Source organism: Cyprinus carpio, chromosome B19 (genome assembly GCF_018340385.1).
Source record: "Cyprinus carpio isolate SPL01 chromosome B19, ASM1834038v1, whole genome shotgun sequence".
Taxonomy (NCBI): domain Eukaryota; kingdom Metazoa; phylum Chordata; class Actinopteri; order Cypriniformes; family Cyprinidae; genus Cyprinus; species Cyprinus carpio.
The window spans coordinates 4,095,339-4,239,517 of NC_056615.1; the positions used below are offsets into that span (position 1 = coordinate 4,095,339).

The 144,179-nt window shown below is 37.4% G+C and overlaps 2 protein-coding genes across 3 annotated transcripts; both read left to right on the forward strand.

Annotated features, from left to right (window-relative positions):
* The first annotated feature begins 27,591 nt into the window (after positions 1–27,591).
* ccn2b (cellular communication network factor 2b) lies at positions 27,592–34,252 on the forward strand. Of its 2 annotated transcripts, none has more exons than XM_042745219.1 (5): positions 27,592–27,752; positions 28,677–28,893; positions 29,038–29,289; positions 29,842–30,053; positions 32,634–34,252. In XM_042745219.1, the coding sequence occupies exons 1-5, from the start codon at positions 27,696–27,698 to the stop codon at positions 32,937–32,939; spliced, it is 1,044 nt and encodes a 347-aa protein (XP_042601153.1). In that variant the 5' UTR covers positions 27,592–27,695; the 3' UTR covers positions 32,940–34,252. The 2 variants fall into 2 exon arrangements, with proteins under 2 accessions (XP_042601153.1, XP_018932569.1); XM_019077024.2 differs by having other exon boundaries at positions 27,594–27,752; positions 29,038–29,301.
* A 14,432-nt stretch (positions 34,253–48,684) lies between these two features.
* On the forward strand, positions 48,685–117,355 carry LOC109092045 (protein 4.1-like). The gene is given in 21 exon segments (XM_042745689.1): positions 48,685–48,841; positions 64,300–64,700; positions 70,262–70,762; positions 73,681–73,785; positions 74,236–74,278; positions 74,936–75,011; positions 82,105–82,323; positions 82,521–82,608; positions 83,344–83,496; positions 84,084–84,181; positions 84,290–84,465; positions 87,994–88,238; positions 88,700–88,774; positions 89,988–90,026; positions 99,990–100,024; positions 100,026–100,158; positions 110,068–110,196; positions 111,318–111,416; positions 111,773–111,853; positions 112,590–112,706; positions 115,139–117,355. Coding segments are annotated over 19 exon segments (2,787 nt in total). The 5' UTR covers positions 48,685–48,841; positions 64,300–64,307; the 3' UTR covers positions 112,689–112,706; positions 115,139–117,355.
* Positions 117,356–144,179: the final 26,824 nt, after the last annotated feature.

The window sequence follows — 144,179 nt, forward strand, 5'->3', positions numbered from 1 at the left end:
AATTTGTGTTTGAAGATGAATGAAGGTTTTACAGGTTTGGAACAACATGAGGGTGAGTAGTTAATGACAGAATTTTCACTTTTGGGTGAACTAACCCTTTAAAGCATGAATAAATTATTTTTTCATGGGAAACATTTAAATATGTAATTTTGATTATCAAAGATTATAGGTGACTTTTAAGGTATATAATAGCTCTACCTTTATAGAAATCATATGAGTATTCTGAAAATATATATTCCAAAGTGCCCACAGAGTAATGGTTTTATCTGTTTAATGAATTTACAAAATTACTCTTTTACTGACCTTTCTTTAATGGGTTTCTGGATTTTCCATGTTTATATATTTTTTAACTTTCTCCTTCATTTAAAATCCCATAATGTTAGCCAAACAATACTGATAACCCAACACACATTATTTTCTCTCTTTTTTTGGAATGTTAATTGGTTTGTTTATCAAGTTACACAACAAAGTCTAGTCAAACTGCATTGGTTGATGGTGGTTTCTCACACCCTGTCAATACACCACAATTGTTTCAGCATTTGGAATCATTGGGATTTGCACAAGCTGGTATTTGGAGTTTATTTGGATTTCTGGGATAAATCTGCCAGTGCCAGTGAGATTGGTAGGTCTTTAAAGCCTAGACCCTCACCGGAGACAGCTGGGCCACAGACCTGTGGTGTGACTTGAGTGTGTACACAAAACACGTGTTCACTGTTGTGGAGAGTTTCAATATTTTACAATCAATGTACCTTGAACTGGAACACCAACAAATCCTGAAAAGACTGTGTCATTTCAGCTGTTGCAGTAACTGGCACTTCCCAGGAAAACAGGAGAGAGTGAATCGGGTACTGCCTGCCGAATAACGGAATGATTCAAAACATGGATAATTGCAATACATTAAAACAAGAACAGCCAACAGCAAAACGAAGAAAAACAGAACAAAATGGAGTTTGCTGCTCACGCAAAAGAGAAAAGAAATGGGAGTTCCCATTGGGTTGTGTTTACATTCCAGCTGGTTGTGTCGTATTTTCCATGAGGTTCACCCGAGGATAATTGGGGGCGCAATGGGTTGCAGATGTTGGTTACACCTTTATGCTATGGGCCCCTGGGTGCCCACTCTGGTTTTGTCACTCGGCTCCACCAAGCTTTACGCTTCAGAGGATCTAACCGATGACCTCTGACGTGTCATTCAACTCCTCCCATCTCCATACACCATACCCCAGTGTGATGACATATAACATGGATTAATATAACACCAATATGTTTCTCCCAACTCAACCACCCAAACACAGAACACTGCTCGTTACCTCGAAATACCATATGGAATCATTTCTCCAGTGTTTTTTCAATAAGCCTATTCACACCCAACATGTATTTTTGATGAAAGGAAGCCTGTGGATTTGATCGTCATTTAGGCTGAAGGAGTATGTCTTGAATAAACCTTTTCAGTCTTTATATGTCTCAACAAATCTCACGCTTCATTATAATGGTTATGTAGATGTAAACTTCCTACTAGTAAAAAGGTCATATATTTCAAATATGTTTATTTCATTCTAAGTATAGTTCAAATCTATTACTGATATACTGCTTATGATCTAGGCCAAGCCCTGTCAATGAAACCAGTCCATAGTATGCCAATTTAGTATACCAAAAGTACAATTGCAGTGTATTTTTATTAAGAACATAAATAAATGTATTTGTATTATACTTAGCATAAAATAAATGTATTTCAAATACATTTTCAGATATAAATTTTTCACTAGGGCTATCATTAATAAAGTTTAAGAAAGCAATGAAGCTGGTCTCCTATTTAGGACAGTTGTAGTTCAAATATTGCAGACTATTTAATAAATACTAGAACCACACAATGATAAAGAGCTTTCATCAATATTTTCAGAACAAAGTCTAAAGTTGGTTGTCAGATGAACATCAGCCACTTGTGTGTGTCTGTCGTGAACAAATGCCAAAAAGCGGCTTGATTAATTGCTGGGTGGTAAGAAGCTTGTGAGTTAATTCACTTAAGTCTCTGAATCTATTGCCTCATCAGCTGTCACGATGTTAAGTGCTTTGTGTGAGGTTTTCAGTTTTATGTTGAGTTTAGCCCACTGCTGCAGAAACTGAATTACTCTTAGAAAAAAGTTTTGTGTCAGCATTACCATTGTGCAGTGATGCTATCATACGGTAACCTCATGGTACATGATACTGTACTAAAGCATTGCTATATTCTTTTACCATGGTATATGGTATTCCAAGATACTTCAAAGAAATATTTCCAAAAAGTCGTGCCATGAAGGGCATAGCACAGCATGTGCTGGCAATTAAATTACATTGATAAAGTGTTTTTCCGAAGCACATAATAATAGCGAGCTACTGGAATGCGCTAGGGCATGCTGCCCTTAGGAAAAATGCCATATGTCTCTGATCCTTCTATTAAAAATAAATCAAGGTGCAGACACAATGAGGCCTTTGGCGCTGTTATTAGAGTGCCCTTTGCTATACTCGAGAGTCAGTGAGGTTAGAAATCACCATCACTGTTTCCAGTCTGTAGTGAGCTGTACTGAAGGCTGATCTTCCCAGGGCGATGTACTTTTTATATTTGGTATTTTTTGCTATGACTCCATTCTATCTATCCATCTAGCGCCTTTCCATCTCCCATTCCATGGCACTTCAACGTGGATTCCCCTGTGGAAGCTGATCTTTGAGCTGTCATGGAATATTTTTAATCTTGTGGCAGGGGCAGATGGAAACCCAGCTCTTGGATGAATACACGGGCAGCTGAATCATCTATCTCTTTATTTTATTTTTTACTCCTGTGCGTCATATAGGGAAATGGGATGTATGGCAACATGTGTCTAATGTTTCCATCGGAAGGTGACAGCTAGTCTTGCACGTGCATTGGTTTGTTTGTTATGTCTAATCAAGTTTGAGTGCACATTGTGTGAAAACTCCTGTGGTTTTATCTAAACTTTTACTGTATGTGCTTTCACATTTTTTACACCTAGTTTGACACTGAACCTTCATACAATTACAATGACTAATGTTTTCCAGAAGTCATCAGTTCAGGAACCATTTGCTGGTTAGATATGTTTTGAAGCATGGCAGCTGGTTTGAACTGGTTTAAGCTGGCTCTGAGCTGGTTATGAGCTGGTATATGCTGTTTTTTTTGTTTTTTTGTTTGTTTGTTTTCAACAGTGGCTTCTGCTCTGCATTAGCCTTCAGTCTATTATAGACAAATCTGAATGCAATAGACCACAGCATGATATAAGTTTGGGTACAACACATTGTGAATAATTGTGAAGGCATATTCAAGGAAGAAAACTGAGAGAATCTAAATCCTTTCTGCAACACTTATTGGACCTTTTAAGCCTTGTGTAAACCATTACATATATCAGTGATCATGAATCTTCATGCAGTGTAGTCTTTTGAGTCAGCCATTTATGTAAAATGATGGTGTTGTGTTACACTTTACGTAGTCAAAAGGGCATTAAATTTAACCTGCCAGCACAAATCATCCTTTGCCATGATCACGTGAAATGTTTTGCACTTAATGTTCAAGAATGTTTTTTTTATTTATTTTTTTTTTTTTTTGAAAGATAATTAATCATGAGAACAGCTCAAAAGAAAATCTTCAAAAGGCCCTTATTTACATCTTGGTATGTTGCACAGTACTGATTCGATCACATGTGGTTGTGTTTAACATTCCCTCTTCTCATCTCCAATTCCCTTGATTCTATTTGTCTCTCCAAGGTTTCCCTACAGCAAATAAGCTCTTTAGCTAAATGTCCTTGATGCATCTTGAAAGTGCAGCCAGGGGCCGCCTTCCCTTTGCAGAAAATCCTCTAAAAGCAGCCAAGAACTTCAGAAACGAAACTCTTCAGCTTTCGAAAATAGACAAAGGGGTCAAAGGGCACAGGAAAACTTTAAAATGATGACAGAGGGGCCTTTAAAGGTGAAATGTGATGGAGCCCCTTGTCTTCTAAAAGGCTCCCTTCGTTCATATTACTGTGAAGGATGGTGCACAACAGAGCAGTATATACAGGTCAGAGCTAATGCATAAACACTGGTAGCCAGTGCCTCATAGTCATCTGGAAATCAAATTATTGTGGATTTGAGATAAGGCTGTAGAAGGCTGCTTTTGGAGAGCTACCTTCCTGCAGACTTCAGTTTCTTCCCTGCTTTTTAACACACTTGCTTTTCAAGACCTTGATCAACAGTTTAAGGTGTGTTTGCCTGGGGCCAGAGGATGCTACTGATAGAAGAGCTATCACATAAACTCTTACTTTGTATCACACTTGCTCAGTTCTAAAACATAGTGTGCTGCTTTGCTGACTACTGCTTACAAATGTAGTAAACAGCTGTTTTCATCTGCCTTTCTGTCTTGTGCATGGTCAAGCACTGTAGCATTTCTGAGTATCTGCACATCACGACTGCTTTGTGATACTTTACCTGACATACAGAGATGTGTCATCTTTCTTGAGTGCAAATGTTGGTCCTTTCTGACTTCCTTGCATGTCCAGTTTAGTTGTTTGCACATTCCCCCTTTTTGTTTTGTAGAATTGCATTCTTGTCACCTTCTTTAATATGTCATTGTTAAATGCAACTGTGACTGTCGCCACCTAGTGGACCAACCAATTAGTTCAAGTAATTCCAGACATTATTCTTCCTGATGATGTTATTTGCATCACGCACACTGTGTGAGATGCAACGCAAGGCATCTGTGCTGAAACAACCTGGTGGTTTGCTGGTCTTAGCTGGCCACCAAACTTGTTCCCATTGGTCATACTTGTTTGGTTTGATGTACTTCTCATGTTGGGAGACAAGCTGACCACCAGCTTGACTAGGCTTGGAGACGACAGTTTAAATCTGCTAAGACCAAATCTGCTGGCCAAGGTATCTCAGAATTGAATATGGTGTGCCTTCGTGACCTCGTTTCTTTTGTTTCCAGGCGCCGACACCCAGCCCTCAACGTTTTTCAAATAACATCAGTGTTAACTTTCAGTACAAGGTCTGTGTCAATATTCTGGCAGTTGTACAGCACCGCCCCGGCTCCTCACTGCTTATGTTAACTCCTCTGTAGACCTCACCCAGAAAATACCGCAGCTGCTCAGTTCCCTTGGAAGGCTCTCAGAGAGCTGGGCCACTAACATGGAGAAGAAACCCATTAATCTTCAAGATGTTTCTGAAAAGCATTAAATGTGATCTGGCAGTCATTTTGATTGATCGAGGGCCAGCTGGAATGGATGTCTGATATTTTGGCCCTTGATGCAAAAGATGTCTTGGAAGAAACTTTTTAGGGTACAGAAGGTTAAGAGGTCTTCTAGCATTCACTTGATCATTAGGCTACAACCTGAGTCTCAGGCTAACACCCTGTAAATGTAGAGGAATATGTAATAGCATAGTAACTAGCAGGCCATATTACACAGACCATCTGAAATCAGTGAGTATCAAGATTTGGCTTTCTACAATGCAAGGTATCCTTTGACAAAACTTCCAATGGATTAGGACATCTAAGGACCTAATCTAATGTAAACTCAAGATGCCTTGGGATCCTTGAGTCAAAACACAGGACAAAACTTAAATTATTCTTTACTCAGAACCTTCTCATCCAGTGAGTCTAGATCACTGAGTCAGTAAACTGAACTGAACAATATATTGAGACTTATTTTATTAGTCATGTAAGGTCCACCCAAAATAAAGGTTTCCAATGGTGGCTGAAGGTTTCCTGTGCAATCAGTCTTTTCAGTGTGCAAAGTAATTTAATTTCAGTTGCATTCTAATCTGCCAATTACTGTTGCTCATTCATAGGATAATTTATCTAGACACCTGATTATTCTACCCAATCTCATGAAAGTGCGTATCAATACCACAAGTATCTGTTTCTATTTGGTGTGCTATTCATACACAGAAATTGACTTTTGCGTGCATGATACACAATGGGTTAGGATTAGGGGTGTGGGGTAGGTGAGTATTATATGTACACGCCTAACACGTGCGTATCATATGCATGCCAAGTCAATTTCTGCATATATATAATCTTATTTTACTCATTCATTCGGAATCCTAAAACACTTTGATTCTCTTACTGGCACCAAATACGGATCTCATACTCACAAACTTGTCAGTCTTGGTCATTAGAATGAGGGGGCTGACTAATATTATAGATGGCTGTACTCTTGGGACACTCTGGGGAAGTTGTGGCCTAATGGTTAGAGAGTCGGACCCGTAACCCAAAGGTCGCGGGTTCGAGTCTCCTACTGGCAGGGATTGTTGGTGGGGGGAGTGAATGTACAGTGCTATCTCCACCTTCAATATCATGACTGAGGTGCCCTTGAGCAAGGCACCGAACCCCCAACTGCTCTCTGGGCGCCGTAGCAAAAAAATGGCTGTCCACTACTCCGGGTGTGTGTTCATGGTGTGTGTGTGTTCACTGCTGTGTGTGTGCACTAGGGATGGGATAAATACAAAACACTAATTCTGAGTATGGGTCACTTCACTACGCTCTCCAGTGAGCAAAGTATCTCTAAACCCCGAATCTTTATTACCTTTTAGTCTACTTGTAGAATTGAGACCACTGTTCCAGTCGCACTGAGACTTTTCAAATGATACTAAACATGACTATAAATATTACTTGCTGAGCTGAGTGAAGGAAAGGATGGGTCGAAGGAAGGAAATAAGGGGAAAAGGAACAAATGTATGGGTGAGATAGAAGCTTTCCTGAGTCTTCTCTCAGTGAGATGTGGAAACAGATGCCTGTATGTTAATAAACTGCATTTGTATTGTCCAATTCTGAGGTTCTTCCAACCTTACAAGCAGTTCATGGAATGGACCTCATGAATTGGACATTGTTAAGACATCGAAAACTAGGACTAACTGTCCCTGTAATACTGGAAGTGAGCTTGGATGAAGGCGTCTAAATGACTACCATGGTTGACATCAGATCTGGTATGGATATATGTCCATAGAAAGAGATGTGGAGACATGTGCTCCTTAGAAACAAGGGATTGGTGATGAAGGTGGGAAAAGGGAGAGGTGGTCATGACAGAAGAACCTAATTCTGATGGGGTGTGTCTCCCTGACTCTGGGAAAATTGGTCCAACCATCTTGTCCACCTCCCCCACCCCTTAATTCCTTCCAGACAGGCCCAATGTTGAAGCTGGAAGGCCTTCAAGGGCCTCTCCTGTCTGGAATGTGTGAACGCACTTAGGGGGGAAACAGTGAGACGTGTTACTGGGTGCTGGAGAGAGCCAGGGCAATGTGATATGCCACCTCAGCCACTGCTGAGCACCTGTGGGATTTAGTTTGGAAGGAAAAAATTCCCCTGCTTTCATCCTTGAGGGTTCTCAGCTCTGTGAACACTCGGTGTCCACCGCCTGTACCCTTTCTACCCCAGCCGATATACCCCGGCCTCCCTCCCACTTCCAGCCTCCAGCCCTGGTGCAACATTTCATCCGTTCAGCTCAATGGAGACCCACCCCAGAGTCAGCCTGGGCTGTGCCAGAGGTATTTCCGTGCAAGAGTCTTTCCAAGTCAAACCTCTGGGGACGGAATAGTCCCTGCCAGCATGGAGCAGTCAAAACAACCCTCTATTCTGACCAACTACCTTGTGGGTCTGCACTACCAGTGCCTAACTCAACCAACAACTCTTGCTGTTTACCATTAGAGCAAAGGCTGGTTTGTCTCTTCTGGGTGTTTTATAACTTTCCTCATATATGGTTGCCAAATGGGACAGTGAATATATCAGTTGAGAATATGTCTGTAATGAAGCATAGTGATTGATGTAGAACATTTGCTCTGGGTATTGGGTTGTGTAATATGATGTATGGTAAAGGTAACTGGTTTGCTCTTTCAGTTATTATTGCCATCAAAGGTACAGGAGGGGTCAAAGCTCTATATGTTTGGTCAACAAATTAACATTCATGTTGTGTCCCTCACAGCTTCATATGTTTACTAGTCTCCATTTCTTAATAAAACTAATTAGGCATAAAACACAAAGAAGACACCTTGTGATTTTGTTTCTAATGTAATATTACACATGATTTTTAAAAGGGGGAAAAAGATGGTAAATTTTCCATTGTGGTGAAAATCTTTAGAAGACATATGAGTTGAAGTAGATGTTTTCTTGATGCCTTATTTGCATTTCTTTGAATCGTGGGTCACACGTTATTTTTAAGGTTTAATTTTCACTATTAACAAACAATCAGCTTTGCCTCGATAAACTCAATAAAATTTTCTGCTAATTGATAGTTAGTAAGGTAGTTGTTAAGTTTAGCTATTGGGTAGGATTAGGGATGTAGAATATGGCCGTGCAGAATATGTGCTTTATAAGAATTAATAAACAGCCAATATGTTAATAATAGGCATGCTAAGCAACCAGTTACTATAATAGTGAGAATTGGTCCCTATACTAAAGTGTTACCAAATCGTGCACCTACTTCAGAAAGGTAAGACTATTTTACAGTTTGGCTTAAAATTTCCAATAAAGTTGCCAATGGAAAGACAATTTTTCCTTCAACAGTATTTGGCACTTGAATGGTAGTGGCATCCAACCTGTAAAATATGGTATACCATTGTTCATTTTGCATTAAATTCACTGTCTCAAATTATGTAGTATGTCCTGTGTATTCAGCCTTCCAGTGTACTGTATAAATCTTTCAAAGTGCAGTATCATATTTAAAAGAACACTAATGTCGTTTTACCGCATGGAAATATTCACTTTTTTTAGCTAAGGGAAGTGACATTTCAAACCCGTGCAATGTGTTGCTGCTAGCATTACCACGTTTAGCCCCTCCCTTTCAGCTATGTAGGAAAAGCCACAACTGTTGTGTGCATGAAGTGTTCAGCTTTCCATACTTACTTATTTCAGTTAAACAGGTACATCTTCCATTGCACTTTTAGCTTATAGAACAGATCTCAAATATATGATGCACAGGTAACACTTTAGTTTAGGGACCAATTCTCACTAGTTTCCTATTAGTATGCTTATTATTAACATATAGGATGTTTATTAGTGTATATAATGCACATATTCTGCATGACCATATTCTACATCTCTAATCCTACCCAATACCTAAACTTAAAGGGATACTCCACCCCAAAATGAAAATTTTGTCATTAATCACTTACCCCCATGTCGTTCCAAACCCGTAAAACTTTGCTCATCTTCGGAACACAATTTAAGATATTTTGGATTAAAACAGGGAGGCTTGTTACTGTCCCATAAACTGCCAAGTAAAATACACTGTCAAGGTCCAGAAAAGTATGAAAAGCATCGTCAGAATAGTCCATCTGCCATCAGTGATTCAACCGTAACGTTATGAATCGACGAGAATACTTTTTGTACATGAAGAAAACGAAAATAATGACTTTATTCAACAATTTGTCTCCTCTGTGTCTCTCCACATCAGCGTAGTGCCATTTTGGAGAACATTCACTGTATGCAAACTGCGTACACTTTTCTGTGTCAGCCGCGACACAAAGATATGTTTTCTACGTGTATTTACGCTTTGATTTGAAAGAAAACAGCACAGCTGCCTACATTCAGCTCATATTCTCCAAAATGGCGCTACATTGATGTGGAGAGACACAGAGGAGACAAATTGTTGAATAAAGTCATTATTTTTGTTTTATTTGCATACAAAATATTCTCATCGCTTCATAACGTTACGGTTGAATCACTGATGGCAGATGGAGTATTCTGACGATGCTTTCATTCTTTTCTGGACCTTGACAGTGTAATTTACTTGGCAGTCTATGGGACAGTCAAAGGGCTCCCGGTTTTCATCCAAAATATCTTAAATTGTGTTCCGAAGATGAACAAAGCTTTTATGGGTTTGGAACGACATGTGGGTGAGTGATTAATGACAAAATTTTCATTTTGGGGTGGAGTATCCCTTTAACAACTACCTTACTAACTATTAATAAGCAGCAAACTAGGGGTTTATTGGGGCAAAAGTCATAGTTAATAGTTTGTTAATTGCGAGAATTGTCCCTTAAAATAAAGTGTGACCGATGCACCTATAGTCTTTGGTTATGAAACCTTAATTTTTAACTTGCTAATTTCTTTCTAATGTGAAAAAATAAATGACTCGTAGCTGTTAAGCATTTGAAGACTGATTTGAGACTGATTTGTCCAGCACAACCTTCCCGTCACCTCTGGTGCTGTACATACAGTGTAATCACCACAACAGTTCCTAATTTTTTCCCTCTCTCTCTCTCTCTCTCTCTCTCTCTCACACACACACACACACACACACACACACAGACAGGCTTGTGGAAAACCATGTCTGCTGCAGTGCTTTGCATTCCTGTGGTTTGACTGGCTTTTCCTGCCGTGAACGCAAAGCATGGCTGCACTGAAGAACATTCCTCAGGTCTTGTTGCTTTTTTCTCCTTTTATTTTTTTATTAGCTGTCTTTGTCAAAATGCACAAAGTCCATGCAAACCCAGAGGCAGTGATTGTGTATCCATGCAGGATGTTTTAGCTTTGCTCTGGCCTTGACACATCTTTGAGCCACCATTCACTGCTGATGCTAGACTGATAAAGATGATAACAAGAGTTGCGAGTTGACTCAGACGTCCGAATGTTCTCATATCTGTCTCATATCCAGCAGTGAGAGGGAGGTCTTTTAAAACTGTACAAACAGAGGAAGCTCTTTTAAAACTGCAGCCAAGGATACAAACTCAGGACCACATGTTTTTCTGGTTGCCACATAGTGCAATGAGTGAAACTGACAGGACAGTTCATTATGTTATTGAGACCTACGGTGGAGCTTCAGGACATCATAATATATTTGCATTCCACCCTAAAGATCTTCCCTAAGCCTAGCGTGCCAGGAAACCATAAGTTTATTGAAAAAGCAGCATGAGATACATATGATCTCACTGTAAAAGCACAATCCTGGGGATAACCGAACACAACCCTTGGGCTTTTTGCTTTGTGAACAACTGTCTTAGAAGAATTTAGAGACATTACAATTATGATCAACATGAAATTAAGTGGCCATATTTACTTTTTAATGCATGTTTATTAGTGCACATTATTCCAAAGGGGGGCGGGGGGATGTTTTTCCTTGTAATGTTACTTTTAAATGTAAATCCTTGCTTTGCTTTGCCTTAGAAAAAAAATTAATAAAATAATAATACTTTTTGCTCCATTTTGGTATATGTAATAACGATCTAGACAGTTTCTGAAGAATATAAACAAGTCCCACCCTACTTTTCTTTCATATAATATCCTGATTTACTCAAAAATATGTAAGATTGCAGAAGGAAAACAGGTTGGCATTTAGTCATGTTGACCAAATTGTGGCTCAGTTAATGAGTACCAAAGCAAACATTACTGGGATGTTACTGGTCATTTTCATGACATTCTGTCTCACAGTTATTTGAAGTAAAGTCAGAATGTTTTTAATGTCCACAAATTGAACTTCTTACATAATATTTATAAATCTGCCTTCGCCTGTGCATTGAATAAATGTTGCTTTCATTTGCCTTACCGTGATTTTCCCCATGCAAACATTCTCGCTATGATCCATTCATACAGCTCTGAGCACTTAAATTGGCCTTCCAGCTGTGCATTTTTCTGGATCCCATTTCCATTGAGCTTTAGCCAATCACAATGGCTGAATTTAGCACAGTGTTCTACTGTATAGTCAATGAACAATGCAAATCCCAGTTGAACAGTCAGAGCTGATTTTGTTGTTTTCCTCTGCTGCTCAGAAAAGAAGAACTCATTCTCATTTTATGTTACAGATCTCTGGTGCGACCCAACACACCTCTATAGCAGCAAATACTGTGTGATGTTGAGATACATTTCATTCTAAAAACATTAGAATTTCTGCAACAGTTTGTTAGACTGACCTCCCAGAACAAGTAACGGTTTAGGGACTAGTTCTCTCTAATAACTAGTTGCTTATTAGCATGCATATTACTAGCATATTGGCTGTTTATTAGTACTTATAAAGCACATATTAATACCTTGACCATATTTAAGATCCCTTAATCCTACCCCAAACCTTCCTTACCAACTATTAATAAGCAGCAAATTAAGAGTTTATTGAGACAAAAGTCAGGTAGTTAAACAACTGAATAATAAATAATATCATTAATAAAATACTTCAGAAATAACCCCAAAAGGCTAAATGCAGCAGAGGGAAAGAATCATTTCCAGGAAACCGAGCTCAAGCGCCTGTAAATGTTCTCCCTGCCTGTGTGTGTTATTGTAGCCTCATTACCAGGTCATTTCCAAGGAGCACAGGGTCAGCTAACAGCAGCCGAAGCTGGGGCTTAACACTGATTTTTATATTGAATATGCACTCATAACTTGTCAGATTGGGTTTGATGGTTGACCAGTCACAGGGGAAATGAAGAGGATGCATGAGGATGAGGAGTCATGAGACAGTGATGTGGATGTGCATCATCATTTAGTCAGCACCTGCAGACACTCATCCACGAGTAGTGTTGTGGAAAGTTACTTTTAAAAGTAATGCATTACAACATTGAATTACTCATTTAAAAAGTAACTACTTAGTTACTTTTTATGGAAAGTAATGTGTTACGTTACTTTTGCGCTACTTTTTAAATCTGAGCAGGGCTTGCTTGTTAGTTTTTAACATGAAGTTTTTCTTTTGCAAATGTAAAAGGCCTTTCACAAAAGTTAAACAAATACACCTCAGGCTAAAGAAAATGTAAATTCACATCTGTACAGTAGAGGGCACAGCTCAAAGAAATTGCATGAAGAATATGACGCAAGAGAAGAAAGATCTATTCAGCACTATTCAGCTATAACAATTTTTTTTGCATAGTATGGTTGAATTGGATAATCGAAGGTCAGTATCAAAAACATTTGTTAATAAAATGGGATTAAAACATAAACAATATTTGTCTTAACATATTTAATAATTGCAGGTTTGTATAATATTCTGAGTTTGCGTTTGACAGTTTTTATGCATTTTGAGGAATAGTGAATCTGTTTTTGTGCAGGTGAGATGAGTAAATACATGTTCACATTATGTCTAAATCAGTATCATATATATATTATCTGTTTGTCTGAACAATGGAAGTAAAGTTTATGGGTAACCGCTAGTGAACACTCTCATCTTTTTGAAAAAAAAAAAAAAAAAACCATAAAAATTGAAACTATGAAACTCAAAATATTGCACAGATCACCTTGACTTCCAAAGACGGTTTGCTTGTTGTGAAGACATTACTCCTTCCTTTTAAAATTGATCACATTTACTGTTGATTATGTAGATGCATATACAGTCTAAGCGGAGTGACCTGACAGCCCTGTTTATCAGTCTGTATTTGAAAATGCTTTTCCACAGCCAGATTTCGGTAAATGCATCCTCCTGAGATCTCCCAGCAGTGCTGTTATGTAATCAGTTGTTCAGGTGAAAAGTTTCCACAACATAACTCACTTAACTGTTGTGCATTTGTTCTAGAATGGAATGAAAAGTCCTGTTTGACTCATCGCAGCTCCACGTCAGCAATGCTAAGACATATTAGTCTATTATTTCATTCGGAGTCTCCAAAACCACCTTGAAAATGTGTACGTAACCCTTCCACCACTAATAAAAACGAGTCTTCCTCAATCTCTTGGGACAACACAGCAAAGGCAGAGCTCTGTTCAGAAAATAGCTCACAAACAGAGTCCAGTACGATGATGACAGGGAAAATGAACAGGCAAACCACAGACAGGCTGATACTGACGTTGAATATAGTTTCTTGCCTCTGAAAATACGCAAGTTTTGGGATGAGACATTAGACCACCCCGGAGCTTTGGTGGAGTTCCATTCTGGGACAGAAGCGCAAATCTTTAACTCAATATTTCATGGAGTATATAATTTTGGAAAAGCGTATCTCTCCCTTACCTCCCACGTAAAGCGTAGCAGTGTCTGGGAGAGCTGAACACATGGCGAATGAACATTAAAAAAATCAGCTTAGTTTGACATTAATCACCTCCATGTTTGTAATTAACACATGGTAATGGTTTTCAGGATACTGAAAAAGTAAATGTTTTTAATTAAACAGTATTCTAAACATACTGTTGAATTTCTGAACACTTCATTTTCATTACAATGACCTTTCACCCTTCTTATATAAACCATCCATGACACTTTATATACATTATGCAATTTTAATATGGACAATGTACTCTACTGTCTACTGTTTGAATGTTATAAGGCTATTTTGTCATCCAGCATGAGTCTGATAGCCCGTCTCTATACGCTACGCTCTCAGAAAAAATGTCAGTGGGACATCAATGGTACTACCATTTATCTTACATGTATACTTTAGGTGCTTATATGTAACTTTAAGTTACTTATATGCACCCTTTAGTGGCAAATAAGGTGGAAAGTGTAGGCCTATGGTGTATTTCCCTGTCAAATGTCGAGAGCGCATTATTGTAGCGCGAAAGTACATTAATATAATGCGAGAGCGCGAATCTCTCTGCTCGCGTGCGGGATATAATGTGCCCGAGTGCGAATCTCTCTCCTCGAGCACGGGATATAATGTGCGGAGCGCGAATCTCTCTGCTCGCGCGCGGGAACTGGGGGCGCGCTCTCAGATACACGTTGCTCTTGTAAGAATTTTCTCTGGAAAATCTCAATTTCAATGGGCATGGCACGTAGTGTGAACAATGTGGTTGACAGTCTAGGTAATTTCTATATGTAAAATAATCCAATCCCCCTCTTCCCAGACATTTCTAAGATACATTTGACATATTTAACATCAAAACAAATAAAACTGGTTACCTGAGATCGTCGATTTGGCGGATCCATCTCGGCTCGTCTTCTTGATTGAACTTCAGTGAACTTATTCCATGTGTTCCATGTGTGGTTCAATATCAACCAATAAGATTCCATGTATGATGTCGCGTTTTCATTGGTCAGTCGTTGAAGCCTATTTCTGATTGGTTGTTGCCGTTTTGACAGCTTTTATGCCAAGAGCAAACAGAAAGAAATCGAAGAGAAGAGTACTTGGCCATGCGCGAACACACGGGACACAGTCTAAGCACATACACGCTTACTTTAAGCGAAGAGGAGAGATTCGCGATTGCACTGAACACGTTTTAAGTGCAGGCATACTCTCTGAGCCAGCCTAGAGAAAATTCTTACAAGAGCAATGTGTATCTGAGAGTGCGCGCCCAGTTCCCGCGTGCGAGCAGAGAGATTCGCGCTCCGCACATTATATTCCGCGCTCGAGGAGAGAGATTTGCGCTCGGGCACATTATATTCCGTGCGTGAGCAGAGAGATTCGCGCTCGCGCATTATATTAATGTACTTTCGCGATACAATAATGCGCTCTCGACATTTGACAGGGAAATAACGCCATATAGGCCTACTATTCCAGTCACAGCTTTTGTACCTTTTTCGTGACAGTTCAAAATCTGTGACAGTCAAGAGCATAAAGTGTCCAACATCCCACACTTAATTTTTTCATTTTATTAAGTGCAGCATACAAGTATTTGAAGTTCTTGATTCTGGAATTTCCAATGTGAACACACTATTTATACTAAAAAATGGTGTTTGCACTTTATTTTGATAGTCCACTTTAGACATTTTACTAACCATAACTAAATTTGCAACTACATGTCAACTAACTCTCACTCTTACTAGCCTACTTCATGTAAATTCTAATTTACTACTACATTAGTAGACTGTTAGGTTAAGGCTAGGGTTAGTATAATATGTTGACATATTATTAATAGTCAGTTGAATGTCTGCTGGTGGACCATCAAAATAAAGTGTACTCTAATGACTGCTAGTTGACATGTAGTTGCAAAGCTTCTTCTAGTTAGTAAAATGTCTAAAGTGGACTAAAATAGTATAGCACCTATAGACACAAAAATGCTAAAGCTAACTATTGTGACTATTCTATCACCAGATATGCCAACAGACAGACCCAACCTTAAATCCAAGCAACCCTTTTCTATTACTCTAGTTATATTAGCACATTGGTCAAAATCAGCTAGTCCAGCAAATTTAATGTCATATGAATAAAATCAGCTCTTATCAGGTTGCTTGCCTTTCACAAATATTTATTTATTTTAATGCCAAGTTCTGTCATGAAAATGTAGATGGCGCATGCTGATGGGTCGTTAACAGAAATTGATCATATTCACATTGTTAAACTACTTGGCGCAAGCTGAAACCCTCCACCTTCCCCAGCTCCACCTGTATAGTTCTGCTACGGGTTATTATATATGCTACTTGTGCAGCAGCAGTATGTCTTAAATACTCACATCGATGTATGTTGTATGTGAACTGTATCGATGTATGTTTTGGCAGTAGCAAGTTCCTGTACTTGCTTTGAAGCAGCAGCAATAATCTACAACAACAACAATAACCAACAGCAGCAGCAGCAGCATAGCAGATCTATTTCGTCAAGACCAAATACATTAACAATGTCGTATTCATCACCATGCTAAAATCTTCAGAGTGTTGTCATTATAGAAATATATATCATGCTGGTTAACATGGTCTCCCAGCCTGGCTTATCTGGTTTCAGCAGGTCTAGTTATTCCCCCAGAATGGTTAAGCTTGTGTTCAGCTGGTTTGACTGGTATAGCCTGTTCAGCTCAAAAGTACCCAAACTCCTCTAAAACTATCCAAATGACCTTCCTGACCACTCTGAACGAGCAGATAAGGTTAGTTTAGCTAGTTTAGTTTGTTTAAGATATTTAGAAGTGTAGTCTTTGAAGATAATGGTTCTCTGAAGATAATGTCTACTTGAAATGAAATAAACAATTGTGGAATTAATGTGCATGCTAATTATTAGGAATATAAATGCAACCACAATAATATAAAAAAGCCTTTTTTTAAGCTGTAATAACACTTTTCTTATGACATTAATGTTACAAAGGTTAATAGAAAATTATGAATTTGAGCAAGTGAGGTTAGTCGATGTTCCACATTTACAATGCATTGCAAACCTTTTCCTCGTTGAATATTAGTGTTCCATGTTGACTTTAATCTCATTCCAGAACACATATCAGGTGCTGCTGAACTCTTGCTGCTATTTATAGGAACAGGGATCTCCTTTGGGGTTTAAGACCTCTACAATCATTCAATGGTTGAATGTGGTTCACTGACCTCAGCTCAGGGTCAGCAGTTAGTAGATGTTTAGACCACCTGTTGGCTGGAATGGTTCACAGGTGTCTGTGCATCCTCTTTGGATTCACACACATTCAATGTGTGTATGAACTGTAGATAATTAGGTTTATCAGTCATGGGACAGCTTTAAATGGTCAAATGGCTATGTGAGATATGTGCTTCAGAGGGGCACATCTGGACTGCAGACTGGAGATCTTTCACTGGTTATATTGACATTGGTGGAATCTGGAAGCACAGGATGTTCCGGAATTCATGGAACATTGAACATTTAAACATTCTATCCTTTTCTTGTTAGGGGTCATCAGAAAAAATCTCAACCTTTGTGAAAACTAGGACTTTCACGAGTTTGGATTGCACTGATTTCATGTCAGTTGCAAATCACACCCCAGTTTTCACAAACTCTGACATCGAGTCACCCTTGTGAAGAACTGTCCTTAATTTTATTAAATGAGCACTTATATCTTTTAAAAAACTGTAGATATAATATAATATTGATGAATTAAATGGCCACTTAAGTGTACTTAAAGCGACTTCTTGATTATATTTCTAAACGCACTTAAGCAGGCTTATTAAAATTGCACTTTGTAATAATACAAATTAATCTTTAAAGCACATTTTAAATAATTGTTTTAACAATGTTTTGCTGTGCATTTATTTTAATGGGTTTATTGACACAGAAACACATGTACTTTATTATAATTTTAACTGTAGTGTGTTATTCGATACTACACTTAAGGTTAATTTAAAGTTAATAATGAAACCCTTGTAATCATACATTAATAAGACACATACTTTTGAATTTCATATGCATTTCATTAGTTCCTCAAGCAAACCACAAGCAATGACAACTACATTGAGCTCTGTTATACATGTTTTAACAAAGGCCCATTTCCTTTAGCAAAGCCCAGTGGAGAATTACAGCAGTCAGCAGTCTTTTAATACATCTGATTCTCTTCATCCTCTGTGTATTTATTGCATCATGCATCCAATATAAGATCCCAGACATGTGCCAGAGGGGAAAAAAACACAGTATGATTCCAGAAAAGGAGAAGAAAATAGAAAACATTTTAACGTGAAAAAGAATCAGCTGTCTAAACTTAACTCATTACTAGACGATACAGCAGGACACCACAAAACCACAGGTATGGGACACAAAGTGCTTCTCAAAAACCATCCACAGTGAGACAGGAGGGAATGGGAGAGTGGAAAGAAAAAACAAAAAAGGGATGACGATGCGGACGGGCCAAGTGTGTGAGGAATGTACCAGAAGCTTCAACAACATCCTGAGGGAAAAGAGAAAAACTATTTTTAGCTGAGTACGATTCACCTCATTAGAGACAAGGTGCTTTTGTCATCACAGTGAGTTACAAGAAACCTTTATTACATAAAATATAGAGTCCAACAGTGTGGGCTGTTAAAGAAATTATTCCCCCCAAAATGGAAGTTCTGTCAGCATTTGCTCAGCTTTGTGTGTTTTCGAAGCCATATGACTATTTCTGTTGAGCATAAAAGGTGTTATGCTCCATAACGCCTTTTGAAATATTTGAAGAATATCCTGGCTATGTTTTCAGTATAATGAAAGTTAAAGAGGACTGTGTTGAACAGACTAAAATTTTGTTATTCTGTAGCAAACTTGCCAACAAAGTGGCCATAAAGTTAGGAAACTGAAAATGAATGACATATCCCCAATTTATTCCTTAAAATGGTACATTTCCTCAGTAAATAAACACACAAAGTTACACATACTCTTACTCTTCAACTCCAATTTGTTTGTTTGTTTGCTTGCTTGGTAAAATAACATGTATACTAAATGGATCCTAATATGGCAATCTTATAATTCAGTTAAAATCTTAACTGAGTAATAAAAAGAGTATACTGTAGTAATGTCCGATTCATCATACATCTTTTCAGTCTTAGAAATATTATCAATGAATAATGGCTGTTTCTCACAGAAAATTATCTGTTTGCATATAGCACACAAGTTGGATAGACCACTTTAATAATACCACCAAAATACTTTAGGGCGCTTTTGCATCCTTTTTGAAACTTCAGTCCACATCCATTGTGATTGCATGAAAAAAAAAAAAAAAAAAACCAGTACATTGCTTAAAATCTCTTCTTTTGTGTTCCACAGAAGAAAGAAAGCCAGATGAGTTGGGAGTGAAATAAGGCATTCTCAAAAAAAAAAAAAAAAAAAATCATCCTTTGCTTACTTTTTAAATGGAGCCTATAAGTGTTTTACTTTCTTCTTTAAGAGAACGAACTAACAGCAGTTTTTAGTCCTCACTCATGCTAGTCACAGAATAAATGGGCTCTTTATGTATGTTGGGAAATTACACTTGTGTTGTTTTAGATGTTAAATATACTCTGCTATTAAATTAGCTTTGATTGAATTGTGCCTGACCATTTCAGGCAGATGTTGATGCAATTTATTGCGGCCTACTGAAACTATTCGAAAACCAGCGTCATTAGGGGAATATTGGATTTGTACATGGCTCTCATTGACAATGTCTTACATAAAAGTTTTGGAGCTGCATAAAAGAAGATTTAAAAAGTTGGATGGCCTCCTATTTAAAAGAATGTGAGCAATAAAAGAGCAAATTGTTGGATTTCTTTCATTGGGTTTTGTAAAAACAACCTGATTTACAATGTCACAAATCTGTGTTTCTTTGTCTTCAAAAGTATGCTAAAGTTCACAGCAACTAATGGATCTGTTGTAGTTCTTTAATGTGCCTTTGGCTCAAGGCCTTGACATGCCAAACCAACATCGAAGAACTAACAACAATGTCTGTACAGTACACAATGCAAAAACTAGGCTGGCATATGCTAAATGATGGCCCAATGTAGGGTCAGTGTAGTGTAGAAGTCATCACTGCCTAGGCTCAGGCTCATAATAAAGTGAAAACAGAACAAACCTGGGACTTCTTTTACCTTATCATTATATAACCATATATCATTATCATATAATCTACCATCATGTCTCTCAGAAGAACACCTTCTGCACAGAAGAACACCTTCTGCACTAAACTGATTGCCTAGACTGTTCTCTCTGTCTCTGTGCATAACTTGCACTACTTTTTTGGGGGATAGTTTTGTACTTTACTCCCATTTATGTGTTAGTGGTTCATTCACCACAGCTCTAAAGCTCTAAATGTTATCCTGAATCAAATAGTTGCATTGTCTTGCTTTTCTGTCAGGACAAATTTTGATTTAAATTTACTGAAAAATGTAGGTGTCTCCATCAAACCTCTTATCTTGCTTAACCAACAAAAACTGCTGTCAGAAATCCCCTACCTACAGCAAGACAGAAATCAGATGGAGAGTAAGCAAAGGCTGGTGTGAAGTACGAAATACTCATGAGAACAGGTGCTTACGTCTGCATCCAGGCAGAAGGGGAGATTAACCAAAACAAGAGCCGCCTAATGAAAGTACATTTGACATAAGCATGAAAATACACCCAAAGCTTTGCCCATTCTTGGCTTCTTTGAGGTGGGAGCTATGAACTGAATACAGGGTAAGTGCACTGATGCTGAATCAGAGATCTTTACAGACATGATGTTTACCCTCCTGTCCCATTGCACATAACCACCGGAAAATAAACTAATGGCTCTGATCTTAGATTGTAGTACAAATTGATTCATCTGGTGAAAGTAAAAAAATAAAATAAAATAAAATACAGTGTGCTTCATGTTCATTGTGAAGGACTGTTGCCCCACAACAAAAGGGTGTGTGGAGTTTGCATTTTGCCCTGCACTAGCATGCAATTTCTTCCTGATGTGCTAGGGGAAGTGTGATTTATTTATTTATTTTTTGGCCAACTGTGCAGGTCAGCATTTCTCAAAAGCACTGTACTCCCCATTAATACAATATTGAAGTGTGGAGCATGGATTCAAACTCAGAGTGAGAAGTTTCGCCCCACCATTTTGAAAATGTAAATGGTCCTAAAGGTGAGACTTGGGGAACCTCAGTGTAAAACCTCTTTATCTTTAAACTGTTAGACAAATGTTCTGCCATTCTGTCTGCTAGTGTTTAAAGAGATTAATACAAATGCAAATTTTACAAATGCAAAGCCTCAAACTATTAAGGGCCAGATTCACTAAAAAGCTTGTGCCAGCGCAAACCGCCTTTTGGCATTAAAATAGTTCTGTCAGGATTTACTAAAGAAGTGCAGAGAAGAATTAGCACTGAAAAGGTGTGGACACAGTTATTTTTGCACCTGACCCTATTGAATATGCATTTGTAGGAGTTTCCCTTTCAGATACAAAATTAAAGGGAGGAGAATATTAAAATGAATCACACAACGCAGTTTACTAACATTTGTGCTCATCAAATTACTGGTATTTGTGCCATTATTTAATTCCCCCAAAAAGCATGTCTTCAAATATTTTACACCTGTGTCATTAGTAGACCACCCGTACCTGATGAGCATCAGCTCTGCTTATTTGCAACTACATTTATTTGCACTGCACTTGGTATATTGCGTTGGTCAATATGTAAGTGAGATGTTGCGTCTGTGTTCTTTAATTTTTGCATTGTCAGTAAATCACCTGCAGAAATTTCCACACACTTCGGAGCTGTTTTGGAAATGCGCTCTCACACTAATTTGCCCTGTTTAGTAAATCAGGCCCTTACTGTCATCCACAGGTTAATAAATCTTTACAGATGCATTATTTGACAGTTTACAGAAACACCTTCCATAAGCTTGGTGGTGAGTATGCAATGTGCACTTATGGTGCTTTATAAACTGTAGTCAACGAAATCAAGCTTGCATTCATAAACTTCCATAAATCATGTTTAGGGCTCTAAAAACACACATAATTTCCTGTAACTGTAAACTATCCCATTCATACATAGAATTAGAAATCCTCTCTGTCTTTGTAAAATAATAGCAGTGCTGTGAAGGTTACCTGCTGAGGATACAGGAAGGAACTAAGACTTCAACTTGAATAAGAGCAAACACCTCATGTAATGGAGAGCCGCACAGAGAGGTCAGGACCCATCCTGAAATCCTTCTCTCTCCACACCGAAGGGAGCCAAGATGCTTCCGATAGACTGCTGGACAGATGCATGTGATTTGGGATGACGAAGTTAACATGTCTTTGGTGAAGGATGTTACATCCTCCTGACAGGAAATGTAGTGGATTTTTTCTTTTCAAGCTGTTTAGTGTGATTCCTGGATGATTCACCTCATAGTTAATCCAATCAGAGAGGTTTCGGAGTTCACCTCTACAGCAGCTTAATCACTGAAACACTGAAACATTCATTAGAGTCAATGTTGTACCAATGATTTCCCCCCATGAAGGACTCAGTGAAACCTGAAATGGATTAATATGACTGCTGCCTTTGATGTCACAGTAGTTCTCAGTGAAGGGCATTGGGACTGTCTGTTGTCCTGTGTGGTGACATAAGCTAATTAGTGTTGTCATTTCCTGTGGTTCTATGGTCATTTGTTACACAATATTTATGGTTCAGGTAGTTATATACCCAGTCTTTTTTGTTCAACTTCATGTTTAAAGGTGGGTAAATGTCACTACAATAACAGCTATAACAGACTATCAGTACTTTCATGTTAACCTGCATGCAAATACCAAAGACATTCCCTTACTTCACCTGAACTACAATTCTAGATGTGAGAGGAACCACAACTAATAAAATGAAATCACTCAGGAATCCAAAGGGTAGGCCAAGCTTGGAAAATAGTACTTTTCCCATATGAGGAGATGTGAACACATCTCTATTAAACCAGGCTCTTGGAAAACCTGTATTCGTCAGCCAGTCAGATTTAGACATTAGCTTTATATTTAAAAAAAAAAAATGTTTGTGCCAGCTTTGGACTTAAAGTGCTCAATATTTTTCTTCACATAAAGTCCAAAGACAAAGCATAGTTTTGTAGCTAATATTCACCTTAAAACATAAATAAGTCACAACACAGCACTGAAAGGCACTGATCTGATTTAATGCACAATAGTAAGCAGACATAAATAATGTCATTTTTGAGTTGCATAACTAAACTTGAAAATATGTTCCTTTAGTCACTCACATAAAGCAGAAATTGATAACAGGCTGCTTAAAACTTCTAAGAAAATCCAAGTGTCTGTGAGGTGAAATGCAACATGCGATAGCACTTGTGTCACAGATGCAGTGCTGCAGAAACCAACAGGAGTCATTTTATGTCCCCATTAAATGGTGTCATTAATTTGGGATTTGGAGTACCAAAGGCTGGCAGTAAACTCGCTCATATTGTGAAAACACGCCACTCTGTCTTCCAGAACCATTGAGACAAGCAGATGGCAAAAGGTATTTAACTTGCATACAACATGTTTGACCACTACACGCTTGGTGTTTTGCATGCAAACCAAAAAAGTCAGAAAAATATCTACACGCAACAAGGGTAAGATCAGACACTGATGTTAGGCGGTTTTCATCAGGAGAGAATCTCTGGAATCAATGGCAGAACTCCACACATCTTCCAGATAAACACACTAATCTAATAAAGCCTAGCCAGTTAAGATAACTAGCTACATTTACATGGACACCTATTGTTTCTGTCACAATGAAATCATCACGATTGATGAATTCGAACGTAGTGTTTACATGAACGCTAAAGAAAGTCATCGGGTTGATGTGTGCATTTATGGGTCACAAGTTTCCAATCAGATTTATTTTTTTTATTTTATGCTGCTGGTTTAAGACATGCAAGCTAGGAACATCCTGCTTTTCTTTGTTTTATAAAGCAGACTTAATTCATCTATTCAAGGGTTCTAGTCTGGAGATGACGAGCACATGAAGCTTTGTGACTTGCTTCTTATATTTATCAAACAGTAAAATGTCTGCTTTCCGCACCCAAAAAGGCATCTGTGGATGAGAGTTTGAAGCAAGGACTGGTGGGATGACATTTATGCTGCACCATTTCACAGATTATTAGTGGAAGGAGAGTATTAGAATGACATGACAGTTATGACAATTATGATTCAACCAGAACATCTCATTCCATGTGTCCAACTGTACGTCATTACACCAATTCTACATCCTTGCACATGTGAATTGCACCACTGACCAGTTTCAGTTGTCAATTTGATAAAGTGTTTACATTTCCTCTTGAACAGATTAGAAAATGTTTAAGCCACCCCTACAAAGTTATATAAATGTTAGGACAGCTGTCTAAAAGTAATGTTTATGGAATATTTTTTATAACCTCATTAGTATTTGATGCACATTTTTATAATGTTGAGAAAACGTTCTGAGATCAGCAATGTGGGAAAGTCCGTATGATCACAATGAGAATCTAGACATTTTAACATACAATATTACAATTATCACAATGAGAAACCAAAATTCCCTTGATCTTTTGACATATCTAATATGGTCATTGTACTATAAAAAAAAACATCCTGTAAGTTTCAAAAATAAAAACTTCCTTGTTAGTCTAAAAACAGCTAACATTGATGCCAATCTGCCAAAATGACAGCTTGTGGAATGTTCTACTCTATGATGTAATAGTGGGGCTAAACACCCCTCAGCAGAAGATCAACACCTGCTTCTACATCAGTGCCTGTTTAGCTCCGCCCACTGATTTGCACCTGTAGTGTAATGTAGTGTACACAGAAACCAAAAAATAAAGACGTTCCGAAGACAACAAGACGCTGTACAGTGCCAAGTTGTGGAAAAACAGTCTTTGCATTGCCTTCCTTCTGATCCCAGTGTTAGGAAATAGTGAATGAACTGTATTTTTAATTAAGATCCAGACCGCGTCAGTAAGAACTAGGTCCTTTGTTTACATCATTTTACCACAGATTTGTTTACAAACCAGGCACAATTCGATGCAGGATTTTCTGAAAGATTAAAACTAAAAGATGATGCTGTGCCGACTATTCTGAATCTGACAGTAGCACACAAGTGTGAGTAACTTTTTTGATTATGTGGTCACTATTGCTTTGTCTGTTATTACAGTGAGTATTTTAAAAACATTCTAATCACAACTAGAAAACTGGAAATTTCAACATTTTTGAAACATTTCAAAACAGTATTCCGACAACGTTTTTGATTTCTTTATTCAGACTGGGTTACTAGTCCAATTACAAATGGATTATAAGAGTCCATCTAAACACAGCTGCTGTCACCACGAAGAACAGAATAAGATTGTAAGATTTGACATATGACACAGGCTTGTCTTAATTTTATATAATGTGTGTGTGTGTGCATGTGTGTGTATATATAGCTCTTAAAGTTTGCTGATCTAATATAAAATATCACTCATCAGTCTATGGAAGGGTTTCATAATCACTGAGCTCATAGCAACAGATCCTCACTCAACATTTTGGTGACACTTAAAGTGAGTCCCGTCCCGCTATAGCCTGAAGCTGGCAGAAGACTTAACACACCAGATGCAGACGCGACAGACTGAGACAGCGAGTCCAGTTAGGAGCGTGTCCCGCAGCAACAGAGTCATGGCAACCCCACAGTCTCACAGCTAGAGGATATTTACGGACCTCCTTAGTTACGGCTCTGTTTTGAACTTATGTACATGTTTCATGGCCATACCAGAGTATCCCGTTGCCAAAGCACAATCCCCAACCCACCACTGTGGAGGAGAGGAGAGAGACCACGGCGCACTGCCCGCTGTTACATTCCTGCACCTCAAGTTCCCCAACCCTGAGAAATAAAATTCCCATGAAAACAAGAAAGCTCGTAGCACGCCACAGCATGATAAAGCTCTGTTTGCAGCAGATATCCAGTGGGCTGCACGTGCAAAACGTATCGGAGCCTGCAAAGCAAACATTGTTGAAAAGCTTTAACACACTGTCAAACAGAGAGACATGTTCTGAGGTTGTTTTGTGGTAAATTTGTTTAACTAGCAATATTTGAACAATTCTAAGTATTAGAGGTGCATTCAGTAGTTTGGTGCTCAATTAAAAAGTCATAGACCGTAAGAATAAATAGTGTTTTTTGAAGATTCACATAAGACTTCACTCATAATAGTTATGATAAATAATAAAAAAAACAATTGTCGCTTACTCCGTGTACTTCGCCATTGTGGAAATGATGCGATCCGACGTCGGTGAGAAACCTTGCACTCATTACTATTTTTGGCCAACTACTCGTTTACACAAAAACAGCGATTTGGGAGCCTGAAAACAAATGTTTGAGAAGGGGTTTCAAGGTGCACGTTTTTAAAATCCTTGTGAATGTTTATCCTTGTAAACTACAAAATGCAAATTTGACATGTCATGAGCATGCATAGTGTTTCTTCACAAAGTGACATCGCCAACTACTGGCCAGGCCTGAATAATACAGCATTTTAGTTGTTTTCATGAATCAGTGAGAAATGGAATCATTTGTATTCAACATTGTATGCAAAACTTTTTAAAAAACACAAAAGGAAAACGATCCATTTTAATACATCGTTACTGTGTAAACATGCCATAAAACTTTACTATCAATGTAATTTACATAAAAAAGGATAATGGTGATCCACCATTGTGTGATATCGGTACTTAAAGCACACAAAGAATGGCAATGCTAATGCTAGCTAAATAACTTCTGAATATGCCAATAAACTTTAATACATCTAGGATAAGTGCATCCAAAAATTAAAAATCTCTCATCATTTACTTCATTATTTAAAGAATGTTCAAACTGTTTTTGAAAAATGCCCCATTGTTTTTTGTCCATATAATGACAGTCAATTGTGTCATACTTTCATTGTATAGACAATAGATAGATAGATTGTAGCAGCTAAATAGCAATGCCTTGACAACCACCTACAGTAATGTGGCAGCACCACTCGTGTTTTCTTCAGAAATGTAAAAGTCAAGCTTGAACTGCTTACTGTTATTGAGTACATTTTGTCTCACATACGAAACCTTCAGGAAATAGCAGCAAGGAGGGAAAAAAATAAACATTGCCATTCTACCACATTGCTTTCTCTTGACCTGACACAGACTGATTTCATGAGCTTGTTTTGGATTTCCACTAAACACAACTTCACACTGTCCTCTTTGTAATTTGGTCTCAGCAAACATTAAATTGTGGAACGTGTCATATCTTCTGCCCTGCAGGCCTGTCTAGCATGACATCATGTGGAGGGAAATAATTTTGTAACAAAACAGCCTGTGTGTATCAGTTTTGTTTTGCTGTTAAATGCAATGCCAGTCCAAACATGAAGTGTGCATGCAAAGTTTCACACATCACTTGTATGACGTCTAAACATTGTTGCATTCCAAATGTATCTACATTAATATTCAGATAAACAGCAGTCAAACCATGTGCAGAAACCAGACTTTTTCCCCATGTGCACACTCTGGAATTTGTGGTATGATTAATTGAAAGGCTGGTCGACAGCATCTCTTGCGTTTTCAAACATTATGGAAAACCATCTGGAATTGAAATATGTTCACCCCTCTGGGTCGCGTGGCATGGCTTGACTCCGGTGGGCTACACCCCATTCTGGTAGTATTTAAAGAGGGGCTCTCTGCTCTCCACTCCACTACAATCCTGCAGTCTGACAGCGATCACACACACCAGAGAACCAAAACAAACCAGTGGAGTGTGCGCTTCTGTAAAGAACTCTTGGAGGAAATGGCTGGAACAGTATTCACCAGATCATGCATCGTTCTCTGCTTGCTTATACATACGGTGAGTCAACACAGCAATGATACTGTATATATTTAAAATAAATGAAGCTCTCTTGGGCAGAAAATAACATAAATTAGCTGATTTAATTATGCAAATAAAATATTTTACTACCATTTAAAATGACAACATACATAATTAAACTGTGCTACTGTTTGCAGAGTGATTTGGTTAGTCAAAAGTGTAAGTTTAGGTAATTAGTCAAAGTTAGCTTTAATTAAGTGCATTCTAATAAAGTTTTGCCATAATAACGTTTAATGTGAATATTATGTAAGTCACTGCACAGGTTTGTGTTTGCATGTGATTTTGTGATGCTGAGAACAGTAATCTCAATCCTATCTGCTTTGACTGCTAAGACTCTAGTCTACCATTTGAATTAATATATTCTACATATTTTTACTATATAAACCTAATATTTATATATAATGTAAAAGTAACATTATTTCACTGTAAAAAAAAAAAAAAATTCGAAGACAGAAATAAAGCAAAGATCACTGGAGTATGTTTTACTACTATTTAAGTTTTTCAACATCACATTGTCATGTAGCCTAATTCACTGATACTAATTATCTGTGAAATTTACTAACAATTTCTGCGAGAAAACTGATTCTACACCAATTGTTTTCAATGCAGAAGGCGAACTTTTTTGAATCTTTCATATTTTTCTATCATTATTTTAAACATGCTTTATGTGTTAAGCTAGTGTAATTCCAAAACATCACTTTCCACGTTACAAATCTACATCTGTAATGCATATCCCCCTTGTGGCCATAAAGAGTATTGCACACGGACTGTCCGATCATAGCAATTATTTTGTCCCAGACATTTCAGAATAATCCTTGGAGTTGACAAAATTATCATTACCACATATTTATGAGAGAAAGCTTCTGTTGCAACCCTTACATTGTGCCATATGTTCTTATGCAGGCACTGTGTCAGGACTGCTCTCAGCCATGTGACTGCCCAGCTGAGAGCCCTTTGTGTCCTGTAGGCACCAGTCTAGTGCTGGACGGCTGCAGCTGCTGTAAAGTGTGTGCCCGACAAACAGGGGAGCCCTGCTCTTTCCTCGAGCCATGTGACCACCATAAGGACCTGTATTGTGACTATGGTGTGCTGAGTGACACTGAGACAGGCATCTGTATGGGTGAGTGTAATGTTGCATTTTGGAAAGTAATTGAGTGTTATGTAAAGAGGACAGGATTTAAATGTTTTGCACTACACTTTTTGTCCACAAGTAGGAGCCTTTTAGTATTAGGAAGTTGTTTAATGGCTGTTGCATGTGTTGCAGCTCAAGAGGGTCAGACGTGTGACCTGGGCGGTGTGATATACCGCAGTGGTGAGACGTTTCAGCCCAGCTGCAAACATCACTGTGTCTGCATGAATGGGGAGATTGGCTGCGTGCCGACCTGTGCCAGCAACATACGGCTGCCCTCTCCTGACTGTCCTTACCCACGACGCGTCCAGATCCCTGGCAAATGCTGCGAGGAGTGGGTGTGCGACCAGATCCCACAGGAAGACACCTTCCAGTCAGCAATGGCTGGTAGGTCAATCGGCAAGTCAACTTTTCTATCATTTTGCTCCATTAAGCTAAAACAGCTGGCCTTTTTCAAATCTCCCAATCTCTTAAAAGTGCTCTCTTTGTGGAAGAAGGGGACCACCTATAAATGAAATGTGTCCCTGGACCACAAAACCAGTCATGAGGGTAAATTTTTTTAAAACTGAGATTCATGCATCATCTGAAAGCTGAATAAATAAGCTTTCCATTGATGTATAGGTTGTTAGGATAATACTGGACAATATTTGGCTGAGATACAACTATTTGAAAATATGGAATCTAAGGGTTCCAAATATAAAAATATTGAGAAAATCGCATTTAAAGATGTCCAAATGAAGTTCTTAGCAAATATACCCATGCTGCTTATGACTGCTTTTGTGGTCTGGGGTCACATATGCTGTAATATGGTCCCGTACACTATGAATTTCCAAATTTTACTAAACTCATTCTACTAGCCGCACTGCATGGCAATAATATGCTTTCCGAGTTGTTGTGATCATCAGAGCAAGAATTTAACATGCACTTCCTCTTCTTCAGCATATAGAGAACTATCCGGTCAGGATGTCCAGCCTGAGAGCGCGAGGGACAACTGCATCGTTCAGACCACTGACTGGAGCGAATGCTCTGCAGCATGTGGCATGGGGGTCTCCTCTCGTGTAACCAATGACAATGAGCAATGCCAGCTGGAGCGGCAGACTCGCATGTGCATGATCCGCCCCTGCAATGCAGAGCTGGAAAAGGACATCAAGGTAAGAGAGCATTAAGTTAAACCAAAAATACACTGGCCTTGTTCTGCTCTGGCTTGCGGACAGACTGTGTGACGTGAATTTCATCTTGAGCACTGATAATTCAAGCACTCAAAAACAAAAGGTCCTCTGTGTAATGTGCATACACACGATGCGTCAGTCCACATTCACAATCAATAGAGTATGCTTGTATAAAGGTTAGCATACTTAAGCGTGTGTTAGATGGAGCATGGAAAATTAAGTATATCCTGGCCTTAAGGCCAGAAACTACAGAGCACTGAAGATGGCATAAAAAAAAAATAGAGATTGTGGCCACAGATTAAGAATTTATTTCCATTATGTATTTATTTGTTCCCTTGTTTTAGGTAAATCATGGTCACGTTGCACTACTTTGTTTACTTTTTTTAACTAAGTTGAATTGTGTCACATGGGAACAAATTAGTAAATAATGGGAATGAATTAGTACAACATGGCAATAGTTTACCTAAAACAAGAGAACTAATTAATACATCTTCTTCTTGAATGTGACTGCGTGCCAAAGTTGCATTCCATATGCATGGTGCATTATAGCAGCCATTACAGTAAAATCTGTTGTGCTACCAGTTCAGGTCTTGGTTCCTGAAGAAAATCTGAGCAATTTAGTCAAGCAAACTAAAGGTATGAATCAACCTTGTCGAGTCAAGTCCTAGTTTTTAACCAGTGGAGTTTGAGTGGGAGATGTTTATTGACGTCTTTTTATTTTATGTTACTTATTTTTTATTTGACATGGATTCGTCTGTACTCTGAAAACTTTCTGTGTCCAAAAAGTCCAAGTCCCCCAACTCTAAACTAATTAACTAATTAGTTAATCAAGTTATTTAAACTATCACCACGTTTATAGCTATGTAATGGCACAGAATTTTGAAAGTAAAGCCAAAAGTTTACCTCCGATGTCCATGTTTCATACTGCGTGATTTAAATTTCCGTCATAAGCACAGTCAACTGATATCCTATCAACCCTAATCAAACACACCTGAACCAGCTAATCAAGGTCTTCAGACTCACTAGAAACTCCAGGCAAGTGTGTTAGAGTTGGTTGAAGCTAAACTCTTTGGGGTGTTGGCCCTCCAGGAGCAGAAAATGATGTATAACTGGGCCTTCATCCTATCACTTCCTTGAATACTGAAGTCTGTTACCACCAGAATAAAAACCAAAGACTATGGCATACCCAAGATGTGTCACTCGTATAGTTTTGAATGGGGAAAAATGCAATGCTCAATATGGCCGCACTATCAAATGAAACCCCGCCTTCTGAATAAAATAGAGCTAATCCCTAATTGGTAAAGTCATCGCGTCACTGCAGCTGCCGTTAAAAGTCCCGGTTGCTATAGAAACAGTCAGCGTTCTGAGATGTGCGCTTAGGAATGTAGCTTTGAAAATAAGCTTTTTTAACGCCATTTGAGCAAAATAAACAGCATTTATACAGTTAATACAGTTGTTGTCAGATTTCATTGGTGATTTCAAATATGAAATTTAATTATAAGCTTGGCGAACAGCTTTGGAGAATTTGTTTCCCATTTTAAAGAGATAGGAGCTACACTTGCATGCCCTAGAGGCAAGATGGCTGCCGAGTGACATGACTTGCCTTAAAGGAACACTCCACAATTTTGAAAATAGGCTCATTTACCATGGGTGCAGCAGGCACAATGATATTACACAGCGTCTAAAATTTGCCGGCTGCAACTCTGCAACTACACAAACTAGCTGTGACTATTTTCAGGCGCTGCATAATATCATTGCACCTGCAGCACCCATGGTATGGCAGCAAAGTTCCTTGATTATAACGTCGGAATGAGAGTATAGTACCTAACCATATTGGCCTAGAAAATCGCAACTTTTCATTTTCCATCGGTTTTAGTAAACAGTGTAACTACAGAAGAGTCAAGTTTTAAATAGGAAAAATATCAAACCTCTTTGTTCATTTTTGAGCGAGATGCTAATGGTCTAATCAGATTCAATGATCTATGCTAAGTGCTACCGCCAGACCCGGAGATCGGCTGAATGGATCCGAAAACTCAACTGTTCAACTCTAGGGGAGTTGGAAAATGAGCTTATTTTCAAAAATAGTAGAGTGTTCCTTTCAAGTTGACTTTGATAAAAACACATGTATAATGGGACCATATGTATACTAAGTATGTTTACACAACAATGATTATACTTAAAACTGAAAAGCTTTCCTTTGGTTTTTTTTAGAAAATTTTCACGTACAAATGACAACATTGTCAAAATTATCTTGGTTCACACAGAAAAAATGCTGAATTATGCATGCCAGGCTAGTAGACGGCGATGTCACCATTTTCACAAATTCACGTTTTTGTACTTTACATTGAGACAGTAATGGTATCATTTTCAAAAACTTTCACTTTGAAACCAGTTTTCAAATCAGGTTTGCATTTTTTGACCACCGAAACAGCATTGTGACCTGAATTAACATCCAAAACACTAGTTGAAAGTGGTGATGAGTTTGCTTTTGGCATTTTTTTCAGTAAACCCATCACAAACCATCTCAAATATTAATAGCCCACCTCCTCCTCTTTATTACAGAGAGGGAAGAAGTGTGTGCGGACCCCAAAGAGCCAGCGTGGGATGCGTTTCGAACTGTCCGGATGCCAGAGCGTCAGGCTGTATAAGCCGAAGTTCTGCGGGGTGTGTACAGATGGCCGCTGCTGCACGCCACACGCCACCGTCACGGCTGAGGTGGAGTTCCGCTGTCCCGAGGGAGACTCCTTCAGGAAGAAGATGATGTTCATTAAGACCTGCTCCTGTCATCACGATTGCCCCCGTGAGAACGATATCTTCCTCGCCTCAAACTCACGGAGAATGATCGGGGACTATGATAACGACATGTGAGGAGCTGTCCAGTGTAACACACACACACTGACGATCAAGCACATGTCCACATGAGGCAGCTCCATGTTTTACTGGACCCTGAAATTCTCACAAATCGTGAGCAGAAAAAAACGAGAATGTTTGACATGAAACGGGCATCGATAATGGCCCCGCAAACTTTTCTTCTCTTGTTTTGTATTTTGTGAAGCTCTGAAGTCATCTGGCTGTTTTTGACTGGTCCTGCTACAGCAGACCTAAAGCACTGAGAACTTTGTGTTAGAAAGATAGTTCACTCAAAGATGACATTTCGGTCATCATTTACTCAACCTCATGTTGTTTCAAACTGTTTCAGAATACAAAAAGAGTTTTTGAAGAATCTTGATGCAGCTCTTTTCCATACGATGAAAATTCATTGTCACCATATCTGTAAAGCTCACCACAAAACCAAAACCGAAATATAGTCCATACATGTGTTTCACTATTTTCCAAATTCTGAAGCCATGATGTAATTTGGCGTAAGGAACAGACTGATATTTAAATCGATAACAATTTGGTCACTATACAATGCCATTGTCTAGAAAAAGCTGCATGAAGTTTCTTAAAAAAATTCTCCTTTTGTTCTGGAACAAAATGTCATGGGTTTGGAATAGTGTGAGGTTAAACAATTACATATTTTGTTGATTTTTTAAATGTATTGTTTTAGTTATTTTTGGGTAAACTATTCATTTAAGACATTGTGGATATGAAGTTATTAATTTAATCATTCATATAATGAGTTAATTTCAAGAACGTTTTCCTCGATACAGGAATAGACTGAAATAGACTGAATAATGTAATCATACACTTGATATGTATTTTTTTTTTTCATTTATTTTGTCAGTTGGGTTATCATTATTTAGGATTATTATTTTTTCCTTAAAACAAGGAATAATATTTAACAACTGACCTTAATAACTTTTAATATTTGTATCTGACTGAACCCAATCTGTCAAGTATGAAAATCACTAATGAGTCCCAAAGTATTTTGGGAAGAAAACACTCCAACAAATGAGGCTTAGATAATGAGATACTGCCTATGTTGTTTACTGTTTATTTAATAGGAAATGAATCCTTGTAAAGGAGCCGAACAACGACGAATACACCTTGTGTAAATACTGTAAGAAGACCGTGTACAGATTGTACTAATTTATGTAACTGTCGTTTAACTCTTAAATGTAGTGTTGTATGTGTACTGTATTACTCTGTGTTCATTGTAATCACCTGGCAATGATACCAGCAAGTTCTTTTCTGATGCACTTTTATTTTCCAATAAAGAAATTATATTTTTATATATATATTCTGTGGATTATTGATTTTTAAAGCCACTTAATATGGGAACAATATAAGGCAACTGTACATTTAATATGATTAATACACAAGTATTAATAGAGTTACAGGTCTACAGAGAAAAAAAGTGTGGCTTGTTAAGATAATCTGCAGAGTGACTGTTTCTGTCTTCAGCTGAGACAGTGGCTAACATAACACAACATTCATTTACACTCGTCCATCTTTTTAAAATTATTGGCTACAGTGAGACACATTAGAAGTGAATGAGGCCAGTTTGGCCAAAAGACCACTCATTGTTTTAAAAGTATAGCCACACAAAACACACTAAAATATTTTGGTTAATAAACATAATGCTACAAAGAGCTCAACTTGTGCTGAATGCAGAATATCCCTTATAGTTTACCCTAAAATTTTAATACTGTCATCATTTACTCACCGTCATGTTAATACTGTATAAACCCATAAAACTTGAGGTGTGTGGATGTGCATTGCAATGTGTACAGTATATACAAGTAAAAGATTAAGTTGAATCCTTTGATCATATATGTAAAGTGTGTCTCTTCAGAATTGGATTAAACTGTTTGATTCATATCAGTACTATCTGAAGCTTTAAATTTTTGGCCCTTCCTAGATGCAGATCCGTTTCTGAACAGTGAATGGGTGCCATCAGACTGGGAGCTCAAACAGCTGATAAAAATCCAGTTATCCACAAGAGTCTAATCCATAGTTAACGTGTTGTTAAAGTGAAAATCTGTGTGTTCATTAGAAACAAATTCATTATGTTTAACCTAATGGCAAAAAAAAAAAAAAAAAAAAAAAAAAACTGTTTTGGGTTGTTTTGGCTTGTGCTTGACAGTGCTTGATCTCTGCATAATTCTCTCCTGATTCAGACAAGATGACTTTTTCACTGGAGAAAGCAATATTTTAGATAGAGGACTCCTATTTTAGCTGAAAGTAACAGTTAGAATTAAAAAAAAAAGCAGCTTGTGAATTACTTTTGAAATACTTTTGGATTACTGTGATGTTTTGACTTTTTTTTTCTGACGGCACCCATTCACTGCAAGTGATATAGCAAACACGAATGTCTTCTGAATGAATATGTCTTCATTTTCATTATGTAACATACAGTATTTCCTTTTCTCTTTCAATATATGTGGTCAAGGTTTTGTGAGAGTAGCCCTATCCAGATCCTTCTGAAAATGTCTTGATCAGGGCTCACTGGCATTAACCCTGCTGGGTATAAAAACCTACGACCAGTTTCCAGATATTTTACAACCACATCACCCACAACAGAAAGGGTAATCGTGATTTGAACATTAGGGCGCATCATCTGTGACGCTCGCCTACGAAAGAGCTCAGCTTCGACAAAAAAAAAAAAAAAGTATTATTGTACTGGAAAACCACGGGGATAAAGGACAGCGCCTTTTCTTCGCCTCAGGTAAACACTTACCTTTTCTGGGGTCGCCGTTTAAGCCGCCCGGCCAGAATAGTGAACGTTAATGTCCCTGACTAGTGTTATTTCGCTTACGGCAGCGGAGCGACTGCTTATTACTGAGGTGTAACGTGCGATGCTGATTGACAGATAATGTTGCTATAGTTACAGCAGTGACCGTTAAAAACGGTTCGCGCTGTCAGCTGGATCAGCGCGTGCATTAGACCGTTCAAATTAAACACATTAAAGACATTTCCAGCTGTATTTATTGCGGAATCAGATAGAGATGACCATTCTGCTCGCGTTAGCACGGTCATTTTATTGCATTATTCTGGCGTGAGATCTGTCGTTTTGATGCGGTGATGAATCGCCGTTTGTCATTTTATGTTTTTATTTCGCAATGTCCGAGCATTTCGATTAGTTTCAGTCATGTAATGCAGATGTTAAGCATATGGGTCCGTTTCTATCCGTGTCAGCAGCTGTGAGTTATGTAATGCAAATGCATTATGGTGTTATTTATCGTACTGCAGAGAAATGAGCAATCTCTCGCTCATCTCCCCCTCAATTAAATGTCATGTGGATGTAAACATGTGTTCGAGGGAAAAAGAAGAACAGTTTAACGCAAATGAGCAGTATTTACAGTAGATTGATTTTTTGGTTTTACAGCTGGTTTTAGACATTTTATTCATGAGTACAGTCTCATGTGTTTATGGTAAAAATCATTGATTGAAGCACCCAAGTGGCTAATAGAGTGTTCAGTATTCTTACATGACCTTGAGGACTCCCTGATTGTAGGAAAAACATGTCTCCTTAATGGTGTAAACTGTGATAGCATTGTACAGATTTGCTGGAACCTTTACTTTGGCTCACCCACCCCTGAAATCAAAACCCTGGAAATACAATGTTTTATGAAACACATGCACCACACAACAACTTTTCAAACTCCATTGAGGCATGTTACATCACAGAGTAGGGGAAACAGGGAAAAGGAGAGAAGAATGGTGAACTAAATGCATTATTAATGACCAGAGAGTTTTTGCTTTGCATGTGTTACAGCATAGCAAACAGCTCAGTTCCAGTAAAACAGTTACAACTCACCGAGAAACAACACATTCAATATGCTGGGTTCATTCAGAGGGATCAGGGACATGCACAGACATTTTGAGGGGCAGGGGCTCAAGTGCAAAAATAGGGCACTTCTCATATTTATTTTAATTTTGTTCTAATCAAAACGTTAAATATATTAGGGGTGTGCGATATTGCCAAAAAATATACCTTAATATTTTCTGGGATTTTATCGATAATTAGATTATATTTTGCTCAATGCATTATGCTGATATTTTATGGACTACCATGGACAGCTTGACTTCTAAAGTTTTTGATATTCTTCATATTCACAGCATTGATAGAAAGTAATCTTTTCCAATAAGTTTAAATTGATTTTTACATTTTATTGGCATTTTTACATTTCTAAAGCCATTTCTAAAGTGTGCACCATCTTTTCAGTCAAATTCTTAAATTGAATTAGTCAGTTAGAATAATAATGCAGAGAAAACACAGAAGCTGGAGCATTTACAGTAGATGCATTTACACTGATTAATGCAGGACATGAATGCATTTAACCAGCAGTTACAAATGCATTAATACTTAAAAAAATATTTTGATATTTTAAACATAAAACTTTGAATACTCATATTTGAAATGGTTTATTTTTTTATTTTTTTTTTAATGAAAATATACTTTAAAAGTGAAATTAAAACTGTCAGTAGGTGGCAGCAAGTAACTGTTAATAAATGAGTCCTTGCGATTGAACCAAATCATTTAAACAGCTGATTCATTCAGGAACGAAACACTGTCGTTCTAACTTACATCATAGCTCTCATGAGCAATGGATGTTAGCGAGACAAATTAACTATAATTGCCTTCGATATTTGTCTTTTGGATCATTAGCTGTAAATTCGAGGCACAGTTACCTTAGTCTTTTTGTTCATCATCACTCACCTCCACACCAAGACAAACACAACTGGAAAGGGAGGGAGGGGTTTACTTTTGTGGCTCTTTGCTCTGTGATGTGCTTGTGCCAATCAATGTGTGCTACACTGCTGTGCTGCAGAGGGAGAGGGAGGGAGAAAGGCATCATAACATTTCCTAACTCGACCTGATATTTAGATTTTTTTTTATTAGTTTGACAGGGAAAGCTGTGCGCAAACAGAAACACACACACACAAGCACATATATACATATATTCATTTATTAAAAAAAAAAATCACTCCCCAGAAAAAGGACACTTTCTCTCGAGGAAGAAAAAGGGCAGGTGCTCAAGCCCCCTTTGATGTCTATGTGTGCACGTGCCTGAGAGGGATGGAAGTATAGATGGAATTTGATTAGATTAATTCAACTTTATTGGATCTTAATCAATCAATTCATGACCATTCAGTATTCCGGATGAACAGACATTAGTGCAAGTAATAACAAGTGAACTGTTTTTTTTTTTTTTTTTTTTTTGTAAACCAGATGTAGTGATGTGGAGGCGTGAGGAGTGTGTGTGTTTGGTGTGTGGGGGTTTTGGTGGGGGTGTCAGAGGGCAGAATTCAGTATGGAGACAGCTGTAGGGAAAAAGCTGATCCTGAGTCTGCTGGGCCTTGTCCGGAGGCTCCTGAAGCACCTCCCGGAGGGCAGGAGGTTAAACAGTCTATGTTCAGGGTGAGAGGAGTCCTTAAGAATGCTGCGAGCTTGACGTAGACAGCGTTTTCTCTGGATGTCCTCAATAGCAGGGAGTGGTGTCCCTGTGATGCATTGGGCAGTTTTCACCACCCTCTGCAGTGCCTTGTGGTCAGCAACTGAGCAGTTCCCATACCAGACTGTGATACAACTGGTCAGGATGTTCTTGATCGCACACCGGTAAAAGTTCACCAGGTTGGCTGAAGACAGCTAAGGAAGAAGAGGCGCTGGTGAGCCTTCTTGACCAGGCTGGAGATGTTTGTGGTCCAGGACAGGTCCTCCGAGATGGTGGTTCCCAGGAACTTGAAGCTGGAGACACGTTAATGTGGATGGGGTCATGTGTGCTTCCTTTCTTCTTCCAGAAGTCGACAATGAGCTCCTTTGTCTTACTGGTGTTAAGGAGCAGGTTGTTGTCAGTGCACCATACGGCCAGGTGCTGTACCTCCTTCCTGTAGGCAGTCTCATTGTTGTCTCTGATGAGGCCAATCACCGTGGTGTCATCTGCAAACTTAATGATGGAGTTGGATCCATGCACAGGCTTGCAGTCATGGGTGTAGAGGGAGTAGTGGAATGGGCTCAGCACACAGCCCTGTGGTACGCCGGGGTTGAGTGTGATGGTGGTGGAGCAGGTGTGGCCTGTCCTAACATGCTGAGGTCTGTTGGTCAGAAAGTATATAATCCAGTTGCAGAGGTTAATATCCAGGTTTTGTGAGGGAATGACAGTTTTAAATGCTGAGCTGAAGTCAACAAACAACATCCATACATATGTGTTGCTATTGTCCAAGTGTGTGAGTACTGTGCATACTCCATCCTCTGTGCTCCTATTGCTACGGTAGGAAAATTGGTGTGGGTCCAGTGTGGGTGGGAGGCAGTCCTTGAGGTGTGCTAGGACCAGTCGCTCAAAGCACTTCATAACAATAGGTGTGAGTGCTACGGGGTTGTAGTCATTCGGGCACATCGGGGAGGAGTGTTTCTACACTGGCACAATGGATGTATAGTCAGTATATGTATATATTAGTGCTGGGCAACGATTAATTATTATTTTTATTTTTATTTTAAATCACGATTAATCACATTATTGTCTGCGATTAATCGCAATTAATCGCATTGTTATGCACAAAATGAGTGCGGCAAGGGACAACACTTGATGGGCTGGTAGAGACTGGTGTGCGCGGGATGCGGGGGAATAATTAGGGTGTGCTCACGCTAGGCAATCTTAACCGTGCCGGAAAACGGTTCGTTTTAATCTTCTGGTGTTGTATGAAAGCGATTGGTTAGCGTCTGCACCAGGGTATTTGCATAAGGCTATCTGATTGGCTGATGCCTGCATTGGCGCTTAAAAAGTTTAAAAGTTTTCAACTTATGCCGCAAGCAATGGACCCAACAGACCTACACTTCATTTTGGCAAAGCTTGACGTCAATCCATTCAAAATAAATGAGAGGCGTGGGTGCTGATGCCCCATGTGAATGGGACATTAATGCGTTAATGCGATAATAATGCATTAACTTGCCCAGCCCTAGTATATATACAATATATGTATAGTCATGTCATGAACATGGTATGTAATGTAATAGAGTGAAGGTGGATTAGGGTCTGGGTATACGTTAGCCTGTAGGTTTACGTTCAAAGTAGTAGGGCAAATGCAGTTATTAATGCTCAAGTGGGCATTGTTTTATGAAGAGTAGAGTAACAGAGTCTGTAAGGGTGATTTTTACAAGTGTTACAACTGTGCTTTAGTGTTTTTGATGTGTTGTTGTGGGTGTTGTCTTCATGCTGCTTTGCTGATGTGCTCAGTATGGGATTTCAGCATTGTTATTTATGAGTCCAATAATAGCTGTGTCATCTGCATATCAGAAGATTTTATTGAGCTGTGATAGGATGTGAAGTGGTTCGTCTAGAGAAAAAACAGCAGAGATGAATGTTAAGCTCTTAAAGCTGAATGCTGATTGTCATATTCACTATTGTTCTGGGTTTGTGACTACAATATACAGTTATTTTTTTGTCCTTTCATGTATGATATTTATGCAGTCTGTCATTTTTAGTAGTTCAGCACATAATGCTTTATATGGATTTATAAAGGGTTAATGTATTAATATTTCTGTGACAGTTTCTGGTTCTCTGAAAGAGTGGCCCTAACAAGTTTTTGGAATAGAATAGAATAGAACAGAACAGAATAGAATAGAATAGAATAGAATAGAATAGAATAGAATAGAGGTTTTATGTCATTGTGTTAGACCAAGAGGATTTTAGAGGGGTGGGGATCTGAAAGGCCACGGTGGAGCCGGGGCGACAGAGGACTGAGGAGGAGACGAAGGGATGAAGCAGCCTGACGGAGGAGTGGAGTCCCTAGACGCAGGATGGGATTTCAGGGCTGAACTCATGAACAGGAGCCCCCCTTGGGCTGGACGTGGGAACAGGAACTTTCCCTGGGCTAGACATGGAAACAAGAACTTTTTCTGGGCTGAATTGGGAAATGGGAGCCCATTCAGGGCTGGACAGGACCAGCGGGGATGAAGGAGAGAGGAGAGGGGCAAGTCGGGTTCCAGCTCTGTTTCCCAGTCTATAAGGTCCTCCTCGAAGTCCAGCAGTCCCAGCTGTATAATCAGCTCACCCTCAGCCATGGTGCAGTGGGCAGAGCTCCAATCCACGCTCTCTCTATTGGCCGCATTCTACCTTGTGGCGGGCTCTGTTGCCGGTGTCGTGCCGAAAATTTATCGCCTGTCAAAATGTATATATCTCATGCAGTCCTTTTTACCTGTTGAAATGCCTTTAAATGGTCAATTAAACCCATAAAATGCAGTTTTACACTTGCCAGAAAGTGATTACAGACGGCAATCAGTTTTCGGCAGACGACACCGGCTCTCACACTTTGCAGACGTCACTAGCTGCTCCGGGCTCCGCGTTGATCCTCAGCACTGTTGTGGCGATGGCTCGTCAGTCGCGGCGGGCTTCGTTTTATTTGAGTTGTTCTTCTCCTTCCCCCCTCATCAATATCACAACTGATTCAATGAATGCTTAGGTGTGGGGGAGGGGTTAGGATTAGGGGTGGGGTTGGGATTAGGCAATCAGGTAGTGACTTCAACAAGGGGATGCAGAATCTGGCAGGGGTGAAGAATTCGGCACAACACCGGCTCTCCATCAGTGGTGGGCTCGGGCATGTGCTCTGCGTGTCGGGGAGAAGGTGGCCTCGGCACTGGGTCGGGAGTGGAATGGAGATCCATTTCTCAACCATTGTCCACTCCACAAAGGCGGCGAAATTCACTCGAGGACCATCTTCAGATGACAGCGCTCTGCACGAGATGTTTAGCGTTAGACTTTTTTCTCCTTTGGAACAAAATAAGATTTTTATGACTTTTAGAGTGTAAATTTATGTTCAGTGCAATTAGTTGAAACTTGTAGTTGAGGAGTAATATTTTTGCCACTTAAGTAGGACTTAAGTTCATCTTTACATGTAATTTCATAATTATTCTATTGTCATTATTGAAGTGTACTGCTGAATACTGACGAGTATTTATGATGAACTAAAATACATGTCATTTCTGCTGAAACTTGTACATCATGTATTTAAATAGTATGTAAATACACATTTGTAATGATGAAGCTGCAATTTAGTACATTTAGTAAAAGTAAAACTGACATTATTTCAAAGTACATTTTTAAAAGTCTACTTAGCATGTTAAGAAACAGTCTTGACAGTAAACTCTCTTTAAGTTTACTCAAGTGGCCTTTTATTTTGTTAAAATTGTATTATCTACAAAATAAAATAAAAATAAAAAATACACTTTCATGATTCAAAGTATTCTACAAGTGCTCATTCAACTAAGCATACTTCATTTTCACAAGGGATATCTGCCCTGGCTCTGAGCTGAATGCTTTCACTGATGTTATATAATACTTTAAGCAGTAATTGCAGACTATTGCATGTTTATCACCACTCACCAGTGTCAGAAAGTGGATACAAACTCATCTTTGTTTGTTTGGAATAAGGTTAAAGAAATATTCCATTTATACATTTTAAGCTGTACTGGCATGCTTGTCATTTTGTTTTATTTTACCACTTAAAATAAAAACACAATAAAAACCATAGATTTCATGCTCACCATAGACTTTCACTGTTTATGTGTAACTCTCAACACAACAAGGACCATTTTTATCTTAATGATTGTGGTTGAATCTTAATGTAATGACATCTTGTCTCTGTATTCTCAGGTTGTCCAAGCATGGATTTTCCCTGTGCATTAAAGGCACCTCTGTAATCATCACTTCACATTTGAAAGTGTTTAGCAGTATTTTCAACACACAAAGATCATGGAATAGTCAATGAGTTTAGTGTACTATAATAAAAGTCCTCTGAAGTCATACAGTAGCTTTGTGTGAGGAGCAGAGTTTAAGATGAGTTATTTTTCTCAAAAAACCTTTGACTTTGTATCCATACCGTCCTCTTGTGATCAAGTCATGTTCATGCCCATTATCTTTTGGAAATGTAATTCACGGGAGCAAGAAAGGCTGTGGAGAAAAGCAGCATCAGGATAATGAAACACGAGGCACCTGTCTCCAGCTTAATGGGAGTTTGGTTTCATTCTGGGCAACATTAAATATTGAACATTACTAGTGAGTGATAAGAACAAGAGAAAGTATTTTTAGAGAGCGTGCTCATATTTTCACCCGCTCTTTTCTGTCTCCTATATTTTTCCAGTCTGCTGAGGTAGAAAGAACTGTCAAAGTTGCCTGGGTCTATATATATATTCTTCCAAATGTTTAATTTTTATTATTATTTAGGCTATTTATTTGTTATTTTTTGGAATGAGATGCCATGCCAATTTTTACAAAGTGGCAGATAAATAATGATAGTAATAATAAAATAAACTAAGTATTCTTACAGTATACATTATATCTGTCTTCAAATGTATGTCTGATATGTTTTCTCTGCTTCTCTTATTTCTGTTTTCACATCTGAACTGGATCGTCCTGTATTGGCTGCTGATGTCGTTGGAAACGATCCGGTGTGATTTGTGGTGAGTCTGTCATTTTACTTCTAATCTTTATATTGAGATCTGCAAAGCTCAGCAGAACAAAACCCAGTCTTTCATTGCTGCAGGTCACAGTATGCTTCCATCAGTGAACTCACATTCGTTTACTGCAGTGAGGTATCAGTCTTCCCTACGCTAAATACAGAGTGTGTAAAGCAGCATGAAAGCAGAAATGTATGCTCTCTACTTCACTGATTTCATAATTTTGGCTGTTAAGTGTAAGATTTGGTAAAGAAAATCCAAATTTTTTTTTAAAACAGTGATTGAGAAAGTACAAATATCTAGAGACAGACAGATTGAATCAGATCAGTGTATCTGTGCTGTCAGAGATGAGACCTGAAACACAAAACCTCAGGCTGATGAAGAGACACATCACAGGGTTCAGACACTGACAGATGGTGGGGAATGGGAACAACTGACAGATAAACAGAGTGCAAAGAGATCTTTTACAAAACCATGCTTAGGAAACAGCTTCCAGAAATGCCTATACAATTCATTCATTCATTCATTTTATTTATTTATATTTGAATAAAATGGATTTAAGGCTTTAGAGATGAAGTTACTGTAAAAATACTGTAAATTCCTCTTATGAATATCTAGTTGCAGTTGTAAACTATTATAAAACCTCACAACAGGTTAATTCATGTATTTTTATAATATATACAGGTCCTTCTCAAAAAATTAGCATATTGTGAAAAAGTTCATTATTTTCCATAATGTAATGATAAAAATTAAACTTTCATATATTTTAGATTCATTGCACACCAACTGAAATATTTCAGGTCTTTTATTGTTTTAATACTGATGATTTTGGCATACAGCTCATGAAAACCCAAAATTCCTATCTCAAAAAAATTAGCATATTTCATTCGACCAATAAAAGAAAAGTGTTTTTAATACAAAAAAAGTCAACCTTCAAATAATTATGTTTCAGTTATGCACTCAATACTTGGTCGTGGAATCCTTTTGCAAGAAATGACTGCTTCAATGCGGCGTGGCATGGAGGCAATCAGCCTGTGGCACTGCTGAGGTGTTATGGAGGCCAGGATGCTTCGATAGCGGCCTTAAGCTCATCCAGAGGGTTGGGGTCTTGCGTCTCTCAACTTTCTCTTCACAATATCCCACAGATTCTCTATGGGGTTCAGGTCAGGAGAGTTGGCAGGAGGCCAATTGAGCACAGTAATACCATGGTCAGTAAACCATTTACCAGTGGTTTTGGCACTGTGAGCAGGTGCTAGGTCGTGCTGAAAAACGAAATCTTCATCTCCATAAAGCTTTTTAGCAGATGGAAGCATGAAGTGCTCCAAAATCTCGCTGATAGCTAGCTGCATTGACCCTGCCCTTGATAAAACACAGTGGACCAACACCAGCAGCTGACATGGCACCCCAGACCATCACTGACTGTGGGTACTTGACACTGGACTTCAGGCATTTTGGCATTTTCCTTCTCCCCAGTCTTCCTCCAGGACTCTGGCACCTTGATTTCCGAATGACATGCAGTGAAAAATTTGCTTTTCATCCGAAAAAAGTACTTTGGACCACTGAGCAACAGTCCAGTGCTGCTTCTCTGTAGCCCAGGTCAGGCGCTTCTGCCGCTGTTTCTGGTTCAAAAGCACACGCCTGTGCACGGTGGCTCTGGATGTTTCTACTCCAGACTCCAGTCCACTGCTTCCGCAGGTCGGTCCCCCAAGGTCTGGAATCGGGTCCTTCTCCACAATCTTCCTCAGGGTCCGGTCACCTCTTCTCGTTGTGCAGCGTTTTTTTGCCACACTTTTTTCTTTCCCACAGACTTCTCACTGAGGTGCCTTGATACAGCACTCTGGGAACAGCCTATTCGTTCAGGAATTTCTTTCTGTGTCTTACCCTCTCGCTTGAGGGTGTCAATGATGGCCTTCTGGACAGCAGTCAGGTCGCAGTCTTACTCATGATTGCGGTTTTGAGTAAATGAACCAGGCTGGGAGTTTTTAAAAGCCTCAGGAATCTTTTGCAGGTGTTTAGAGTTAATTAGTTGATTCAGATGATTAGGTTAATAGCTCGTTTAGAGAACCTTTTCATGATATGCTAATTTTTTTGAGATAGGAATTTTGGGTTTTCATGAGCTGTATGCCAAAATCATCAGTATTAAAACAATAAAAGACCTGAAATATTTCAGTTGGTGTGCAATGAATCTAAAATATATGAAAGTTTAATTTTTATCATTACATTATGGAAAATAATTAACTTTTTCACAATATGCTAATTTTTTGAGAAGGACCTGTATATATATATATATATATATATATATATATATATATATATATATATATATATATAAATATATGAAAATATTATTTATTTTTACATATTAGCACTCATGTGGTTCTACACGCTGTCAGCAGATGTCAGCAGAGAGTCAGATGAGGAAATGGAGGAACAGGTGGCCACTGGCTTGAGCTCTGGATTAACAACATGCCAAACAGCAAAAAAAAACAAACCAAAAATATTCATCCCAGGAGCAAACAGTGAAATTCAAAAACACCCAGAGGAAGAGAGCAAAGTACAGTGGATGCCTTCATCACATCAGCCTTTTTTAACAACAACATAAAAGTATATGTAAACAAAACAAAACAAAAAAGATGACATAAACAAATACTTTTATTTTGGATGCGATTAATCATGATTAATCATTTGACAGCACTAATATATATATATATATATATATATATTATATATCTATATATATATATATATATAATATGACATTTAATACATAAAATATTTGTCTGTATTAAATGTATTTTATTTTATTATTTAATTTAATTTAATTTTATTTTATTTTGCCCAGCTGTTAAACTGTATATTTCATTTGCTGTCTTACTGTTACTAATTGTATCTTGCCTCATTGCCTCATACTTACACTGCCAGTTAATAAATCATAGTAATAATTTTTGTAATTTATTTTTTATTTTTTAATAAGGCCCTTATGCCAACCAAGGCTGCAATTTCCAAAGCTGTGAAAATACATTAGCTGCAATACTGTAAAATATATTGTGTGAAAAAAGCTGAATATTCAGCATCATTCCTCCAGTCTTCAGAGTCACATGATCCTTCAGAAATCATTCTAATATACAGATTTGCTCCTCAAGAAACATTTCAGATTATTATCAATGTAGATTAATGTTGTCAGTGTTGCAATCAAACATAAAAAAAAAAAAATACTTTTATTCAACGAGAACAGACTGAATTGATCAAAACTGACAGTAACGCCATTTATAATTACAGAAGATTTCTATTTCAAACAAATGTTGTTCATTGAATTTTCTGTTTATTAAGCAGCTGTTTTCAGCATTTAGAGTATAGTTTAGAGTATAGCACCAATAATAAACGATCAGCAAATCAGCGTATTAGAATGATTTCTGAAGGATCATGTGACACTGAAGACTGTGATTTATTCATTTATTTTGATCAAATAAATGCATCCTTGGTGAGTGTAATAGACTTTCCTTGAACAACAACAGCAAAATCTGTATCTGACTGGTCCTGCGTGTACTATCATGTCAGTGATGGTAGTGTTTATCTTCATTACTATTTTTAAACGTAATGCTTTGTCTGAAGTCTCTAGACATCCTGAGATGCTCTGGGTTGTGTTTGAAACACAGCCATTGTGCGGATGATTTTTGACTGCACTAACGATCCCCCAGATCTCTGGCCCATGTCAGCGTGAGTGCGTCTGACATGACTGCTCTGGTAGGACGTCTTCTATGGCCTGTCAGGTTAGAGATGCGGTGCTTGACAGAGCAGTAATTAGGGTTTTGGTGCCCAGCTGGTGCCACTAGCACAGATGTAAATGGAGAAGATCTGGGGGCAGGGAGGAGATGCAGAAGGTTCTGGAAGGACGGGGTGGGGTGTGTCTGTCTCCCCTCTGTCGTGCCCATCTCTGGGGACTGTGACTGTCTGCTTGGTGCTGTCATTTTGTTTTAGCAGATGTATGGCAAAGCACATGCCCTTTAAATTAGTGAAGGGAGGGGTCAATTCTCCTGATGTGGGAAACCACAGGAGATCAGAATGTGACAGACAGAGATCCATATACTATTAATTACCAATCAAACCAGCCTCTTATAAAAGATACAGTTATGTTTTCAAAAAAAAAAAAGAAAAAAAAAGGACAACGCTTTATGATGTCCCTAGAGGTCTCTCATGTTTTTAAACCATTAATATTTCTATGTTTTAAGTTTATTTATTTATTTATTTTTCTGTACTCATAAAAAGAAAAGTTCCAAAAGTGGGTTTTCTCAGTGATCCAGTTTTTGGATCCCCAAAGAACCTTTCAGTGAACCGTTCTAAAAAGAATGTTTTTGTGTAAAGAAGATTTTAATATTCTAAAAATTCCATGGATGTTAAAGGTTCTTCATGGAAGCGTTAATACCACTAAAGAACCTTTATTTTTAAGACTGTTTGCTGAATGCTTAGAATTTACTTCCACACCAGAACAAATAAATGTGTCAGATAAAAATGCACATGCACTTTTTGTTTGTGCAGTGTCGCTAGGGCGGCACCATCATGCATTATTTACTAGTGGTGATGGATGATGGCATATTTTGAGGGCAGAGGGAACACACCCAACCCTCCAGTCATAATTATTGTGTGGTTTGACAAAACACTGAGATTTACTACAATCCAATGGAGACATCAGATGTCCATTAATGGCAGGAGACACCTCATAACTGAACCTGAATCATGCAGTTTATATCTGAGATTTTTTTTTTCTTTAAAAGAAATTGTAATAAAATAAAATGGACACAAAAAATACATAAAAAATACAATACAATGAAATAAAAAAACAAAAAAACAAACAAATGAATGAATGAATGAATTAAATTAAATTAAATTAAATAATTTAGAGAAGGTGGAGATTTTTCCACTAAAACAGCAAAACCTTTATCGGATGTTACTAAAGTGAAATGATGAAATGAATCCAGCTGCGTCTGATAACACTTTCCTCCTGAAATTTGTGTCTTTTATTTTATTTGGGGGTTAGGAAGCTGATAAAAAGCTGTTTGTTTTTCAGTCAGTTATACCTGTTCCGGAAACAAAGTAGCATCTGAAACGAAACAGTTACACGACGAATCCGGTTGATTCCGAAGTCTCCTTGGTTACGATGCTGCTACAGCCTTCGCGCAGGGACCGAAGCGCAGTGATCGCGCGTCTGATTGGCTCATTCCTACCTCTGCTCGTCTCCCATTGGTCGCCTTTCCAAATACGCTCGGCTCATTGCATAGCTAGCCCCCCCTTTTTACTAGAATCTAAACACCGTTTTAAAAAAGCTTGGATAATTTTGTACATGGGCTCGCTTATTGTGTGAAATCCGAGGGAAAGCGGTTTCTGGGTATCCTGTAGTGGATTATTTCTACTCGTTGATGAGTTAAAGGGAAAGGTAAGAGGGCAGTCTTGCTGCTGGATTATGTATTGTGTGATGCTCGCGAGGACGGGAATCTGTTGACATTTGTTTTTGTTTTTTTCACATTCGGCGCCATTTTCAGACATTTCATTCACTTGCACCTGCTCATACATTATGACCCTCAATATCAATGCTTTTTGATGGACAGCTGTCTAAAAAACTACAAAAGCCTTGAAGTTACAGTCGTTTAACGAGCGCTCGGATTTATTGTGTTGTTTCGGCACTCTGTTCGCATCTCAAATCGATTTAATGGTTAATAACACTCAGTACAGCCAAATGTGTTAATTTTTAAGCGCTTTGCTTTTAAATATATCAAATTAGTCGCGAAATGTTTAATTTCTGTGCAGTTTTGTGTCCGCTGGGTCGTTTTGTTTTGATATTGTCCCGTGAGGCTGTGAGAATAAAGCGCATGTTTACTTCAGACAGGTGTATTTACAGTAAACAATGTTGTATTGCTATTTCAGTGTTTATTACTAAAGCTTGTTGTGCATAATACGGTTTTGATAGGGGTATATAGCTAATTATTTGATCTAACATCAAATTAAAGGCGCTCTTTGTTCTTTATCTTTCTTTCTTTGTTCGCTGTAACATATTTTGTCAGGTGAAACGTGCTTCAAAGGTGGCATCCAAATCAACTTGTTTTTTTTTCAGTATTATTTAATACTACAGAATAAATGTGGCTGCACCAATAATGACAGATGACCTTTTGCATCATCAGTCTCCCAGAGTTTTGAAGTCAACTAATCACCTGGAGACTTTGCATTGCATTTCAAACCCAGAGGCCATGTGTAATAAAAAAGCGCCTTTTCCTTTTGATGGAAAACAGAGTTGTCTCGTGTGATTTTCTGAATGTGCATGTTGTTTGCATGCTCTTTGCTATCGTTCTGTTGTGCAGCAGAAGCACTCAGGAGTATGTCTGTTTATAGCACAAACAGATTAAGGTTACTTAAGGTCTTTCTGGTATTTATTTGTACTTGATAGCCCAACAACTTCTGCACATGATGCATTTCAGATCAGAAGGAGGTTTAACGCACTATCAGGGTTCATCAGGGTTTGTGTGTTTATGCTGAAATTAGAAATTCTTTGTAGAATTATGAGTTGTGAGAGCTCACCCCACCTGGAGTGTTAATAGTTATTGTTTGGGGCCCTGGGTGTTATTGCCATTTAAATGGTTCTGTTATGCTTTCTGTTTCTCATTGATCTGTTAAGTAACATTTTGTTCTCATAATTCAAGTTTCTTGAATTTTCAAGTTTCTTCTTTTGTTAAATGTTTTTTGGTAGTTCTTTTTTCCCTCTCTTTCTGCTTTTGCATCGTGTCTTCCTGTTTGTCTGTCTGTTTTGTCCCCGCCGTCTCGAGCGACCGCCCCCATCTGTTTCATGTCCATGGAGATCAGGTGCACTGTGGTGGCCTGTGTGACCGTGTGGTCATTGATTGGTTTGATTTCATCCTCCTGAGCCCCTGTGTGTGTGTGTGTGTGTGTGTGTGTGTGTGTGTGTGTGTGTGTGTGTGTTTGTTTTTGTTTGTGTGTGCGTTTGTGTGTTTGAGGGCGTGTGTGTGTTTGTGTGTGTGTGTTTTTGTGTGTGAGTGTGTTTGTGTTTGGTTGTCTCAAGAGGAATCTCTCAATTTTGTTAATTTGGTCATATTTGGTCTGTTCATCAGTGGTTTGCTGAAAATTGGCATCTTAATTTGGTTTATCGGACGCTTGTGTATCAAATCTAGAGGCGGTCAAAAGGTAAAGTGTGCAATTTTGGCACCATTAGTGGCACCAAATGGAATTCTAAAAACAACTAGATAATTACTTTTAAGAAAATATGAGAGTGATTGATCAGAATGTGATCTAGTTGCTTAGGTTTGCTTGTGAATTATAATCATAAAAAAAAAAAAAAATATATATTTATATATATATATATATATATATATATATATATATATATATATATATATATATATATATATATATATACATATATATATATATATATATATATATATATATAGAGAGAGAGAGAGAGAGAGAGAGAGAGATTTTGTAATATATATTTTTTTAGCATTTTACAAGATATTTTAAATTTGAAAAATGTATTTTCGTAAGCAGTGTTATTTACAAAGTATATTTATCATATATTTGAAATGCGTTTTTTGGCCAGAATTTATTTATTTATTTGTTTATTGTATTGGATTAAATACACTTAACTCTGCACATTAACTTGGAGCAAGCACAGTTAATGTTCAATTAATGATCCAGTCACGTTATCTACAGTAGGTTGGTTTCATTAAGACATTTACTTTAAAAATATATTTTAAAAAGGTGAATTAGTTCAACTGAAAGTTTTAAAGAGTATGTAAATGTATTCATGAAGTCAGCCTGCTAATAGCTTACTTATAGTCTCAGCGCATCAAACTGGAATATGAAAAAGGATTTTAACATCAAAAAAAAAAAAAAAATACTTAAGCTTTAATGGTCAAAACATATACTGTCTCCCTCCCTGTTCCACGTTTCTGTTGTCTATGTAAATCGAGATTGCTCAGGCAAGAGTTTTCTGGGTCATTCACAGCTGGCTTCTGTTCTTGAGCCCAGGGTGAGCGGAAACCGGGTGTCTAAAGATGCAGACCAACATGACAGTGAGAGCAAGAACAACTGACAGTGACATCCAGATGCTTGTTCTCCCTACATTAGAGAGAGAGAGAGAGAGAGAGAGAGAGCGAGAGAGCGAGAGAGAGAGAGAGAGAGAGAGAGAGAGAGAGAGTGTTTCTGTCTAATCCCACACAGGACCCCGATTAATTTTAAAGCTGCTTTCCAGTCTTAAGCTCACTTTCTGCATACAGCACTTAGGCTTTCCACAACTCCGTTTACTCTGTCTTCCCATCGTTTACTGTCACCGAAACCCTACAGTGCCTCTGGTGATGTGGCATCAGTGCTAGGGGTAATTGGAGGTAAACACAACAGAAACAAATGTGAGATGATGCACCCAGAGGAAGGGATTTTTGTTGCGCATCCATCCAATCAAGAGCCAAATTGTATGCATATGTGTTTTAAAGGAATTGTTCAACTTAAAGATGAAAGATATGCTCATATTAAATGAACACAACATCAGATATTTGGGAGAATGTTCACGTTGCTCTTTTCTATTCAATGAAAGTGAATGGGGACTGGGGCTGTCAAGCCAAAAACAAGACTTTTGCACTAAATTTCAAATGATCTGATGCAATACTATGAGTTTGTGTTGTTCACACGTGTATATGAATTTGTGATTTTGTTCATAGCACTCAGTACTGAAGTGGAAGTGTGAGTTTTGTGTGGCTGCTGGCGTGAATGTGTTTGTGTTGGGTGTACTGTCACACCTGCTCCTGTGGGGTTCCCGCTTCCCGTTTTTATGCCCAATCAGCAGCTCTTGCTCCTGCCAGCCAATCACAGAGCAGCATTCCAGAGCAGTAGCTGTTATTCCTGTGGATTTAACCAGAGATTTCCAGCACTCTCAGTTCACTCTCAGTGTCCTCACCTTCCTTTCTCAATCCTAAAAAAAAAAAAAAATCATGGAGATTTTAATAGCGAATATGCATTTTCTAATTATGCCAAATCGTTTAACCAGCTAGAAATACTCTTGTTGGGTGCAGTCTAAAATTATTTTGCTTGGAACTGTTGGAAAAAGATGTTTAGAAAGGGCTTTATTCAGAATTAGAAAGCGTTATTGCCAAGTGTGTTTACACTCACCAGGTCAGGAATTTGTCTTGGCTTCCAGTAGCTTCCAGTTTATAGATTGTTTATAGATGTAAAAAAGATTTTTATTTTCTCATTTTTAAGTTTGGATGACAAGGTATAGACTATAGTGTCACTGGGCAGAGATGGTCCAGAAGAGCAAGTGTGAGTTTGGTCAGCTGGCCAGAAGCCATCAGGCCGTCCTTATTATTGAGTCCTGATGGACTACAGCATCAGTGCGCTGGACTGAGACGTGTGAGTCTGCTCTCTGAATGTATAATATAGTATGCTAATATACTTCTGCTTTTACACATCTTGTTTTTGAAAAACCGATCTGTGCTTCCTGGAACATTTCCACATAAATCCCCTAATTAGCTTTGATGTTTGTAAATAAATAACAAATATAGTCTAGATGTTTAATGATGCTGTGTTTTAATTAATTACAGTGACGCTGTACTACTGAATAAACATACTGAACTTGATGATTATTAAAACAGTGCTTTGTCAAGTCATCAGCATTAGTTCTGCACACAAAAAAACAACCAAAAAAATAAATGGGCGATACCTTTTCTAAAGGGACACCTTTGTACCTTATTTACTCCTAAAGGGGTGCATTTTTTACAATTAAATATTAGTAAATAAGTGGTAAATGTTTTTACTATTTGGGTGGTTTTTGAAATAGTTTTATATTTTGTTTATTTTTTTTCTGAGTGTAATAGACCCATAAGACAGACTGATAAGACTGATGTGCTACTGGGTTGAGTAAAAGAAATGTGATGGTATTAAATACAAACAAAAGTTTAAAGAATATTGATGTATATTTTATTTTAGCTATACAGCCCAACCCATTTCTCTTCCAGAAAAAAGCAGGACTAGTTTGAAGATAAGTGTGTGAAGATAAAGAGTATTGATGTGTCAGTGTAATCTGATCTTTGTTCTTGTGGGACTGATTATGATCTGAGTCAATAATTTGAGTGTGTTCCTTTATGAAGGGTGTCGGGACAGGTCAGAGGCGAAGGGTCTCACATATCACACCTGTCTGTGTGTGTGTGTGTGTGTGTGTGTGTGTGTGTGTGTAAGATAAGGAAGATAGCTTCAGCAACTATACACAGATGTGTTGTTGTGGACGTGAGTGTTGCCTGATGAGCACAGTCGACTGTAATACACTGTAAGTGTTGCAGTGAGATATAATTGGATGTGTGTGTGTGTGTGTCTGTGTGTGTGTATCTTCAATTGATGCACAAGAGGATGATGGAGTGTGTGTGTGTGTGTGTACCTGTGCATTTAGGTGAACTGTAAAGGGATGATGTTGTGTGTGGGTAGTGTCGAGGATGATGTTTTGTGTGTGTGTGTGTGTGTGTGTGTGTGGAGGGGGAGGGGACTATAGAAAGTGGATTAGTGTAAATGCAGTGGTATTAGCGGCCAGAGGATCCAAACAAAAGCAGATCTACAGAGAGTTTGTACAGTGGAGTATTCTTAATAGTCATTTACTATTCTGTTGAACATGTATTTTATTTACTATTATCAAAACAAAAATATGAATTTATTTATAGAGTGAGTGTTCGTACAGTGGAACAGTGGAGTAATAGTCATTATTTTGTTACTAAATGTTTATTTAAATATGCTGATTAAATCTTACAAACATTTATTATTTATTTATTTGTTTAATTAAATTTCAATATTTTCTGTCTATTATTTATTTATTTACCTATCTATCTATCTATCTATCTATCTATCTATCTATCTATCTATCTATCTATCTATCTATCTATCTATCTATCTATTTTTATGACATTTACTGCCACATTTTTTCTGTCAATGTTTATTTTATTACTTTTGTCAATATTTATTTAACTGCAGAGAAAGACTTCATACAGTATAGCAATGGAGTAACATTCATTATTTTACTACATTTTTATTTAAATGTGTGAAATATTTTACTTTGTATTTTTTTTTATTCACTTTGGTAGCCTACTCTTTTCACAAGTAAGGTGTATATTTTCAAAACTCTGAGTACAAAAAATCCAAACTAATCACACTTGTAACACGACTTTCGTTAGAGTTACACATATTTTCATCCACTCAATCATTGTTTCAAAATATAAGATTATTGTAATACATGTTGAGAACAATTGATTTAATCACCAAAACACAACATTGTGATCTTCTTTCAATTTAATACTTTTAACAATCAGTTCCTTCAAGAGCAAACAATGCAAGATTCATGTTTCAGATCACCTTTGTTGCTGAAATAATTACAGTAATACAGGCAATAACTGTCATGTTAGAAAATACACTTACATTACCAAGCTCGCGTAACTCACATAAAATCCAAAATGTTTGTCAAAGTATTTATACAGTGTGTTACTGTATCAAAAGGTGGGATGAAGGTTTGACATGGCCATAAGGCTTGGTGCTAGAACAGAGTATTATGGTCACATTCCATAGGAGTAATGGGTTTTATACTGTACAAACTGTATCCCCCTACACTAACCCTACTCCTAAACCTACCCCTTACATTTTTTCTTTATTAAAAAAAAAGTCTCCAACAAGGACAAGGATTTCAGATATTGCTATCTTTATGGGGACATTTTGCTCCCGTAGGGTTTACCTGAACCACACACACACTTACAAATAAGTGGTTATCCCTAAATTGCAAACAAGTTCTTTATTAACTATATCTATTGAATCTCTATCTATAGATGCTCCAAATGATTCACTGATTAACAATTAAGACGAGTTAGATTCAATAATAGACAAACGTATTAAACTGAATGAGAAAGACATGCAAACGAAAAGTTTGATGGTAAAAGCTTTATGAAAGGCAGTTACTGTGAATGAAACATTTTTATAGATGAAACACTTATTTTGTGTAGTGAAGAGGATATTTTGTGATTGTGTGTATTGTACTTACAGAATTGTAAATACGCTGAAATGTTTGAAAAAGTGCTCTTTTGATCTTTTGTGAAATCAGTTTTGAAAATTTACCAGTTGTAGTTTTTGTTTTGTGGCTGACTGATGTCCTGATGAACTCAGTGTTGGTGTTGTTGTCTGATGATCAGGCAGTGTTCAGGACTTCAGCATGTCTGATGCGTCTCTGTCTCAGTTCGGTGTGTTTGTTTCAGTCATTGTCTCAGTAAATCCGTGCCGTCACGCCCTCGGCCCCTCCTTCCTCCACCCCGCACCATTAATAGCGGCCCTACAAAAGCATTGTAAAACACAAATGCATGTAGACAGGCCTCATACTGGCAGTGAACAGGATATTAGCAGTGTGACAGCGCCTGTAGAAAGGATGACGTTGATTTGGTTGAGATATTGGATGGCCTGTGGGGAAAAGAGGCTCATGTTTGTTTGCTGTAATGGCAGATGGGACAAATTATGTCACAGGAAGCTTCCAGACATCCATACACCCTTTGGTCACCTGTTTCTCCGGGCCAGAAAAATGAGATGAACCGAATGATAGCCCTTTCCCACAGACACAGCACAGATTACAAGACAGTTCTGGGACGGGAAAACGGGCTCTGCACCTGCTGGTCTCAAATCAGGAGCTGACGCAAAACAAAACTAGATCACTCCCATCATTATCAAGCAAGTTATTCAGCACCCACAGTTGTGTTCACCTGACAGAAACCACAATAATGTTGTTGTCACATTACACACAGACAGACTCTAGCCACTTTATTTACCCTGTTCATCTCAAATAAAATTATAGTGTCATTCCGGGTCAACCCAACAAGTAAAATTGTTGTTCTGATATTTTTCTGTTGAAAGGTATACACAAATGAAGAAGAAAATCAAAATATTAAATGTCATGGATATATATTTAGTGAGTAATCCAGATTTGGAGTCAGATTACATGTGGCTAAAAATGACTTTAGAAAGATGGCAGCATTGGGTCTTTTAGTAAAATCTGTTGACTTTAGCATTCTTTGTTGCATTATATGCCAATGGAGACAATTCAAAAATTAGAAAAACACTTTCAGTTTTCCCTGAAGTTTGCAATGCATGGCTGTAACTCAAGAAGTATTAAATATATCATAAAATCCTTTTAGATTCTGATTCTTAACAAAGTTTCGTTTTGGTATCTTAACTTTTAAGGCCTTATATTGTTCATTTCCAGGTATACTGGGATTTAAATGTGACTACAGGAGTAAACTGGTGCACTTTTCAGTGGTCAAAAACCAAATGTTGGTCACTATGCATACAACTGATACTAACTCTGTCCCCTTTGGCGTATAAAGAACAGAGATTGCTAAAGTCAACAGATTTTACTAATAGACTTACAACTAAATGATGATGCTGCCATCTTTCTAAAGTTTTTTTTTTACCCCTCCAAATATCAGGTGAAAATTGAGTCTACTAAAAAGTCTACAAAATAGTGGATTACTAAATTATGCTTATCTTTCATCATAAAAAATATTATTATAACTGGGGAAGTTTCTGAAATTAGTTTGATTTGACATGGAATGACCCTGTTTTACATACAAATATCATGTTTTCAACTAGTAACATGTTTTTAGTGTTTTCAGTTGTAAACAGAGACCATCATGCACTGTGTGTTTGTGGGCAGGTTGCAACGTGTGTCATCATTTGACACTCAGCTCAGTGGAAACATGGGCTGGTTCTGAGAGTTTCACAGATCCCCTAACCGAGCACTCTGTGTGTGTGTGTGTGTGTGTGTGTGTGTGTGTGCGTGCTGTAGGGTCAGTGTCTACTGCTGTACTGATGTGTGCAGGTAGATTAAGTTCTTTAAAGTGAAAATCTTCGGCAAAGTAGAAAGGCACTGAAAATCACACTCTTTGCAGTAAAAGCATCTTTTATTGTATTTGTTTGTGTAGCTGAATGGTTCAATCGAGCAGATGCTGGGTGTGGAGTTTGGTTGGTGAGGACTTTAAGTAAATAAATGGAGAAGTTGAGAAGTTCACTTCCTGTTTGGTTTAATTTCAGAATGGGAGGTGTAGCATTTTGCTTTCGTCAGTCACGTATACACACACCTGCACTCAAGATTGTTGAGATGGAGTATTTTATTGTGTAGTACTCACGCAGACCTTTCTGCTATTTTATACTTTTCTTGTTTTTACTAGTTTGCTCATTAACCCTTTACCCGCCATTGACAGAATTTTCCGGCTTTGCGTGTTTTATACGTGTGTTATATACACTGTTATACGATAGGAGGCGCTAATACACATCTTCTGAAAGAGAACTGAACATCTGGATCAAAAAAACACAGTGATGAAGGATCAGAAAAAGCGATTGTGTATGTAATCAGATGTATAAAATAACGCAATCACCAAACGTGACTTTCTTAGCTTTTTGTTCAAAATGTTGCTGTTTTTATGAAGAATACAAAAATGTGAAAGTATGGTGTGTAGTTTGTACAAAAGCCATGAAAATGTCAAAAGTTTGCTGGATTACACATTTTACTTTTGCTGATAAATAATTGGGGATATCTTGGTGCATATAACACAGAGAAAGAGTATATACTGCTCTTTACCATAAACTACCATGACAATGTTAATGTATTTGGTCTTGTTTGGAGTACCGAGACTTGCTACTGCCAATACATCCACAACATGCTGCTGTGAGCATGTAAGAAATACTGCTGCTGCACATACAACATACATGAAATAACCCCCATATAGTAGGGCTGCTTGATTATGGCAAAAATCATAATCACAATTATTTTAGTCAATATTGTAATCACAATTATTTAACAGGATTATGAGTGGGCCATATGACCAAAACTTTATATGAGTGATTTATTTAAAGATAGTGATACAAATCAAAAATACATTTTCTGTAAAAAAGGTTGCTATGACATCTACATTGTAGAGACCAGCGAAATTTCACAATTCTCAATACCAAAGCATAGTACTATGTAACTACTAGAAACAAACAAACAAACAAACAAATTGTCCTTAGAATAATGGAAAATAATTAAACTGTCAATAATAAAAAAGCAAAGGAAAAATCCAATAGAGTGAAAAGATACAAATGAAACAAACTGTGCTTTAAGGTTTTTTTTAATGCAAGTCTCTTGCAGTTAACAGCCTACTACAGAAATGAATAATCAAATGTAAGATAAAACAGCATAGTCTTCATTGTATTTTTTCATTAAATTTTTTTTTTGTTTCTTATTAAAACTAGAATTCAACTTTTTTTTGTTTCTTATTAAAGCTACAAAAGTCCTTCACTTAAGAGCAGTGTGTGATTTTGAATTTGTCTTTTGTTGTTTGATTAATATTAAGCACACAGTCGCAGCAGGAATATAGCCAGCTGTCACTTTAAGAGCCACACAGATCCAATTTACTGTGTATTTTCATTCTGAACTCCTTACGTTCATTTATTACATGACCAACAAAGGTTTACATGAATAACCACTAAGCGCCGCATTTTCAGACATTTTTAGGTGCGCAGCTTGAGCTAAACGATGACTTTACATGTCTGTTGTGTTCCATCTCTGAACGCATCACAGAAATCCTCCAGAGAAACAGCGCAAGTTCTCTTTCACGCTTTTAAAACATGAATACATCTAATGCACTTCAAGCACATCCCATTTTGCAAAAGTCACGTTACATGATTTTACTGATTTGCATGTGTAATTGGGCTTTTATGGAGGAACGAAAGTGTACCACTGGAAAGGGGGTGCAATCATTTTATCTTGATAATTGTATTTTCATAATCGTTGGAGGCCGAAATCGAAATCAAGACTGTTTTTTGAGTCATTGCACAGCTCTACCATATAGCATACATTATCACCCCATAGCAGATCTATACAGGTGGAGCTGGGGAAGGTGGAGGGTTTCTGAAGCATGCTGCAACTGCTACAGCGAGTACTAGTCATATATTTGAATGTTGAGCAGCGAGCTCAATGTCTACCGATACAGGAGAGAACCAATCAACTGTGCTGTGTAATAATGATGTCATTATATTAGATTAAGCTAGACCAATCTGACTGCGCCATCTAGAGTTTCATGCCAGAACTCTGTATTTGTTTTCCTCATGAGGACTGTTGGCTGATCCACATGATATGCGTGATTTCAGACTTTACTGTGCTTGTGGGGACATTTCAAAACCTGACTCACACACATTAAATGACAAGGAAAGTTCCTTGACCTGTTGATTTATTGAGAATAAAGTGCTATTTGTTTTGAGAGGGAGGTTAAATGCATCTTAGTGCCAGATTAGCAGCCGTTCTGCATGAATGGGATGGTCTTCTTTAGTCCAGTCTGTCCTCAAGAGACTGCATGTGCTTAAACTTCGACCCTCATAATGAGGCTTTGTAATTACTTTGCTAGTGAATGGGAAAGAACGACGGCTGAATAGCAGACCTGTGTGTGTGTCTGGACAAGATGATTCAACAGGGAGTTATTTGAGCCTGTATTCATTTACTTCTCTGTGTGCTGTCAACTAGAATGACAACTTAATAATCAATCATTTTATTAATTGTCATCTCCATTAATCTAGGCAAAAATAAAGCAAAAATAGTGTTGAAGTAGGCCTAGTTGAAATGACGAGTCACAGACCCAAATTTTAATGCAATATTAGCATGGAGGGGGGACTTTTTTAGCTTTTGTACAGGTGGGGGATAGAAGGGACAATGGAGAGATTGTTTGGAGGATGGGACGGATGATGCGTTGAGTCGGGAATCGTGTGGAAGTCCCTCAGTTTAGTCTGAATCTGTACGGGACATCAGAACAGCATGAAAGCATGTTTGGTGAGATCAAATTCTTTGTAGTCTCAGTGATTCTCCTTTGATGTAATTCAGGTGCAGCTGGTTAGCCGTGTGATCAGCCGTGTGTTTGTCCAGGGCGACGTTGATGTGTACAGAGAGGACACACCTGCAAAATATATACAATGAGATCCTTGTATAATATAGTAGTTACGGTGCGGTCATATTAGCGTTTTTCGTGGGAAAAAAAGTTCCCATAGTGTCGTGAGATATGAAACACAGAAGTCATTTTCAAACCAAGCAGATTTCTGTTGGTCAGCATGACAAATTCACTTTTTCACCTCATGTGAAATCTGCATGGGGAAATATTTCACCCTTATGTGACACATTGACTGGATTTTGCCATTAAAAATGCACACGTCACTCATTTTCAAGTAAAATTAATTCATTGAATTGAGCAACAAAAACCTGCTTGGTTTGAAAGTGACTTCTGTGTGAGTGGTGGTTCTTCCATAGCTATGCTATTAAGAAGATACAGCGGACCTTTTTTCCGCTTGCTGTGATTTCGCTGACGTGACCGTACCTTTATGATCATGTCAGTCAACAAATACATTTTTGCGTTCATAAACTTTGGATTCACTTACAAAGTATTTACATTAGCTCACAAAATGTTTGCAGTGTAAATGGTATGTAATAGTAATGTGTTCCCCTGAGAAACTTTGTGTTCATTTGCTCGCAAACTTTGCATTGGTTTAAAAAACATTTATATTCACTGACAACAGTATTGCACCATACCACAAAAGAAATGTGTTCCCCAGAGAAACTCTTGCGCAAAAACTATTCCATTCTCTCGCCAAAGTATTTCATTTCCCTGAAAATTATTTACCAGAGAAACAAAACGTTTACATTTGCTCACGAAAGTATTAGGTCCTATTGCAAAAGTAGTGTTTTTCTCTGAGAAACTTTGTGTTCGCTCGCAAAACTATTGCATTCCATAAGAAACTTTGCTTTTGCTTGTGAAACATTTATGTTTGCTCACAAAACTATTGGATTCTCTTGCCAAAGTATTGTTCCCCTGAGAAACCTTTTGTTCACTTTCAAAGTATTGAAATATCAAAAGCATTGAAATAAAGTCTCACATTTGTGGCCAGCAGGGTGGGGCCAAGAGCCGCGGGAATGGAGCTGGTGGGAGTGCCAACACTGTAATATTGTAACAATATGATGTTACAATATTATTTTCTTGATTGGGTTTCCGAGAGATTTCAAAAGTTTAGTGAGTGAACACAAAAATTTCTTGAAGAACACAACCTTCATGGAAGAGAACACAAGAGCAATGAAATATATTTTTTCCATCACCGAGGGCTCTGTAGTTGTCATACTGTAGTTTGGAAGAGCAGCCATGCTGCTAAATCAGGGCTGTCACAATATTAGATTTTTCACACCACGGTTATTGTGGCCAAAAGAATTCACAATATCGATATATCACGATATCTATAGAAAACTTGGGGAATCAGCCAAATTAATTTTTACTTTGTTTATTTAGTTTTTCTTTTTTACCCAATGAACATAAGGATACTGATAAACACAGGGCACATATGCATTTTCACTTCTTCTTCTTCAGGTCACAGCTGACCTGAGACTCTGGCTTTCTCTGTCTTCTTTGAAGCTCCCTATGAAATAACATGAGAGAAAATACTGTCAAGTTCAACAGTATGATGAATAAATATTAACATCATAACTGATACTTTAACCTATTTACTTGCGTACCCGTATTTTAATCTCTTTAACCTATAGCCTATGGTCAGCCAGGTACTGGCGCTGGAGTCGAGGCTATTTGCGTGTCGTGTGTCCTGTTCATCTTCAATATTGTAGTTATCGTCAGTACAGGTATATCATCACACCCTAAATAAACACGATGTCGATATTTCATGATTTGAATATCACGGTTACCGTCAGTACCTGTACATTGTGACACCCGATGCTAAATTAAAAGATGTTTAAGTACTGCATACATTAATACAAAAATTTAAATGTTCTACATAAACTACAGAACTAGTCGATTTCAGAATTGTTATTGAATCGTAAGCAAATATCAGATTTCGTGATGTATTGATTGCATTTTTTAGTAAAGAGTTGTAATCAGATTGAAGACTAAGTTCATTACTGGTGAGCTCAAGCCTCGTTGCTGCATGTGTGAGTGCACGCCGACACAGCTGACCTCAGGCAATACCCATAATGCTTTAGTGTGTAAATCTGCTGTGATGTCATCAGCCTTTGGGTAGGCTGGCTCACAAACACCTTTACTGAAGTGGTTTGCGTGTGATCTCTGTGCAATTAGATTTAACTGAACGTATGATCTTATCATAATTGGATATGGCTTGACTGATTATTTCAAAATAGACTGTTGCATTATTTAAAGGCACATAAGATTTACTTTATCACATGTTTGCTGCTTGTGTGTAAGAAAGAGTGTGTGAAGTTCATTCAGTTGTTTTTGTGTTGTTTACACTCTTCAGGGTTCAGTGGAGATGCACAGAGGGCTGTAGTTGTGTGGCAGTGCTCTCAGCTTGTCTCATTTGTGTCTGGTCCTCTTACACAATCTCTCTCTTACACCTAGATTGCAGGAGTGATTGAAAAAAAAAGTTAACTGACAGCTTTGTTGGTTGAACAGAACAGTCCAAAATTTAAATTATTCACTGAGACACTCATTCATCAGACATCAATACGTCTCTGATGAACTGTCATGAACATGCCAAGCACAGGGTCTGAGTAACCATATGGGCAATTGGGCTCAGGGGCACCATGTCCTGAAGAGGCATCCGTGCAGGGTCTTAGAATGGTTTACAAGGTTTACAAAAATCTAACATTGTTGTCTTGCTGGATTTGTTCACACATTCCTTGGCATTTAAAAAAGTCACATGTGCAAAAGATTTTAAGCAATATTCACTTTAGAAGTGTGGATGAACACAGGGCCCGTAAACATGCCCAAATTTGTGGTCTTTGTATTTGATCCCTTATCTATTTACCGACATGACATATTTCCTGTGTTTGCCCCAAGTGTTCATGTTTTCATGAAGATCGTGTGTGTGTGTGTAGAACTGCTAGATGATTAGCCTTGATACACACTTACAGCATAGTGTTGTTAAAATGTAAGTAGCTTTTATTTACACATTTTGATTTTTAATTATTCACAGAATTCATCTTTGCATTGCAGAGGAAACACAGAAGTGGCATATGTAATTACACACTGTTTAATGCAGGACATGAATGCATTTAACCTGCAGATACAAATGCATTAATAAGGTTTTGATATTTTAAACATAAAAAGTTGAATACTGTTATTTGAAATTATTTAAAATTTGAAAAGATACTTTAAATGTGAAATTAAAACCGCCAGTAGGCGGTTAATAAGTGAGTTGTTGCGATTGAACCAAATCATTTAAACGCTTGATTCATTCAAGAACGAAACACCGTCATGTTGCTCAGAGACGCAAAACAGTGCTGTGGCAGTAATTGGTAATTGGCTGTGGGTAATTGGGTGGGGGTGGGGGGGGTGTGGGTTGTTGTCGGATTGTGGTTTGTTATGGGGGAAAAAATATAGATTTTGTTGATAATGTGTGTAAAACGGATGGCATCGCCATCGGCCCAACCCTAGTATATATCACACACCCCTAATAGTTAGTATAGTTTTCCTCAAATTCTCATGATTTGCGACCAAATATCCACTTATTTACTATCTGAAAGTTTTCCTTGAGGCCACATTAATTTTTTGATCTGATGAATGATGGGATGCATTTAACCTCAAAAACAAAGTGATCTTAGAGATAGTGTGGATTTAGTGTGGGTTAAGGGCACTGAGCTTTGTTTTTTTGTTTGTTTGTTTTTTTCAGACCTGACCTGAGACAGTCTTATGCACTTACTTCCTATTGCATGTGCACATTTTCAAGTGCATATTGACAGAGACATACATTGAAAATCCACTGGACATAGTATACCATCCGGACACTTTTTAAATACTACTTTCAACAGTGCTGTAAAATAACCCGAACCGTCTCTTCCTGCAGTGTCTGCCATGACCACAGACGAGGCGGAGAGCGTTCATAAGAAGCAGGTGTGCGAGCAGCAGCAGGAAGAGGAGGACCCCGCTGCACAGGAGCCAGGCCCCGCTGACACAGCTCAGGACAGCCCCTCTGGCACCTCGCCGCCCCCTGGGGGCTCGGAGGAGGAGCAGGAGCTAAAGCCACGCCAGCGCACCTCCGCTGGCCGCGGCCTCTCCCGCCTCTTCTCCTCCTTCCTGAAGCGCCGCTCGCAGTGCTCGGACGGCGAGGGGGTGGAGACTGAGAGAGCCCGGGACAAGGGTGGCCAGGAAGAGCCCAAAGCTCCCATAGCAGACCCCGAGCCAGAACTGCGCATAGAGGGCGATGTTGCTCTAGACCAGCACTCAATCAGCAGTGCTGAAAACCAGGTGAGAAAGAGGAACAGAGTAATGGTACTAAAACTAGAGCCTGATTTAAGATTCAACTCTGACAGAAATTCAGTGATGTCAAGGCTATTATGTAATGTTTTGGTAATCAAGACACATGTGGTCCAAGCTGTGATATTTTTCCTTTTAAGAGAATCCTTAGTAAAATGTATCTCATTTTAGTAACTGATTCAGGTGATAATTTTACTATTCCACCACATCTCGTCAGGTTAGGCAGTGTGACGTGAAGAGCAAAAGTTAATGCCTTGATTCATTCGTTTCATTACATTTGATTATAGCACATTTGTTGAATCTGACATCATACCTGTTCCAGATGTTTAACAAAAGTGATATATTTATTCTTTATATGGTGTAATTTACTTATAATGTATTATAGATATCTTATAATTTACAAACACACACACACACACACACACACACACACACACACACACACACACACACACACACACATATATATATATATATATATACGAAAGGGCAAAAAGCACCATTAAAGTAGTGATGCACTGAAATTTATTTTTTACTGGAACTGAAATTAAAGTTTTTTTTTTAGCTGAAAATTAAAACCAACAATGATTTACTAATCATGTAATTAATCATATTTATTTAAAAATCAGTACTCAAATCTGAGTTGCACATATGCATTTAAATTGCACATAAGGCATTTTTTTTCTATTAACTTTTTTAATGATATACTTATGTTTCTACTCTAATTTTTGTTGAAATATAAGCTGTCATAAAAACTTAAAGATGGCAGTAAAAAAATTTAAACTATCTAACACAACAATCCTTAAGCATTTCCAGTTTTAATTTCCATGACTTCTGAGCATCCAAAAAGTATTGGATATATTTTGATAAAAACATGTTTGACAGCCCTTTTAAGGTTAGTTGCTACTTAATCGCCTCCTGTTACCGGTTTGAAGTAGTTTGACAACAAGCAGGAATTGTTCATGGGTCAGTTACATCATTTCATTGAACTGGTCTATTGCTTGATATTTTTTTTTCAGCTGACTAATGATTTTGTGGGAATTCAGTGCTTTCCTGAGGTAAATGTAATGTTAAGTGTTGTTTTCAAGCTGTTTTATTGACATTTTGCAATTGAAACACCGATTGAGTGATTACATAAGTCACAATACCTTCTAATGTTCATTCATATGAAATAATGTTTAGTGGTGTTTTGTTCAGGCATCAACTGAAAATAGCATAGATTAAAGATCTCTGCTAATCAAAATGAAGATCCATTAAGATCGAGAAATTTGTGTTGTTAAAACAGCCCTAGCATGCATCACCACAGCTGACATGTTAGCCTGTTGTAGTTTATCCATTTTGTTTGCATTAAATGAAATCTTCACAATGTGCCATTAGAGAAGTGCTAATTAAACATCACTGTTTTGGACAAAAGTGTTCCACACTTCTAAATTCTAAGTCTTGTGAACAGTAAAGCATCTCTAAGATTTTAAAAGTCTTAGAGCAACCCGTGTGTGGGCTTACTGACAGTTTTGACCTCAGGGTGACAACTGGATGTTCTCACTGTTTGCATGTAACCAGGGATGTCTGTGCAGACCTCAGGGTGACAACTGGATGTTCTCACTGTTTGCATGTAACCAGGTCTCACTAAAAGCTTTCACACGTTGACGGATGGTATTTTAGGCACGGCTTAAAGGTTGTGTTGTATATTTAATATGAAGATTTTTATTGTGTTGTATATTTTATATGAATCATTTTGTTGGGATTGTTCATCCAAAAATTAAAATTCTGTCATAAATTTTCTCACCGCTCCAGCAGGACAGAAATTTTATTTTTTCAGTTGAACTACTTAACCCTCTGGTTCTAACACTGGAAAAACTTTCTGAGAGGCTTTTTTCAGTTTCATAAAATACTGAATGGATGGTATTTTAGGCATTGCTGACTGCTGTCAAAATGCTTCAGGTTTTTTTCCCCCTTATGCTAGCTTTTCATTATTTAAATGCTTCAGGTTTTTTTCCGTGAGCATCTTTAAAGGGATAGATTATCCAAAAATGAACAATTAGGAAAAAATCTGTCTAAATAAATTTTCTCACCCTCATCTTTGTTCCAAATCTGTATTATAATTCCATTATTATTATTATTATTATTTTCTATTGATAGTATATTACAAAAGAAGACATTTTGTAAAATGTTTGTACAACATTTACATTTATTGTTACTATTATTACATCAAGCTTTTTGAATGGTCTATAGTATTATTGTTATTTTAATATTTCACTTTATACATTTAGTCAGGAATTATAGTTTGGAAAAAAGTCTAACTAGTCAATAGTACAAGTATAGAAAATAAAGAAAACACCTTGAAATAATAAAGGCTTCATTCTTTTTTTTTGTAAAATTATCACATAGAAATGTTTTATTCCTTCATGCGCGAAGCAAACAGTAAAATAAAAAAAACTTGAAGAACAGTCTCGCTTGACGTTGTCTTCTGTTGTGTGGGGCGTATTCAGCCGTTTCAGTGAAACATATCCAATAGCAGCGCATTTTGGTCGCATTAGATGTTAATGGGGGAAGGGAGACGTGCAAAAACGGACATCGCGGTTGTTTTAAATAGACTTTTACATGTTGTTTTGAACTGTTTATAAAAGGTGTGTTGGCAGTCTCTGTGTTGACAGCCTGAGTTACTCAATTTTAATGACGCATTGTAAAGATCATGTCCAAAGGCCAGACAGCACTCCTTGTTTGTTTATCTTTATTTTTAAGTGCACAAAGTTTTGTTGTTATTATGTCTGGTATACAAAAAAGTAGCAACCCTTTACAGATTCGATTGATGTCTTGCACTTATCTGTACGATCAAAAATCTGAAATGTCCCTTTTCGGGGTTATCAGGAGAAAATACCCCAAAACGCGTATACGCGTTAATCGACTCCAGAGGGTTAAGATGTCACATGCTCAGTTTATATCCAACTATTTTTGCAAATGTTAAAGGGGTCATCGGATGTAAAATAGACTTTTACATGTTGTTTGAACTGAAATGTGTGTTGGCAGTCTGTGTACACAGCCAGCCTATAATGATAAAAGTCCACCCAGTGTTTTTTTTTTTTTTAATCTTGATAAATCATGTCCCCTTTCTAAAATCAAGCTGTTCTTAGATTCTTGGCTGTGTGATGTCACACAGGCCAAGGCCCCTCCCACGATTGTTGGTTTTAGCTTAGACCCGCACAGAGTGAGCTGTAACAGTCCGCCATTGTTTCACCATCGAAGCAGATGTAGATATGAATGTCCCCTAAAGGCTGGTTCACACGGCAGGATAATTAGGCCGATTTTAGCCCCGATTCACCCCTTCCGACAATCTTAGGATGCTCCGATTATCGTAAAATAATCTGATCAAATATTCCTGCCGTGTGTGTGGTGTGTTAAGACTGCTCTCCTCTGCTCGAAAAGGACGTCGGGACCGCTCCGATCTCAAATCGGGGATATCCAACATGTTGGATTTATTTGGCCCGATTTCTTCTCGTGTGTGGTGTCCCCCCGAGGACAAACGATCACGCAGCCTGTGGACTGTGGCGTGTAGCCAATCAGAAAGCGAGGGGACGAGGGCGGGAGGGAAGTACCGGGGAAACAAAATCAAAACAGCCGGCGGCATGGCGCACCAGAAAGTCCGGTGGACGTCGGAGATGGAGGACCAACTCGTCGACCTGTGGCAACACCGTGAATGTTTGTACAACGTTTCGTGTAAAGAATATCATAACCGAAATGACAACGTTTATTTCAACGGTTATTAATCTGTGTAGTACGTAACAACATTTCTATGAGATAAAACAACAACTTACCTCCATATCATGATGATGTAGCAAGTATAGTCCATGCTCGCGTTGTCTCCACCTCTTTGACCATCGCCTTTTCTTGTTTTTCTTATGTTTTTTTTTTCAGTTAAAAACAAAGCACAAACTATGGCCACTGCATCCTCTTTGTCCGCCATGATTGTTTACTCTGAAGTCACGTTTGATCTCGAGGGATTTTGCGAGATTTCCCGTCTGACATGGGAATGCTCGGGAGTCAAATCGGTTCATGTGTGATGTGTTGATTTTGCCGTGTGGCTGCACACCACACACTGTACGACCAAAACTGTTAGACCCGTGATTTTTTATCGCCGTGTGTGGGGTCTCTCAGGTTTGGAAAATCGGCCGACAATTTTAAAATCGTCCCGTGTGAACCAGGCCTAAGTGAATGAGGTGTTCTGTTGTTGGATGTAATAATGAACATAGCAGTCATCATTTACTCCTGACAGATCAGCAGAGCTCATTAGCATTTAAAGGGAGTGCACCATACTGGCTTGCTGTGAACAGAGCTGTTTTTGACAGGGTTAAAAGGGTGTTGTTTTACACTACCATTGAGAAATTTTAACCAAACTATGTTAAAGACTTTTCAATAAGACCCTAAAGAATCATATCAACTTGTGGAAAATGGGCATCCAATGACCCCTTAAAAATAAAAAAGGTTGCAATGAAACACGTAGCAATGGATCTTTTCTAGAATTTTGTGACAAATGTATAACAAAAAAGACCAATTGTAGGGCGGGGACTTGATTCTATATGCATTGGTTGTTGACTGTGTTGTGAGATGTGGATGTTGCACTCAAAAGTGGAGGCAGATGAATGTGAGCTTGCAGGGGTGGGTTTAAGTGGAGTAAATGATTGGAGAAGTCCTGCATACAGCATCAGAGAGAAGTATATTGATTATGTCATTTTGATTAAAAATTAAACAAAAAATGAAATGTGCACAAATTAATTGTTCATAAAAATTTTAGATAATAAATTAAATAATAAATGTTTGATTAAAAATTTCGTGCCAACTTCAGGAAGGTTTTTTTGAAGTAAGACAAAATGTGCAATTAGGTGATAAAAAAATGCATAAACAATTATGTGTTTTAAACATTTGAACGTGGAGGAGGAAGCATCACACTGGGTATGAATTAACATTTATGCCTTAGGCCCACTGTAAAAAACAAACAAACAAAAAATTTAATTAAAATTAAATTTATTTAGGCTTATTAAAATTTAGGTTGTTTGATTTTTAAATAGTTTGATTAAGACAGCACCACCTGTATAGATCTGCTACGGGTATTTTCATATTCTACATGCATGAAAAGGTTACATTTTTAGAGGTTCTTGTTGTCATTTCACCATCCTGTTCAAATTATGAACTTATGAAGTTTGAAGGATCTTCCGAAATTTACAGTGTATACGTATGCTGAGTCCTAAGTGACCTTGGCAATCCCAGAATACATTGTGACAAGCTCAGGGAAAAAAGGTTATTGAGATTTTTAATGTGTGTACGTATGCTGAGTCCTAAGTGACCTTGGCAATTAAGAAAGAAAATGTGCGTTTAGTTTATTGTTTTACACATACAATGCCGTTTAATGTTTATTGGGCTTAGACCATGATGATATATTTGTGAAATTTTTTATATTTATTGGTATCATTCTGTAAGAAACCTTGGTTCTAAAAAGGTACAAATTAATTGTGCAGTAATCTAAGCTTTGGCTTTTTAACATATTTGTTTTCCTCCAGCAAATCGTAGCAGATCAGAAGGAAGACGCCGAGCTGGAGTCCGGCAAGGCAGAAAAGGGGGAGAAGGGGGAGAAGAAGGAGAAGAAGGAAAAGAAGGAGAAGAAGGAAAAGGAGAAGAAGGAGAAAACAGACAAGGAGAAGTCGGAGAAGAAGGAGAAGCCAGAGAAAAAAGAGAAGGCAGAGAAGAAAGAGAAGAAGGAGAAAAAAGAGAAGAAGGAGAAGAAAAACGAGGACAAGGTCAAAGGAGAGGAGGGAGAGAAAGACAAGGAGTGTGAGAAGGAAAAAGAGAAAGTAGAGGAAGAGGCCAAGCCAGAAGACGCAGGTGCGGCAGAAACAGAGGTAAAGGAGGAAGGAGAAAAAGAGGAAGAGAAACAGGAGGAGAACGTGGTGGAGGAGGAGGAGGAGGAGGAGGGGAAGAAGCAGAAAGCATCTCGCCGCCCCAGGATCATGCACTGCAAAGTCAAGCTGCTGGATGATACTCTGTTCGAGTGTGAGCTGGAAGTAAGCGACATAATGTAGCTTTATAAAAAAGTGTCGGGGACACACACACACACACACACACACACACACACACCCGCCGCATTTGTTGCTTATCAAGTGCACCGTATCATTGTCTAGTCCCGTGAGAGTGACTCTGAAACTCAAGAATTGCTCAAGGGCTTTTACTTCCTTTGCTAATTAACTCTCAGACTACCCAGAGACTCTTTCTGCTGATCTGACACTTTGGCCTATTTTTGTTGCCATCATACTGTGTGGCTCTTGTCTGAAACTGACTGAGCAGACTCAATGTCTGCTATCTACACAGACAGCATCCTAAGTGAATCCTTATTAGCAGCAACTTGACCCACAAGTCTTGCTTTACATTCACAGCTAATTCTGCTGTTAGCATGTAGCGAGCTAAGCTAACAATTCTATTTCCACACAGGAGTCTCTATGTTCAGAATGGAATATAAGGCAACTATTTTTATAGAACATGAACTGTATAGGCCTACTTCAAAAATAATAGGTGAGACCCTCTGCATAGTTCACGTTTCAAACAGCAGTGTTACTTTGTTGTCACATGACCTCGCTACTTTGCATGTGAACTTGTTATCATCTTGTAAAAATGTCTTAATCTTTGGCAGTCCCACAATAGTAATTAATCAAAAACAATATGTCCCTAATAATGTCTGGTACATTCACCCTGGAACGTGAAGGCATACACATTGCATTGTGGGATACAGTACCCAGCACAGTGTGCTCTGTTGTGTACTATAGAATCTGGGTGTGCCATGAATACAGAAAATTTGCTTACTGTGCACAATATGCATTCTATTATGGAAGCATATTTGTGCCACATAAGAAAAAAAACATTATGACATAGTATCTCATAATTTTCACTTTTTATGTTCATGTGATCATGAGTCATTATTATGAGATAAATAATCGAAATTATTAAAGTAAAATGTCATATTGACGTTGTACTGACATTGTTGTATATTATACTTTCACTAATGATTTTCATAATCACTTTTTGTCATAACTATGACTTTTTATCTTATAAATTCAATTTACTAGAATAATTATGTCTTTTTATGTCATCATTTAAACTTTTTATGTCAATTGGTTATAGTTTTTACTTTTTGTCATTTTTACTTTTTATCTCATAATTCTGACTTACTGTCATGATTATGACTTGACTGATAATTGCAATTTGCGTGGTAATTTAATAACTTTTTATGTCATAATTTTGGCTTGCCTCTTTATTATGACTTAGTAGGGCTGCACCATATTGGAAAAAACTCACATTGGGATATTTTGTTTTTCTGCTGTATATATATATATTCTTTATTATTTATTATTAGTTATTAGGGATGTTGGATATTGTTTATATCTCGGTATATATATATAAAAAAATCACCATATGACTTGAATAGTTCTATTTGGAAAAAAAAAAATCAATGATTGGGGTTATTTTGTAGGTGAGTAAATCAGCATTGAAAATAAACTAATTACTAGCATAGATAAATATAATAGAATAAAGATTTAAATGAAATAAACAGTGCTCTATGTTTTTTCAGGTAAGTATAACGGTATTCAGGTACAGAAATTGAATAATCAAAAGTACAATAACACTCCATAGTCTTCACTGTATAAATTAAATATAATAAATCTGTGTTAAATTTACAAAAGTGATTTTAGTTTATGCGTTTTGTTGTTTGATTAACATTCATGACACAGAAAGCAACAGGAACATCAAACTGCTGTGAACCAATATACTGTTACACATCCATTTTCTTTCTCAATTGTTTACCTTCACCTAAGCCATAAGAAACTATGTTTACAAGGATACTTGCAGAAAAATCATTTTGACATAATGTTGCGCGTATGTGTCATTTCAGGCACAAATAGACGCGGAAGTGAATGGAATTCAATGTTCATGTGCATCTGAATAGCTCTCTCCATGTCTAAACTGGATGCGAGTGGCCCGACAAAATACTATAGAACCCATCATAATAAGTGATGCTGTCTATACCGGACGCGAGCAGTGTGATGCGACAAATCCCGCACAACTCTTCATTGGAAATGAATGACTTCTGGTCTGTCGCTTGTTGTTCGTCAGAGATAGTGGAAAGGCAGCTAGACTCTAGACAAAGAAAACGATCAGTATAAATATAACGATCAGTGTACTAAACATCGCACATCCTGCGATGTGACTATCACGGATGCGTACATCGTAATATCAGTGCTGAAACGATATATCATGCAGCCCTATGACTTAGTATCTCATAATTTTCACTTTTTATTTCATACTCATACATCATGATTATGATATAAATACTTGAAATTATGGGATAAAAAAAGTAAAATATTTGTCATAATTTTGACTTACTGTCATAACTATGACTTTTTATCTTATAATTTTTACTTTCTGACATAATTATGACCTTTGTCACTATTTCATGTCATATCAGTTGTTTTTGTTACTTTTACTTTTTGTCATTTTGACTTTTTATCTCATAATTCTGGCTTTCATGATTATGACTTTATTGATAATTTCAAATTATGTATTAATTTTGGCCTTTTGTCCAATTGACTTGACTTAGTATCTAATAATTTTGCCCTATCTCTCAATGATGACTTATGACGTATCTCATAATTTTAACATTTTATCTCATATAATTGATATTTACCAATTTTCTGATTTACCAAAGCATTTTTTTTCTAGAAATGGATTTCCATACTATATATATTATAGTAGTATGCTACACTGCACATAACTTCACTTGCTAATGGAGCTGCTCAATTCATAGACCTCATAGACTCATTTTTTGCTCTACAAAATAAATCACACACAGTTATATCTCTAACTAAAATACTTAAATACTACTGTTCAAAACAGGGGCTTCTGTGTTTTAACTACATTTCCTTGGTTTCAGAAACATGCCAAAGGCCAGGAGCTGTTTGCAAAAGTGTGTGACCACCTGAACCTGTTAGAAAAGGACTATTACGGTCTGGCCATATGGGAAACTCCAACCATAAAGGTGCATTAATCTGTTAGCACTCACTCTCACTCTTTTAATCTATAGGTGGCATGTTTTTGTTTTTGTTTTTCTTGACACAGCATGTTTTCTTCATGTTTAGATTAGCTTTGGAGTGGAATTCTAGTCAAAATAGAAATAATGGTTGTTTTCTTTTTAAATTATCTAAACCTTAATTTAAAATATTCTTTACTATTGCTATAAAACACAGTTTTATAACAATAATTATGAAGTTTAATAATCATTCTACTGTAATTCTATAAGAATAGAATTATAAATCTACACCACAGTTGTAACAATAACAACTACACAGAGGAATTATATGAAACTGAAATCACTTTCACAACAATTTTTTAACTGATAGATGATAAAAACACTGACAACCAGAATAAGGATCCGCCCAAAAGAGCTTGTGTAAACAGGCCTTTAGTAAAAGCTTAATTTGTCTTTTAGACATGGCTGGACTTCACCAAGGAGATCAGACGGCAAGTACAAGGTGAGTCACATCACCGCTGTTCATCTCATATAAAATAAGGTTAAGGCCGTTTCACACTGAGCGTAATGCGAAAAAAGCGAGGTGAATTGCTGACAAACACTGCTTTCACACCGAGCACGAAACGATTAATCGCCTTCTGCTAATTCACACCTGCACGCTAGGTGCAGATCCAAAACAACTTACAGTGCATTCAGGCTATACATTTAAAAGTTGTTTTTTTTTTTTAACCAGTATGTGTGTTCCCTGGGAATTGAACCCACAACCTTTGCGCTGCTAAAACAGTGCTCTACTACTGAGCCACAGGAACATTTATCTCATATATGGCATTGAGTGCTAGTAATAACTTCTGATTGTGATCTAAAATTATTTTGATTCAGACATGCAGGCAATAATGGACTAAACGCTACCTGCTTGTCATTTGTCAGCCTGTGTTTTCGCTTTGAGAAACTGAAAATATTTGTTGGACTGGTTCGAAAAAAAACAAAAAAACATTCATGTTCGCGGTCTATGTGGAAGCATCCATAGTAGTCTGTTGTTTTATTCCAGCGCGTCATCGCATCCGATATTCGTTTCGCTTTTCCGTGCTCAGTGTAGAAAGGCCTTTAGTGTCTGATTTTATGTTGTTTCCTGTTTTAAATCATGTTTGCATTTATTTAGGCACTAACTACGATTTCACATTCAATGTGAAGTTCTACCCACCTGATCCTGCCCAGCTATCAGAAGACATCACCAGGTGAACAGCACTTTTTTTTAATAATCCATATATAGTAGCGGGAGGAGCAAACAACAGACACAGTGGGTGCGGCGTCAGGCCTCTGAGGCTTTTATTAACAGAAAATAACATAAAAGTGTCCAAAGGGAAAGAGTGTTCAAAATAAACAGGGAATCCTTGTCCTGTCATCATTGTGCTGCGGGGTTCGTGAAGGTGGGGCAGTGCTCGGGAAGGAAGGGTCCAGGTAAGGGGCGGAGTCCGGCTGCCGCACCAGTCTGAAAAATGCAAATGCCTATTGTACTCTAACACGGTGTCTACGCCATACTGCTGCTTCAGCAGCATAAAAATACTTAGAATTGCTATAAGCGTCTTTATTAACAAGCAAACGCAATCAAATAATGCCTATTTCACTTTGAAATATTTAAAAAATCTACTGTAAGCCCTGTTAAATAAGCAAAGAAGTCAAATGAATATTTCACTTTAAATAGTTACTTAGCCTATACGTTAATCACTGAAATTTCAAGCAACTTAAGTACTGCTGCTGCTATATTAGCAACAATAATTTAACTTCCTGCTGATAATATTATTTCTAACATTGCATATGAATTTGCTATGCATGCTGCTAAGATTAAATTCACTACATGCGACCTAAATATATATATATATATATATATATATATATATATATATATATATATGCATACTGCTGCTACAGCTGCACAAAGGTATTCAAAATTGCTATAGCCCCTTTTAAATAAACAATATGCAAATGATGCCTATTCGATGAAGAGTTCACATACCATCCATTTTTAGTCACTGAAACTTCAGCAACTACAGTCTACCTACTGCTGCCGCAACTGAAAGCATAATTTGATTTACTATGCATACTGCTATTAATAATTCGCTAATAATGCAAGCTGAAATTCTGTGGATATAGCTGCTACATTTTTTGAAAGTACTAGAATTGCTGTAGCCCATCCATGCATTATCACTGAAATGTCATGCAACTAAAGAACTTTCTGCTGCCCCTGTTGTATTATCAATTATAATTGGTTGCTTTATTCTAACATTGCATCTGAATTTGCTATGCCATTCTGCTGCTATTAAATTCGCTTAAAATTGCGATCTGAATAGCTATGTATACTGATGCTACAGCTGCATGAAAGTACTTAGACTTAGAAGTGTCTTTATTAAACTAGGTACTATAATCATTTTAATACTAATTTATTATAAATAGTTTATGCATTTTTTGTTTAAAGAGATCACAAAATCTCTGTATAAAAGCCTATTTCAATTTTAAAGAGTTACTTACCTCATGTGCTATCACTGAAATTTCATGCAAACAGATACTTTCTGCTGCCTCTGCTATAAACAACAGTAATAATTTGAATTGATTTGCTATGCATACTGCTATTAACAATTCGCTAATAATGCAATCTGAATTCTATGATACTGCTGCTACACTCCATGAAAGTGCTAAAATTGCCGTAAGCCTAACAGAATACACAAATAGTAAATTCCGATTTAAGAGTGTCCTACTATTAGCTACATTGTACATGGGCTAGTGATTGGAAATGATTTATTATTAGTAGTAATTTTATATTTTAAACAAATTCATGATTAATTATCTTTAAACTATCACTAAACATGACTTTCATTATAAACTCTTCCTGAACCAAGGTAATGAGTGAATAAAGATGTGGCCCCTTTAAGAGTAAGCATTCCCTCTTCTGAGTGCATTGCAATGCAGCACGAGTACATGTGTGAGCAGGTATATTATTTTCTGTTACTCAGTGAGTTGATATGGTTAAATAGGTAAGGCTGATGACATTATGATGTTTATGAAAGACATTTATACATGTTCACCTTGACTTAAAACTGTGAACAACTGTGAAATGCCAACTGCAAACCGACCCCAATAGTGAGGTGTGCATCTGAAAGTGATCCGTTCACAGTTAATGTAGAAATGAATGCCCACAGAAGATATTACAGGGTTTTTTGTTAATTACTTTGGCACAAGCAATTGATACATTTTTAAAACTCTTAGTACTAATATCAAAACAGATCATCAAAAGTCCACTTTCAAACATTTCAGCATATTTTCAGTTGTGTTAGTATAATACACACAATCACAAAATATCCTTTTCACTACACAAAATAAGTGTTTCATCTACAGTATTTAAAAGTTTCATTCACAGTAACTGTCTTTCATAAAGCTATTACTATCAGACCTTATATTTGCATGACTTCTCTTTCAGTTTAAAACACTTGTCTATTATTGAAACTCATCTTAATTGTTAATCAGTGAATCATTTGGAGCATCTATAGATATAGCTTCAGTAAATATATAGTTTCTAAAGAACATGATTACAATTTAGGGATAACCAAATGCACTGAATTATTTTTTACACTAAAAGTGATTTATCTTTAAGATGATAATCACTATTTTGTAAGGGTGTGTGTGTTGTTCATGTAAACCCTATTTTATGGTGACAAAATATCCCCACAAAGATGGCAATATCTGAAATCTTGTCCTTTTTTGGGTCCAATGAGGAAAAAAAAAAGAAAACATTTTTTTAAGGGTATTTTGGAGTAGGGTTACTGTAGGTGTGGGGGGAGTAAAAAACCCATTACTCTTTTGGAATGTTACCATAATGATAGGAAAACCTGTGTGTGTGTGTGTGTGTGTGTGTGTGTGTGTGTGTGTGTGTGTGTGTGTGTGTGTGTGTGTGTGTGTGAATCTTCTTACTGTAACCATATTCTGCGGACAAATTGGTACCCAGAAGTAAGCAAAACTTGACAAAATCATCAAAAACCTGAGGTGCAGCACTTTGTTCATTTATTGTTAATCAAGTCTGAGATAGTGAAACACCAAATCACAAGCTGCTTGTGTTTAAATGAACACAGTGCCATGCTTCACTCTTAAATACACAGTGCATATATTTATTTAAATTGAAGCCTTTGTGATTGGGTAGTCGCTCTGAGCCATTTTTCGAAATAGATTTTATTTCTATTAAGCTATAATCCTTCACATCAGTGACAGGAATGAAGCCCAACGCTGTTCATTTACTGTATACTGAGCCATTCTGAGATACCAAAACACTGTATTATAAACTGCACATGTGTAAATGAACACATTGCTGCACTTCACTCTGAAACACGTGGCACATATATTTATTTGTTGGCAGTCTATTAAAGTAAAACTTTGATAGTTTAATGTTAAAAATGAAATAATGAGAAAGTAAATATTAGCATTGGAAAAAAACTACTTTTACTAAATACTCGATTTTACCTACACCTTGCAATATATTTGCTTAATATTTTAACACTTTTCACAATAGAAATACAATTATTTAATTTTAAAAATGAAATGAAAATGTAAATATTAGCATTTTAAAAAATACTTTTACTAAATACTCAGTTTTATAAGAGAGGTGTGACGTGGGCTCTTTTGGACATGTTAAAGACCAGTCGTGCTGCTGCATTCTGAGTCATTTGTAGAGGTTTGATTGTGCTTGATGGAAGTCCAGCCAGAAGAGCATTGCAGTAGTCCAGCCTAGAAATGACAAGCGCCTGGACAAGAAGTTGTGCAGCATGCTCCGTTAGGAAGGGCCTGATCTTTCTGATGTAGGGTAATGCAAACCTGCAAGAGTATTTTTTGCACTGTGGTCTTTGAAAATCAGCTGGTCATCAAGGATTACACTCATATTTCTGGCCGAACTTGATGGAGTAATTGTTGATGAACCTAGATGGATGGTGAAATCAGTCTGTAGAGTTTGAGTGGCAGGGTAGACAAGAAGCTCAGTCTTTGCCAGGTTGAGCTGTAGGTGATATTCTTTCATTCATACCGAGATGTCTGCCATGCAGCCTGAGATCCGTGCAGCTACCGCTGGATCATCTGGTTGAAGTGAGAGATAGAACTGTGTGTCATCAGAATAGCAATGGTAGGAGAAATCATGTGCCCTTTATGATGGGAGCCAGTGATGTAGTGTATATAGAGAAGAGGAGGGGTCCAAGAACTGATCCCTGAGGAACCCCAGTGACCAGTTGATGTGCTTTGGAGACCGCCCCTCCCCAGGCCACCCTGAAAGACCTACCAGTGAGATAGGATTCAAACCAGCAAAGTGGAATCCCTGTGATCCCCAGTTATGAGAGTGTGGACAGGAGGATCTGATGATTCACAGTGTCAAAAGCGGCAGAAAGATCCAGCAAAATAAGTACTGATTATTTAGAATCAGATTTTGCAATCTGCAAGGCTTCAGTGACTGACAGTAGCGCAGTCTCAGTTGAATGGCCACTCCTGAAACCTGACTGGTTAGCGTCCAGATGGTTGTTCTGTGAGAGAAATAATGATACCTGGGTAAAAACAACTTGTTTGATTGTTTTTGCTATGAATGGAAAAAGAGAGACAGGTCTGTAGCTATCTATAAGTGAAGTGTTTAAAAAATGCAGTGTGGAAAGATTGTGTAGGAGAGATTGCTTGGAGATTGCTTGGAGAAGGTGTGAGAGAATAGGGTCTAGTGAGCATGTTGTAGGATGGCTGGAGAGGAGAAGTTTTGATACTTCTGCCTCAGTAAGGGGACAGAAGAAGAAGGGGAGTTTAAGCAGTAGATGTGGTTGGTTTGAGTTTCTGTGTGTGTGGGGCTGAGAACTGACTACTGATTGTTCCAGTTTTGTCTGTGAAGAATGTGGCAAAATCATCAGCTGTTATAGAAGTAGTGGGAAATGGTGGAGGGGGAGAGAGTAGAGAATTGAATGTTCTGAAGAGGTTAAGTGTGTCTGGAATGCTGTTGATATTGTTGTGGAAATATGAAGATTTGGCAGTATGGACTTTAGCAGAGAAAGATGAAAGCAAAGACTGATACATACTCAGGTCAGACAGATCTTTTGATTTGAGCCATTTTCTCTCTGCTGCCCTGAGTTTGGTCCAGTACTCATGAAGAGCATCAGATAACCAGGGGTTAGAATGGGCAGCCCGTCCTGGCCTGGAGAAGAGAGCACATATATTGTCTAAACAAGAGGTTAAAGTAGAGCATAAAGTGTCAGTTGCTGCATTCACATCCAGCGATGAGAAATGGGTAGTTGAGGGAAAAGAGGAGGATACTACAGAGGAAAGATGGGAGGGTGAAAGGGAGTGTAGGTTTCATCTGAAAGTAACAGGTAGAGGGGTTGATGGCACACAGGTAGGAAGACGTAGGTTAAATGTTATGAAGAAATGGTCAGAGATGTGTAGGGGTTCTACCAAAATGTTGTCTGCAGTACAATTTTGCGTGTAAATTGTCAAGCTGGTTGCCTGATTTGTGCATGCTTGTAGTGTTAATGTGTTTGAAATCAATGAAGCTAGGAGTGAATGGAAGTCTGTAGCATAAGGCTTGTCCAGATTAATGTTAAAGTCACCAAATACTGAAAGGAGACTGCCAACATCCGGGAATGAGGACAGCAGCCCATCCAGCTTCTCTAGAAAGGTGCCCAGTTGCCCAGGAGGCCGGTAAATTACCAAAACATGAAGTTTTATAGGTGCTGTTACAGTAATCACATGCGTTTCAAATGATTTATAATTGCATATTGGAGAGTGGGTTGAGTATTTCCTATTGTCAGAAATAAGCAGACCATTGCCCCCACCCCCTCCCTACCTGACGAGGGGTGTGAGAGAAAGGTCTCAGTCATGCCCAAGATGCTGAGTGTGGATTGCAAAGAAAAAGCAGAAATGAAGTCTGCTTTGTTGACAGCTGACTGACAATTCCAGAGAATCACAGAGAAAGAAAGAGGTGCAGTAGAGGATGTAGAGATAGGAAGCAGGTTAGCAGGTTGCTGTCTGGGAGTGATGTTAAAGCATTGTCTAGAGACAACCGGAATGTTTTAGAAACACATGATAAAGGTGGAAGAGAGAGGGCGGAAAGGAGTGTGAAAATGGAAAAAGAGAGTACTTAAGTGCGTTGCTTGGTTAAAGTCGCGCAGGAAAAAGTCGCAGGTCTTTATACTCTTTATACTTAATAGGTCTTCACAGGAGGAGGCTGAACACGAGTTATGAAGGCTTCCGTGTCAGATAACAAATAAATACACAGCAACACTTCAGAGAATACAGCTGTGGCTGCCTTGTTATTTAGCACACCCAAAAGCCTATAGCAGGGCAATTGCTCAAATCGAAACTAAAGTTCGCACTTAAGTGCAGGAACGGAGCAATATAAATAACAAAGGCTCCTTCTTAGCCGAAGGCTATTATTCTAATTACAAATACAAATTACAATGAAAAATTAAAAGTAGAAATAAGTAGAAAATGAACTAATCCTTCTAAGCAGCAAGTAACAATTTAAACAACAGCTGCAGAAACAAAGTATTAAGCAAACACTTGCCTGCTGCCGCCTGCTCCAATGACCAATTGGAGCAGTTGGTTTTTGTAAAGATTATAACCAAGTGTTAACATACAGATTTTCTGAAAGTGTAGTTCATAGTTTTAGAGTAATAAAACCATTTCAGATTTTTATATGCAGATGCATTGCCCTACAATATCATCTCAATCATAGTAGAAGTTTTCCTATATTATGCAGCCCTAACAGCAGGACATGTGAGTAGCCAAAGCAAGTGGAAACCCTACTGAAGTACCCTGTATCAAATGTGCATTCAGCACTGGCACTGCTACTAGATTTACAAGTTTAATAAAAAAAGAAATGAATTTACATTTAGAAGCAGAACCAGAAGAATTAAATTCCTCACAATTGTCATCCTTACTAATATCCAGTTCCTGCCATATATGTTAGTAGTTTGTCTCTCTCTTCCTCTTTCTCGCTTGCTTACTAATTTTAAAACTAATCTCCGATACTTGCCAGATTAAATCATTAATAAAATGGAGAGCCTCCTGCTGTTTCCTACCAAGTGAGCATGCAATTCTCTAGCCAGTTTCATTATCACAATCGTAAATTACAAAAGCCCTTTTACCCTGAATAATCACAGCGGCACACTGACGTCACTTTACTGCTGTTGTCATGGTTGCAGCTCTGGACTCCTGCGCATGACATTTTGCAACAACAAATTGTCCCAACTTGTAACATGTGATAACTTGGCACATAATGTCTTAGAGTTTTTGAGCTTATATGAAAGTCTTTGCGCTCTGCAGGTACTACTTGTGTTTGCAGCTGCGGAAGGACATCAAGAACAGCCGCCTGCCCTGCTCTTTCGTGACCCTGGCCCTGCTGGGATCTTACGCCCTGCAGTCTGAGCTGGGCGAGTACGACCCCGAGGTGCACGGCACTGACTATGCCAAGGAGCTCCAGCTCATCCCAGGACAGACCAAGGAGCTGGAGGAGAAAGTCATGGAGCTTCACCGCACATACAGGTGATCACGACTGCTTCTTACTGGTGCGCTGATGATTTAAACATGTATGCTCTTATCATAAATGGATGCTTGGGAAATATTTGTAAATGCAGCTGAAATAAAAGGCTAGCATTAAAACATTATGCACTTTACTTTTCTGTAGCAAAGTATGTTGTCATAACTAGTTTTTGTTTGTTTGTTTATTTGTTTTTCTACAGATCTATGAGTCCGGCTCAGGCTGATATGATGTTCCTGGAGAATGCTAAAAAACTGGCCATGTATGGGGTTGATCTCCACCAGGCAAAGGTACAGTAGATTAACTGGAGATCCTTACAATAAATACAAAATTTAATAATAATAAAAATACACAAAAAACTAAATAAAAATGGTTAACCTTTAGAAAATTGCCCCACTAGCTATTACCTTAGTTGTTTTATTGTCTTTTTTATGAGGTTTGCAATCTTTGCAATACAGTATAAAATTCATGATATAATATTTTCTAAATAATTTGGAATAATTAAATCAATTATATGCTAAAATGGCATAAAACCTATTTTATTTAAATACTTTACACAAAGTTGTTGGTTGTTGATTGGATGATAATAATAAATACATTTACATTACATAAATACATTAAGTCTCCATTTACTGAGGCGTGCTGTGACTTAAAATAGATTCAATTGCATGTCCCAGTTAGACAATGTGACTTTCCCCGGCACTGATTAAACCACTGCGTACTTTATGTGAAGTCATCAATCTGCAAAAGCACTGGTTAGACTGAAATGTCCTTCATCTCACAGGAGTGCTTGTGATAAAAGCATTGCATGTCCTGTCACTGCTCAGATTTGGTAGTTGAAACCAGGTCAATCTGTTTGCATCAAGCCATGGATTTAAATAAATTATGGATTCATTTTTTTAAAAGAGAAACAAGGTCGCCCCCAAGTGGTGGAGATTTGTGATTGCAAAATCCTTGTTTACACACTGAGTTTCAATAACTCAAGTCAAAAGATTATATAATGTTATTTTTTCACTTTCTGTCAGGATCTGGATGGAGTGGATATAATGCTGGGTGTTTGCTCCAGTGGCCTGATGGTGTATAAGGACAAGCTGAGGATTAATCGATTCCCCTGGCCAAAGGTTCTCAAAGTCTCCTACAAACGCAGCAGTTTCTTCATCAAGATAAGGCCATCTGACGTAAGTTTGATATACATTTTTTTTTAATGTTGCAAGATGTGAGATATATATATATATATATATATATATATATATATATATATATATATATATATATATAAATGTTTAATAATTTGTTTTCATTTAATGAGTTTTATTTTCTAATTTTAAATCATTGTTAATATAATTATTTTACATTCATTAAAATAAATATTTTTAAATTTTTTTAAAATCTGTGTAGCTAATTTCTGTTCTTTTAAATAAAATTAAATGTGAAAATGTAATCAAACTACATATTAAAAAACAATATGACAGCTCCTTAATTTTTTAAAAATAATTTCATTGTTTCAGTTTTAACCATTGTTTCATAATTTTACCCAGATACTGATGTGTGAAACATACATTAATTGACCTTTCAAATTGTGCATTTTATAATGTAATGATTTGTCTTTTTTTCTCACTCAGTACAATTAACTGGAAATTAAAATCAAAGATTAAACACGACATCTTTATGTGCAAGAAGGTGCACATATATACTCACATATACTAAATATAATTTTTTTTGTTAGTTGTATGGTATTTCATAATTTATTTTTTAATTTTTTTAGCTGGAACATTATGAAAGCGCCATTGGCTTTAAACTGCCCAACTACAAGGCCGCCAAGAAACTGTGGAAAGTGTGTGTGGAGCATCACACATTCTTCAGGTATGAATATCAGACAACACATCACAGCATGTATTCCCATCTTAGTGTGTTTTTGTGAATTCATGAGTCCAAGTACATTGTGAAGAGAGATGAACTCTGTTGTCTCAGGTTGACGTCCACAGAAGCGGCCACCACTCCCAGGAAGTTCCTGGCTCTGGGATCGAAGTTCCGCTACAGCGGCCGAACTCAAGCCCAGACCCGCCAGGCCAGCTCCATGATCGACAGACCCGCTCCTCATTTCCAGCGCTCCGCCAGTAAGAGGGCGTCTCGCAGCTTAGATGGAGGTGTGTTTATTCTCCTTTACTTTGATAGTCCACTTTAGAAACTCTACTATCTATAGTAAGTAACTTTGCAACTACATGTCAACTAGCAGTCATTAGAGTATCAGTAGAGTTACTTATAGTCAGCAGAATGTTTAAAGTGGACTATCAAAATTTTTTCCCTTTCTTTTTGCCATTTACTTTAGTCTGATCTGATTGCGTATGGATACTTTTGGTTATGTTGAAAATAGAGGCGGATGATCCTGTTTTCTCTTTCAATCTCTGTTTCTCCAGTTCTCTAATGCACTCCTCATAGGGAAGTTCAGACTCTTTATGTAAGCTGTGCCGCAAGCATCTGTTTTTATTTGAGCTGTGAGCAGAAGTCATTTGTCTCTGCTGGCTTTGGGCTGAAGGACACATAGAGACTCTCTCACTAACAACCTGATGCTGGACAGCTTTCTCAGTCTTCAAGCGTAGGTTTTGACCCCTGCTGGCCATTTTGTGCCTGAAATTTTAGCTAAGTCATGTTGACAGTAGTGTATTTCCGAAATGTGACTCAAACCGTGTCAAGTCCATTTCACACTCAGGCTGCTCTATAGGATGCCTCCATTTAGCTGAATTCAAAAACAGCATTTCATACTTGATGGGAAAAAATACAAATCCCACTATACAGACCCTAGCATATTTTCTCTTCCTATAATCAAGAGCACTTGACAAAAATAACAGAAATAATGTATTTTCAAAGAATAAACTTAAATGTGAGCTAAATGTATTATGTAATGTTTTGGCACACTGTTAACTGCAATTAAAAATGTATTATAATTTTTTTTTTTTTTAATAAATGCACTTAGCTAAACTTAAGTATGTACATATGCACTTTCAAATGCACTTCTATTGTAAACATGTGAACTGATGAATGTACTGACAAGCATTTATTATAAACTAAATATACTTTTCTATTTCTATTTCTATTAAAACTTGTATTTCATGTATTTCAAATTATACTAACATTTAAAATATACTAACTTTACATGTAATATTGAATAACACACTACAGTTAAAACTAGTTATTTTAAGATTTTAATTAGTTAAATCAGTTATAATCAAGTATTTTACATGTGATTTTAGTCAACACATGGACTTTAGAACACAGCAATAGATTAAAACACAATGATTTTAAATGTACTTTAATCAAAACTTAATTCGACTGACACTATTATAAAAAGTCAACTTTTTAATTGTGCTTAAATGTGTTAAGAAACATTTCTCTCTGTTAAGTGCAGTTAAGTGGTGTTTTATTTTAATAATATTAGATAACATGCAAATCATTTAAAAAATAATTTAAGCTTTGAAGTACAATTTAATATATATATATATATATATATATATATATTGTTTTTTTACAAGGCTAGTCAAGAAGCAATGCATTTTAATTAATAGCATTTATTTAGTACTAGAAAGTACTGTATTTAGAAATATTTATTTCATCGGTAACACTTTAGAATAGGGAACACATATTCACTGTTAACTAAGAGTTTTTCATGAACAAATCCCAAATTCGTTGCTTATTAACAGTTAATTACATTGTTGTTAAGTTTAGGTGTGGGAAGGTTTGAGGGATCTAAAATATGGTCATGCAGAACAATGCATAAATATGTGCTTTATAAGTACTAATAAACAGCCAATATGCTAGTAATATGTATACTTATTAGCAACTAGTTAATAGTGAGAATTGATTCTTAAAATAAAGTGTTACCCCATTGGAATCAGCTGTTCAGAGGTGGTATGGAGAGCGTCTCTTGAGGTGCATTTCGATTAAGGCAGCAGCCTGTGTGGACAGTGACATCTCACTAGAGTTTGGAACGGAGCCAGAGTGTCTCTGAGGAAAAGTGGAGGTGATTTCTTGTGGTATAAATAAACCGTGCTTGCTTTAGGCAGTGCAGGTGAGCTCACTGTGGGAGAGAAATCACAGCAGGGGTGTGATCCAGAAAAACAACCCTGGTTAACCCACTGCTAATTTAACCATTCAGGCCTCAGGTAGAACACGGGCACAGATTTAATTACTTTCTGCAGACTGTAGGTTATTTACATAAAAACTCCATGAATCCTACATAGTCAGTTGATGCAATCAGCAAACGACCCTCTCTGAAATACTTGTAGAAGGAAAAGCAAGACAGATTGCTGTTTTGATTAGTAGATTGATTGACAAGATGCTTCCTGAGGCTTTTAAGTTTGGTATTGTTAATTTTTGTGAAACACAACTCCCAGAATGCATCTGTGAAGACATTAAAGTCCATGCAGAGTGAGGTTCGGAGTACCTAAGCAGTTGTTCTTATGTTTGTTGGGGTTGTCTTTGATTGGCAGGTCAGTATTAGCCCAGAGCATCTCCCACAGTCTGACAGGAGCTTGATCAATTCAAAAGGCATCAATGTCCTAGAGCCGAAACTAAAAAAATATATATCATGGAAAGAAACAGTTCAGGTGGATTGGTTTGTGCTCCTGGGCTGTACTCTTTCTGAAACCCTGACCAGAGGTAGAGATTTATCCCCTCAGCTTGATCTTCTTTCCTCCTAAACATTCAGCTCTTACAAAAAACAACAACATTTTTTACTGTGTTTATATGATCCTGGAGATATTTTTAGATTTTTTAACCCTTGTGTAAAAAACGAAGTGTGCTTAATTGTGTGGAATGTGCACTTGTAGTGTGCTTCAAATCTTAAAAGTATACTTTTTTTTTTTTAAATGTACGTGCAGATTAATATAATATTAATGAAATAAAAGGCCACTTGAGTTAACTAAAAGACACACACTTTCATGACTGTTTCTTAACATGCTTAAGTACATTTTTAAAATGTGTACTTTGTAATAATATAAAAATTAAAATACTTTTACAATCTATTTTAATAATCGTTTGTTCTGATTTAAAGTAGTATGCTTATTTTAATTTGTTAAATAATTTTAATTGTAGTGTGTTTTTCCATTTTACATTTAAGCTATAATATATATTCTGTACATACAAATTTCAATAAAAAATGACAGATATTTTAGTTTATCATATATTATTGTACATTCAGCAGTACATTTTAACCATATTTCAATACAATAGAATAATTACTGTATATTAAGTTTCATATAAAGATGTACTTAAGTCTTAAGTAAATCAAAAAGCACTGTGAAGTTCATTCAGCTAATTGCATGTAGTATAATTTATATATAATACATTTTTATTTATATTTAATAAACATGCAATTAAATATCTGAACAGTATAGTTCTCACATAAGTATGTTCATGTCAGTGAGAGTTGCTTTTTGCAACCGATTTAGGATTGCATTATCCTATAATAATCACAATAAGGCCAAGAATGTGTATTTGATGGCCTTAAAATTGTACCATGTTGCAGAGCAAACACCCAAACTGGTTGTACAGCAGGCAAAACTCAAACAATTGACATTGTCTACAGTATGTTAAAGTGAATATTTATTTATAGTCTATGACATAAGCATAACATTTTTTTTTCTTTCTCCTCTGTCCCATACGTTTCTCTCTGACAGCCATGGTCTCGACCCCAGATAAGAACACCCGTCCCGTCAGCGCTCCCATCATGTCTCCCATCTCCCCAGGGGACATGGCTCCTTCCCCAGTAGCATCTGCCGCCCGCACTGACCGTAAAGAGACGTCCACACCCACGGGCCGTCCACGCTCCACTGAGAGGAAGAGTGAGGTGAAGGCAGAGGCCCATGTGACAGATGGCTCCAGAACACACAGCACCAAAGCAGAGGGCACACCTGAAATCAAGGTATGACACACACAAATGTGCTAAATAACACTCAAATATTTATACTTTAGCTTTTTCAGTGTGAAATTAATGAAATGATATTTTAAATCATAATTTATACTATTTATTTTTTGTTTAAACAAAATTATATATTGTTTTAGATCATTTTAGAGTCTACATTTTCCCCCATTCTATGTGTTAGTACAGCTAAAAGCACTGGAAACTTAAACACAACTTAAGCAAATGTTTAAGGATAAACCTATTTTTATAAACCTGTAGCACAGACTTCTTCCTGACTTTCGAATTGTTGGACTAAGTGTTCATAAAGCAATATGGCTTATTCTCACCAAGCTCGGCATAAAAAACAGCACAAATTAGCAACAAAATGCATCTTCGCTTGTGACCACAAATGCAAGACAGCCATGATATTTAGGTCTGTGTGAGACAGCAGGAGTATGTGTACTCTCTCTGTGCTGCTGCAGACGGTAGCCCGGCGAGAACGGCGGCACCGTGATGCCCCGGTGGTGACGGCCACCAATGGGGAGAGAAAGAGCCAGGTTTGTGCTCATGATTTCAGCCAAACATATAAGAGCATGTACAACAATGATTTACCCTAGTGGCCACCTGCATTTTGTTATTATATGCAAAAACGTTTTACACAGTTGGCCAATCACTAAGCTTCACCTCTTTTGATTACTTTTTCTCGCTTAGACAAGTTTTTCAAAATGTCACACAACTACAGTCTTATATATATGTATAATAATTGCTGTATGTTAAGTTATTTACATTAATATACCTTGTTACACATACACTGTTTAAAAGTTTGCAGTAATTAATATTGTTCAGTGTCCTAAGAAGTCTCTTTATTCTTATCAAGGCTGCATTTATTTGATCAAAAGTACAGCAAAGACAGTAAAATTGAAAATATATTTTCAAATGTAATTTACTCTTCCAGTCTTCAGTGTCACACGATCCATTCCAATATGCTGATTTGATGCTCAAGAAACATTTATGATTATTATCGATGTTGATAAATTTGATCAATATCGATGCTTAATATTTTTTTGATACACTACCACTTGAAAGTTTAGGGTAAGCATGGTTTAAAAAAGAAATGAATACTTTTTATTTGTCAAGACACAACAGTAAAGACAAAAATATTAAGCAGAAAAAATGTTTCCAACATTGATAATAAGAAACTTTATTAATAAATGACCAGCAAATGAGCGTTTCTGAAAGATCATGTGACACTGAAGACTGGAGTAATGGCTGCTGAAAATTCAGCTTTGCATCACAGGAATAAATTAAATGTTTAAATATACTGAAAATAAGTATTTTAGATTGTAATAATGTTTCACTATATTACTTTTTTACTGTATTTTTGATCATATAAATGTAGCCTTGGAGAGCATAAGAGACTTATAAAAGAGTCGATTTGGATAAAAGTGTCAACCAAATGCATAAATGTAAAATGTAAAAATGGAGCGTTGGATTGGTCAGAAATGTTAAGGTGGGGCTTAGCGAAGGATCAATTCGTAATATGTAATATTAGTAATATGACTTTCAATAATAGATCATCAGCAGATATTTGTGTTAAACTGTATATTAGAGCATTCTGACAATATTACATACTATAAGACATACATAAACAGCTGTAAAGAAATCACAACCATTGTGAATCATGCTTTTTTCACTGGTAAGTGAGTAGAAAAGTAACTTGTTTCATAAACACTCACATGCTCTCTTCCTTCCCCTCTGGGGTCTGAACAGTCGCCACGGGCGGACACAGAGATGGTGCGCATGAGGAAGGTCAGAGCTTGTTCCGTATGGATATCGCAGCATGAGGACGATGCCATTGTACTCATCATCTCCTCACTGCCCATGTTTTACAACAAAAAATTATTTTATTATTGTTTTCTCATCTGCTTTGGCTGTATCTTGCTTGCACTTGTATGAGTTTGGCTGTACCAGACAGCACTGTAGCTGTCAGATATTAACCTATTCAGGCAGCGACAGTGAGTCAGTACAAACTGAGGTTTACGGAATGAGGAAAGTGTTCAATATGAGTGAAGTTCAAATGAACTTTTGCATTGTTATTGTGGCATTTACTCTAGCATGCATTGTCCCTGGCATGCTCTGTCTTTTACATAGACAAAATCGTTTTTAGAAGATAAACTGTGTTCTCCTGCTTCAAACCCGAGTTACTTCAACTCTAAAACCAACTGAGATAAGTACTAATTGAAAGAAAAACTTTCAATCAGACTTCAATTTTTAAGAATAAATCAATTTAGAGAAACTTAGAGAAATAATTTAAAGCTTGTTCAAAACTGTAGATCTGTCAACTGTAATATGCTCATAATGTATAACAAAACTACAGAACAGTGTTTGCACTTTATACAGGTGCTGGTCATATAATTAGAATATCATCAAAAAGTTGATTTATTTTATTAGTTCCATTCAAAAAGTGAAACTTGTATATTATATTCATTCATTACACACAGACTGATATATTTCAGATGTTTATTTCTTTTAATTTTGATGATTATTGGTGATAACTAAGGAAAATCCCAAATTCAGTATCTCAGAAAATTAGAATATAACTTAAGACCAATACAAAGAAAGGATTTTTAGAAATCTTGGCCAACTAAAAAGTATAAAAATGAAAAGTATGAGCATGTACAGCACTCAATACTTAGTTGGGGCTCCTTTTGCCTGAATTACTGCAGCAATGCGGCGTGGCATGGAGTCGATCAGTCTGTGGCACTGCTCAGGTGTTTATGAGAGCCCAGGTTGCTCTGATAGTGGCCTTCAGCTCTTCTGCATTGTTGGGTCTGGCATATCGCATCTTCCTCCTCCCAATACCCCATAGATTTTCTATGGGGTTAAGGTCAGGCGAGTTTGCTGGCCAATTAAGAACAGGGATACCATGGTCCTTAAACCAGGTACTGGAAGCTTTGGCACTGTGTCCTGGGGCCAAGTCCTGTTGGAAAATGAAATCTGCATCTCCATAAAGTTGGTCAGCAGCAGGAAGCATGAAGTGCTCTAAAACTTCCTGGTATACGGCTGCGTTGACCTTGGACCTCAGAAAACACAGTGGACCAACACCAGCGGATGACATGGCACCACAAACCATCACTGACTGTGGAAACTTTACACAGGACCTCAAGAAATGTGGATTGTGTGCCTCTCCTCTCTTCCTCCAGACTCTGGGACCCTGATATCCAGAGAAAATGCAAAAATTTACTTTCATCAGAGCACATAACTTTGGACCACTCAGCAGCAGTCCAGTACTTTTTGAAGCGAGACGCTTCTGACGCTGTCTGTTGTTCAAGAGTGGCTTGACACAAGGAATGCGACAGTTGAAACCTGTGTCTTGCATATGTCTTTGTGTAGTGGTTCTTGAAGCACTGACTCCAGCTGCAGTCCACTCTTTGTGACTCTCCCCCACATTTTTGAATGGGTTTTGTTTCACAATCCTCTCCAGGGTGCGGTTATCCCTATTGCTTGTACACATTTTTTCTATCACATCTTTTCCTTCCCTTCGCCTCTCTATTAATGTGCCTGGACACAGAGCTCTGTGAACAGCCAGCCTCTTTTGCAATGACCTTTTGTGTCTTGCCCTCCTTGTGCAAGGTGTCAATGGTCGCCTTTTGGACTGTCAATTCAGCAGTCCTCCCCATGATTGTGTAGCCTACATAACTAGACTGAGAGACAATTTAAAGGCTTTGCAGGTGTTTTGAGTTAATTAACTGATTAGAGTGTGGCACCAGGTGTCTTCAATATTGAACCTTTTCACAATATTCTAATTTAATTTTTTGAGATACTGAATTTGGGATTTTCCTTAGTTGTCAGTTATAAACATCAAAATTAAAAGATATAAACATTTGAAATATATCAGTCTGTGTGTAATGAATAAATATAATATACAAGTTTCACTTTTTGAATGGAATTAGTGAAATAAACTTTTTGATGATATTCTAATTATATGACCAGCACCTGTATACACTAGTATACACTATGTACACTAAAAACCCAGTTAGAGGTTTGGACATACCTGTTTTCCTGAAAAACAAAAAACAAAACAAAAAACACATCCTGGATGATCCCAGTAGTATAAATGTATATACTGAAAAGAAGAAGGGGCCAAGCACTGATCCCTGTGGTACCCCTATGGTTAGTTGATACCTCATGATCCCCTGAAGAATCGACCTGTAAGGTAGGACTTAGGAGCCTTTCTCTACTTGTTTGTGATGCCCAAGTTGGAGAGGTTAGAAAAAAGACATTGTCAAAGGCAGCATACAAGTTGAACAAAATGAAGACGGATTATGTCCTTTCCACCCACAAAGGCTTCAGTCAAGGATGTATCTGTTAAATGTCCACTTTGTAATCAATTCAATCAAGCCAAATCCTCACTGATTTGCTGTCCAGCAACTTGTTCTGTGGGAAGAAAGAAGAAAATATCTTGCTCAAGTGTTTTTTGCAGTGAACTGGAGAAGAGACTAGTCTGCAGGTGGTCTGGTATTTAGTGTCGGTTGCACAAGTCAGCTTGAATATGTTGGGAAGAGTGCCAGTGCGTAGTGATGCATTTATGATGGATGTGAGTGCAGGTTAAAGTGTAGGAGAGATGGCTTATTAAAGATGGGAGGGAATTGGATCAATGGGGCTGGTGGTAGGATGGTTGGAGAGGAGAAATTTAGAGACCTCTGCCTCCATAAGAGAAGAATAGAGATTCGCATGTGAGTCGTAGGTGTTTTAAGTTTGTTGTGTTGAATTTGCCTGCTGCTGATTGTTACTGTATCTGTGAAAAATGGGCAAAGTTGTCAGCCATTAGGGAGGATGTCGGAGGGAAGAGGTGAATGACTCCTCAGTTTGCCAGTGTCTGAAATATTGTTGATCTTTTTGTGTAGTTGGATGCTTTTGCAATGATAACATTTGCAGGAAAGAAGAAATCAGAGCAATGGGTCTCTTTTCCAATAGAGATAGGCTCTCTAAAGATGTGCTCTCGCCTGACAGCACACGCAGTATGTCATTCCCAAAACCAGTAGAAACACCTTTCAAATAGGCCTAGACCATACATGATTGGCTACTTTTTTTTACACAGAACCATATGCTAGGTAAAGCTAAAGCACACAATACATTGTATATGTCTATGATCACCATCACTTGTGGCCTGAGTTGGTTCAGAAACTTAGATAAGAACAACAAAAGATTATTACCAAAATTTAAAATGCACTTTTAAGTAAAACTTAATTTGAACTTATTATAAAGTGCACTTTTAAAAAGTGTTAAGAAACATATGAAAGTACACTTATGTGGTCTTTTATTTCAGTATTATTATTTTTTTTTTTAATATACTGAAATATATTGAGATTTGAGGTACACTACAAATGCACATTCAATACAATAAGCACACTTTTTTTTTCACTAGATCAAAAGCCCACCAGAAATGAATATTCAGTCACGTATGTCCAAACCTTTGACTGGTATGTGTGGTTTTACAGATTATCAAAAAAAAAAAAATATATGGACAAAGTCACTGCTATACAGTTTACAACAAGACAAGATTTACACAGATTAAAGGGATAGTTCACCCAAAAATCAAAATTATGTCATTAATGACTCACCCTCATGTCGTTCCAAACCCGTGAGACCTCCGTTCATCTTCGGAACACAGTATAAGATATTTTAGATTTAGTCTGAGAGCTTTCTGTCCCTCCATTGAGAATGTATGTACGGTATACTGTCCACGTCCAGAAAGGTAACAAAAACATCTTCAAAGTAGTCCATGTGACATCAGAGGGTCCGTTAGAATTTTTTGAAGCATCGAAAATACATTTTGGAGTAATTCATTTACTCAAACAGTACACTGACTGAACCGAGCCAGATAACGAACGAAACATTGACTCGTTCTCGAGTCAAGAACCGTTTCTGTCGGACGCGTCCGGTTCGAGAACCGAGGAGCTGATGATACTGCGCATGCGTGATGCAGACTGACACACAGCGCGTCTGAACCGAACTGGTTCTTTTGGTGATTGATTCTGAACTGATTCTGTGCTAATGTTATGAGCGCGGGTAAACCGAGGGCTTGAATCAAGGGCAATCATCGCCAATGAAGTCATTACGTCGAGCGCAAAAGAACTGGTGAACCGTTTTCGGCAACCGGTTTATTGAATCAAACTGTCCGAAAGAACCGGTTCGCGGAGAAGAACAGAACTTCCCATCACTACCTAGTGATCCGAAAAACCGATGCAACCGGTTCTTGACTCGAGAACGAGTCAATGTTTCGTTCGTTATCTGGCTCAGTTCAGTCAGTGTACTGTTTGAGTAAATGAATTACTCCGTGATATTGGTTTATTTGAACTCAGAGGGAGTGTCAGCCATGTTTAAAAAAAGTTAACAGCTTAAGTCACTTGTGGATTAATGCTTATTGTAGACGCGAACCGTTTCAAACGATTCAGTTCGATTTGGTGAACTGGTTCAAGAAGATCCGGTTACATCAAGTGATTAGTTCGCGAACCGGATATCACTAAACTGCAGTGCTGTGAACGCGCTCATAACAGACCCGGGAGAGAAGTCAATGCTGAATAAAGTCGTAGTTTTTGATATTTTTGGACCAAAATGTATTTTCGATGCTTCAAAAAATTCTAACGGACCCTCTGATGTCACATGGACTACTTTGAAGATGTTTTTATTACCTTTCTGGACGTGGACAGTATACCGTACATACATTCTCAATGGAGGGACAGAAAGCTCTCGGACTAAATCTAAAATATCTTATACTGTGTTCCGAAGATGAACGGAGGTCTCACGGGTTTGGAACGACGTGAGGGTGAGTCATTAATGACATAATTTTGATTTTTGGGTGAACTATCCCTTTAAGCCAGTGTTGCTTGGTCAAGATGCTGTTTTGATAACACCAGAGAGTTGCACAGGAAATACATAGTGTTTCACCAATAATGGCAAACAGAAGTTTAATTTTAAACTGATACCTCATTACACTTTCATAACTTTACCCACTGCACAATTATCCCTGACCTCACAGTCACCCCTGACCTCTGCCCTCTCCTCTCTGTCTAGCCGCGGCTGCTGAGGTTCATCCATATTTGATTTGTCTCCATCCCTCCACGTCCCCACACTGAATGCAACTGCAGATCAAACCTTAAAAATTACCCAAGAATCATTTCATGACTTTCTCAACGTTCAAAACACAGCCAACTCTATTTTTTTCCTGTTCTTCACAGAAAAGAGAAAAATTGAGGGTGAAACTCTTTATATCAGACATAGCAATTTAATGTTGGAGGTTTGTATGCAAACTCTGGAAATGTCTTGTTTTTGCTGCTGCTGTTTGTATCACTGCATGAGATTCTGTTTCATCTTGTTTCTTTCTTTATTCTTCTCACCACACTCTCTTTTTTGTGTTTGTTTTGTAGCTTAACCCTAAAGGCTTGGCATGCACTATTTACCTCACTAACTGTAATGCAAGTACTTGCTTCTATTTATTCTCTGTTTGCTTAGCACTATTTTATTAAATATATGATTGGGAATTATTTTTTTTTTTTTATTTTTTGCTTCTTTTATATTAAATGTTTTTATGTTTTGTTTTTTTTTTGGGAAAATTGAGCCGATCCAAAAATGTAGCCAGTAGTTGATCTCATAAAAAAGGCTTTTTAATGAGTAACATTTATTTAATTGAAGCAACGTTATATGCCTTTTAGAGCATGTTAGGCTCTTAGCACGATTGCCTTTGTTTAATTTTTACAGTAGACTCTTGCCATTACCTTTTCTAAATATTTCTAATGGGCTTTTCACACTTGAAACGAATAACCCAGTCATATCCCTGTGTTATCTTGTTTTCTGTTCACAATGTTCACATTATTAAATTAATCCTGAGTAGTCAAATTTCTAGAATTAACCTTCTGGTTTGGCCACAACTTGATGTCATGGCTAAACAGCTCAGTACTATTGATTGGATAATTAAAGCATGTGTACAGAACTGTCCACTTGTGAAATTGTCACCACATAAATCAGCTAATGTACAAAAACCACAATAACACTGTCTCTTATATCTAGATAATATGTTTTCTGTCACCATTTGACATTTTTAATACTTTCCCTGGGACACTGAAAATAAACACAACAGCTGTACGAAGCGCATGAATATTTAATCAGGGAATGGTTTAGTTTACAATTGTTTTTTAATTGCTAAACTGCTTGCTGTAACTTTGTAGCACCACATTGTTTCATGCTGTTTGGCACCACAGATTGGAGTTTAGCACTACAAAAAACATGCCGACATGCTTCTAATACAGGATTTCATGACTCAAAGTGGCCTTTAGCCTGGGTTAAAAATATGTTTACCCAGGGTTAAACATACTGTGACAAGCCCATAAATATACTGAAGTCTACTGTTTAGACAGATATATGTGACCCTGGCCCACAAAAATGTCATAAGCGCACAAGTATATATGTAGCAATAGCCAACAATACATTGTGTGGGTCAAAATTATCGATTTTCTTTTATGCCAACAATCATTACGATATTTAGTAAAGATCGTATTCCATGAAGAAATTTTTAAATGTTCTACCGTAAATATATCAAAACGTCATTTTTGATTAGTATTATGCATTGCTAAGAACTTCATTTGGACAACTTTAAAGGCGTTTTTCTCAAAATTGACATTTTTTGCACCCTCAGATTCCAGATTTTCAAATAGTTGTATCTCAGCCAAATATTGTCCTAACAAACCATGCATCAATGGAAAGCTTATTTATTCAGCGTTCATTTGTGATGTATAAATCAATTCAATTTAAAAAATTACCCTTATGACTGGTTTTGTGGTCTAAGGTCACATATAATAATTGGCTGTACATTTAACTTGCCAATGCATGCTTTTATTGTTTTATTTGTTACCAACAATGATTATAATATTACTGATTTGTAGTGTTACACAGTATACAATCTGTACAGCCTGTCCCAGTCATATATTTACATAGTTACTACAAAGGCTGTTTCCACTGTTGTGAGGTCTGATGAGTCTGATAATAAGTCTGAAAACCAGAAGGATTCTGTGACATTAAACCCTTCACCTACCCACTGACCTCTTTTCTAACCCTGTGACCTCTCTATCTAACCAAATTTCATATATAACACTATGTGTCCATCACATACAGTACACTATCATTATATTTAGTGTTTAAGTTTGCTGTTGGTGTTTGAGCCAAGCACTGTTTTGCACTCTGCTTTGTTTCATAAATCAGCAGACATGGGACAAATATCCATCATATGCTGCAGTGAATTATGACAGCATATGATTTATTTAGTACACTAGTTTTGCATTGGTATAGACCAGTTTTTGAAACCGCTTGTGTAGAGTTCAGAATCTAGTCATTTGACCCATGTCTGAACCCAGGCTTTGTTCACACTGGAGCTTGAACAGTTCATCTAATGGTAAAACTTCTGAAGTGCTCACATGATCACCACCTCATCTCTCTCCTCCTAACAACAAATTAACATTTAGAAGCGATTAATTAATGATTTAAAAACAGAAATTATATATTTTTTTCACAAACCATAGTGAGCTGCTTGCCAGACTAGCTTTTTAAGTAAGCTCCAGCAAAACCATACAAAATAGTGCTACTTAAATCAATTGTTATAGAGCTGATATTAACATGCTGCTAAGCTACAGACACAATGCTTTAAACATATTGAAAACCTTATTGCAATGCATTCCTGGATTTCCTTTTTTGGAAATGATATATAGTTACCTTAAAATTCTGCCAAACAAGGTGTCTGTGGAGGCAGAATAATGTTGCTGAATATATACTTTGGTTTTTACATGAATGCTAGGCTATGTGGATAGTGCGTGTGATGCAGATTTTAACCTTAGCATTTTACTGAACATATGCAGCAAGATTTTTCTAACCGTACATATGAGTACAGATATATTTTTATCCCTTATATCTTTTGGAAAGAAAAAGCGCAGGCACTGGTCAAAGATTTCAAACTTTCTCACGTACACGTCTAGAGGAGAAGACTTTGAGTTGGGCAAGTAATATGCTCTGTTTGTTTTTATTTAAGCTAACCAACACCACTACGCAGATAGCAATATCACTCCAACATGGTGGCTCGCTAGCTACATAGCTAGGTAGAAATTTGGAAAATAAGATGGTTTTCTAATAAATGTTTCATTTCCACTTTAAAATGTCTAGCTTAGCAGCTCACTAGGGTTTGGAACAAAACCATAGTGTCTTAACTATACCACAATGCTTTTCATTTGTTATTAGTTTGCCACATAGCAGTTTCAAACTACTAACCTGTGATCTTAAATGTTACACACTTGTGTAGCTTATACCTTGAATAATTCTTGAAGGTATAGTTCACCCAAAAATAAAAATTCTTTCATTAATTACTCACCCTCATGTCATTACAAACCTGTAAAACTTTTGTTCATCTTCAGAACACAAATTAAGATATTTTCGATGAAATCCTAGAGCTTTCTGGCCCTGCATTGACAACAAGGGTACTACCAGCAAGGTAGTAAGGACATTGTTAAAATAGTCCATGTGATGTCAGGGGTTCAACTGTAATGTTATAAAGCTGCGAGAATACTTTTTGTGTGCAGAGAAAACAAAATGCTGTACCTTGTTTACAATCAGAGTATTTGTAAACTACATGAGGGTGAGTAATTGATGGTATAATTTTCATATTTGGGTAACCTATCCCTTTAAAAATTCAGAAATTAAGGAGACAGACAGACATCTTGGCAATGTTTATTTTTAAGTGTCAGCTGTCAGTCTGAAGTCTGATGTAGATGATGAGGGATGGATTGTCATGAGAGTGTTTCGTTCTCGCAGATGTTCTGTTGGGCACCAAGACACAGATCTGTTTTATTTCCGAAGTCTGTAGTAATGTGAATAAACTCTAGCTCATTAATCACAATCTGTCTGTGCACACATGGATCATTTGTTTTGGGCAATCACAAAGCCTCCTCTCTGACATGAATATTCATAGCCTCACAGTCTCTGAGCATAGCTGATTACCCGATGCCACTGAGCCGAGATGATGGGAGACAAATCAGGCTGCAGGTGATGAAAAAAGAGGAACATGCAGTTAGAAGACAGTGAAAGTGGAAAGAAGAGACCTGTGTCTTGGTGACCAGTGGCCGATCTGTTGAATGGCTTTGTGTGTGTCATTCACTCAACTGAAAATAATGTGACTAGGGATGGGGATCACAGGAAATATAATGATTTTGGTTCCTTTAACTATATAAAATGTACTATAACAATTCAGTAAGTGAATTATTCAGTCAGTTCAAACCCATTATAAACCCATGAGTTCAAGATGGATTTGAGAGTTTTTTTTTGTTTTTTTGTTTTTTGGCTGATTCATTGAAAAGAACTCATTCACACCTACACTGGTTACATTGTTCTTGATGTTTTGGATGTTATGATGGGATCTTTTGACATTCAAATATTGTTAATGGAACCAAATATCTTGAAATTATGCATTAAAAATACTTGATTCCCAACCCTAGATGTGATGCCCCTGAGATAGTTTGGGGTAAAACAGTGATTCATGTCAGATCATCTTACTAATGAGATGTCTTCATTGGGTTATTTCCCCTCTCTTAATTTCTTCATCTGTCCTCTGCTCTCTCTTTTTATCTCAATTTTGCTACTGGTTCCCAAATTTCTCTTCTCCTATCCTTATTTTTTTTCATTTGACCTTTTTGGTGAGCTTTCTCTCTGCCTGGACCTCTCTTTCTCTCTCAGGATGTGGATAAGACACAGACAGAAATCATGCGTCATCAGCAGTATCAGTGAGCTCAAGCGAAGCTTCATGGAGTCGGTGCCCGAGCCAAGGCCCAGCGAGTGGGACAAGCGTCTGTCCACCCACTCGCCCTTCCGGACCGCCAGCATCAACGGCCAGCTGCAGCCCGACGTGAGTACTGGGGTTAAAGGTTACTGTACACTTCACTGTTGCATTTTAGAGCCTTAGTATGCTTTTTTATTAAAGACTGGAGAAGTCTTGATGATAGATTGCTGGCTTCGTGAAATGGAGGTAACTTTGACCATCCATTGGTGTTTATTTGTCTAGTGTGTTGACAGGGTTTCATTTCAATACAATGAGCACTTTTGGGGGAAGAACTAGTGGCATCAAATCTTTGAAGGATACTCAGAGTTTGTTAGTTGTGAGTAAATTAGATATGAATGAACAATGCGTATATTACGCTTTCTTTTCTGAGTTATCTGTTTTGAACTTTTGGATGGATTTCAGTGCCGTTTTCAGTGACTGAAATTGTATATTGGAATCTGTATATTTTTTGTTTCCTTTATATTACTGTGGTATCACCAAAGTGTTTATAAATTGCCAGCCTCTAAATGACACATTAAAAAAAGTTTATATGTAAGTTAGCCTGTCTTTTCCTGTGTAAATTTAGAATCATTAAATATTCAGTTTTTTCATAATTAACTGATTTATTTTAGTTTTATGTATTATAGTTGTATTATTATTATAGCTTTATTTATAAATTATTTACTTGATTCAGGTTTTATATATATGTTTTCATTATTCATCATTAATAATAATGTTCTATTGTAATTTTTATTACTTTTTTATATCTGTTTATTTCTTATAATTTGTATGGTGCATTTTCTAGTCATAGACTGTTTGATGTGACAGGCAGTAAATTAGACAACTTCAGAACTTCATCCATGGATCTGAATACTTATTCTGTCAGCCTGTTAAAATCATTCTGAATCATGAGGACAGCTAATGCTAATCAAGCTCCGCTTTCTTTCTTCTATGGAATACAAAGGAGAGTTGTGCTGGTTGCTCTTAGTCCCTGTGGGAAACAGTAGAAAGGATGTGAAAACACCAAAAAGCAGTCTGTATGAGTTAAATCTTCTATAATCATACAAATAGAAGCATACATCTTCGAATTGTCTCCTTTTTGTTTCACAGAAAAAATTAAGTTATATAAAACTGGAAAGTATATGAACAAAGAATTAAAAATTTCTTTAAAATTAAATTTTAACTGTTACATTCGGTAAAGAAGTTTTATTAAAGGATTCAATTCATTTTCTTTTCTCACTGATACAGAATGCATCTAGTTGCTCGTTGAAACATGTAGCATGTTATCTGAATAGGCAGTTATTTTATAAACTCTCAGTGTGTGTTTGTGTGTGTGTGTGTGTGGGCACGTGTGCACACAGGTGAAGATGCCTCCTCTCCTACCCGTACACAGAGTAGCGGGGGGTATATCGGAGGTAAACGTACTCTCATTTGGTCATTACTGCAAGGGCTGCGATGCATCTGCACCTGAAAAGACTGACGTTTCTTTATGTAGATAAAGAATGATACAAGCAGAAGCACAAATGGATGCTATGGATGCTATGGCCATGGCCCAGTCAGAGTAGGAGATTTCCTCTCTCTCTGAACATGCTCACTGCCGCGGCTTTTACAGACCCCTGACCACACCCGCTCCCAAAGCCACGCCCCTTTAGTACTGCTGCTGCTCTCTGAATGGCTAGCACCGGCTTTCCTCTGCTTTGATCTGCGAATCGCATGGCTGGATTACACCGTGTAATGATGCTGCATGAGTCTGTTAGTTTATTGACAACCAAAGTACAGTAGGTCTAAAAGGAGAAAGTAGTAAAAAAGGAAATAGGAAATGCAAACAATAAGAAACTGATGACTCCTCCTCTTCATTTCATTGTCTTTTCCCCCTTTTTTCCTCTTGTTCCTGTCCTTCACTGGTTGTCCATCCTTTCCTTCCCTTTGTTTACTCTCCTCCAACTCTCCTTGAAAAAGTCTTGTCCTGGATCGCAGTCTTGTCCTCCTCCACTTTCATCCATAGCTCCATCTCCACCTCGATCCTCCTCCTCTCCACAAGCAGGAGTGTCTAGAAGCGCCCAGAGAGAGGCGCGTTCTCTTGCCCCGCGGCCCTCCTCTGCTGAGGCCTATTACATCATGTACCAGTCTCAGACCTGAACACACTAAACTGCCATATCACACACTCCTTTCAATTCAAAATGAATTCCAATTCAAATTCTCGTGTTCTCTCAAATTCTGTCTAAACAGCGAGCACTTGTATTTAAATTTAAATTCGGTGTCTGTTTTGTTTCTCAATAGATTTCAAAAGCACATGTCCAGCATTGAACGTCTCTGTGTTAGTTCTAGACATGGACTTTGTACATAAGTACAAAAACTAAATTCTAATTTTATACTTAACATATCAATATTTGAATTATATTCGAATTTAAAAGGCATAATTTCAGTTAGGGGGGAAAAAAAGCTTTTGGCTTCTCTCCTGAAGCCACAAGAGGGTGCATCGAGCAGAATATTACTAATGCACGTTTCTTCAAAGCAATAAAATGACGCGAATATCTTATGTTTAATGTTTATAAACCATATATAATTAATTAAGTTGCTTAAACAATTAGAAACAAAACAGCATCATGTATGTACAGTATGTATAGATTAATATAAAGGACCGAAAACTTTTTTTCATTTAAAAAAATTAGATACAGTGGGATGGGGAAAAACGGCCATAAAGTCTTGAGATATGTTTTTTGAACTATAATTAATTTTACACGACTTTCTAAACATGCGGCAACGACGCTAGTTCAACGGTTATAGATGTCCCTCTAGAAAATGCGCTAAATATGTGTTCTGTGTGAACGGCTTGGTTTCAGTTTTGACGTAAACAACATCTCTTCATTGATGTTCTCTTTTTCCGCAATATTTTGAATGAACAATGTAGCAGCATGTAATGGGTTCAACTGGATAGACTAAGAAAAACATTAAAATTCAACGACACCTATATCATCATCGTATCTTGTGTGCCACTGATAAGGCAGCCTGACGCACACATAAAATTCCAATGCAACGTTTTTGCATTCGAATGTGGATTTTTATTTTAAATTCAACGAATATTCAAAATTAGATTTTTTTTTCTTTCTTTTTTTTGACAGCCCTAGTAAGGAATGGAAATATGCTTGTTTTAATTCCATCGAGCAGTTCTCAAATTATCCGGAATAATTCCCCATAATTGGCCTTAAATATAGATTAAACTAAAATTGTATACAGTTTTTTAAAATGTTTCGTAAAGCATTTTTAGTAACTACATGGCATGAATTAACATCCATGTCTCATATTTAAATAAAAAATTCAGATGACAGAAGTAATTACTTGATTAAGAGTATGTTTACATAAAACTGTTTTCAACTAAAAACTGATACTAATTTAATTTAATTTGTGTGAATTAATTTACACAAAAACGTTGAAAATGCAAACCTAAAAATGCAAACCTTTGAAAATGAGGTAAAAATTGCAAGTTTTGAAAATGATACCATTATCGTCTCTGTTTAAATTACAAAAACACCAATTTGTGAAAATGGTGACGTCATGCACATGCGGATTACATGCTCAGTCTTTAGGTATGTGCGCAGGCCAAATAACATCGCCAACTACTGGCCTGGCATGAATAATACAGCGTTTTTAGTTGTTTTCATGAATCTGTATGAACTGATTAACTGACTAAAAAATTAAAAAAATTTAATATATCGCTGTCATGTAAATGTACCAGTACTGTAAGTGTGTGTTTGGGGTGTGTTTCCCAAAAGCATTCTTAGCCAACTAAGGTTGTGAGTTCCTTTGTTATTAACAGTTCAACAATTTTGTTGTTGAGCTATAGTTACAAAGATTTACAATCAGCTCACGACCTGCGGTTCGAAGCATAGTTTCTTGCTTGTGGACATGTGGACTGAAATAGATCTTGAGCAAAATAAGCAAACTAACTTATCTAACTAAATCTGTATCTTTCATTCCGTACATAGTTTATACATATTTCAACTAAAGTCTTTTAGTTGGTCAAGAGAATGAAAGCACAGTTTTTAAAGCCTGTATGTAATGTACACATGAACATAATTGCTCAAGTACAGGGATCCTCAAATCTGGCTCCAACCCGGATCAAACTCACTTACCTGTGATTTTCTAATGATCCTGAAGACATTGATTAGCATTCTCAGGTGTGTTTGATTAGGGCTAGAGCTAAACTCTCAGAAAAAAGTGGATCTCGCAAGACAGATTTCAGGATCCCTGCTCTAGTACCATGCAAAACCCTGGAGTATAATGTAAGAGGGAATCTGCAACTAAATCAAACATCACTAAATAAAGAAAAACAAATATCTATCTGAGTAGTCCTCAGATGCCTAGTTCTTTATTTACAGCAAGAGTCTGATATTAATTTGAGAATGAACCAATTAAATAGCACTCCACTTCTTGTTTGGTGTCATTAACTACAGCTCTGTTATCTACTATGATAATTAACCAGTGAGCTATGCGGTTGTATGGGAAACGCACCCCTGACCAACTCAGTCAATTAGTGAGTCATTAGTCTGATCACTCATAAGTTAATTTGTGAGTCTTTTTGATCAATTCACCTAAAAGAACCAGTTCATTAGAGTCATTTGTTTGTTAATCAGTTTACACCGGTTGTGCCATATGTTGATGCGTGCGGTCAGCGAGACCATTGCAGTATTAAACTACGTTGTCCATTTAAGCACTCTGTCTTCTATCATATTCAATTCAGACCACAAACTCTCAACTAAAACAGTTTTTTTTTTTGGCTGTGGTGCTACAGATTCACTCATATTCTCTGTTCAGTATTTAAAACCATTATTTTGCAGAAACACACATTAAAAATGGAACCAATTCCGAACCTTAGTTAGCAATGATTGTTTATTCTTTGTGGATGCAGTCTGTGAGTCTAGTTCTGTGACAGACACATCCACTGATCTGATCCTCCGAGGATTTCGCTTAGTGGCCCGTCTCACCCAAGCCCTGCCGGTTTTTATGGTGTTTTTCTGTCACTGACAGATATTTACACTGCCAAAACAATGTTTGCTGCCAATCTTAATCTCAATCCAGTGTCCATCAACACCATAAAAACCCATAAGGCCTTTGCTTAAATCCATCTGGCCTTCAGACCCACCCAGAAATCTCCACTACCCCTCATCACTCTCTCCCCACTCCACATGTCTGTTCATTGTTCTGTGTCTCTCTTGGTGTCCTGTTGCCCTGCGCAGAGATGGAAGCGTGCAGCGGGCACGTCCAGGCGACAGCAGGTAAGGGTCAGGTGGGCGCCCACGCCAGGAGGCCCGCCGCTGCTGCAGCATATGGAGGAGGATGAAGATGATGATGATTTCAATGAAGAAAAAGACTTTGAGGCTCAGGGACATGCCGTCCAGGTCTCCATAGCTGTGTCCACAGAGGTACCGGCCCGTGTCTGCCAGCTGTACCCAGTGGTACTGCATCGCCCCCGCGTCTCCCTCCTGTTGAGCAGCCTGCTGGTCCTGACGCTGATGCTCTGGTGGCTTGTCTTCATTTGAGAGACCGTGGAAGAAATGAAATAGATATCAGGGAGGCAGCAGCTGCTCTCAGACTGAGCTTATCTGGATTAGGAGACAATAAGGAGCGGTTTTACTGTTTGGCCCTCTTGGACTCTTAATACTTTCACCATTTCAGAGTGGATGTTGATTGACAATTAATCATTTTAAACAATTGACGTACTGTGACACAAAAGCCCTGGATGCACTTGTTATCTTAATAGGAAGTAAAGATTTACTTATCAAATCCATTTTTCAGATTTTCTTAATTTTGTGCTTTTCTTAAAATAGCCATTGTTTCAGTAATTAAAAAAAAAACCTTTGTTGTTGTTATTACAGTGTTTGCAAGATGAGTTCGAGTTAAGTTGTTCTTCTTATTATGTTTCTTAATTAAGTGCAAACCATATACCATACAGACTACATTTAAAACTTTGATTTGTATATAATTTCAGGCTTAAGTGATGTTTTTGTTAAAATAAAAAAAAATACAAATAATTAATTACAAATTGGGAAATGTCCCACTGACTTACACTACTGTTCAAAAGTTTGGTGTCAATATTAAGCAAAGAATCTTTACATAGATCAAAAGTGACGGTAAATACATCATTTACATTGTTACATAATTGTATTTTGAACTTTTTATTAATCTAGTAATCAATGAAGAAAAAAAAAACAAAAACAGAATAAATTTTGTTTTTAAATTTTATGTTGATCAAATATTTTTAACATTGATAATAAGCAGCAAATCAGCATATTAGAATGACTTCTGAAGGATCATGTGACACTGAAGACTGGAATAATAATGCTGAATTCAGCTTTGATCACAGGAATAAATTACATTTTAAAATATTTGACAATAGAAAACTATAATATAATATAAATTTGCATAAGAGAATTCTTTTAAAAACATTAAATATATATATATATGTATTACTGATGCCAAACATTTGAATGGTGGGGTACGTTGCTAAACTATTTGAAAGATAACTGCTAATGATATTGCTACCATAGTATTTGCATACTAAATTGTGAGCAGTCTTTTTATGCATTTATTTGTTTACTGGTTTGTGATTGGTCTTTCAGTTATACACAGACAAAGGCTAAAATCTATGTTCATTTGAAACTTAAACATTTTTTTTTTTTGCTGCCTTGCAAACACTGTAATTCCTTCAGTATGTGCAAATGTAGTGGTATCTTATTTAGTTTTTATGTTATTCGCTAGCTGCATACATCTTCACGCTGTGACCACTGGGCTTCTCTGGACAACTTTTCAGCACACGTTGCACTTTGCTTCTCTTTGCAGATATAAATCTCTCCTACATTGCCTGCTGATGCATAATGAAAGGGACATTTTCTGTAATACGTCTTCTTCTTTGTGAAGTATTTATGTTGAATCAGCCCTGAGTGGATCAGCATATCAGGGTTTTAATTACACACCACACAAATATAATCCTGTTTCTCCTTCCGTGGGACTCCAGCATGCATCAAAAACATCAGTACTACTGTCATGTCAGCTTTAAATGTGTCTTACATGATACAACAATCACAGCTTCTCTCTCTCTCTGTAAAAAGAAGTAAAAAATACCCTTCTATGAACTGTTGTCAGAATAGATGGCATATTTATTTTGACACAAATTTGAGGTGTCTGGATCACACTGGTGGAGTGATGCTGGACAGTCCCAGTAAAGTGTAGCAGATTGTGGATTTGATGCAGCATAATATTCAGAATCGTTCTGCAAGATGGGTGATTGCAGGACATATCTCTGTTACCTCATTTGCATAATTAGTTCAATTCGTTCTTATTCAGTAGGTTGTCAAAGACCATCTGATTTTGTGTAATTTTTTGTTTCATATATTTCTAAGCCTGGAATTGATTTGTTTCAAATTATATATAACATCTGCTCTGACGAAGTCCATTCCATGATAAAGACAATCCAAGATACAATCAATAAACTTTAAAAATAACTTTTCTATGAAGTCATTTTCACAGAACATCTTGAAATCTAGTGAAATATTTTTAGATATACATAAAAGTCTGTTTATTTTAATTTGCATCGAGCTCAAATGTATAAAATTTCCTAATACTGTTTTATTGTGGACTCTGAGGTCACCATATCCACTGCATAAGCACAATATCTTGATTTCTTGCTTATAGCCAAATTATCTTTATTTCCAGACAAACTGCAATTGCTTTTATTGATGCCTGTAAGAAGACAGGAAAATGTATGTCTAATATTCCAAAATATGCATAATTAATTATTTTTCCCCGTCTAACTAAGAGTATGTAATCCATTCAGTATGAAAACAGCTTATGGAGATGTTATCGCTTTCTTAAATGTCTTTAGCACGAGATTTTGTGGTTCCCTGGATGGTAAGGATATAATCCGAAACATTTTCCAAAAAAAGTTAATAGTCTCAGACTAATTAGATTTTTCATTATCTTATTAGGGTGAGTTCATGGATACTTGCGTGTTTTTGGTTTCTGAGCTCTTCAGTAGTCTTTGGTCTCTTTCGCCTAATGAGAAATTTAGTTTCTTAAAGGGGTCATTGGATGCTACACACACTTTTACATGTTGTTTGAACTGAAATGTGTGTTGGCAGTGTGTGTACATAACCACCCTATAATGATAAAAATCCACCCAGTGTTTTTTTTTTATCTTGTTAAATCATTTCCCCTTTGTCAAATCGAGCCGATCTCAGATGCCTGTAATTGTGTAGTCACACAGTCCCAGGCCCCTCCCACGATAGTTTGATTGACAGTTGCGTTTCAGCACAGACTGGACTGGTGTCTTACTTCAGACCCGCCCTGAGTGATTGTCATCAGTCCGCCACTGTTTCACCACCGGAGCAGATGTAGACAAAATAACTCCTAAGCAATTGAGGTGTTTTGTTGTTGGATGTAATAATGAACGTAGCGGTCGTCATTTACTCCCGACATCTGAACCACTGAAGACGCGGTGGATTAGCTTTGTTTTTAAAGGGAATGAGCCCCTGATCTACATAAATGTGTCTATGTTCGCGCAAATCATTTGTGATCCAGCTTCACCTCCAGAAGAAGTGAGTATAAGGTTTTATAATGAATCTTTGAAAAAAGGCCTTTTCTAATAATGTGCTAGTTAGCAAATTCCATGGCTAAAGTAAACAGCCTTATGAGAACGGAAGAGAGGGGCGGGGTGAGCAGAGCTCATTAGCATTTAAAGGACCATACACTAAAACAGGTTAATGCATACTAAAATTCCGTTATAGACTTTTCAGTAAAACCCTAAAGAATTATATCAACTTGTGGAAAATGGGCATCTGATGACCCCTTGAAATGCACTAATAACTATGTAAAAGGAGACTTGCAGACTGATGAGAGTTTCCACACCGATCTGTTCTTTTGAAAGCGCCACACGGTGAGCCCACAATTTGTCTTGAATTTGCCAGAGTGTTCATTCCCATCTGTCAACCTGACATCGCCATTATTGGATAAAAATAATATTTGACTTACAATGTGCCAAATGTTCCTAAATCAAAAGCTTTTTTGGCCGAGTGCCTATAGATAAAAGATTAAAAAGCAAAACCGTACTAATTTGTGATGGTTTTGAAATGCATAATCTGCATATCTGAGCCAAGCATTGTGGGTAATAGGAGCGGTTGGCTTCTAGGCGTGATGAAGGCTTCATTAAGGTCCTCTCAGTCAAGAGGATGTATGTAGTTTTAGAATGAACACTCTTCACTTTTAATGGAGGAGTGTTTGTGGAGCTTACTGGTATTTTTCTCCACTGGGATACACTTCTGTGAAGCATAATTTAATTCCAACTGAGACTGATTATGACTGAAATCATAATTTTCAATTATTTTCCTTGGAATTTATGTTAATATACTAGCAAAAGCATGCAATAATTTCTTATACTACAAATCCAGAACTGTGTTCCTGTATTACTCAATACCATAATTGTGATATTGTAGATTTATTGTCGTCAACATCATGATTGCGATATGTGTGATTAATTGGATAGCACTAATTTAAGCACACCTTTCTCTGCCTTTATTAATAACTCAGCTGGGTGGCAATTTTATACCTTTAATGTTTAAGAAATCCAGTCAGTGTGCCATAATAAACATTTTTAGATAGCTTTGCTCTTTTACGCACCATAAAAGAAAATTATTTTTATTGGAAAGGGTGATAAAGTACATATAAAATCATTTAAGTGGCTGAATTTTGTACCGTTTTTTTTTTTTATTATTTTTTTTTTTGCCAACCATTTAAAGTCTCACCAGGCTAAGCATTTTTTTCTTGTCTAGCAGCTTTTTTTCTGAGATAGTCAGCACATAATATATCAATCGTAAGGTACAAAGGCTTGGCCAAAGGTTCCAGATGGTGTTTAGTAACTGTTGATGTGTGTGAGGTGAAGTTAATGTAGTGAGAAAAGCAATTCTCTACTCACTTTCCACTGTGACTTGACCCCTCTCACAGTCTCCTGTGGTGAAGACGAAAACGATCACCATTTCTGATGTCACCAACTCACTTCGCAGCGAAATCCCCAGCAAGGACCTCCCGATTGTGCATACAGAGACCAAGACCATCACATATGAGTCTGCACAGGTGAGCCCGGTCGCTCTTGAATCAACCTTGTTGCTGACATCTTTTTTGGTTAGTCTTTCACTGTGGCTTTGTTTGACTGAATATGTCACACATGGAATGAAAAATGAACTAGGATGCAATGGGATGTAAAATGCATCGGCATCAATAAATATTGGTTATCACATCCCCCATTAAAAATCATTTTGTTAATAATAGTAATAATCAAGAATACTGGATATTTGTGACCCTGGACCACAAAACCAGTCATAAGGGTCATTTTTTCTAAATTTATACATCATCGCTTTCCATTGATGTATGGTTTGTTAGGATCGGACAATATTTGGCCGAGATACAACTATTTGAAAATCTGGAATCTGAGAGTGCAAAAAAAAAATCTAAATATTGAGAAAATCGCCTTTAAAGTTGTCCAAATGAAGTTCTTTGCAATGCATATTACTAATCAAAAATTACGTTTTTATATATTTACAGTAGGAAATTTACAAAATATCTTCATGGAACATGATCTTTACTTAATATCTTAATGATTTTTGGCATAAAAGAGAAATCAATAATTTTGATCCATACAATGCATTTTTGGCTATTGCTACAAATATACCCCAGTGACTTAAGGTTTGTGGTCCAGGGTCACATTTAACAGTACATGTATCAGCATACATCTGATATATGCACTGTATGTGTTCAGTGTTTGTTGTAATCTGTTGCAGTGCTGTGAGTTTCACAGTGCATTTCTGTCTGAGTTGAACTTATCATTAAGATCCAATAGGTGCCTTTCTTTGAGCTCTGCTGTATAACCTTAGGCCAGTTTTTTTTTTAAAGAGTTTCTAACCAGCATCCCAGAGGTCCCACTGCTGGACTTATTTTTTCCATTTTTTTTTTTTTTTTTTTCAAAAATATATCAGATTTCAGAAGAAAAATCATCCATCTTTATAATGCCTGAATTCACTTATAGCATACAAAACTCATCTCATGATCTCATTGATGGAAAAAAAACATCTCATGTTTTTTCCCGTTACTGTGACCCCTTTGGGGCTCCATAGGAAATGGCTTTGGATGTACAGTAAGTGATAAATGAGGGATGTAATGGAAGAGATTTCTAAGCACGTGTATTTGTTTGCTAATAGCCCAACGCGCTTTCAGAGAAGGAGTCCGGGATGCTGTTGAGTGCTCAGACCATCACCTCAGAGACCGTCAGCACCACCACCACAACCCAGATCACCAAGGTACATGAAGTTACACCTAAACCTGCAGTGTCTGCTGCTTAAACAACAACTGACTTATGTTAAATTGTCCTATTTAAGCACAATGTAAAGCTTCAAATTATAAGACGAGCACTTTCTGCTAAACATAATTGCAGAAAACTATACAATACTGCATACTGCAAGTTAGGGCACAATGGTGCCAAGAGGCTGTGTATATAAGATAAAGCCACTGTTAATTACAATTTATATCACCATTCCAAAGCATCTTTCCAATTTACAAAGTTAGGGAAGAATTGGTGTACTGCACAGATGAGATATACACTTCACTGTGTTTCTGGCTCTCTCATTCTCTCGTTCTCTTCCCTTTCTCTGCTCAGACGGTGAAAGGCGGGATCTCAGAGACCCGTATCGAGAAGAGAATCGTGATCACTGGAGACACTGAGATTGACCATGATAAGGTGAAATGCACCTACAGCTAATAATCATGTCGGCCACACAGTAGACGCAGAATGTTACAGACATTCTCATAGGCGGGATTTATAGGATAAAAACTTCCAAAAGGCTCGGAGAAGGAGAATATGTCATCAGTATTGGTCTATTTTCCCAAAAATAGAATAATTAAATGCATATATCTGTTAAATAAAAGATATATAAGACCTCAAAGCTTGGATTAAAAGCTACAAAACTTCCTTTAAAGTTAGAGTTTAGAGTTCTGGCATTAAACTCTAGATGGTGCATCCAACTCATTCTGACCTAATGACATCATCATATGGCACAGCTGATTGGCTCTCTCCTGTATCGGTAGCCAATGAGCTCGCTGCTCAACATTCAAATATATGACTAGAGCTTGCTGTAGCAGTTGCAGCTTTCTTCAGAAACCCTCCACCTTCCCCAGCTCCACCTGTATAGATCTGCTACGAGGTGATTCGTGTATGCCATATGGGGGTTATTTCATGTATGTTATATATGCAGCAGCAATATTTCCTACATTCTCACAGCAGCATGTTGTGGATGTATTGACAGTTGCAAGTCTCTGTACTTGCTCTGCCGCAGCAGCAGCGTAACAGATCTATTCCACCGAGACCACATACATTAACATTATCATGTACATTACCATGCCAGTCCCTCCGGGAGTTGTCATGACAGAAATATGTTTAGTGGTCTGGTTTAAGTACTGTCCTCTCTGCTCTCCAGGCTCTTGCTCAGGCTATAAAGGAGGCGAAGGAGCAGCACCCTGACATGTCTGTGACTAAAGTAGTGGTGCATCAGGAAACAGAGATCACTCCTGAGTAACTCCGGCGTGAGACACAGGTTAGTTTCCTCCTGCACAACCTGACTGAATATGGGACCCGCTTCGGCAGATGAACAATTACAGCTAAAGATATTAAAATTATATACATGCATTTTTTTATTTTAGAAATATTGAAGTGATCTGCATGCCAAAATAACATCTTGCGATAATGCCTCTAGTCGTCACTCAGCATGTTTTATTCTGTTATGATCAATATGAGAAGCCAAACACTGGAAAAATGAAAGGAGGGAGAGGAAAGTGCTGCATTCTGAGCTGGAAGGTGCAGTTTGCTAAAAGACGAAAACCTGAAAAAATATGATTATGATTTTTTTTTTTTTTTAATGAAAAGTTATTGTTTTATTTTTTACGTTTTCATTTTGTCAGCCAGATGAATTAAAGCTGCTTATAGACGACTGCTGTGAATATTCAGTGATAAAATGATAAGTGTCTGCAGCAAATCTACAAAATAAGATCTGCCGCAGACATGCACATGATTACGCATATCTTCTGCAGTATAATTAGAGCATATGTTATTTATATGGCTGAAAAAAAACTACAGTTCAGTGCAAAAACAACTTTAGGCATGCATCTTTCAAATAATTTTTAAAAAAATGTGTAGAAATTCATTTTAGTTATTTTCCACATAGAAATGGATAATGTATTTAATTGTGAGGGTGTCAAAGTGATTTCAAGATGACTTCATGTCAAAAGGATTGCTGACCTGTTTTAGGATATACATTTCAGATCGATGATTTCATCCCATACCATGCCTTCCCTTTCACTATTGCACCAGCATTGCTGCTGCACAAATACATTATTGTATCAGTGATAGTGTCTTCTCTCCCTCTGCGGCTCTTAGTGTAGCTCTCTAATAGCACTAGAGTTTGATGTGTTTATGGCATACGTCTAAATCTCTTCTCCCATGGGCCATACAGCCACACCATCTCCCATGAAACATTAAACCCATTACAGCATTTCTGAGATTTTGTCTTTTAACATTTTACAAATTCCTCAATTTCAAAATTGAGGAATACAGCAGGCTTACCATTACAAATAAAGCAAGATCCCTTAATAAGATGATAATGATGGAAGAATTCTCAGAGAATTAGTCATAGACACTTAAACTGTATGATTTACTGTCACCATTAACTGTGCTCCAATAAAAAGCTCAGTCCCTTAGAAAGCACTCTAATACTGCCATATTTACAGCCGTTACACATGCTTGTAGCAGGTCGTTGACATCCCAGTTCAGCTCCAGAATTTCAATTGAGGCGGGAAAGAGGATGCAGAATATTATTTAATATTCAAATTTATTAGATATTAGATGATACATCATATTAATTAGATGATATTAGATGACATTAATATTCAGTGTTGTTAATGCACCTTTAAAAATTTGTAATAAATTTATTTTACTAAATTACTACTTACTAGTCATTTTATGGGCCATGATGAAGAACAGTGCTATTTTAGTATATATATATATAATTTTTTTTTTTTTTTTTTTTTTTTTTTTTTAAATACAACATTATAGTATTTACAAAAATAAATAAATAATAATAATTAATTAGCCTTTATTTAATATTTTTAGTTTTCATTTTTAGCAATTTTGTTATGTGCTTTTGCATTTTTATTACTTTTTGACTTTTAAATATTCCTTTTCATATATATTTATTTCTGTATTTTTTAGATTTCTTTTAGCAATTTTAGTACTTTTACATTTATTTTTATTGCGAAGTTTTTTTTTAGTTTAAAATACATTTATTTTAAATTTTATTTTATTTTATTTCGGCTTTTTTTTTTTATTAACCAAACAGTCTTACTTTTAGTTGACAAAACAAAACTGATAAAGATCAACACTTCATTTCCAGAATCATTTATCTGTCCCCAAAATTTTCAAAACATTCAACATTTGAAACATTTTTACAAAAATAAATAAATAAAATAATCAACAGAATGTTTGGATTTTAGATTGCTTTTGATCTGTTGTTTTGAGTGCATAGAACTTTGCATACAGAAATATATGTAATAAAAATGAAAAAATAAGTCCAAAAGTGAAGCGTGTCCGCGTTAGGCCTTTTAGTGTGTTTGTGTGAGGCACTGGGCATCTGGTGCTGTTTAACCAGCTGTCAGGGTGGTATGTATACAGACACAGAGCTCCTAGAGGGTAATGGGTAATGCTGCCCTGCTAGTCTGTTCCCACAGTGCCCTGTGTTGTGCGTGCAGAGACCCAGTTCACCCCATTCGCCCCGTCAATGTTTACCTCTCTTTCTTTCACTCATCCACCATTATTTCCATGTCGTTCAGGTCTGCATGCCGCAGGCCATCCTGGTTTTCATCACTGACTCTGTGACCCGTGGGATTGTTTACTTTTTTGCTTTAGCAGAAATGCTGTCCTGTTTTGTTTGTCTCGCATGATTGTTGATTAGGCTTTGATCTCACATCAATGCAGGGTGAAAAAAACGAGACCAGTCGGGTTTATGAATGTGAAAAAAACAACGCAAGATCCCTCACAACCAGCCCCTTCCCATCACGGACAGACTCTTCCTGTAGCAGCACATGTCCCACCCAGTCATTGCCATCTGAGACACCACTTTCCAGACCCTAAACATCTGTCAGATCTCAAGCGACTCATACTGCAAACTGAGCATCCAGCAGCTACTCCTGTCCAGGGTCCACAAGCAGAATTCAAAGACCAGTTCTCATCCACTTCTCAACTTTTTCAAAAAACCTTCTTGACCTCCACCACGTCAGAGACATTCCATGACGGACTGAACCATGTTACAAAATCCTTTTCTAAAACAGTGGCTAAAGAACTTTTTATCTCAGATTCATACTGTATTTTTAGGGTGGATTCCAAAGGGAAAGTTCACATTATAACAACTGTGCGGCGGGATATTTCTAAAGTGTCATTTTGTTGTTGTTGTTGATTTTTTTTTTTGTTTGAAATTGGTTGATTATCTGTCATGATCTTAAAGGGCATGTTCACCCACCCAAAATTCAAATTCGTCATTTAGTTATGCAAAGCTAAATTTTAGGATTTTCTTTTCTCCGTGAAGCAAAAATGAGAAGTTTAGCAGAATGTTCACACTGCTCTTTTCCATTCTTTTTCAAGAAAATGGAAGACTTAAATTCAGGGATAATTCACCCAAAAAAGAAAATTCTGTCATCATTTACTCTATGTCATTCCAAACCTGTTTGACTTACCTTTTTGAAAGATATTTAATTGATCCTCAATTATTTCATTGGGGAATATTTCATCGATTAAATGACAATTGTTCCTTAAAACCATGATATGATGTCTTAGGACTTGGATTATGGTACATGAGGCACATGACTACTTTTTTTGACACTTTTATGGTGCTCACTTTTGGAACGTTTTTCGCTTTCATTGTATGGAAAGGAAGCTTGAACATTTTGCTAAACAAATGAATTCCTCAGATGTAAGAAAGGTTTGGGAAAACATGAGTCAACTGAGAGTAAATTACATCATTTTTATTTATTTTTTGGGGTTAACTGTTCTTAGTCCAGAGGTCCATCCTGTTGTAAAGTCCCCTATTTTATGTTCCTCTTAAATGTGAAAGTATTATTTTGTTCTCGGTGTAAAAATAATGTTATTTTCATTCAGAATGCTGGAGCAATTTCAGATGTCCTCTTGTGTTTTAAAGTTACTTTGCATATTTGTTGAAGGTTTGTATAATTTTTATTTTGATTTGTTGGTGACGTCGTCCTGTGTCATCATGGATTGGGGGTCCGATGAAGATGGGGTGGGGTATTGTAGTGAAACTACACTCTATGATATTTATATTTATTTTCATCAGTCTTGTTTCTCATTTGTGTGTACTTTGCATTTTATTTGCCCTGCTCTCTTAAATGCAGCTTTGATGTTTTTGTATTAGATCCAGAATCCCAAACACCAGCTCCCGCCAGTTTTTAAATGAGATTTGCAGGGATAACTTTGCTCATTTTCAGTATATTTCTACTTTTCTACTAGAGGGGGCAGTATGTTCTTACCCATGTGGTCTACAGCAGATCTGCAGAGCCTTCAAAAACGAGCATCCACACACAACCTGAAGTGGTTTTAGATGAATTGGAATCGATTAGCCAGGAATGGAGCTAATTAGCAATTATGGTAATTAATTGTGCCAAGCGTGAATCTAAAAGCGATCAGGCAGATTCTACAGCAAATTAAAATGATTTTCAGTCATTCATTCAGACATTCAAATGCCTTTAAATGACTTTAAAGGTCACGACTGACAATTCTGGAGCGGTAATTCAATTCTAGAAAATCTAAGTGGGAATTTGAGGATTTTATTTTGTGCATCAACACTGCCGGTGGCTTAAAAGCATACTGCCCCACCTCAAATTGACGAATCCAGCACGTCCAGTTTTTAAATGTCTATTTTAAAAATGTTACGCTTTTATAATAGTTCAAATAGTATTCTGTACAGAGACCGAGGTGTTGTAGTTCGTTCAGTGTGTTGTTTTCTTCATTGTGGCACTCCTTTCCTATGCTAGTCTGGGGTGAAGAAAAGAAACGAATCGTATGCTTGTCCTCAGAGGTTCTCTTTCTTCTCATCACACCCCTTTTTCTTTTGCCATCACTGGAAAAAAGACATATGTACAACATAGCACCATGCACTGAATAAACTCCAACTTAGACACATTCTTCACAGGTTCAAGAGTGTTTGTTATTCACAAGCTTCTTTGCTTTCTTAATGCATGTTTCAGATCTTCTTAAGAGCATTTACTCTGTGCATGTTAGTAATCATTCGTTAAAACGAAATAACTTCCTTTCCAGTTAACATCAGTCCTTCTCATTAAACCAACACCCATTTCATACAATCCAATCAATTCCCAATAGATAAAACATCCTGCGTAATATCTTTCCCATATTCATATTACAGAAGTAATATGGGATGTTTAATGTGATCTACCTCATGTAAACCACCATTTGTATAATTTTTGGTAGTTATTAAAGAAAAACTCAACATAGTAACCCAGAAATGACTTTATTTTCTGCACAGAGTCAGAGCTCTGTCATGCAGGCGCTCACATGCATATATCCCAGGCCTGGCTTTCCTCAAATGAGCGCTGCATTTTTCTCGCAGGTTGTGGTTTATTACCAGCGTTTATCTTGATGAAAGCAGGCTGCAGTTAATGACTTTGATTGCAGTGGATTCGCTCATAACCCTGGAGACGGGCTGAGATGAGCTGCCACAGGTGGTGTGAACACAGAACCACACTACAGAGTCCAGAATAAAGCAGGAGTGATCAGCAAGGTCTGAGAGAAAACTGGAAGATGAATTCAGCTGGAAATCTGCTGTTAATAAATAATAGACAGAAATATTGCAGATTTTCTTGTCTTTGCTTCATAATTGCATCATGTACTATGCTTCGGTTCAGTTGCCTAAAATTGGTCAGCACTACAGATAGGGTTGTCGAATTAATTTATTACACTGCATTTAGGATTCTTTCTGGCCATAGGATTATATTTTCCTTTTTTTGTACCTAAGACCATAACAACATTTACATCCGGGTCAGACTAATATTCAAACAGCACAGACATGTTGAAGTTTCTGATTATTTTATTCACACTTGGAGCTTGTTATTTCCATCCGTTCATTTCTATCCGAATTCACATTCTATTTATTTCTATTTGTTTTGCATTGAGATTAGATTTAGCACGTACCTAATCATACTATGCTGAAAATAACATGACAAGGCATAACAGCGATGCGAATATGTAAAACTACATTTCCCATCATTCAGCACAAAGAACATAAAATGCAAATAATCCATCATTTACTCATCTGATGTGCATTTACTTTTCATTTTGTGATCATTTAATTTTGTCTTCTTTTTTTTGGAAAGTGAAAACGAGAGAAAGAAATATGAAATTGCTCTCTTTTATAGTTTATTTTAATCCAAAACAAAACAGATTTATCCAGAAATTATATGTATGTGTGTGTGTGTGTGTGTGTGTGTGTGTGTGTGTGTGTGTGTTTGTGTGTGTGTTTGTGTTTGTGTGGGTGTGTGTATATATATATATATATATATTAGTGCTGTCAAATGATTAATTGTGATTAAACGCATCCAAAATAAACGTTTTTGTTTACATACAGTAATATATGTGTGTATACTGTGTATATTTATTATGTATATATAAATACAAACCCATGCATGTATATACTTAAGAAAAATATATTGTTTATAAATTAAATATATTTGTATATAATATAAAATATAAGGATATAAATATATACATGTAAATATTTTCAAAATATATATTGTATGTGTGTGTATTTATATATACATAATAAATATACACAGTACACACTCATATATTATGTAAACCAAAATGTTTAATTTGGATGTGATTAATTGCAATTAATTGTTTGACAGCATTAAATATGTCTTATTTCCACATTTAAATCCAACTTATTTCTATTATTTGATCTCATTGCTTTGGGCTCTACTGTATTTTCATTATCACCAGTGAAGTACATACATTACGGTGCATATTATAAATCAAAATTAGTACACAACTTTAATGTCCCGTGTTTCTTTGAAATCTGCTTATTCCACTTGAGATTATCCTCTTTACTTCATATAAAGATGGTGCACAAACACATTTTAATGTTCTGATCATGTCAGCCAGAGCGTCTTGTTGGCGTGTTTCTCTTCAGTCTGTCAGAAGCGATCAGGGAGGAATATTTAAGAGCGTCAGAAACTCGTGAGCTGAAGTCAGCTGGAATTATCCAGGCAGTTAGTTTTTTCCTGGAGCTGTTATTTATGGGAATACTCTGAATGTTTTGAATGTTTAATCTTTGGCTGCCAATTAGCATTGTGTTAAAGGTCAGAGAGAGGGCTGGGCCGCAACCATTGTAGCATTATTTGTTGAGCCATCCAATAGGATTTGAGGCTGTCTTACTCTAAACATCAGCTCATGGAGCAGATGGATTAAACAATGAATCATGGCACCTACAGTAAATTAGGTCAGTTAGCAATGGATGACCTCACTCTGCTAAATACCATCTTAGATTTATCCCTAGAATGCTAATGAATGTTACAAGAAAGTTCAGTTTTTCTTTAAAGTGTAGTTCCAACCCAATCTCATGGAAATTGTAAATCATTAGAAAAACAATAAGAAACTGTATGATTTTTAGAAAAAAGCGTGAAGCTTAGGCAAATTTTTGTAATTTTTTTCCTATAACCAGTTTGAGACCAGATACATATTTTATGCAAGACTGTATAGTATATGTAGATGTGAATACGTTTACATGACAATATATGTTTACATGATAATGATGTACTAAAATAGATTTTACTTTATGCATTTTTGAAAACGTCACATACAGACAGCAACGTTGTCAAAACATTTACTGTTCACACATCTGCGAAAATGACAAAAATGCTGTATTATATATGCCAGGCCAGTAGATGGCGATATCACTTTGTAAAGAAACACTACTTTGCCTGCACACATACCTATAGTGTATTCGTAGTTTACATTGGAGACAATAATTGTATTATTTTTAATGAATGTTAAAAGAAATTTTAGTTTTTCTTTAAAGTGTAGCACCAACCCTATCTCATGTTATATTGTAAAAAAAAAAAAAAAAAATGTATGCGAAAAATTCATATGAAAATGTATGATTTTTAGAAAAAAGCATGATGCTCCACCCTTAAACCTAACTATCGCAGGGCGTAGGCAGATCATATGAAAATATATGAATGAGATTAATTCATACAAATTAGCCACCAATTCGTCCAAACGTTAAATAGCTATGAATTGCAGTGAGATTGTATTTTGTAGTTTTTTTTTTTTTTTTTCACCAGATACATACTTTACGCAACATCATGAATGCAGATGTGCATGCTTAGGGCATGTTTACATGACAACTGCGTACTTAAAATATTTGTGTACAAATGACATCATTATCAAAATAATCCCCATTCACACAGACTTGCGAAAATAAACTAAAAATGTTACATTATTCATGTCAGGCCAGTAGATGGCGATGTCACTTTGTAAAGACTTCACACCTGCACACATACATATTACTATAGAGTGAACACGTATGTGCATAATGTCACCGGTTTCACAATTTCACTTTTTAGTTGAAAATGATATTGTGAAAATGCCAAAACTTTGAAACCATAAAGTAATTCATACTTCACATGTATTACTAGGGCGATAGCACACCCCAGTACTCAACAGGGCAGTGGATTAAAGAGTTTGGGACTCCAAAAATTGCTTACTCTCAGAGTAAGTACGACATTTTATGAATTTCAAGAAGTGAAGAAAAGTATGCATATTTGGCATATCTAAACTTTCCGGTAATCCCGCCAACTGCCATTGAGATGAACAGGAATGTGACATAAATGCTACATTGAATTGTAATCATCATTGATTGTATTGCATCATTGATTGTGATCATTGAATTTGTCATCACAAATCATATACTTATGCACTATTCTATGATGTTCTGTAGTATAAATAGTGCGAGTAGTGTGTTCACACTGAAAATTCCAAAACGAAAAAGTGCACTTTAAATACCCGGATGATGCACTTAAATAAACGAAAAAATGAAGATTGGAATGTTGGACACTTCATGCACTCAACTGTCACATCTTTAATTACATCACGAAGGGGACATCTGGGATTTTAACCAGGCCAGATGTGGGCTGGATCTGGGCCTACACTATGTTGCTGTCTGGGGAGGGGCTAACAGACTCCCATTATCAATGACAAAATAACCTTATATAATACATACACTACAAGGTTGAGTACATAGTGCATAAGTATATAGTGTATAAGTGTATAGTGCGTCATTTGGGATGCAGTTATTGTCTACATGAGAATAAACATCTGGCCTGTCAAGGTTTGAATTTGGCTATTTGTACAGAGCCTGTTAGAGGAATTTCCAGCTGTTTTACACAGAATATTTGAAATGTTAGCATCATGTGTATCGCCCGTGGGTGAAGTCCATCGGAGCGATTAATAATGTAATGAAATAATGTAAGCTTCCTGCGTGAGCCACAGAATGAGCTGTGAGGCCAGCAGCACATGGTCTTGAATTCATATTCATAAGTGCACTGAGTAAAATGATTATTATATATCAACAGCAGCTGGTCTGCCATATGTGAATCTGCCCAGACGTGATATCCAAGGGTACACGAGAGGAATTTAAAAAAGATAACTTTTTTTTTTTTTTTTTCAGCTTTAACTTTAGGATCTTTCGCACTTAAATGGAAAGGGAGGCCAGAATGGCCCTAGTGTTTACTGGAATGTTCATGTGTTTTCTGAATTGAGCTGTTTTTGGACCTGGTTTTGTGAATGTGAACAGTCCGAGCAGGTCTACTATATCATGAAATCAACATTTCTTAATGTGTAAAATTTTTAGGAGTTCAGGCATATTTGTCTTTGTGAAAATAGTGGAGTGGAAGATGGACGTTGATATTTCTCTATGCCGGAAAACAATATCTGAACAAAAGGTCAACCGAAGTTCTGTCCTCTTTAACAGTTTAACAGTCTCTAAATTGTTTTCTCCTGTCTTGATTTGGATCCTAAACACTGAAAGAATCTGAGGCCAAAGGAAACTTCTCTGTGCTAGATTTACAACATTTTTTTTCCTAAGAGAAATCATTCCAGAGAGACTAATCTGTCTTTTTTTACACTGTTGGTGAAATGTGTTCATGATCTATCATTAAAATAAGTGTTGATTACAGGCATCATTGTGATTCTAGTATTTTAAAAAAAGGCACTTGCTTTTCTTTTTTTTAGAAACTAAATTGCATGCAAAATAAAACTTTAATGAACTGCCAACGCAAGGGCCTGGTTTTCTTATTGTCGTCATCTTTAAACATTAACAGTTCTGTTTAGGGATGTTTTCCTGCCCTACAGCTAGAGAACAGTGTTTGCTCAGCCAGCCTGCTTACATAAATACCGCCGTTTGCTTTGGTTGAATTAAATTATTTATAATACAAATTTGAGTATGTTTGACTTGAAAGAATTTTCTTCTAAAAAGACTTTTCATTGATCTTTTAAAATGAAAGACCTTGACATAGCTGTATAAAAGCTTCCTCCACAGTCCAGAAAAATAATTGACTGAAACTTAACTGCAAAAACTGGTGGAGTCTTAAAGGTACAGTAAAATGCAAATGGTCAATTGATTTAATACAAAATGGCATAAGAGGGACAGAAAATGCTAATAAAATATACATCAATAATGATATATAGGCTATAACATTTTAAGTGGAACTTAGGGGAAAAATAAACTGATAGAAATGTATGCCATGACCCTTTAAGCCTTTTACTATAAGAAACTGTATAAATTGTCCATTATTCAGGCAATTACAAACACACTGAATATATCTTGAGCCAACCAAAGTCTGACCTACTGTAGGTTTCTTTCTATAAAACTGCAGCAGTTTTCTCTGTAGATTAGGGTTCTTAGACTTGCAACAATAGCTGAGCTGTTTGAGTTTCATACAGAACATGAGCCTAGTGCAGGAGAAAAGAAGCTTAAACACACACACACACACACACACACACACACACACATCTCTGGATAAAAGGGGCTCTTAAAAATCTACATTAAACTACTGATGCCAATTTAAAGAACATTTATTTATTTTTTTATTGTGCACCTTCACATATTTGTGCCAATAGATCAGTAAAAATGGTAAAACAAAACAACTGACATATAAAAGTATTTAAAGGGTTAGTTCACCCAAAAATGAAAATTACTCACCCTCGAGGCTTCCTAGGTGTATATGACTTTCTTCTTTCAGATGAATCCAGTCAGAGTTATATTAAAAACTGTCCTGGCTATTCCAAGCCCTGTCATTACAGTCAGTGGGTGTTTCTGTTCAACAGTCCACAAGTCGTCAAATAAAGTTCACGCATACATAATAAAACACGGCGTGAATAAAGGCCTCCTGTAGTGAATCCATGTGTTTTTTTGTAAGATAAATATACATGTTTCAAATGTAATAAACACTTTTCTATTACTTCTAGTATCTGTCGTATGCGGAAGCCGTTCCGTTGGATGATGTAAGACGTATGCGTCACACACATGCACCTCTGAGATATGCTAGCCTCGCGAGTTTGTTTACAGGAGCAAAGGAAGCAAAGTTTCCTTGTTTTAACAAAGTAAAACCAGTCTCGTCTTGGCTTATATCGAAATCCTCCGACATTTTCCATTACAAATCCTCAGTTTGTGCTTCTAATTCATGACCGTGTTTTGTTTTGTTCTCTCTTTGCATTCGTCACTAATCATACAACGCAGACGTCTTACGTCATCCGCCGGAACGGCTTCCGTGTATGCAAGTTTAGATGAAGTGAGAGAGAAGTGTTTATCACATTTGAAATATGGATATTTTTCTTACAAAAATGCATGGATTTGCTACAGGAGGCTTTTCTTCACCCTCCGGAGCTGTGTGAGGCACGTTTTATTATGAATGCACACACTTTATTTGATGACTTGTGGACTGTACAGAAATACTCACCCACTACAATGATAAAGCTTGGAATAGCCAGGACAATTTTTAATATAACTCTGACTGGATTCGTCTGAAAGAAGAAAGTCATATACACCTAGGATGCCTCTAGGGTGAGGAAAACACAGGCTAATTTTCATTTTTGGGTGAACTAACCCTTTAAGCATTTATTTTAAAGGTATTGATGTTTAAGACAACACCTCAAAAACTACAAATCTACTAGACATTCAATTAGATGAATACTGTATGTCTCCGACACATGAAAGTACGCATCCATCAGGTCGATCGCTGCGAACCAATCTTGTGGACGAATGCATTGAAAGATACGTTTCTGTGTTAACATCCTGAATGGGAGCTTGTGAAGGGGCCGGTTCAGAACGCGCAGGTCCAGGATTGGCCGTAACCCACCGCCTTTCTGGGGTACAATGAACTATGGGCTGTAAAACCCTGACTTCATATCGGCTGGAGGGACCGGCTCTATCGCATTCTTCGCCAGCAGGACCGCGATTTCCGCTTGCAAGACGGGAGCATCTTTGTCCAGCACAGAGGTGAACCGGATGCCCCTGAACTTGGGAGGACGCCGTGTAGGCTGGATGGAATAGCCGAATCTGATGGTTCTCGTGAGCCAGCGAGATGGCCTGGGGAGCGCTAGCCAGGCCCCCAGAGACCGAACAAGCAGAACTAGGGGAACCACCGATGTACCCGCGTTGGGGCAGCGAGGCGGAGCACAGGGACCCGACCCGGAAGGCACAGCGTCCCAGAGTGGGGTCTGAGTGAGTGGTGCGACTCTTACCTGGCTCTGCGATTGGGCAGGGGGCGCGTGAGAAGGCAGAGCATCCTCGAACCGGGAGGGAGGGGAAGGGAGGCGTGGATTACCCCGCCAGGCGGTAGCGCTTTGCAGGCAAAGCTGCATTGCAATAGTGCGCTCAACTGGGGGGATCTCCACATACCCCTTAGCCACCCCGCCGTCGAGGGTAGTGAGGATGAAGGAGGCACTAAATCTGTTTCGGGCAGAAAAAGGTGCCCTCCAGGACCTAGTAACCTCCTCGTGCACTTCCGGGAAGAATGGGACCGGAGGTGGCTGCCGACGATTGGCGTGCGGCACCCCCAAGAACCAATCGTCCAGCCTTGAACGTTCGGGAGATGGAGGGGCCTTCCATGGCAACCCGACGCTCTCGGTGGCCCAGACAAGCATAGCAGTCAGCACTGTATCTGACTAGGGCAACGTTGCTCTCCCAGAAGGAGGCAACGCAGCCGAATCTTCATCTCCAGAGCCTAGCTCGTTCCCTGATGCAGTGATTGACATCAGGTCATCTGCTGGTAGGCCGGATGATGTGCTGGGCCCCACCCTGACCGAGGCCTCAGCATCTGCATCACGGTACACCAGAGGGTACGATGCACTGGAGGAGTGAGGGGCCCGTGGAGACTCGCTCGGTGGGGAAGCCCTCACTGTGTCCCTCAGATCGCCCTGGTCATGAACCGAAGTAGCCCTCCTTTTGAAGGAGGAACTAGAACGGGGCATGGGGGGGGGGACTCCTCCCCGTTTGACGAAGAGGAGCCTTGATCGCAACATCGCGATGGTCATGCTCGAGGCCCAGGCACGAGATGCAGCGATCGTGACCATCAGATGGAGCCAGGAAGCGACCACATCCAGAAATGCACGAGTGGAAAGACATCTTTAAAAAGATGCCCCGTCACTCGTGGAGCTCTCTTAGGAATTGCTTTTTTAGTTTGAAAAAACAATGAAGTGTTGAAGCGCCCAGGAGGAGTTGCAGCGTGACCGCAGAATGGGAAGCTGCAGCACGCTGAGAAAAAGGCAGCAGCACTGGCAACCCCCGCTGACACACCGTAACACCAACACTCGTCAAAAGGCTGTCTTGATGAGACTCTGCTCAGGAAGCTGAAGGCTCGGCTCCGAAGCGAAAAGCTGAATATGTGACTGCGTGCGCTCTCCTTATATACCCGCGCTGCGGTGTGGGGTGCGCGATGCAAATCTTGCACGCCAACATTCATTGGCTTGTTTTGTTAACACTCGAATGCGATTCGCTTCTCTAGCAAGATCCCCGATTCGTCAGTCACTGTGACTGACTGAAAGGGAACAGAAGCCAGTTGAGTTACTGTAGGTCAGTGAACCATCAGAATGATTTTGAAATTGATATTAAAAGTAAAAAAAAAAAAAAAACTACATATAGTTGCTTTAAAATTAAACATTGTATCTTGTATTATTATTTTATGGACCTCTGGAGTCTAAGGGTATTTTTGGGGCCTGGAGAAGTTTTGTCATGCCCTGACATTTGTGCTTTTTTCAGTTTCTTATAAATATCTAAATGGCTAAAGTCTAATCTCACTGTAATCAGCACAAACTGGGCTATAATAATATGTGAGCAGCATGTATGTACATGATTGTGTTTTTGAGAAAAAAAAATGTTATGCGTGGTTAGTGAAAAACTAACAATTTTAAATCACTCGAATAAGGCAATAAAACACATACAGAAAATTGGTTCCTGGGACTTTTGAGAACTGGAGCTTGTAGCCTAGAATTTTTCTTTCTAAATGATGTTAAAATTCATCTTGTTTACTGACTTATGGACAACAATATATTGATTTAAATTTTCTAAGAGACTTTTTGTTGGTAAAAGTCATATGCGAGTAGGCGTCAACTATCATGAATTCACACCTGAGAAGACAAAGGCCTGCATAATGAGCTGCATAATGAGCCATTCAGTCAGCTGTGTGACTGAGAGGGGTGTGTTACAAGAAAGAATGTGAGGACAAAATAAATGTATATAATTTTATGTTTGTAGTTTATTTAGAATATATTTAATTATCCCACAACATAATTTAATATTCACTTGTGAGTGCAGTTAGTCAAGTCAAGTCAAGTCTGCTTTATTGTCAATTCTTCCACATGTACAGTACATACATACAGAGAATCGAAATTGCGTTACTCTCAGACCCCCGGTGCATACAGATAACACTAACAGTAGAGCCTAAAAATCTAGATCAAATATAAAATATAAGATAAAACTATACAATAAGGGAATGTAAAAAAGACATAATAGAAAAAATAAAATAAAAGTAAGGTTAAATAAAAGCAGCGCAAGGCACATGGCAGATAGAGTGCAAACCAGTGAACAAACAGTGCAGATAAAAAGATTTTTAGTGCATAAAAAAATAGCTTATTCAGTCTGATTAAAAGTGACAAAGTGACAAAGGGCTCAGAGCAGTTATTTTATTAAACTGACTGATGAGGAGGTAGAATGATGTCAGATCCATGGTGAATGAGGTAGTGAACAGACCACTGCTGCACAAAGTGACTGGTGCATGACATTCGTATGTTAGAGGGAGGGGGGGTGGAAGGACCTGGGGATGTGGGACCTGGGGGGGGGGTTCATAGTTCAGTGGTGCCTGGGGCAGAAGAGGGACGGGGGGGTAAGTTCGGGAGCGAGTTCAGCTTCCTGACAGCCTGATGGATGAAGCTGTCCTTCAGTCTGCTGGTCCTGGCCTGGAGACTCCGCAGTCTCCTCCCTGATGGCAGCAGACTGAAGAAGCTGTGTGACGGGTGAGTGGGATCACCTGCAATGCAGAGGGCTTTTCGAGTGAGAAGGGTTCCATAAATGTCCTGGAGGGAGGGGAGAGAGACACCAATGATCTTTTCAGCTGCTCTCACTATGCGTTGCAGAGTCTTCCGGCAGGACGCGTTGCAGGCGCCATACCACACAGTGATGCAGCTGGTCAGAATGCTCTCGATGGTGCCTCTGTAGAAGGTGTACATGATGGGGGGGGGGGGGGGGGGGGGGGGGGGGGGGGGGGGGGGGGGGGGGGGCTCCACCCCCAGTTTATTATTTGTTTTTATTTTATTTTTTTTGGTTATTATAGTTAAACAGTTTATTAGGAACAATCAAAGCTGACTTTCAAACTGAATTTTTTGCATCATTACTCCAGTCACACAATCCTTCAGAAATCCTTTTAAAAATCTTATTTTCTACAAAAAAACATTTATTGTTATTATTATCATTATTATTATTATTATTATTAATGTTGAAAAAAGCTGAGAATATTTTTTTCAGGTTTTTTAGGGGGGATAAATTGAAAGAACAGCATTGTTTATTACATTTGTTACAGTTACATTTATTGATACATTTATATTATTTACATCAAGCTTTTGAATGGTATAGTAGTGTATATTGTTATTGAAACTTCATAATATTTCACTTGATTATACATTTACTCAGGAATTATAGTTTGGAAAAAGTCTAAATAGTATTTTTATGAACTAATGTTACCAAAGATAAATAAATACTGTAACAAATGTAGCCTATTACTCACTGTTGGTTAATGTTAGTTAGTGCATTAGCTAACATGAAGCTTATTTATTCTAATGTGTTGCCACATTGATATATGGTAGGCTATGCATTGTTGTCGAACCGTTTTCATTTTAAGGCTTTAGTATTTCAAGTTTTATTTGCCTCTTATTTTCCTGCTATTCAGTTAGTAAGTTCAAGGAAAGGGAAGTTTTAATTTCTCCCTGTTCACGATGAAGGAATAACAGAATGTTTTAATGAGGTGGTTATGAGTAGGCTATATGTATGTGCGGATGATTTATTTTGTTGCGCAGTCGATGACATGGAAGTGGCCCCTGGGTCTCACCAGCCAACAGAAACAATTCAACAGCCAGTAATGATCTACTCATCAAATGCTGACAGACCCTCTCAAGAGCTCAGGGGACTGCACTGTATCTCTGTCACACATACACACAAACACACACACACACACACTGTCTAATTAGAGTGACTGATCTTAAATACAGGAATCAAACTATAGTAGGAGAAAGGCTTTAGAGACTTTATCTCAAAGGAGAAATTCAGGTGCAAAATGACCAACATCAGTACGACTGGACATTATTAGAAAAAGATATTAGTGTTACATTTTTAAAGTCTGCAAGCTGTATATAGTAGAAACAGAATCCCAATGCCAAATTCTATGCATCCTCAACCTTCTGTATGTTAAATTCTTTATCAGAATTAAATTCTGAAACACTTAATGTAAATCTTATGCTATCACTGAGAACGAGCTGATTCACTGGAATGACCAAACCTTCTAATTCTGCACAATAAATGAACTGATTCTCTAGAATGTCTAAAGTCTGTGAAAAAGAATTCATTGGGGATGAATTCACAAGAATAAGTCAAGCATTCCAGCAATTTGTAAGAGAAAGAGGATCATTGAGTATCCAGTTTACTAGATTTAAATCTGATTCAAGTCACCCTTACCAGATGTACATATGAGAGAGAGAACGTTATTTAACGAGAGAACGTTTGATTATTGCCTCAGTTTCCTTAACATTAAAGGCTGAGAGCAAAAGGAGTAATTTGGGTATCACTACTCAGAATCATCAAATCTTTCCAGCTTGTGTGTGACGTACCGATGTCTTTGTTGGTCTTTAAAGTTTTAAAGGGGTCATGAACTGAGAAACCAAAATTCCCTTGATCTTTTGACAGTGGGTCATATAAAAACATCCTGTAGGTTTCATAACTCGAAACTTTGTCGTTAGTTTAAAAACAGGTTATAAAAACAGAAGGCAGTCTGCCAAAACGACAGCTTTTGGATTATATTACTCTATGATGTAATAGTGTGGATAAGCGCCGCCTCCGCAGAAGAATATCAACATCACTGTCTGTTTAGCCCCGCCCACCGATTTGTGCATGCAGTGTAAAGAGGCGAACGCACAGGTCTATGCAGAAACCAAACGATAAAGATGGATCTGAAGAAGGATGTAGGCTGTCAATCATACACAACTATTAGCCAATCATAGCAGTGGGTACTTCTGAGTCTACAATCCGCCACTTCTATTCAAACAGAGCGCTTTGATGAGGGGGGTCAAAACAGGACAAAAAATAGCCTATTACTTCTAAATTATGATGTTTTTGATGTAAAATATCAACATTGGATAACATTATAAGTGGACCTCAGAGAACAGTACAAAATAAAAACAGAGGCAGTTCATGAACGCTTTAAATTAGCACTAAACTACTTAAAAAAGGATGCAGCACCGATGACAAATTCTCATAAAGAATGATTTTCTTATCAATAATCTCATTATATACATTATACAATTTCATTACATTATACAATTATTTTGTGTTTAAAAAATGTACAGGTACTAACATTAAACAATGTAATATCAATTGAGTTTTGTTACTTCAGTTGTTGGCCAGCACTGCTGGTGACTGCGTTTGGTCCATGAAGAAACTGTCCTTGTTCAATGTCAGTTACTCCTCACTGAAAGCGCCTGGAGCAGTGACACAGACAGGAGACATTATACACTCTGACTGGGGAGGAATAAACCAGTGCCTGGAGGTGCTAAATACTGTCTTACAAAGGCATTTTACAGTTTAATTAAATAAAGCTACAGAAATCAAGGAACAATGTACTGTGTTATTGGTATACAAGCATATATGTTTCAGTTTTGTTCCAAAACTTAGTGAACTTCTTATTTTTAGATACACTCTTGACATAAACAATTTTGGGTATAGCACAGTTATATAAAATACTGTGTTGCTTAACAAGACAGCTGCCTATGTAGACATTGGATATCTCACTAGGTTTAGCAGTAGAGCTTGACTACACCTGAGTATGAAGAATATAGATTTCCAATTCTGTTACTGAACCTCACCTGTGTTTGCCTCCCACTCACACTGAACGCACTGGAATCTATTCAATTTGGTTGAAATGATGAAGATGGGCAGAAATGCTCTCTCTCCGTCTCTCACTACCTGCAGTCTGAGCCCTTGAGATGCTTTGCTGCATACTGAAGCTCACATCTGCAATATCATTCAAGATGTGCTGTTTACAGTCCTTGTCTCTGTCATTCCCTAAATTTCTTGCACTTTAACCCTGTCAGACACAAACTTTCTTTAGAATTCCAAACATGCAGTTTTTTGGGGTCTAAATGGGTAATATAATAAATGTGAACCTAAAAATTCACGTAGGTTTTGACTGTATAGGCTAGTGGTGAATGGCAATTTTTGAAGTGGTTTCACATTAAGGGACTGTAAATGTTCTTGGTATGATGCATGCTTGTTTTGTGCATTGATTAGCATAAAATTGTGATATGTAGTAGGAAACTGAAACATCTTTCAAACAGTGTTGGGGAAAGTTACTTTTGAAAAAGTAATGCATTACTATACTATGTCACTCCCTAAAAATGTAAGTAATTTACATTTATCAGACACTTTTATCCAAAGCGACTTACAATGCATTCAGGCTAACAATTTTTTACCTAACATGTGTTCCCTGGGAGTCAAACCCACAACCTTTTACGCTGCTAATGCAATGCCCTACCACTTAGCCACAGGAACACAAAGTTATTGTGTTACTTAGTTACTTTTTATGGAAAATAATGCATTGTGTTATTTTTGCATTACTTTTTCTCATCTGGCCTGGGCTTGCTTGTTTGTCTTTAATATAAAAAAGTTATATTTTTGGCAAATATAAAAGCCCTTTCACACAAAAACTTCAATGAATAAGCCTCAGACTGAAGGAAATGTGAATTCAAAAAGCTCAAATAAACCTTTCAGCTGTTCTGTCATTCTGTATTGCATGAAGAAGATGATTCATGCAAAAGTCATTTTTGTGTGTTAATATGGTTAAACTGGGTGATTGGGTCAGCAGCAAAGACACTGGTTAATAAAATTATTAAGATTAAATAAATTAAATAGGATATTTGTGTTATTTAACATATTTAATTATTGCAGGTTCTGCAATATTCTGAGTTTGCATTTCACAGTTTTTATTCATTTTGATGAATACTGAATTGTTTTTGTTCAAGTGAGGTGAGTAAATGCATGTTCACATTTAGTCCAGAACTACAGTAAAATCATGTTCACACACCACACATAACACCTCTGCACTTACTCATGATTTCTCTCAACACAGAGACAGGAGAGCTGTAAGTCAAAAATTGGAGTCACTTAATCGACTCCTATACTTGTAAATTAAAAAGTAATGTGTTACTTTACTAGTTATTTGAAAAAGTAACTTGCGTTACTTATAATGTATTACCCCCAACCCCAAAATAATGTAATACCCCCTGCCTAGTGTGGAACAGCACAGCTAGGCTGAAAGGACTTAGGAGCCAGGAGTGGTATCAAGGTCAAGGCTGTAGAACCTGATGAAAGTCAGAGGCGTGGACCATCCCACAGCATTGCAAATATCGTGCATCGATACACCAGATGGGAAGGCCTTGGAGGCCGCCATACCTCTAGAAGAATAAGCCCTGACCCCCAGTGCTGATGGGAGACCAGAAGACTCGTATGCAGTAGTTATAGCATCCAATATCCAACTGCTGGGGGTCTGCTTGTTAGCAGAAAGATGCTTCTTATAAGGACCATAGCACACAAATAATTGGTCCGACTTTCTCCTGCTTTCTTCTGCTTCACTGGACACACACTTACTGTATAAGCTTTTCTTGGTCAGGGTCACAAAAGGGAGGGGGACAGAGTGCATGTAGAACGACTGGCTGTGAAACAACAGAGGGCACCTTTGGGACATACCCCAGCCTGGGATACAGAAATGCTCTCGCCATACCAGGTGCAGGGGTTCAAAGGGAGCTTTCGAAAGGGCCTCTAAAACCACAGCCAAATCCCAAGTCCTCAGTCTCCTGGTACCCCAGAGGAAACATGTTACTAACGGGTTCCCTCCCACAGACTACTCACCCACAGGGGTGTGATGAGCAGTAATAGCAGCCATGTAGACATTCAGAGTGGAGCAGGATAACCCTGTGACCCTCTGAGGGGGATTGCGAGTAGCAACGCTCCATTTCTGGACTTCACGATACGAGGAGCTGGTACACGGCTGGGGCTGATCCCGCCTATCAGCCCCATTAAAATGGCGATGGAGAAATTGCTGAAATGTGGCCGCTTGTTTCTTGGCCTCCTGGAATCTGTCGACAACTGTGTTTACAGTGTTGCCGAACAGTCCAGAAGGCACTGGCGGGGTGTCAAGGACCCTGTCTTTATCATTAATATTAGACAGGGTCAGCCACAGATGTCTCTCTGTGGCCACTAGGGCTGCCATAGACTGCCAAATTGCTCTGGTGGTCTCCTTTGTGTCCCGGAGTGACAAATCTGTGGCTCTACACAAAACGGGTTGAGACTGCTGGGTAAGGACATTGAGTTGTTTTAACCCAATTTGGGTTAAAAACTGGTCTTGATCTATAAGCCAGCGGTGCTGGGTTAGAACACGGACGTGAAAGAGAGCATGCACATCACGTTAACATCGGACGACACCAGAGCGAGAAGCTGCCATTTTCTCAGCGTCTTCAGATGAAAGCGAGTGAAAGACAGTTTATGGTAAGTAAAGATTAAAAATGTAAAGTCATCAGTTGTTTGTGTCCGGTAGTATTTTGAGATTTCATGGAAGGCAGAAGTAGGTTGAAAAAAGCTTATAATGAAAAAGACACGGACGCAGTTTTCGCTTCAGAAATAAGTTAGTCTTAACGGCCTCTTTTACTTAACGGAAGAGGTACTTCTAATATAACGTCAGTGAGTGTCTTATATTTACATAAAATTATATTATATTAATATTTTTTGAGGTGTTAATAGAGGGTTATTAACATATTTATATTTAACTCTTTTTTCGCGGTTAAACTGAATGTAGTTTCCTAAAGGAAACGGTGTTATGTAATAAAGACTAGCCTAATTATTTTGAGGTAGATTAAGTGATAATTGTTAAAGTACTGTTCTGCACGTAATATTTCAGACTTGTTGTGCTTGTGTCTTCATTGTGCCCGTGCCGGGAGCTAACGACACAGAAGCCTGCTTGTGTGAGGAGGAGGCGATTTTCTCAGCTTCTTTGGAAGAGAGGGAAAGAATTCCATCATGTTATCAAGTGTTTTTTGGTTTTTTTACTAAGAGTAAAATAATGTTTGTTTTTTTGTTTTTGTAGATGTTGAAAGCCAGAGGCATAGGAGAGCATCATTCTTTTGGGATTGATGTAAGTTATTTTAGAAAATAAATGTTTCCGTTGTCTCCTGCCTGTTTACTTCACATTTTGATGCAACAACAGTATGATTACGTGCTCATATTTCATTAAAACCATCGATGTCTGTGTTTTCATTGCAGAACTCAAACCAACTTTGGAGTTGTCTGATTTGGAGAGTCATCATTCTTGGTCTTCCTTTCTTAAAGGAATAGCTCACACAAAAAAATCATTTACTTGCCCTCACATCATTCCAAACCTAAAAGACTTTTGTCTATCTTTAGAATACAAATGAATATATTTTTAATTTTCTCTCATAATTTTTTGTGAATCCATTGAGAGTCTAGATAATCAGTATTTTCAAGCTTCAAAATCACAGAGTTATTGTAGAAGTAATCCATGCCAATATTTATATATGAATAAATACGAACATGTCTGTTCAGAAGAAAATATTGGTCTCCCAGACTAGCAATGGAGGACAAAAATTAAGAGAATATTAAATATATTTATTTGTGTTCCAAAAATTAGCAGAGTTTGTATGGGTCTGGAACAACATGGGGAGAATAAATTATGACCATTTTTATTTTTTGTTGAACTAACCCTTTAAAGAGCAGCCCTCCACATACATGAAAATTTGTGAGGTATGTGAATGTCATGTCTGTTCTGATGTTTCAGTAAAGAAGTAGCTTTCTGAAAGCAACATATTTATTTAAACAATATTACATGCCCTCACACTAGATACATTAAACAACCACACAAAGTGTTGAAATTATAAAACAGACTATTTATCTATCCTTACTGATGTGGATGCACCTCTATCTGAAAATGGATAGGGTTTAATTAAATGTTTTCTTTTTTCAAATGTTTTTCTGTTTTTAGGCCACTGATGAAGAGCAGGCGGTGACTAGGATGAATGCTGGTCAAAGAAGAGAATGTCCTTTCCCCTAAACTGATGCAGCAGTGGTTTTAATAAATATTTAACTTTTGATAGTCATTCTGTGTGTGTGAAAGTGATTTTAAAATGAACAAGATTTCAGTGTAGTAATTTTAAACCATGAAAAAGCAATCCAGCATGCTGGGTCAAACATATAACCCCTTGTTGGGTCAAAACAACACAGTGCTGGGTTCGTCCCTTTTTTAATAAGTGCTGGGTTGCCAAGAGAACACAAATAAGTAGTTTTTTTTTTAGAGTGTAGTTTTGAGGAAAAATCTGTATCTGAATTCAGAGGAATGGATTTAAACATCATAAAATGTGTTCAATTTTCATATTAATATGAAAGTGTTAGTTCTGCGTGTGCAGATTCAGTGTGGGCCTGGCCATTTATTAGATGTCAAGTGTTTTCATTACATTTAATAAGTTCAAGTGCTTGAAATGTGAGGAGACATTTGTGCTTATGTAAAGCACTTAGGGAGTCTGAACGCTGAATGCAAAATTCCTCTAGTCTTTTATACTGATGATAATAGCTGATGTTTAAACTATTTAAATGTGACTTTTGCGTCACAAAGTTGTTTTGGTTGGTGTTTTAGTAACAGCCCTGTTCCAGACGCTGTAATGAAGAGTGCTGGCTCTGAACCTGCATACTCCAGTACTACAAGGTTCATAGCTCGTATCTTAAAGACCCCTGGGTAACAACTGCTAGACTACAACTTGCTGAATTATAACAATACGATGTGTGAATTTCATCATTCATCTAACATTTAATTCCAGCACTATTATAACAGTAACACAATCTGATACAGTGTAATTGCACTACATAAGTTTTTTTTTCTGAAGCCTTATGAGCCTTAAGCTTTATTCTCTTTCAACTTTTTGGTTTATTTTTATTTATTTGTTTATTGGCGGTGTTTGTGATTGCAAGCAATGTTGCTGATACTTAGGACTCCCTAATGAGAAAACGTATTAAACTCATCTAGCATTGTTCGTGCTATGGACATGAATGCACTTAAATGATCCAGTTGAGTAGAATGGTGCAATTAATTTTTAAGTTATACTGTATGAATTATTCATTGACTTTGATGTCAATGATATATGATATTTTATATTGTGGTTGTCAGTGTCTTATAAAAGCAAAAGGTTCAAGTTATGTTAAACCATCTCCTAAATAAACATGATACGATACGATTCCAGTGACAAGCACTTCATCTGTCAACACCAGTCTGAGCTACAAAACACGACAAAATTAATCACACATCACAGCCAATCAGAAAAATGTGTGGCTGGAACAAAATGGATAATTAATAATCAAACTAGTAAAAATTCAACCATTTTAACTATTAAAACTATTAGGGCTGTCAAGCAATTACATTTTTTAATCACATTAATTACACAATGTGCTGATTAATTAATCTAATTAATTGTGAATTAATCACACATCAAATTTGGCTGAGAAATTTTCCCCAAATAATAATGTAAAGTCATTATTCTGTTTAAAACTTCAAAATGACATTTCAAAAAGGTATTTGATTCAACATAAAATTTATCACACAAACTTTTAGGCTGCAACATCCTAACATAAACCATGGAACATAAAAGATCATTTAAAAAAAGGTCTTGAGTATTTTTTTATAAATACAATGGAAGTCAAATGCTAACCAAAATATCTTATTAAAAAACAAACAAACAAACAAAAAAACACGCTGGTGAATAAATAGTGACAATTTACATGTTGGGGTGAACTATCCTTTTAATTTTATTATTATTATTATTATTATTATTATTATTATTATTGACATGGAAATATGCAAAAAAAATAAATAAAATAAAAATAAAAATAAAGAAATTATACTCAACAAAAAACTGCCAGTAGGGGGTGGTAAATGTCTTAAAGAGTAAGTCACTGAATCAGTCATTCAATCCAGGTGTGTGTTCAGGGTGTGTGTGCTCTTGGCTGGGGTAAATGCAGAGCACAAATTCTGAGTATAGGTCACCATACTTGGCCAAGTGTAACTTTACTTCACTTTCACTTTCAGTTGATTTATTTAAATGGCTGATTCATTAAATGAAGTAAAAGGCTCACTTTATGAATCGTCATTGAATCATTGGTTCATGCAAAATGCAGATTCATTCAGAAACCATGCACATCAGTGTAAGATGACTTGTGTAGATCTGGGCCCGGGAGGGTGCATTAAAACATTAACCATTTTTAACATGTTATTTTTTCATAACCAACCAATTAAATTAATGAGTTAAATCAACAGTCCTAAAACTATTAAAACTAGTAAAAAATACATACTCAGGGGCCGATACAATCTTTATCATGGGATACATGTTTGTACCCAGAGTGTTCACAATTTAAAAGTTCTTGTTTGCTTTCATTTATTTTCAAGATCTGAGGTAAATTATCCTTTGCTTTCCTCATGGCTATTAAAATCACACACAATGATATTTGAACTAAAATTAAAGGTAACACTTCCATGAATGACCAGTTCTCACTATTATCTAGTGCTTATTATTACTAGCATACTGGCTGTTTATAAGTACTTATAAAGCAGATATTAATGCCTTCTTCTGACCACATTTTACATCTTAACTACATAATTAAAAATATTAAGGAGCTGATTGAGGCAAAAGTTGTAGTTAATAATGGCAATTGGTACCTTACTAAAATGTGACCAAATTGAACCTTTTTAATAGTAATACACTGCATATAATCAGTACCTAAGGTTTTCATTGTCATCGGACACACAGTTTGTATCCAGAAATAGAAACATTCCAAAAATAGAACTCACTGCGGCATATTGTCGTCACAGCAGACTAGGCCAAAAACTCTGATTAACATGCAAAAGATAAGGTTTATTGCATGCCGCAGCCTCGTGTTGCATCTTATTAGGATATGGTGTTATGGGGATTTTGTCATGTTTAGGTTATTTTAGATTCTTTATTTTCCATCATATTCAAACAACAGCTGAGTAATTTAATATAACAAAGTAATAGAGCTGTAATGGACATCCAGCAGTGCTGAAGGACACACAGGCATTCAGGAGTCATTCGTATGATGTTGTGTGTGCTTGTGGTCTGGTTAAGGTTATACAGTAGTGAGCGAGTGAGTGTCATTGCTCAAAAGGCTCAGTGGATCTCGATCTGCTTCAGTGTCTCTCTGCCTTTAAGGTGACCTCTCCTAAAGCAACCCTGACTCCTGGCACATTATAGACCTCATCGCTTCAGTCCCATGTGAGTCATTAACCTCTCCCCAGACATGCGACTTCTAATACACTGTATTTTTCTAGAGACACAAATGTTATTACAAAAGTAGAATAACATTGAGGTGCAACTGCGGCCTGTGGGCAGAAGAACGCTGAGGCTGCCAGCATTGTTTCCAGCTTTGATAGATCACCATCATTAACACTGACGTAACTGTGCACTGTGACATTGCAAAGTCATGATTACAGTTGAGTGCAGTCATATACTGGATCCAGCTGGTCATGTACACTCTTAAAAATATAGGTTCTTTAAATGACATTGATGGTTCCATGAAGAACATCCACGAAAACTTTCAAGTGTACAAAAGATTCTTTATAGCGGAAAACATTCTTCAGATTATTTAAAGAAGAAAAAATGGTTATTTACAGTTTTGTTCACTGAACTGTTCTTCTATGACATCTTTGCAAAAAAAACCCTTTGTAGCCTGTTATTTGTTGCACTGAACTCTTTTCATGCCATTGATAGAATTTTTCAGCTTTTCAATTTCACTGTTATACGTTAGGGGGCGCTATTACAGATCTTCTGAAAGAGTACTGAACATCTGGATCAAAATACAGTGAAGAAGAAACAGAAACAAGCGATCGCATATGTACGCAGATGCATATGTAAAATAATGCAATTAAACAGCATAGAAATCAAAATTTGTTACCGAATGCAATGTTGATCCAGAAAGTGGTTTAGAACTGTGAGGCTTTGGGGGTTTTGATGGACTTCGATCTACTACATCAATGTTTTGATCATAAATCTGAATCCGATCTAGACGTAATCTTTGACAAAAACACGATTTTCTCAGGCATTTGTTAATTTCTTTTTTCATGAAACTTACCAACATTCAAATGTTGATTAAAATTAATAACAAAATAATAGCTAACTAACTAAATAAGAAAAATAGTTCATTTATTCTCATGAGAAAAAAACAAAAAAACAAATCATAATTAATTGCATTAGATTAATTAGTAGAACTGTTCAGTTTGTTAACATGGGGATCATAAATTAATAATGAACAACCTTTCACAGCACTTATTAATCGAGGTGTGTAGTTGTCATGGAAAATTAAAGACAAAATGTAAGAACTGTTTTTTTTGGTGCATTTCAAGACCCCGACTGCTTCTGATCTTGGCATCCAGATGTTCACTAACATATGCTGAAAGAATTAAAAGATTCCTCTTGGTGACGGTTCCCATGAAGCACCACTCTGCTAGTTTATATTCGCAGCAACACAAGTTCTCTGCCAGTCACACACAGTCCTGTGTGTACATGTGGGTGTGTTTGTGTGACGTCTGTGACCCAGACGCTCCCTAAACCGTCCTGTCGCATCTGTTGCTAAAGACATCCAGATATGTGCTCCCACCATGCTGAATACCCAGAAAGCTGTGCAGGAAAAGCAGCCAAGCCCAGAAAGTCTGTGAGGCCTCATGTTCAAAAGTCTATTTTCAGAGGCTGGTTTTGGAATTAGGACTGTGTGTTGAGTTTTGTTTATGAATATTTGTTTGAGTTTTGTCTGATTTTTCATAGGTTCATTTCTCACAGCATTCATATGTGTGTATATGTGTATGTGCATATGCATCTCACCCCCTCCCGGCGCAGTTCCGCTGTGTTTCCTGTACACATTGGCAGTGTTCTGCAGCAGATTGTTAGTATCATCGTCCGCGCAGACCTTCGCCAACAGTAGTGCCATTTATTTTTATCTCAGCTCTCTCTCCTTCTTCTCATTCCAATGCTTTTTTCTGCTTTGTATGCTTTTCCGTTTCTTACTGATTGCATCATGCGGCTACAACTTACAGAGCAGGGGGTGAATTTGCTGAACAGTTGCGCCAATTTTCTGCATGGTTTTCAGTGCAAAGACTGGCATCTCATTCACTAACCAGCAACAATTTAATGCTGGAATAGGGCTGAGCCATGAGAACTGAAATAGCATCAGTGTCATTTTTTCGGAACAAACACTATGTAAAATAGTCAAATGGTAGACAAAGGAATTTTCATTAATATTTTAAATGTTTCTGTAAATTTTGGCAACAGTAATTCATCAAATGATAATAAGCTGGGAAAAGAATTACAGTCAGACATATATCCAGATGTGCTCTGTTTAAATTAAATTTTAATAAGTCAATTAGGGTGTCTAGATTGCATTGCTGGAACAAATGTTCTCAGTTAAGTATGCCCAACATGATCATAGTCATTAATACATGAAATGTGGTTCTAGCACATTTTGTATACACATGCATACACACTGAAGCATACATTATTCACATATTGACAGCAAACTTTTTTACATAAAGTATGAACAATTACAGAGATTTACTATTGTTTATGAATCATTTTAGGTTAATAAAGTATTTAATTCATGGATGCTATCACATTTACATAATTTTACAGTACAGTTTCATTCTGTTCTGTGACTTCTGGTGCCATTTTCTTATTTAGTCACTCTTTATTTTAAGGTCCAGTTCTCACTATTACCTAACTATTAACTATGACTTTTTGCCTCAGTAAACCCCTAATTTGTTGCTTATTAATAATTAGTACATTAGTTGCTAAGTTTAGGTATGCAACACATTTAAAAACAGTTAGAGTTGGTCAAATTGCTTTCCATTTAAACAGCGTTTCAACACCCCCCCCCCCCCAACCAATGCAAACCAACAACTATATTAAACACAAACCTGGGCAAGTAAATCCACCCTCAAACGTGATTTAAAATGACCCAATGTAGTAGAACATATAATATCCCAAAGGCAGGTTATTCCAAATGTGGTTTGCAGCAACAGAAAAGGCCCAGTCCCCTTTAGATTAGTGATATGTAATATGCTAATAATATGTATGCTAGCTAATAGTGAGAATTTGTCTTTAAAATAATGTGTTACCTCTTATTTTTATGGATTCAGTCATTGTGCATAAGCATTAACTTTACATTGTTAATGGAAAAAAAAGCTTGTTTATAAACCTGTTTGTATAGATGGTAATTTGTAAAAATATTTTAGGTGCTGCCCATATGTATGTTTCAGCACAAAGTATATGTGAAAGCAATGTGGGAGACGGGACAGGACATGACAGGAAGCAATATGGCAGCGAGCAGAAAGTACACATAAATGTGCATTTAATATTGCCTGTGAATATCAACAAATTCTAGTAAGATCAGACTAGTACAGTATGCCAGATAATGGTAGCCTGCTGCATGCTGAATTTCACCAAAAAAACTAAATCCGTTGACGAGTTTCACCCATTTGTGATTATGCAGATAAACACTTTTTTTGGAACTCAAAGGTCCATTCTAACTCTTTTTCTCTCTAAAACCTTTGCTCAGCATTGCCAGATTTTTGGCAATGAAATGATCTATCGGTTCCTCTGAGAATTAAAGTGAAGCCAATGCAGATTTGCGAAGTCACTTGATTAATATCACCTGATTTACGAATAACATGCATTGTTCATTAACCTAAACGAGTTCACCAGTGGTTTATTCACCAAGGAGTCCATCATTTAACAGCTGTTGTTCCATTATGCAGGCGTTCACACTTGCAATCCATAGAAATCTGATTTGTGTTCTGAATCAGCAGTTTGTTCTCTAGCCGTCAGCGCTTTGCCGTTTCCTGACTCACAGGAAATCTCCAGTGGGCTGAAAATGACAGCGTGCCACATTCCTTTCATTAGCGGTAGCTGCAGGTTAAGCAGAGCCAACTGAGACTTAACCAGATAGCAGATTTAGCTTTTCTCTTGCTGCTCAATTTGTCATACAGCTTAAAGGCCTTCAAAAAGTCTTCAAACTATATTAAAATGGTCTGGCGGTTTACGCACATGCTTTTGACACATTGAGGTGCTCTCCTAAAAAAGAGAGAGCCATATGCATGTAAAAGAGTGTTGGTGCTGTGAAATATGAGGTGGTGAGGTGTAGTGGTTAAAACTAAGGTCTGGAAACTGGAAAGAAGGTGGTTCGATCCCTGCAGGAATCCATAAACCATTTTCAGTTTGGCCTTGACAAGGCATTTAGTTTCAGGTCGATCTGGATGGATTGTCTCTGTAATCAGGTCATGATGATGTTCAGTGACGACATTGTGTGTCAAGTCATGACCTGGTTGTGGGTTAAATTGCATATCACTAATGTGTTTTGATTTACTAACAAGTCATCACATTTGGCACATGTGTTCGAGTTTATGGTGTAAGTTCATTAAGAACTTTATATGGAATGAGAATTCCATAAAGTGCATCGAACAGTCGGCAGAAACGATGCAGCCAAAAGATAATGATGATAATCCTTTCAAGACACACTCATTAGTATTTCAGTCTATCCGCCAGAACCGCAATCACATCTGGGCAGGAAATCACTTCAAGGGAATCCATTAGCTTGTCCTGTGGGACCTTTGGGCTTTTTTTTAAGTATCATGTAACCACCTCACTGAGGACTTCTTGTATCAAAATACTGAATTTTGCAGCCACTGAAAAATTACAAGAGTGTGCATGGGTAAAATATCTCAATTTGAGAGTAGCCAGATGCAGAAACTGCTTTTAAAAAATTCTGAAAGGGTAACACTTTAGATTATGGAGCACTATTGACTATTAACTAGTTGCTAATTATCATGCATATTACTAGCATATTGGCGGTTTATTAGTTCTTACAAAACACATATTAAGCTTTTTTCTGCATTACCATATTTGAGATCCTGTAACCTGACCCCATACCTAAACATCACTTTTACAACAACTACCTTACTTACTATCAATAAGCAGCACATTATGAGTTTACTGGGGATTTTTTTTTTAGTTAATAGTGAATGTGTTTTCTAATCTAAAATGTTACCAAAGCTTCTTTTTCCATTGAATGTACTGACAAAGTTGCAGCCTTATAGCTGGGCAATTACGTTTCAATCCCTCCTCTCCAGACACCTGTCACTTTTATTAAGCGACTGCAGCAATTAGAAAATGACAATGATCCACTCAAACCCTGATGGACAAAATCAAGTCCTGCCAACTGTTTTTAAGTGGTGTTGGGGTTAAAGATCTGGGATGGTAACTAACAAGCTGAACTCGTGCATGTGTTGATCCATGAGCTAACACTGTTGCACCATTTAACAAGATATAGGTTACTCAAGGGAAGATTGCCCTAGTAAGTTGTTTTGGATACAAGTCTCTGCAAAATGACTTCTTACCCTCTTGTCTCCTGGGCTCTTGAGCTGTTTTTAACTGCGTATTTAATAGTGCCTTTTCTCCTCTCGTGATTTGCGTGGCTGGGACAGCATATGAGCTAGAACTGCTGATACATTAATAAGAAATCCCTTTAGGCCGGTGAGGAGGGATGCTCGATCTGTCCTGTCGAGACCTAAACACATGACCTCATGAGTAAAAGCCAAAAACTCCCACCAGTGCCTTAAAAGTGTTGGTAGTTTTATTCTGTTCAGCAGCACCAGCATATGATTTCACTGTATAATTAATGGAATATTCTCTAGAGTGGCTGTTCATTGCCAATACGAAGTGATTCCTTGTATTACTGTCATGAGCCATTAGTAAGTGGTTAATGAGTGGGTGGAGATATACAGAAGACCTTGAATCCTAGGCTTTCCTGCTCAAAAAACAAAACCAAAGTGCAGTTACTCACAAAATGCATAAAACTTTCAGGGGCTTTTCACACTGAGCTTAACCCTGGGTTATTACCATTCTAAACCCCACTTTTAACCTCAAATAAAGGCATGTTTCACACTTGTAGTTTAGAAGCAGGGTCAACACTGATTTCTAGCCAGGGTTAAGAAACCTTGTCCTGGAGAAGGTTAGCAGCGGTTTTGCAGTGTCAACCCCACACTGCATTGCCAAACTTAAC

Bases quoted from the DNA above. Each gene is read 5' to 3' on its own strand.
- ccn2b (XM_019077024.2), top strand. From the start codon at position 27,696: ATGGCTGGAACAGTATTCACCAGATCATGCATCGTTCTCTGCTTGCTT. The intron at 27,753-28,676 runs GTGAGTCAACAC...GTTCTTATGCAG, and splicing joins TCTGCTTGCTTATACATACG to GCACTGTGTCAGGACTGCTC. The intron at 30,054-32,633 runs GTAAGAGAGCAT...TCTTTATTACAG, and splicing joins AGCTGGAAAAGGACATCAAG to AGAGGGAAGAAGTGTGTGCG.